Source organism: Adiantum capillus-veneris, chromosome 19 (assembly GCF_014529385.1).
Source record: "Adiantum capillus-veneris isolate H3 chromosome 19, ASM1452938v2, whole genome shotgun sequence".
Taxonomy (NCBI): Eukaryota; Viridiplantae; Streptophyta; class Polypodiopsida; order Polypodiales; family Pteridaceae; genus Adiantum; species Adiantum capillus-veneris.
In genome coordinates, this window is record NC_140949.1 from 122458788 (window position 1) to 122602966 (window position 144179).

The 144179-nt window shown below is 43.4% G+C and overlaps 2 protein-coding genes and 1 pseudogene across 2 annotated transcripts; 2 read left to right on the forward strand and 1 right to left on the reverse strand.

Annotated features, from left to right (window-relative positions):
• Positions 1-16964: 16964 nt before the first annotated feature.
• LOC147434773 (uncharacterized) lies at positions 16965-22121 on the reverse strand. The gene is made up of 3 exons (XM_086491201.1): positions 21325-22121; positions 21138-21229; positions 16965-17211 (listed from the first exon to the last, which is right to left on the reverse strand). Exons 1-3 carry the CDS (start codon positions 21348-21350, stop codon positions 17120-17122), a joined length of 210 nt encoding a protein of 69 aa, XP_086347327.1. The 5' UTR covers positions 21351-22121; the 3' UTR covers positions 16965-17119.
• LOC147434774 (MFS-type transporter clz9-like) lies at positions 17218-20305 on the forward strand (annotated as a pseudogene).
• A 6402-nt stretch (positions 22122-28523) lies between the features above and the next one.
• LOC147434775 (uncharacterized) lies at positions 28524-114408 on the forward strand. Its single transcript, XM_086491202.1, has 9 exons — positions 28524-29172; positions 29711-29788; positions 29987-30221; positions 111820-111978; positions 112341-112559; positions 112718-112853; positions 112937-113096; positions 113177-113539; positions 113743-114408. The coding sequence occupies exons 1-9, from the start codon at positions 28618-28620 to the stop codon at positions 113944-113946; spliced, it is 2109 nt and encodes a 702-aa protein (XP_086347328.1). The 5' UTR covers positions 28524-28617; the 3' UTR covers positions 113947-114408.
• Positions 114409-144179: the final 29771 nt, after the last annotated feature.

Genomic DNA, 144179 nt, shown 5'->3' on the forward strand with positions numbered 1-144179 from the left:
CACAATTTTATATCCATAGAGTTGGCCACCAAGCTAGGCATACAAGCTTACGAGATGGGAGATGTCCTACCCGCAGACGGTGCTTTCAAGGGGCAAGAAGCTTCAGTGACTCCCTTAATCGGGAAATTGAGGCTCCATGTCCAAACTATGTGGACAAAGAGGACTTATTTATCTCTCCTCTCAAGCATGAGGATGTAATCCTAGGATCGCATGGCTACCAATGTTAATTTCCCTGAAAGGAGAATCTCTTTAAGTTCAGGGAAAAAGATATGTACATAGATGCCAAGCAAATGGGTAACACCATACCCATTGTACATACACAAGCTTTCAATAAGTCAATAAAGAGCTCTATTTCCGTGTACATGATTTTTGTTAAAGACTCTCAAAATGAACCTAATGTTTTAGCAAAAGAAATTTACACAATCAAAAAGAATTAGAGTTATCCAATTTTCTCAAGGGATTTCAAGATATCTTTATTGATGGCATCCCTTCTGAGCTACCTCCTAAACGAGGTAATGATGACCATGCAATTGAACTTCTTCCAGGAAGTTCACTGCCTAACCAACCTCCTTATAGAGTTTCTCAAGCTCAACAAGAGGAGATTATGCGGCAAGTGCATGAGTTAGTTGAGAAGGGCATGGTTAGGCCTAGCTCATCTCCATTTTGTTCTCCTGAGCTACTAGTGCAAAAGAAAGACGACACATATCACATGTGTGTCGACTATAGAGCACTAAATAGGATCACTATCAAGAATAGGTTTCCTGTTCCACGGGTAGAAGACCTATTTGATAAGCTACAAGGGTCCACCTACTTCAGTAGGATTGACCTAAAAAGTGTCTATCATCAAATAAGGATAGTTGATCAAGACATTGTAAAGACCGCATTTCGCACTACGTTTGGTCTTTATGAATACATTGTCATGCCTTTTGTCTTGATCAATGCACCAACCACATTCAATCGCTTGATGGAGAAGCTATTCAGGCCTCACCGAACTTTACTGGAGTGTTCTTTGATGATATCATCATCTACTCTAATTCATTAGACGAACACAAGCAACACCTCCAGGTAATATTTCAAGTTTTAAGAGAGAATAAACTTTATGGTAATTGAAAGAAAAGTGAATTTTTCTTACAAGAGATTCAGTATTTAGGTCACATTATCTCTCAAGATGGCATCCAATTGGATCCATCAAAGTTAGAGGTAATAAAAGGATGGCCTAAACCAACGAATCTTTATGAACTAAGAATCTTTATAGGTATGTGTGCATACTATAGACGCTTCATAGAAAAGTTCTCACTAATAGCGGGACCATTACATGACCTAACAAAAAAAACGTTAGGTACACATGGTCTGCCAAGGAGAACAATGCTTTTGAAAAGCTTAAAGAAAAGCTTATCTCTCAACCTGTGCTTACACTACCGGATTTCTCAAAGCCATTTGAGGTCCAATGTGATGCTTGTGGTGATTGCCTTGGAGCTGTTTTGCTCCAAGAAGGGCACGCCATAGGCTATGAAAGTCGAAGGCTTGACCCTGTTGAGCAAGCTCTAGGCATATATGAAAAGGAACTCCTCGCAGTTCTACATGCCTTATACTCATGGAAGCACTATTTATTGGGACTCCTTTCATTCTGTGAACGGATCACCAAAGTCTTAAGTACTTTTCATGACACAGACCAAGCTTTCCGACAAACAAATGAGGTGGGAAAATTTCCTTTTGCAATTTCATTTTCATATTGCTCACATTGCTGGCAAGCATAATCAAGTAGCCGATGCATTCTCAAGACGACCGAGAGTGAATATGGTTTCCATAGCAACTCACAATGATCTATCTTCTATGATAGATGAGTATGTTATCGATCCTGATTTTAGAGATATGATTTCAACCCTTGCATTAGGGAATAAAGAGGAAGCATTTACCTTACAAGATGGTTATTTTCTCTATGGAAATAGACTATGCGTTACTAACTCACTACATGAGAAAGTAATGTATGAATTTAATGATCCTCCTTATGTGGGGCATAGAGGGATTTAGTCTACCCTAAAAGGGATTGAAACATATTTCTATTGGCCTACCATGAAAGCAAACATACAAGAGTATGTTTTTAAATGTGTGGTATGCCAAAAGACAAAGTTTGATAGAGGGAAGCAACCTGGATTACTTCAACCTTTGTCAATCCCTAATTCACCATGGGAGAGCATATCCATGGATTTTATCTTTGGATTGCCTAAGTTTATCCATGGGAATGCGGGAATATGGACGATAGTAGACAGGTTCAGTAAACAAGCTCATTTTATACCTGTCAAAAGACTTTCAAAGCCCATCAAATGCCAACCCTCTTCATTTCACAAATCTTCAAGTACCATGGCTTGCCAATGTCCATAGTGTCGGATAGAGATCCTAGAATGATCGGTAATTTCTGGAAGGGTCTCTTTGAGAATTTAGGAACAAGGCTAAACTTCTCTTCGGCCTATCATCCACAAATGGATGGCCAAAGTGAAATAGCTAACCTAACAATTCTTGATCTACTAAAAGCCTATGTAACAGAAGTAGATCAAAGATCCCAATGGGAGAAGTAATTACCCTTAGTGGAGTATGCCTACAATAACACTATACATACTTCCACGGGAAAATCACCTTTTGAGGTAATTGAGGGAAGATCAAAAAGTCCCCTTCTACTTAAGGTACACGGGAAGATCTTTGTTGCAGATGAGTATAGCCGAGACCTACAAGAATCTTTCCAAAAGATTAAGGATGTTATCTCTATCTCACAGCAAAGGCAAAAGGCTGCTGTTGACAAGCACAGAAGAGCCCAATCCTTTAAAGAAAATGATTGGGTCTTATTAAAATTTCCCAAGGCTCGATTAAGGCACACGACATGCAAGAATCCTACGGTACAGCAAAAGTACTATGATAAGTTAGCAAAAAGATACTATGGTCTCTTCCAGATTCTTAGGCCAATCAATGAGATGACCTATCAACTCAAGTTGCCCAACCATTGGCTCATACACAATGCTTTCCATGTGAGCCTATTAAAGCCTTACAAAGGGGATCCACCTCAAGAATCAACTATTGAAGACCCACCGGAGATCGAGGACCAAGAAGAGGTGTTGCAGCTCGAGTCCATTCTCCGACATGAAGACAAGCTACTAAGAGGTGGTAAGACTATCCGACGATATCTTATTAAGTTTAAGAATTATCCTTTTGAAGATGCTAGATGGATGCAAGGCATACAAGTAAAGGATAACCTAAACCTTGTCAATGCTTACAATGCTTTCCTAGAGTAAGCAAATGTACAAATGTTAAAAATGAACAAAGTTTTTGTCTTATAAGACTCTCTTTTTTCTTTATTGTGCACAAAAATGAAGTAGTATGCATGCTTAGATCAACTTTGTAGAGACGACATCTCCCAAACACCAAGTAGAGCTTGTCACTCTACTATGGAAGATTGATAGGACTAGAGTATAGGACTAATGTGCAGACATGCTTGCGGCAACTTAGGCTCTCAAGCATCAAATGGACTAGTCATCCATTCTGGAACGATGCCGTACGGTAACATAGGGATCCTCCTCCCGCTAGAAAAAGGACTAATGAATATGCTTTATCTTCTCTACCCCATAGTCAAGGACGACTATGATTTCAAGAGAGAGGTAATGTCATAAAAACTAATATCTAATTCTCCCAAATGATTTTCTCATGTTCAACTGATCATTTAATATGGGGAAGTGCCAAGGAAGAAAAATCTAGAATATTGGTTAAGCTAGCAGACTGGCCATGGTAGGGATCCAAAGGAGGGAAAATAGGGATTCAAAGGGGGAGGCATCTCCAAAAGAGCAATGTGCAACAATGGGCTTAAAAGACCCTAAGGTTCATCCCATTAAGACTTCCAAATGCTAAGGTTCCAAAATTCAAAGGTTGTGTCCAAAGATCAAACATTAGGGAAATTGGATGCTTTGTGTGTGTCCCAGAAGTCTTCGTGCATCCCTACATAGGAGGGGGCGAGCCCTAGTTGTAGGAGATGAGAGAGAAACTCACACACACACACACACACAAGCTCCCTTTACACAAAGGGAATGAGGGACACATGTCAGCTCCCTAGCCTAGATGCCCACAAGGTGTATTCAAATCCTATTGGATGGCCTTGGAGGTGGACAAATGAGAATTAGGCTAGAGTAAATCTAGTTTAATTAATTTAAAAACACTTAATAAAAGAACCAATAAGAATTAAGCTCTCTAGAAGACTATTGGATAGTCTCCCAAGGGGTCCAATGAGCATTCAGCAGCCCAACGGCTTCCCTGATTCCTATTGGCCAGGAGGCAAAGGGGTCCAATGAGAGTTTAGTTACATTTATTAATTACCTAAAGCTCTCACAAAAGGGGAAAGGGGGACACATGTCAGAAGGCTATCACTTATGCTCCTGAAATCCTATTGGCTAAGCCTCGGGAGGTCCAATGGGGTGTCTTCATGAGCAAATAGCAAGAGGGGTCGACCAAGAGAGAGAGGGGGCTGATTTTTCAAAGGTATTATTTGACTTACACACTCACACAATCTATGTGTGAGGCAAGAAGACTCTCTCTCTCCTTCTCAAGCTTTAATGGAAAGCTTACTACCTAGTCCAAGCTTGTGAGAAGGGAGGCCTACACCAACAACTCTTGGCTTTGTGATGCAAATCCAACCAAGATCCAAGCTTCAATGCATGCTCATCTCCTCTACCATGCTAATTACTACGTTAAGCTATGCTAATATGAGTGATTATGTGAGGAGATGTATATCTTTCTCGTAAGACTACTCCTTCTTCCTCTCAATCTACTCTCATACCCCGCTAGCTCTCACCATCTTCAAAGGTGTGTGAGGTCTTGGGTCTAAGCCCGCCGTGAGGGAATTGATGTTGTGTTTGATAAGTGTTTTGCTTAGTGCTTGAAGTTTCCATCTTCATTGCACTACCTAGTATTGAAGGAACACAAAGAATTGTATTGTAAAATGTCTCTCTTGATGGGAAACCATAATACAAATCTTTTTGGAGGGGGGACCGGCTCCATGCAAATCCGGTGCTCAACTGTTGTCAATTGCTTAATTTCTCTCTCTTTTGAAGTATTGTTCATGCTATCTAACTAGGTGTTATACTTTTTGTTGCTCTCTCCACCCAAGCACGTTTGTTATTCTCATTAGGAATCTATTCTAATGAAATGCTCACTATGTTAATGCTATTTTCCACTACACACAAGTTACTAGGCCATTAAATGTTACAAACCTTATGTTTAGGACGTGTGTAGCCATTTTACCCTAAATAATAAGACATAATAGACCTTGACATTCAAAAGAGCTTGTCTTTGGGTGCCTCCTTAGAGCAAGGTAGCTCCTCTTCTATCTCGATCTAAAAGGGATCTGTTTGTGGAGAGAGGTAAGAAAACTTGGGTTGTTGGTTAGAATGAAGCCTCATTCCAGTATACAGATATCAGAAGTACTTCCCTTGCAGTAGGTGTATGTGTAATCATGTATTGGACAACTGCTAAAAGCCAGAAAAACCTTCCAAGGTAAGATAGAGTCCTTACCTGCATCCATCCAAACAAGACAACAGATATGTTAGCCTTGGATGTGTTTTACAGGTATCTATGGACTATACCAGGGATTATCCATGTCCATCTTACAAACTTTTTCTAAAAAACTTACAAGCGTAGTCCAAAAGTAATTTATGTGTTCCAAAATACTTTTATAAGAAAACCCCAAAGTTTTTAGCAAAAAAATATTATTATTTTGATTAGAAGACCATGACCCCTTCTAATCCAAGTGTCTGAATCCCCCATCAACATCTTTAATGGTTTATTTAGGATATCTTTCAAGATTAATGAAGCTTCACCACAAGAAGCTATAAAAGAAGCTTTCCTATATAAAATTTTGTTTTAATAGTTCAAAATATCAAGCTCGTTTTTGTTTAGGTCGAATACAGTTTATGCCCTTCATGGTACAAGGAATCCAAATCATCCCCCAGTTTGTATATCACTTACCTTAAACCTCTCTTAGCATGCCAAGTGGCAAGGAGCCCTTGCGATGTCAAGCCAATCCTTAAGTCAAACCATGAAGCAAAAGAATATGAGCCCATATGGTTTTGGTTTCCATCTTTACCTGTTCTTGTGAATGCAAAAGTACTGTAACACCTTATCAAGATACCCAGTAACTAATAAGCCCAATAATTGTAAGCAATCGAGCCAAAACCCCGAAACGAAAAAACTAATAACAATCCAATACCTGTAAGTAGTCGATCGACCAAGCCTCCTAGTTACCATAAGCCAGAATGGTGCACACATTGTAACCAGTAACGAGTTTAAAACTAGAAGATACCCGATGTAAACCCACCCTCATTAGAGGTTCCTTAGAATGAAAATGGTGTTTAAGCAACAGGGGTAACCACAAAAAACCCCCCAACCATTGTTTAAAAAAACCCTGTAATAGTACGCATTTAGGGCAAAACCCGTATTAATTAGATTAATATTGCACGACCTGCAAAAAAAACCAGTAAAAAACACAGGGAAACCCGCCCATACCACAGATTATGATGCTACAATAGTATGCTATCAAAAAGCAGGGCCCTATATTGCCAAGCCATGTGGTAACAACATAACCCAATATTGTAAGAATAGTAAAACGTAGAAAAGCCAAAAAACTAGAGTTGTAATCTGCCGGGTCAAGTAGAATCGACACCCAGTAGTGAGATCATACATGTGTACTTTCAACCCTCCAGTGTATTGCCAACCTGTAATTTGTTAAATGATGATGCATAAATTTTAACGGAGTATAGTATGAACAAGCCAGGTGGCAGTAACCCCTTACAATGTTTCAAAGAATATTTTAACCAAACTAATAAACAGATTACATAGCACAGCCAGAAACAATAGTAGCAAGATCAAAGCTATGCCCCAAGAGTGTTTAAACTACTTTACCATTTACCATATAATGTCATGCATAGCCAACATAATGGGCTATACCAGGCATAAGCGTCGAGGAAACAACACTCCTCAGTGGTGTCTCTAACTGTCAAGCAAAGATTAACCACACCGTGGTCCTTACCAACCATCCATTAGTAATCATGTTTTTCCAAGTAGAGCCAACCCAAACATTGGGCCTTACCAGGCTTTAAGTCGGGGAGAGCTTTACCATATCTGTTACATTATCCCAAGAAAAATAAGAAAGAAATGAAACAAAACCCTTGATACCAAGCTAAGTGGCCAACATGTGTTGTTTGTGTTGCAAGCTCCATGTTTGGTGCAGTAGACAATAAACACAAAGTCCTTACACTTTACGCAAGCAAAACTCACACAAGGCTAAGTGAGGGGCAGAGTGTGCCCTCACCTCTTAAATAGAAGAAGGAGGAAGGCCGCAATCATTGAATACGTGTAGCATGTAGAGAATACTGAATGGATCAAGCTCCTCCTGAGGATCCGAGAACGAGAGGCCGCCTGTGATGCGGTTCGTCATAGAAAAACCACCATAGCACCTTCACGGTAGGGTTTAGTGAGGGTAGTAAATTATAACCACGTTTTTTTGCCAGCTAGGGGTTTTGTAACAATCATAGCATTATAAGGGTCCACCCCATGGTGGATACCCATATAGTGAAACTAGGAAGAGTGTTTTGGATTATATAAACCCAGACTGTCAATTTTTTGTGGTTTAATAAAGCTTTAAAAGTTATGCTAAAAAATCCTACAGGCAAGCAACACTGTGCGCGCACGCGCGCGCGCGCGTGTGTGTGTGTGTGTGTGTGTGTGTGTGTGTGTGTGTGTGTGTGTGTGTGTGTGTGTGTGTGTGTGTGTGTGTGTGTGTGTGTAAAAAAAGAGCATAGATTTTTTGACACCCTCCTCCTTAGCTTTGACAATAAGGTAGAACAATGGAAGATGACTCAAGGGAAACTCGATAGTAATTCCATCAACATATAAACAAGTTGATAATTTAGTTGAAATCAACTCAATGCTTGACTAGATGTGATATGAGAAAAAGTTACCCAAGTCCTCTTTTAGTAGGATCTAGAATAAAGAGTTTCCACATGTATCCCTAAGTAAAATGAGAGGTTTCTCTAAGTAAAACTTGTGTAGCTCACTTAATGCAAGGCTAGAAGGCAAACCAAGCCTACAAGAAAGGGCTATGCTTCTCAAGGAAAGAGAAACTCACATGGCACAACAAAAAGGTTGTAGGAACTCATACCATGCATGTCACACTTTTTCAAAAACATAGCCACAAAATTATGGATGCATCATCCATGATAAGATGGACCAAAAGAAGATAGCCATTCCAAGACTATGTGTCACTCCTAAGGGCGTGGATTAAGGGTTAACTTGCAGTTGGCATTGATTGGTATGATCATTCATGGACATGCAAAAGTTCATGATGGGCACTTTGTTTTGAATGGTTTGTGGTCACTTGATCCAAACCTTATAATAGGTTCAATTGCAAATTGTTAACTTAGAGAGGATAGAGAAGTATCCTCTTGGTGACCTTGTAACAAGTGGGCTTCCAAGGAGCAATGTATCACTTCTTAATTCTTTAAATTCAAGGGATACAAGAGATGGTAAACAACCCATTTGTGCGTGGACCGTCTTCACTTATAGAGGAGAATCTAAGTATACTATTTTGTTGATTTTCAAAGAACGTGTTACTTCAATTAGATTATTGTGCTGAGAAAAACAAGATTTGGTACTTGTTTGCATAGCTATCATTGCTTGTGACAAGGGATGTTTTTAGAATTGTGTAGTCGAGGTTTCTAATGGTTGGGCATACACATGAGGATATAGATACAATGTTTATCACATTCTTAGAGAAGCTAAGAGTTTCACAACCATATACTCTACCATAATTGATGGACACATTGAGAACCAGATCAGTTTCTTCTCTAGCTCCCTTCTTGCTCACCAAGATGCTTGATTTCAAAAGATTTTGAGATGGGTATATTTTCTATGGGCAAGAAACACTCATGGGCCACTCAAAACCACTATAATTTAGGTTCTTCATGCAAGATGATACACCAGTGATGCAATATAAAGAACGTGTTGGTGTTTCTAATTGGAGTGGAAGCATACATAGTTGGAAGTGTGATGCTAAAGGTTAACCAATGCTACCAGAAGGAAATCCACCTCTAGTACCCATGTTTGAAGCGTGATGCTAAAGGTTAACCAATGCTACTATAAGGAAATCCACCTCTAGTACCCACGACACAATTTAGAAAGGCACATGAGGAAGTAATATTAGGATAAAGAACTACATATGGTTCTAGCAAGGCTTGAGTACTAGTTCAATTGTACCAGTGTACTATAGACCTGTGATAGATTATTGGAATAATGTAATCCAAGATCTTGGAAAGCTAATTGTGGAAATGTTCTGCACATAATTTTGGGAAAAATTTCAAGGATCTCATCAATTAGATGGGACTATTGTGACTTTTGAATAGGATACAATTAGATTCATTGGTTTTGAAGAGTACAATGGTCATTACTATGTACCTTGGGATAGACCAAGAGAAGAGTTCAATCCCATGATAGATGTTCAACCAAGAGACTTTGTATTTCTCCACCCTGAGGACACAAGTATCTATCCAGTTTGGCTTGCAAGGGCTATTCTTGATGTTGATATTGATACTTTGTCACCTAACTACGAGAGAAAGTTGATACAATATTGGGCACCTTATGCAAGAAAGAGTGGTATGACAGATGACCAAGCTTATGCTAACTATTGGAAGGGGTTTTGGACCATCAATGAGAAAGATCCACAAGTGTGAAAAAAAGCAAATACAAGTGTTTGGTCTTGGAGAGGAAATAAACAGGGTCCTTATATTGAAATCAAGATATAAAAAAAGCATGCAATAAAAGTAAAATCTTGCCTAGGTCTCTCTAGTGGAAATGAATCTGATAATGTTGACTTTACTGAAGAATAGAGTCATGTAGCTTGAGTGTTTTCAAAGCTTTAATTACAATTATCATTCTATCTCAAGAATTATATTTCTTTATTGAACATATTTTTATTGACAATGTGGAGTATGTCATAAACTAACTTGTTTATGTTGTTGTCATAGACTTAATTAATAATCATCTCTTATTTTATATAGGCTACATTATTGTCCATTGAATTCTTTCCTTGGTACAAGTCCTTGAACATAGATCCTAAAATGCTTGTTTATTACCGATGTTTATGAACACCGCATCCTGATAGAAAAGCATTGCATAGCACACACATGCCTGACACTTCACATGCAAATGCATGAGCATCTCATGGTCATAACAAGAAAAGATTTGTAGTAGTTGCATCAATGCATCCAAAAAGACTAAGAGGTCTAAGTATCGTTTGTGTAGTGAAGAGTTTGATAAAGCAAAGAACGAAAATCTATGTTTTACCTACTTAGGAAGTGGACACGGCAAAAAGGATTGTCCCAAGGGAAAATCTATTGCCAAGGTAAAGAGAAATGGTGCACATGGTACAATTGCTTCCCCTAGAGTCCTCTTCTTGCTTTTTTATTGTGGACATAACACACATCAAAGTGGTGCACGAGTGTTATATTACTGCCTCCATGTGGTAATCAACCTTTGGTCCACATGAACCAATGTGTATGCATGGGTTTATACAAGGTCACAAGGTGAGAATCTTGGTAGATGATGGTGCATTGCACAATTACTTTAACCATAAGTTAGTGAAACGAGACAAGTTACCCCAAACCCCTAGTTCCCATCGCTACAATGTAGCTATGATTGATGGACATGTTGCCCATGTGTGGGATACCCAGGGTGTACCACTAGAAATTCAAAGGGTATCATATGTCCTTCAATTTTCAAGCTATTTCATATGGATTGGGCAGATATGGTACTATGTCCAGAGTGGTTATATAGGTTATGAAAGCATAGCTATGAGCATAATAGTTTAATATTTAAATCCAATGGTGTGCACATGTTGTTGTTGGGGGAAAAGGATATTCCTTTCTCACCACTTATTTGTACAGCCAAGCTTATGAAGCTCTCTTCTCAAGATGAACTAGAAGAACTCTTTTGTTGTTACTAGTTTTGCCTTTTTTTTTTGTCAAAGGTTGATAATGGCACAATAAATGACGATTCCTCAACACCACATTCTTCTCTCTCTTCTATTTTCAACTCTTGCTACTTCTCTATCACCAGAATAAGCAAATGTTGTTAGTGAATTAAAAGAACTATCAAAGGAATACAAAGATGTGCTTCTAGACAATTTACCACCAGGTTTATCATTGACATGTTTTGTGAAAATTAAAAGAACTATTAAAGGAATACAAAGATGTGTTTCCAGAAGATTTACCACCAGGGTTACCGCAACAGGTTTTGTGCAACATGGCATTACAGGTAGTAAACCCGTTAGTAAATCACCCTACATAATGAGTCATTATGAGGCTATTGAGGTAGAACATCAGCTTGTTGACCACCTTAGTAAATCAAGAAGAGTTAGACTTGTCTAATTTTCTAAAAGGATTCCAAGATGTGTTCATCGATGATCTCCCTATGGACTTACCTCCAAAACGAGGGGATGATGACCATCACATTGAGCTCCTTCTAGGAAGCTCACCGCCTATCAAGCCTCCTTATCGAGTCTCACAAGCTCAACACGAGGAGATCATGAGGCAAGTATAGGAATTGGTAGACAAAGGGATGGTGAGGCCTAGTTCCTCTCCCTTTTGTTCTCCAGTCCTTTTAGTGCAAAAGAAAGATGGTACATACCGTATGTGTCTAGAGTATCGAGCACTAAACTATATCACTATCAAAAACAGATTTCCCATGCCTCGGGTAGAAGATCTCTTTGATAAGCTGCAAGGCTCTACCTACTTCAATACGATTGACCTTAAAAGTGGCTATCATCAAATAAGGATAGTGGATGAAGATATCCTAAAGACCGCGTTTCGCATAACATTTTGTCTTTATGAATATCTAGTCATGCCTTTTGGCTTGACTAATGCACCAGCTACGTTCAATCGTCTAATGGAGAAATTTTTTAGACCTTATCGTAAATTCACTAGAGTGTTCTTTATCATCATCTACTCCAAGTCTTTGGAGGAACATAAGCAACATCTCCAAATGATTTTTCAAGCATTGAGGGAAAATAAGCTTTTTCTCAACCAAAAGAAAAGTGAATTACTTAGGTCATATTATCTCTCAAGATGGTACCCGTATGGATCCATCGAAGTTAGAGATAATAAAAAGCATGGCCTAACCCAAGGAATCTTGTCATAATAATCAATATCTAATTCTCCTAAATTATTTTCTCATGTTAAACTGATCATTTAATATGGGGAAGTGCTAGGGGAGAAAAAGCTAGAATATCGATTAAGCTAGCAGACCAGCCCCACAGTAGGGATCCAAAGGAGGGAAAATAGGGATCCAAAGGGGGGGGCATCTGCAAAAGAGCTATGTGCAACAATGGGCTCAAAAGACCCTAAGGTTCAGCCCATTAAGACTTCCAAAATGTTAAGGTTCCAAAATTCAAAGGTTGTGTCCAAAGGTCAAACATTAGGGGAATTGGATGCTTTGTGTGTGTCCCAAAAAGTCTTTGTCAAGCCCTACATAGGAGGGACCGAGCCCAAGAAGTAGGGGAAGAGAGAGAAACACCCACACACACACACACACACACACACACAAGCTCTCTTAGTACACAAGGGCAAAGAGGGACACATGTCAGCTCCCTAGGCCAGATGCCCATAAGGTGTACTCAAATCCTATTGGATGGCCATGGAGGTGGACCAATGAGAATTAGGCTAGATTAAATCTAGTTTAATTAATTTAAAAACACTTAATAAAAGAACCAATAGTAATTAAGCTCTCTAGAAGATTATTGGACAGTCTCCCAAGGGGTCCAATGAAGCCCAATGGCTTGCCTGATTCCTATTGGCCAGGAGGCAGAGGGGTCCAATGAGAGTTTAGTTAAATTTATTAATTACCTAAAGCTCTCAAAAGGGGAAAGGGTAACACATTTCAGAAGGCTATCACTCATGCTACTTAATTTCCATTGGCTGAGGCTAGGGAGGTCCAATAGGGCTGTAGCATGAGTAATTAGCAAGGGGGGTCGACCAAGAGAGAGTGGGGGCTGATTTTTGCAAGGCATTATCACACACACACTCACACAATCTCATGTGTGAAGCAAAGAAGACTCTCTCTCCTTCTCAAGCTTTAAGGGAAAGTTTACCACCTACTCCAAGCTTGTGAGAAGGGAGGCCTACACCAACAACTCTTGGATTTGTGATGCAAATCCAACCAAGATCCAAGCTTCAATGCATGCTCATCTCCTCTACCATGCTAATTACTAAGCTAAACTATGCTAATATGAGTGATTATGTGAGGAGATGTACATCTTTCTCGTATTCTAAGAATACTCCTTCTTTCTCTCAATCTACTTGCATACCCCGCTAGCTCTCACCATCTTTGAAGGTGTGTGAGGTGTTGGATCTGAGACCGTGAGGGAATTGATGTTGTGTTTGATAAGTGTTTTTGCTTAGTGCATGAAGTTTCCATCTTCATTGCACTAGCTAGTATTGAAGGAACACAAAGAATTGTATTGTAGAATCTCTCTCTTGATGGGAGAAACCATAATACAAAGCCTTTTGGAGGGGGGACTGCTGGCTTCGTACGAATTCGGTCCTCAACTGTTGTCAATTGCTTAATTTCTCTCTCTTTTGAAGTATTGTTCATGCTATCTAACTAGGTGTTATGCTTTTTGTTGCTCTCTCTTGACCAAGCACTCTTGTTAATCTCATTAGCAATCTATTCTAATGAAATGCTCACTATGTTCATGCTATTTTCTGCTACACACAAGTTACTAGGCCATTAAATGTTACAAATCTACATGAGCTAAGAAGCTTTATTGGTATGTGCGCATACTATAGACGCTTCATAGAAAAATTCTCCCAAGTAGCAGGACCACTACATGACTTAACTAAGAAGAACATTAAGTATGTATGGACTGCTAGGGAGCAAAATGCTTTTGACAAGCTCAAGGAGAAGCTTACCTCTCAACCAGTCCTCATGCTTACCGATCTCTCAAAGCCATTTGAGGTCCAATATGATGCATGTGGTGATTGCCTTGGAACACTTTTGCTTCAAGAAGGGCATGCCATAGCATATGAGAGCCGAAGTCTCAATACGGATGAACGAGTCTTAGGCATTTATGAGAAAGAGCTTTTAGTTGTCCTACATGCCCTAGACACATGGAAGCACTACCTATTGGGGACTCCATTTATCCTACAAACCGACCACCAAAGTCTCAATTATTTCATGACGCAAACCAAGCTTTCCGACTAACAAATGAGGTGGGAAAATTTTCTTTCGCAATTTAATTTCCATATTGTTCACATTGTTGATAAGCACAATCAAGTGGCTGGGGCACTTTCACGACGACCAAAAGTTAATACGGTGTCTATAGCTACTCACAATGATCTATCTTTTATGATAGATGAGTATGCTACTGACCCTGTCAACCCTTGCTTTGGAATGACCCATGTACAAATTTCTTTTAAATGACCCATGTTTTTGTCTTATAAGACTAGTTCTCTTTTTAATTGTGCACAAATTTAAACAGTATGCATGCTTAGAATCATGTTTGTGATGACGACGTCTCTCAAACACCAAGTAGAATTTGTCACTCTACTTTGGGAGAATGAAATGGACTAAAGAGCAAACATGCTTGTGGCAGCTATGTCTCCCAAGCACCAAATGGATTAGCCATCCATCTTGGAAAGATGTCGTAGGGTAAAGGGATCCTCTACCCGCTAAGTAAAATTGACTAATGACTAAGGCTTTATCTCTTCTACCTTATAGTCGAGGACGACTATGATTTCAAGAGAGAGGTAATGTCATAAAATCTAATATCTAACCAACCCAAATGATTTTCTCATGTTAAACTGATCACTTAATGTGGGAGAATAAACGGGAACAAGGTTAAGATATAGACATGTGCTTATAGATCTATCTCAATACGAGGCCAATGGTAAAGGGGCCCAAATGAGAGATGGTCTATCAAAGAGCAAGGCTAACCAATGGAGCATAAGACCTTAGGGTTAGCTTCATTGAAGACCTCCAATAATGAGTGTAAAAGTCCTTTGACCTTAGGTAAGCTAGGGCTATGCTTGAGGTGGGAACTCGGCCCAAGCTTAAGGTGCTTGAGGTGCTTGTCATGCTTGATGACTAAGGTGCTTGAGGTGATTGACATGCTTGAGATGCTAGGTCTATACTTGAGGTGAGAACCCAGCCCAAGCTTAAAGTGCTTAAGGACCAAGCTTGTGGTGGGAACTAGGCCTATGCATGAGGGGCTTGAGGTGTCAAAAAGTCAAATCCAATCCCTACAAGGAGGGGGCAAGCCCTACAAGAGAGAGGATGAGAGAGAACACTCACACATGGCCTACTTGGTACAAAGAAAGCATAAGAGACACTTGGCAAGTTCCTCCTCATGTTGCCGTCATGGTGTGCCTGAAGCCTATTGGTTGCCACCCAAGGGGTCCAATGATAATTTAGGAGATTTAATTAATTGATTTTGCATTTATCAAGTCCTATCTCTCAAAGGGGACACTTGTCCCAAGGCTACCCTTGTTGCTTGGTATGACTCCTGCTTATGATTGGCTAGGCCTGGAGGGGTCCAATGAGCTACAAGGGGGGTCGACCAAAGCAAGCTAGGGGGTTGCTTAGGGGGTATACTCACCACACACACTCACATACACTCTCATTGTGTACTATACAAAGTGCAAGAGCTCCCTCTCCTTCTCCACGCAAGTAGAGGTTGAGAGCCTACACCAACACTCTTGGCTATGGAGTGCAAATCCAACCAAGAGCCATGCTTCAATGCTTAAAGCTTGCCATCTCCTTCTTCTTCATTACTATGCTATTATGTATGCTAGCAAAAAGAGTTATGATAAGTGAGAAGTTAATTATTTCTCCTATGAAATGTTTCTTCTTCCTCTTCCCAACCCTCATTCCCTGCTAGCTCTCTCCACCTTCGAAGGTGTTTGAGGTCTTGGGACTGAGGCTTAGGATAGTTAAAGCTTTCTTCAAAATTTATGTTATGCTTGTGATGCTTGAAGCTTTCCATCTTCATTGCATCACCTAGGTCACAAGGAACACAAAGATTGTATTGTAACAAGTCTCTCTTAATGGGAGAAATCATAATACAAATGCCTATTGGAGGGGGACCGGCTCCACATAAATCCGATCCTCAATTGTTGTCATGTTCTCTAAATTCTCTCTCTTGCAAAAGTATTGTTCATGCCAAGTTAACTAATTCCTATGCCTATGTTGTTATCTTCAATTATGTTCACCCGCTATGCTCACAAAGTAATTTCTCAAAAATACACTCATTAATTTCCGCTACTCTCAAGTTAATAGGCCAATTCCGTGACATGCCCCACTTCCTTCTCCTCTTCGTTGCCTTGGATTTTTTGGTCCATATAAAAGGATATACGTTGTATTTGTCCAATCCAAGGATCCATTGGGCATCATGCTCTCATGTTTCAATAAGAAGTATAATATTTGGTTCATTAGTTAGCTCATGTATACCAATTCCCACATTCCATGACTATCCATTACATATCTCAAAGCATCCTCACAATCGTGAGTTCGTCTCATAGGTCATGTGTCCCTACTTGTTGGATGGATTTCCTTCTTTTTTGGGGGTGTGTGTTCTTCACAAGATAGCTCCTTAAGCTTTGCGATGAATATTGTGTTGTATAAGGGTGTAGTATTTGTACACAAAACATCCTGTACAATGTCCCTACTTGTTGAATGGATTTCCTTCAGTTTTCCTTGATGAGATGGTTGCTTAAGCTTTTTTCTTCTCTCTACAAGTGCTTTGCAACAAGAATTTTGTTGTATAAGGGTGTTCAAGAGGGAATTGGGACAATCAATCTACTGCGCTCGCGTAGTAGAAAGATAATTTCAGTTTTCTCTTGCTCAAGATAGGGTAAGGGGGCCAATAGGGGAACAGGTACCAGTGATGTAACATTTTTAAGTGACTATAATAGATTGAAAAAATTAAGAGAATGTTCCAGTAAAAGAACGAGATTACAATGTGGCTTTCAAAAAGCCTTGAGAAGAAGTTCATAAATCAAAACAAACAACCGAGGCCCTCGACACGCCCTTCACTGTACTACAACAGGATTCTGTGTCCGTTTTCACACCCCTGCCAATCATTACAGCTAGCGAGCCTCTTCCAATTATTATTATCACCTGCACCTGCACCTGCACTCAACAAGGACGTGATCAGCAATCAATAGAATCCACACAGGTTGATATTTTATCGTATAACCAACCATGTACATTAAACGCAAAATAGCCTTCAAAAGAAAATGCGATTAATCCCAAATCAACCGGCTTTTCCTCCAAAATCACCTCAACAAGAAAGCGTTACAACAAACAACTATAAAAGGTCACTTAGCCATAAACCACTTTGTTTCGTTAGCAGAGCACTCCAACACAGATCACCTCCTGCAAGCACTAAAGCAGAAAACACCTTCTCATACATATGACCTCCTGCAAGCATTGAAGCATAGAACACCTTCTTCACACAGAGAACACCTCATTCACACACTCCATCAGACATCAACACCCTCATTCCCATGTGCACCAAACACATAGACATCATCACCCTCACACAGAGAGCGCCCTCAAACACATAGACATCAACACCCTCATTCCTACGTGTACCACTTTGCCTCTATGTTGCTACTGTATCTGCAAATATTCAGAAGGACCAAAGTGCAGTATGATTCAAATACCAAGATGGCATCTACAGCGCCTTGTGAGTGCAAGGCTTGCTTAATAGAGCGACATCCACAACTCGAAGGATTGCTTTGCACATCTTTGTTGTTGCACAAAAAGGGTGGCCATGTATGGGTTGTGGCACGGTACACGTACTTCCCATATTTTCATACAAAATACCAAGAAAGAAGCCTCCCTTCATTAGTCCAAAACCATCCTCATCAAACACAGCTCCGAAGGTCAAAAGTCTAGACAAAAGCGCTCCCAAACCACCACCAAAGGGAAAGTTCTCAGTTAAAGAGTACTCTAATCTACTTTCCGATTTCCAAGGCTGACTATTCAAAAGGTAGAATATCCTCAAACATGGTTCTCACTACCCAACAAAAGATTCAATGATACTTAGTTAGGACACTCATTACTTATACTTAATTTGGCTACATAGTGTGTGCAGAGTACATGGGAAAATCAAGACAGAAGATGCTATCACCGCGGCAACCACAAACGAGAAGACTATTCAAACAAATCTCTAAACGGTGCTTGCAGTTAGTGTCATCTGGAGAGCTAGATCAAAACATTGAGAATAGAGCTGAAACATTAAGAAAGCGCTCTTCAAGAGTGAAGAAGTCATCAAGAAACCCTCCACTTGCTATTCAAGCTAAACCTTCATTTCCCAAACCCAAACCTCAAGCAGAACACCAGCTTGCAACTCCTCCCTCAACTTCTCAACATATCCCCGAGGATGTAGAAGCCACAACAAAAAGTAAAAAACACACCGATCTATCTTGGACGGAACAAGACATGGCCAAGGCATTGAAAGCTAGAGAAAATGGTCTTTCCTTGCAACAATGCTCGCTCCAATTTGGAATGAGCAAAACAACGATCTTATATTGGGAGGAGGGACGGACTCATTCAAAGAAAAAAGGGCCACCGACACAATTAACAGCAGAAGAGGAGTTTGTTTTGCTACAATGGATCTTTCTCAAGTGTGAGACGGGTCATGGCGTCTCCGTTTTAGATGTTAAATTGAAAGTAGCTGAAATCTGCCAGACTAGACATACATTATTTTCTAATGGAATACCTGGCAAAAGTTGATGGGAGAGTTTTTGTAAGAGACACCCAAAGCTTGTTTTTCGTGTTTTGGAGGGTTTGGATCAATCAAGGGCCACCCAGTTTAGACCGAAGATTGTAAGATCTTTTCATGACAACCTCCACAAACTTTATGCAGAGAATAACTATCCACCGACCCACATATGGAATGCTGATGAGACAGGATTCCAAGGCTCGCGTGACAAGGGGATGAAAGTTCTAGCAAAGAAAGGCACGAAGGCAGTCTACGGCATCACATGTGATTCAAGGGAATGGATGATTGTTCTTTGCTGTGTAAATGTAGCAGGTAACTTCTTAACCCATCCTTTTATATATAATAATCTCAAAGAATATTATTTTGATGAATCACACTTGAGTATCGCTGTCATTTGTAAGTAGGCCATGCAATTCCTTCGTACTACATTTTCAAAGTTCAACGACCTAATGGTAACTACATTCAAAACTGTGAGGAAGGAGCTATGATGGCATGTCAAAAGAAGGCTTGGATGATAGGCCAGTTGTTCCAAGCATGGCTGGAACACTTCAAAAATTCAATATCTATAAGGTTTGGGAGAGATCATAGACATCTTCTCATTTTGGATGGTCACAGAACTCATGTATCACTCGAGGTTGTCTCTAAAGCATTTAATTCAGGCATAGATATAGTCACTTTACCAGCACACACCTCTCACAAGCTTCAACCTTTAGATGTTTCTGTATTCAAATCTTTAAAAGTTCAGTTTAGAAAGGAGAGGGACATTTGGCAACAAAGGGCATCATCCAAGCAAGCCACCAAGCAAGAATTAGCTACAATCGTTGCAAAGGCTATGCAATTGTCTTTCACGGAGGGTAACATCAAAGCCGGGTTTTGGGCTACAGGGATTTGGCCTCTCGATCCTATTGCAGTAAAGTTTGAAGGAATGCCATGAAACCACATAAATCTGGCTGAAAACACATGTTTTGTTGCTGAGGAGATTTTATCTCAAGTACCAACTACTCCCGAGCATGTCTCAAATGAAGAGGAAGTAATTGAAGTTTTGAACCGGTCGGCTAATCAATTTGAAGAAAGTATGTATGCACAGCTTGATAACCAGCATATCTCAAACGAAAATGAAGCTGTTGAAGCCTTGAACGGAATGGCTGGTGAGTATGAGGAAAGCATGTATTCACAACATGAGCACACTAACTGAAGCTTTTTCATTTACTCAGCTTTTGGAAAATGATGTATGTGGTCTAGAAAGCAGGGATGAAATGCAAGCAGCAACACCAAGAGAAAGCAGCCTACTCAATTTTCAAACACTGAAACCAGCCAGGGCATATGTAGTAAGGCCACAAACGCCAGCTTCAACACAAGTGTTCACAGCTAGCATGCAATAGGGATTGCAGAACTCTAATCAAGGCCAACACGATGTTTCAACCCCATCAACATCACACCCAACACAAGCAGCATTGGAAGGAACACAACAAACATTAAATCATTGCAATCAAATTCCAAATGTCAATACATCACTTCTAACAACTCAACCATCAGACAAAGAGAACAGTTGGATTATTGACATTCTAAGGGTGCCGCCTATAGAGGTTTGCATTCGATAAATTAATCGCGAGCCATTTGTAGATTACACGAATAGTTTGATTCTCACATCTGCACAATATACTGAGAATATGAAAGCCAAAAAATTTAAGAAAGAGGAGGTGGCTAGAGCAAAGGAAGAGAAGCGACTTGAAAGGGAGAAAAGAAACTTCAAGCAAAGAGAGATGCTGCTAGACAACATCAGATGGAAGCTCAATAGGCAAAGCAGGTTAGGAGACATTGGAAGCTTCAACAGCAAATTGCAGAGAATCGTTTGCGCTCTATCCTATGGGAAGGTGGGTCAGTACAAGGTGTTCGACTACAGCCACTTCACATCGATCTACCTTATCAAGCCTATGCGCGAAGACACAGGATGGAAAAGCTTCGTCAATCACGTTGAGTATCTTAACCCAATTTTGTCACTGCACTTGCATCTAAACTTTTTGTAACAATTACCTAGCCAATGTAAAAGTCTGCTTCATAACCGCATCTTTTATCTGCCCATGATAGAAACTTTTTTCTCTTAAAAACCCTTTTTGAAAGTATTACCCAAGCTGTATGCAACTTTCTTCCATAATCTACTATTGTTTGTGCCACTTTACAAGCAAAGTAAACAAAATCCAGAAAATCAGATTCACAAGTTCATTTATATCAGGAATTTCAAATCTCATTTCTCATGCAATTTATCACTTTCAACCCCATCAAATAGAAGATGTCTATTGATTGCTGAGTGAGGCAAGGGCCTCACCATAAAACACACATCTGATTGTACTCCACTTCGACATGGCATTGAGCCTGGAAAGTTTAATGGATCCATGTCCTCTATCCCAAGTATGGTTCCTGCATGGAGACGATTTACATCAAGCACAATTTTCTCTCACAGATTGCGAGTGCTTTAAACCTTGATAGAAAAAAGTATATTGCCAGAGACTTACTTGGGCTTGAAGAAGACAAAGAACATGCTGCGTGTTGCTACATCATGCCTTGTTGTGGCAACAACTCCTCCCCTTTTTGATAAGTGAATAATTATGATGAAGATGAAAAGGGCTTCTGTCTGTCGGGCACTATTCACAGCTCAAGTAGTTGCCTTTGTAGCAGTACTGACATGTGCATGTGTTGCTCATGAGGGGGCTGTGTTATTCTGGCCAGTGTTGCTCATACACAGGGATAGTGGCATCGATCTGCCTTATAGGGACTTCAGTGAGCTGCTGCTTGTGGAAGTAGTGACCTGTGCGTGTGTTGCTCATGAGGGGGCGCATGTGTTGTTCTGGCATGTGTTGCTCATGAGGGGGGTGGACGCAGGGTTGGTGGCATCAATCTGCCATACAAAGACTTCAATGAGCTGTTGTGCTGGCGTTGATCTACTTGTGAAGAATTTGTGGTAAGCTGCTGCCGTTCTGAACGGCACTCCAATAGATTATGTAGTCTATCTCCTAGATTTGCCAGGCGTGCTGCGCAAGTGAGGGTTTCTTGTTAGCTGCAGGCAAATGCACTAAGCTTGAAGGTGATAGATTCGGCCACCTAGCTTGGTAGCCTGCTCGTGCGCAGAAGAGAGGGACATGGCCGCATGCTGCGACACGGGGGCAGGTAGGTGAGTACGTGCTCATTGCTTAGCATCGCTTGAAGGTAGCCTGATTGTGCGCAGAAGAGAGAGGGACATGGCCGCATGTTGTAGCACGGGGGCAGGTAGGTGAGTGCGTGCTCACTGCTTAGCATCGACTGCTGCAACATTTTAATGGGCACTCAATTGTCTACCAAGTCGATAACGCATCCACGTGGGTGCCCTCTAGTGGTCCCGTGGTGGTTTCCAATCGAGCTATTATTGGTGATGGGCCAATCTGCCACACTTGAGTGTAGACACGTTTGGGGGGTCAGGTCCATCTCCTCATTCACTCCAATTTTTTTACACAGACTTAAAAAAAACTAACAATTGACCCACCTAAATTTACCAGAATCTCATTAGCTTAGTTACATTTGTAGAGCAACACGTGGCGCTCCTGCCCAAATGCTTACCTAATGAAAATTTGTTGAAATGACCCCCCAAATGACCTCTAGAATTAAGGTGTTCCCCTATTGGCCCCCTTACCCTAGGATACACAAAGCCTCAGGACTAAGTAACACCTATATTTAATGCAGGGCCATGTAATGGGATCAACGACGAGTAAGTTCACGCACGAAGATCGAAAAGCTCGCAGCCGTAGATGTCTGCTCAAAAACTAAACCTGGACACGCACTAAACCTGGATTGCTTAAAAACTAAACCTGGACAGGCGCTAAACCTGGACAACGTGGCCAATGCACCTCGAACTCACAATATTACAGCGTCAAAACGGTTTGGGATACACAATGAGCGCGCGGGTGAGGTGGTTAGCCCGCTTGACCCCCAAACGTGGACCCCCGAGGTTCGGGTTCAAATCGCATCGATGCGCCTTGTTTTTCACGCTGGCCCAGTTTAGCGCCCTCCATTTTTTTGACGGCGCACCTTGTTACCTTGATTATCTAAGACCGATGTAATGTAAGGAGCAAGGCCAGCTATGCCATGTGCCCACATGTGATTGGCTTGCTAAATGAGAGTGAAGAGGAGAGAGAGAGAGAGAGAGAGAGAGAGAGAGAGAGAGAGAAAGAGGAAGAGAGAGAGTGAAGAAAGCAATGGCAATGATTTTAAAAAAAAGAGACCGAAAAACAAGTGGCCAGCCTGCAATTTATAGCAGTGATGTGATTGCGTTGTTATACTCCTCGCCGAGAGAGAGAGAGAGAGAGAGAGAGAGAGAGAGAGAGAGAGAGAGAGAGAGAGCAAGCAGTTGACGTGCAGAGGTGGCATAGAGCAGATTGACGCAGAGCAGAGGCAGAGGCAATTGACGTGCAGAGGTGACGTAGAGTAGAGGTAATTCTTTTAATTCGTTTGCTTTAATATAGTTTTGCTTTTCCATGCTGCTGCACATCGTTATCACTCTAGGCGGGGAGAGGGGGAGAGAGAGAGAGGGAGAGAGGGGACTACTGCTGCACAACGTAATCACTCTAGGCCGGGCCTGTTAATATAGAATCTGCAGGCTCAACCCTTGCGTGAATCGTCATGAGAGCTCGCACAGAGAGAGGACTACTGCTGCACAACGTAAGGTCATGCCTGTTAATATAGAATCTGCAGGCTTAGCCCTTGCGTGAATCGTCATGAGGCAAGCTCGCACAAAGAGAGGCAACTACTGCTGCACATTGTAATTACTCCCTGCTACGCATCGTTTTGGCTGACTCCAAGCCGGAGAGAAAAAATAAAAGACTGTTGTGTTTTGGCTCACTACAGGCCGAGAACACTAGCTCACAGCATTTTGGCTCACCCCAAGCCGAAGAGAGAGAGAGAGAGAGAGAGAGAGAGAGAGAGAGAGAGAGAGAGAGAGAGAGAGGGACTCTAGTCTGAGACGCAAGATGCTGATGCGTGCATGTTGGCTCACTCCTGGCCGTAGAGAGAGAGATAGAGAGAGAGAGAGAGCAGTCTGAGACGCAAGATGCTGATATACACACAAAAATCACGTTAAAAAAATTCACGCTGCAGTCTGGGACTCAAGATGCTAATATAGACACAAAAACAAGGTAAAAAATTTCACGATGATATTGTTAGTCTAAGACTCCTGAGAAGGGATGTTGTGTCAACACAAAAAAATTCACGGTGATATTGTTAATCTAAGGCTGCTGAAAAGGGAGGCTGTGCCTCTCTCCAGATGCAGCCACCTATGTTTGAATTCATCTAGCTCTACACAAGATGCTGATGCGAAGCAAGGGCCTCTGTCCATATGCAATCACCTACGTATGCATCTTGAAGGAATGTGACTCTAAGCAAGATGTTGATATGGGCTTAAAAATTTACTCTGATATTATTAGTGAGGGATTGTTGTGAAACATTGTTGTGCTTGGCAATGTCTTGATCGATATATATGCCAAATGTGGTGCACTTTGTAAACCAGAAAAAGTTCTTGAGAACCCTTTATCCAAAATGCCGTCTCTTGGAGTGCATTGATTGCGGGATATGCCAGAGAGAGAGAGAGAGAGCTATGATGAGGACTTAACTAATACAATCCTTGTCTAAACCAATGTTTGGGTTATGAAACAAAAAAAAGATCTAAGGCCGCAATCACCTACGCGTGCATCTGAAAGGCATGCGCATTGTGTATGCAAGATGTTGATATGGACACACAAATTCTCGATGATATTGTTAGTCTGAGGCTACTAAAAAGAGATGTCGTGCTCGGCACTGCCTTGGTCACTTTGTATGCCAAATGTGGTGCACTTGAGAAAGAACAAAAAAGTGCTTGAGGAGCTTTTTATCTAGAATGTTTTCTCTTGGAGTGCATTGATTGCGGGATGCGTGTAACAGGAATAGGCCAAAAAGCTCAAGGCTATTTTTAGTGGATGCAAAGCAAGGGCATCTCTCTAGATACAATCACGTACGCATGCATCTTGACCTTCTGTACCAAGGCACTAGGATTCATGCTGATATTCGCGATAGTGGGTAGCTTGAAACAAATGCATACTTGAAAAAATGTTGGTCATTATGTATGTCAAGTGTTGTCAGTGCGCAACACGTCTTTGACGAGCTTACTGTATGGGACATCGTCTTGTGAAACGCATTGATTGCAGGATATGCTCAACAGATATGCAGTCACCTATGCATGCATCTTGAAGGCATGTGGCTCTATCCAAGATGTTGATATGGGATTAAATATTTTCTATGATATTGTGAGCCAAGGGCTGTTGCAAAAATTGTCGTGCTTGGCAATGCCTTGCTCCACACACACACATTTTCTCTCGCAACACCCCCAAGCAAGTAGCAATAAAGGCTAGACAAGCAAAATTGGGGAGCAAGAGATTGAGTCTTTCTTTTGTGAGCTCACTTATAGACTGTGCTAAGGAGAAGTTATGTACCAAGGCAATAGCATTCCTGTTGATATTTGTGATTGTGGTTACTTGAAATGAATGCATACTTGGGGAAAATGTTGGTCAATATGTATGTCAAGTGCGGTGCACCTATTAAGAGGTTAGTGTGCGGGATGTCATCTTGTGGAATGTAGTGATCGCAGGATCTGCCCAGACAAGGCTAGGAAGCTGTGGGCTGTTTTCAGTTAGTGCGTAGCAAGGGCCTATCTCTAGACGCAATCACCTACGCGTGCATCTTAAAGGCATTCACATTGTGGCTCTACGCAAGATGTTGATATACACAAAAATTCACGATGATATTGTTAGTCTAAGGCTGTTGAAAAGGGATGTTATGCCAATCTATTTTCAGTAGAGGGCCTCTCTCCAGATGCAATCACCTATGTATGAATTCATGTGGCTCTATGCAAGATGTTGATGCGAAGCGAGGGCCTCTGTCCATATGCAATCACCTACGTATCCATCTTGAAGGAATGTGACTCTACGCAAGATGTTGATATGGGCTTAAAAATTTACTCTGATATTATTAGTGAGGGGCTGTTGCAAAAGATTGTTGTGCTTGGCAATGCCTTGATCGATATGTATGCCAAATATGGTGTGCTTTGTAAAGCAAAAAAAGTTCTTGAGGACCTTCTATCCAGAATGTCGGCTCTTGGAGTCCATTGATTGCGGGATATGCACAACAAACGTAGGGCCAGAGAGCTCCAGGCTGATTTCAATGGCGGATGAAAAGCGAGGACTCCTCTCTAGGTGCAATCATATACGCGTGCATCTCGAAGGCATGTGACTCTGCAAGATATTGATATGGGCATAAAAATTATTGCTGATATTGTTACTCAAGGGATGTTGAAAAAGGATATCGTGCTTGACAATGCCTTGGTTGACATGTTTGCTAAATGTGGTGCCCTTAAGAGAGCACAAAAAGTGCTCGAGGAGCTTTCTGTTTGGAGTGTGGACTCTTGGAATGCATTGATTGAAGGATTTGCCACACAGGGGTAGGGCCAAAAAGCTCCAGTCTGTTTTCAGCAGATGCGAAGCAAGGGCTTCTCTCCAAATGCAATCACTTACGTATGCATCTTGAAAGCATGTGGCTCTACGCAAGATGCTGACGTGGGCACAAAAATTCACAATTGTATTGTTAGTTAGAGGCAGCTAATGAAAAAAGATATCGTACCTCGCACTGCCTTGGTCGATATGTATGCCAAGCATTGATTGTGGGATACGCACAACAAGAGCAGGGCTAGAAATCTCTAGGCTGTTTTCAGCAGATGCAAAGTGAAGGCCTTTGTCCATATAAAATCACCTGCGTGTGCATCTTGAAGGCACGTGACTTTATGCAGGATGTCGATATGGGCTTCAAAATTCACTCTATATCATTAGTCTCGGGTTGTTGCAAAAAAATGTCATGCTTCACAATGCCTTGGTCGATTTGTACACCAAATCTGGTGTACTTTAGGGAGCACACAAAGTGCTAGAGGACATTCCTGTCTGGAATGTCGTCTCATGGAGTGCAATAATTACGGGATATGTGCAACGAAAGCATGTTGAAGGCATGTGGCTATATGCAAGATGATGATATGTGCATAAAAATTCACATTGATATTGTTAGTTAGGGAATGTTGAAAAAAATATCGTTCTTGGCATTGCCTTGGTTGATATGTATGCCAAATTTGGTGCACTTCAGAAAGCACAGAAAGTGCTTGAGGAGATTTTTGTTTGGAACATCCTCTCTTGGACTGTATGGATTGCGGGATCTGCACAACAGGACCAAGTCAAAAATCTTTATGCTATTTTCAACCGATGCAAATCGAGGGCCTCTCTCCTAATGCAATCACGCACGTGTGCATCTTGAAAGCATGTGGCTCTATGCAATGTTGGTATGGCCATAAAAATTCATGTTGATGTCGTGCTTGGCAATGCCTTGATTGACATGTTTGCTAAATGTGGTGCAGTTTAGAGAGCACCAAAAGTTCTTGAAAAGCTTTCCGTCCAGAGCTAGAATGCACCGATTGCAAGTTTTTCCCCACAGGGATAGTTTTTGGCTGCTGCGAAACGATGGCCTCTCTCTTGCTTGCATGATTTGTTCCACAAGGGCGACGCCAGAACCTCCAGGCTGTTTTCAACAGATGTGAATTGAGGGCTCTTGGAGAAAGATGTCATACTTGGCCGTGTTTTGATTGATATGTATGCTAGATGGGGTGCCCCAAAGACTGTGAGCTTGTGCATGTGTATGTGTATGTGTGTGAGCTTATGGACGGACAATCCAACAGATTCAACCTACCCTAAGACAACGGACATGAAAATTAATGCAAGTAATGGTAGGCATGATAGAAAAACTGAATGTGATAGTCAACATGTTGGCAGAAGTTGGGGAAGGGATGACGATGACACAACACATATTGGTGCCAAGGTGATGCAACAATACAAGGGAGGTCTAGCAACCGATCCATCCAACATTGTTCTTCAATGTAGACGACCAAGCAAAGGTACACTTATATTTCGTGTTTTGATTTCCTCTCTGTGATTTCAAAAGTTCTTAGATTACATCCTGTATACAATAAAGCAATGAATTTATATCATTTTTATTGAAAACATTTCATATGAAGGTGGCAAAGACTTGTTATCCCCAACAAAGGGACATACGAACAATACACAAACACATGGCAACGTCGAATGATACATGTCTTTATAAAACATCGGTAATGAGTTCTCCTTTAATAACTATAATATTTTTACAATAGAAAGCTCTTTCGACACCGGAGGAGAAGCATAAGTCCCCCTTCAACACTGGAGGGGATAAAAGTGGCCGGAGAAGGGCACGTTCCCTACGGTATCTTTATAAATGTGGAGAACGGTGCCAACTCCACACCATATATATGTATGGTTTTTTCTTCTTTTTACGGGCACAAGCATCGCAAATGCACGACATGCTTTCGATTTTATTATAGTATGGAAATGTTTACATCCACAATCTTTTCACTCAAAATCTCATTTGTGATGCGAGGTCATAGAGTTTTTGGTGAAAGCTTTGAGGAGAGATGCTATGGCACGAGCTATGCCATGCGGTAAAATCCTCACCACTATCACTTTTTTACTTCTTACCATTTACCATATACATAGTGAAGCAATCAAGGAAAACTAGTTTTTTGTGCTGGCCCGGTTTAGTGTGCCTCGAGATCCCGCCCCCAACCCCAACCGTCGATCCCATTACTTGGCGCCGCATTAAATATAGGTGTTAGTCTCAAGGTACGAAGAGGATACGCTGGGCGAGTAAAATTTGAATTTGCTCTGATCTAAGCCTGTCAAATGACAAAGGTGAAGGTAAAGGGTTCTTTCCTGTCGAAACCTGCAGAGAAAGGCCGCCCTGCCGCAGAGGACTACCCTGTCGACGAAGAAGACGATGGGCAAGACGATCTTGAAGGCAAAACCAATAACATACCCTTTGTCAATGCAAATAGCAAGGGGAAACGGGGTCCCCGAGGAGCAGGTAGACCCACACACAGGGATTCATCTGGTTTGCAGAGCAGTGATTCTGCGCTCGGAACCTCTTCCAGTAGGGGCTTGGATGATGATGATGACGACACCGGAGACTCTGCTCATAATGAGTCAGGCCAAGATCATGGGTCCATGGACAATGCAGCCATAGACAGTGCACGGCGTGGTAGTATTCGTGTGAAGGTGAAACCCTCAAAATTTAGGGAGAACAGCCATGCTACACCAGAGGGAAGATCCCCATTAAAGAAGAAACATGGAGCTCCCCCGCTCGACTCACCTGGCTACAAACAGCTGATTCATGCCAGGGATTATACCTTAGCAAACCAACAAGGACACCTCCCAAATGAGCTTAGCACTGCGCTAATGGTAGCCTAATAGATTTCTTCTTCTTTAATTCCATGGATCCATAATTTTCTTGGAACTGAAGGATATCCTTCTTGCCATCAGTTAATACATATACGTATACGTATACATGTATGCATGCAACTTACATAAATGAATACATAAAAGACACATATGAACAAACACATATAGATACAAACAACTATTGTCACACACACACACACACACACACAAGGGTTGCGTGAAAGAATGTATTCATGTCTGCACACACACACACACACACACACACACACACACACACACACACCAAGATACTCATCTACACATGCATGTGTGTTTATTTAGTATTAGCAGACACATGCCGTGCAGATCGTGCATTATTTTCCAAGTTTCTACCACTTGATATTTTCAATCTTAGTTCCTATCAACTAAAATTCTTTCTGTCTAATGCTTCTGGTTTTGTAACTTTCCTGTATGGGTGAACCCAGGAACTCATGGATTCATCTAGGTCTCATCTACTGTGTTGCACCAGTTCTTTGAGAACTTATCTTTCTGAATGCAGGTTGTGAAGAAAATCATGAGGATGGATGCAGCCGAACCTTTTAACATTCCTGTTGATCCAGTGGCTCTTGGAATTCCGGTAATGCAATCATAGAACAAAGTTTGTAGTTGTAAAACCAAATAGTTTTAACAGATCCTGAAAGCATTCATGAGCTTTATGTCATTTAATTTGAGGAATTTGATATATTCATATGACAAAGTTGGCCAAGACCCATTTTTGTATGATATTTCAAAAAGTTAACATCTTTTGAAAGACACATGGTTCTGTCATTCCCAGGACTATTTTGACATTGTAAAGAGACCCATGGACCTTGGCACAATTTGTAAGACCTTGGAAAGAGGTGGAAAGTATAGAAGCTCTCAAGATGTTTATGAAGATGTTCAATTAGTGTGGACGAATTGTCGCATTTACAATCAGAAAGGAGACCCAATTTTAGACCTATTAGCAAGAGTAAAGAAGAATTTTATGAAATACTGGACAGCTGCTGGATTGTATACAGAAAAGTCTCCAGGTATGCCATCAGGTTGCATTGAGGAAGTGGTTTGGCTTCTCTCACAAATATTAGTTCTTGTGCGTGTTTGAGAGAGGCAGAAAAAGAAGAAAGAAAGAATTGGTTTGCTTCTCCCTCATGAGTGTGTTTGTGTTTGGGAGAGAGAAATCAAATGAAATGTAATGTTTATTTATGTCTGCACCCCTTTGAGGCCAGAAAATTACATCATCCTCTTATGATCCAAATGTCTAATACAAGACTAAGGTAAAGATATGTAAAAAATTGTATACAAATCAGTGAAGTAGCGCCAGCTCTGATCTCTTGTGTAGGCTGTCACTAGAAGTGTCTTGACAGAAACTCTCATAAGCTGCTGCATCATTGCATCAGTCTCTTTCTATTTGAAATCTTTGTAGGAGTTGAGCTGAATTCAGCGCTGGTAAATAGATTTTTGTGACAAGGATGAGGGCATCAAGATCTACTAATCTCTGCAGCTCTGTCCAGGAGAGTCCCATGTACTAAAAAGTGACGTGTCCCACTTTCTGCTGAGGGGTGTTGCTCCGGAAGAAATCTATCACCTGCTGCTGAATGGGTCCTATCTTTCAGGGTGTGGAACTTCCTAATAAAGCATGTCTGCATCTGCTCAAGTCTAGCAAGGAAAAACAAAGGCATCTCTGATCAATGTATTTTGTAACTGGAAAAGGCACCAATCGAAAGAACTGGAAACAACTTTAGCACTTAAACACTTGAACATAAAGAGAACTTCACACTTGAGACGAGACACGGAGTGGCAAAGTTCCACTCCCACTTGCACTGGTCTCCAACTAGGTGTTTCTGTATTTCTTTATTTATTGATATCCACAGATACAATTGCCATGAGGAGCACTTGTCCAGACTTCGCAATAGCACAAGATTGAGAATGACTCCCCCAAGGCCATTAATTTATAGGCTCTTGGCCTTTTGCTTCTACAAGTGCTCAAAAGCACGAAAGTCAATTGCTTAAAAAAACCAAAAGCTCCAAAAGCTCAAAAAGTCAATGCTTCAATAACTTTTCAACGCGTAAATGCCATGCCAGCTCATTGTAAGGATACCACACCATCACCCGCGTTTCCATCGCAAATCACGTTGCAAATTTTCGAGCAGTTTTCGGGCCGCTTTACATAGTTTTGGGTCTCTTGCTTCGGTGTATGATTGGGTCGATGATGTCCTGTAGCTTTAAGTCTATAGGGAGAAAACAACCCAATGATTGGGAAAAATATGTTTAGCTTAGCCTCGAATCGGTTAGAAATTCAAGACAGTCGGTTGTATGGGAGTCGAAATGGGAAACATTCTGCTTGGACTTTTGCAAGATAAAGCTACAAAAGTTCCGCTTTCGGCCTAGCTTAGAGGGATTTGCGTATGTTCAGGAAAACACACTGCTGTGGCACCGGGTTTTTTTTTGACATTATTTTGGGCTTGGGCACTTGGAATATGGACCTAATTGTTTGGCCTCCTAAAATAGAGCTTGACGTGGCCGCCCAATGTAGAGCTTGGTATGAAGGGGGGACAACCTAAGTTTGGATATAACCGGCCAGTACACAGTAGAGGGCGGTACTAATCCAATTACCGGTTAACTTTACACAGAGCACTGAGAAGAAAAGAGAGCACAGATGCGTCCAGTGACTAGAATCACTGTGTAAACGAACTTCAAATAGTTACAGGGAATGGCCATTTTCAGGTCCTCGTTCCCCGTTCCATCCCAATTTCTTGTTCCGGATCCCCGTTGCGTGTTTCAAACGTGAGTATCCGAAACAAGGAATGGCATTTCATGCATGTTGTCGTTCCACGTTCCCCTTTCCGGGTAACTATGACACGAAGACCGACACCCCAAAGTTTGGCGCCCCTTTCGGTATTTCTTTATTCAATTGAGAATGGACGTTTCAAACACTTAGAGCCAACTCTCATCAAGCTGTCCAAACGTGTCAAGGACTGAAATTGCAGGTTTCCGACCTGATTTCGATAGCACAATGGTGCCAAAACGTCAAAAGTATACGTCTAAGTGTCAAAGGTGCAATGGGAAAGGGTGAATCGGGTGAGAAACTTGTCTGTTACCGCGAGCAAACCTCCTCTCCATACCGGGCAGCCAATAGATCTCGGATCTATCACGATGGATCTCCTCGACATCAAGATCCTAGCGTGTACCACCCACCTAATGGGCACGGGGACTCACCGCAGGCAATGCCACACCGAGAGGGTGTGTACACAACAAGGGAGAGGGAGCGCTAGTAGGGGAGAGAGATTGTTGGAGAAAACGCTGGAGAGAGAGATCGATGGTGGATAAAAAAAAGCTAGAGAGAGGTGAAGCCGCACACACAAAACGCTAGCAGTGAAAAATGCTAAAGCGAGAGAGTGTGCCCAAATGCAGAAGCTCTGTAGTGATCACAACACATGTTAAAAATACAAGAGGAGGGGTTGCATATATAGGCAAATCCTAGATTTTCCCTCCTACTGCAAAACCCACGATCCTGATAAATGGCTAATAAATGCTAATAAATATGTAAACTCATTGAAAGTGACCTGACACACATATTTGGTAGTAGAACTGCAAAGCACTCTATATTCTGACCCCGGGAAACCCTAGGAACAGGGGTCCCGCCTCATGCCAGCCTACCGGGTGAGCAACACTGTGGACTGCATCGTCGAGGACAAGTACGTCTACCTCAAATATGGCCGGGCACAACCACAAAAAAACCCACTCCCTAATCTGCTCCTGGGAGATACTGGAGTAGACAGGAATCTGAACTCTAGCATCCCCTCTTAGCTCTTGGACGGGAAACAAGTCCGGCATGAGAGGATAATGTTACCTGTGGAAGAGGTTTGGTGAGGATGTGTCATGGGACGGGGGCGCCACGTGCCAACATAAAAGAACAGATTGAACACTTTTAGCACTTCAAGTAACATGGAACTGAAAGAGAGAGTGCACGACACACGAGACGTGGAGTGGCGGAATTTCCACTCTGAGAGAGCATTGGCCCCAAACCTTGGTGCCCCTTTCGGTATTTCTTTATATTACTTGAACTCGGTACAATGCCGGTACTCACGCTCTGCACCTTCACCCAGAAGAGTGCCAGAGACTGAGCCCTGTGCTCATATGTAAAGGCCCTTGGCCTATGAAAAGTAGTTTACATGAAAAGCTTCAAATTCAAAATGATATGGCCCTAAAAGCACTAGCGAAATCTTCAAACTCAAAATGATATGGCCCTAAAAGCACTAGTGCCCAAAAATTGCCAAATGTTTTATGGAAATTTGTATAGGTGCCACGTAAGCAGCTAGCGTAAAACACGGAATTCCGTACTTATTGCCACGTAAGCATTGCCAGCGTGAATTACGGAACTTTGTCAATAGAGCTGCCACTTCATCAAGCTCGCCACACGAGATTGTGAGTGTGTTTGTGTGTGTATGCGTGGTTCTGCTTTATTTTATTGCCTTTAGGTCCCCTGTGCCCCATCGGACGGGGTCTTGTAAATCTGGTGGGAACTCTTCTTTAAAAATAGGACACTCGGCAAGACTTTGCACGTGGTAAAACTTCTTCTGCTGCTTCTACTTCTTCACTTAGGGTTTAGGCCCCTTGGCCGGGATTTGGAGATTGGCTCCGTTCTTTAGTGGCTTGACACGGCAACAGTTTGTGACAAGATGTTGGCAGGGTTACTAGTCGGATAGAGCCATCCTTGGTCTTCTCACGAACAAAATGGTACTGTATCTCTATATGCTTGGTCTGGGCATGGAACACCAAGTTCTTCGCGATGGCTATACAACTCTGGTTGTCAAGAGTACATGACGGTCGTCTGTTAGGGAAATCCCATCTTCAAAAGTAGCCTCCGAATCTACACTGACTCACATGTAGCATTGCAAGCAGCTCGATACTCTGCCTCTGTGGAAGATTTGTCACGTGACACATCCCAACCCTATGTGTCCGTGGACAAGCTACACCACAGCAGGGTTCAGTTAGTCCAGTCAGTCTAGATTAGCAATGATCTGGCACTTTTGTGAGTCTATTCGTAGACCGTGCATGCCCAGTCACTGAGTGTAGATGCATATCCTCCGGTTGCACATAGCATGATCATCAGTATTCCCTTCAGATCGATCAGATTCAGTCAAGGGAATTTTCCAGTGCATTTAGCCTATTTTCCTATTTTTGGTTATTTTCACTTATTATTTTTAAGTGACTTTCCAACAAAAGTAGGTAGGGCAATTTTGCTAAGTTAATATATAAGCAAACCCAAGTTAGCAGTTTTGGCAGAAGAGGCAGCAGGAGCTTCCCGCTCAACAGGCAACTTCTCAGCAGTACACCCTCAAGCAACCCTGGCGTTTCCTGTACCCAGCAGTAAATCTCAGCCCCTTGGCGTTTTCTAGCTTGGCTACATCGCCAGAGATCCAGAACCCCCACCCCTTGCATGATCACCCCCAACACCATTCAGCCCTGGCGTTTTTCAATCAGCCTCATCGGCGTTTTTGGTTTTCTGTCCCAGAACAGCCTAGCGTTTTTGGCTAGCAGCAAAAGTGCATCAGCGTTTTTGTTTTATAGCCCATTGGTAGCAGAATACACAGCGTTTTCAACTTATGACACAGTAGTAGAATCAGCCCCAAGTTGGTTGCAGAAGTTCCCCCAAATTCAGCCATTAAAACGCAGCCAAAACAGTCATTTTCAGCCACCGAAACAGTCCCTAATTTCAGCGATTAAAAGATCCCAGATTTCAGCCATCAAGTCGTCGTCGTCATCACCGTTGTCGTCATCGGCATAGTCCAAGTTGCATCAGTCCATTGCATACGCATTGTACCACTTTGTGCAATCGAAGTAGACCACTCTCGCCGACGAGAGTGGGGCCTTCGGAGGAGGGTTTTACAACCTCTCGGGTGTCGTATCTCTTCTCTCTCCTTCTCTCAGTCTCATTCACTTGCACGCACAATATCCACTCACTTTGTTCGTGATCATAGCACTCTCCATAAAGACGGAAGGCTCTCTCCTTCCCTAAGAACTAAAAGGAACCTTGAGCAAATAAAGATCACTAATCTTGAGAAAATACAACATTCATTCCGCTGCACCTAAGATTGGTATTAGAGCTTTGGAAGTGTTCTGCATTACTCAAGGAAAGAACCACAAGAACCACAAGAATTTTTTTTGCTTGTTGCGGCCGCACGAACCCAAGTTCGCTTGGGCGTGTCGATTCCTAATCGTGTTTTGTTGAAGAGTGACAGGAATCCCAAGAAAGAAGGGCTTGTCCAGCCTCCCCTTGTGTCTCTTTTCACTCATTGAGAGCGGACCGTGCACTTAGGGGCCGGCCAATCGACGTGAGGTGGGAAAAAGCAACCTTGGTGTGAGCGCAAGGCCGCCAAGGGGTGTGCCCGCAGAAAGGAGTAGAACTCGGGTGAAGAGAAGATCCTTCTCAACGCGATTTGCAAGCGAAAGAAAATCTCAAGAACCTCAAGAACCTCAAGATCCTCAAGAACCCAAGAACCCAAGAACCAAGACCCTCAAGAACCCAAGTTCCTCGTGAACTTAAGAACCAAAGATCATAGTGCATGGTCGTTACCCAGAGCGGAATGGATACTTCGCATACAGGTGATGAGCATGAGAGAGGCGGCGAAGATTTTTCCCCACCAGGAGACTTTTTCGACCCTCCCCCTTCGCCATCTACGCCACGAGTTGCACTCACTCCTATGGAGATGATGGTCAAGTCGATGTTGGACATGATGGCACAACAACAAGAAACGAATCGAGTTGCATTGGCATAACTCTCCAGCAAAGCAGAACAAAAAGAAGCAAAGGACCGTGAACAAGAAGCCAATGACCGCGAGCTCGACGAAAGAAACGCAAGATTTGCCACGCAACAAGAAGAAAATCGCATTGCTTTAGAACGCGAACGCGACGCAAGAAAAGAAAGAAAAGAACTACGAAAGGAGGAAGCGGCAGCACGAGCCGCGGCCTTGGAGGCCGAGCGTGAAGCTCGAAGGGAGCTACGCACTCAAGAATTGCTTGCCCAAGTCCTAGCCTCGAAGACCGAACCACCCCAAATTCAGCCATTAAAACGCAGCCAAAACAGTCATTTTCAGCCACCGAAACAGTCCCGAATTTCAGCGATTAGAAGATCCCAGATTTCAGCCATCAAGTCGTCATCATCATCACCGTCGTCGTCATCGGCATAGTCCAAGTTGCATCAGTCCATTGCATATGCATTCTACCACTTTGTGCAATCAAAAGTAGACCACTCTCGCCGACGAGAGTGGGGCCTTCAGAGGAGGGTTTTACAACCTCTCGGGTGTCGTATCTCTTCTCTCTCCTTCTCTCAGTCTCATTCACTTGCACGCTCAATATCCACTCACTTTGTTCGTGATCATAGCACTCTCCATAAAGACGGAAGGCTCTCTCCTTCCCTAAGAACTAAAAGGAACCTTGAGCAAATAAAGATCACTAATCTTGAGAAAATACAACATTCATTCCGCTGCACCTAATGTTGGTATTAGAGCTTTGGAAGTGTTTTGCATTACTCGAGGAAAGAACCACAAGAACCACAAGATCGCTTGGGCGGTCAATTCCTAATCGTGTTTTGTTGAAGAGTGTCAGGAATCCCAAGAAAGAAGGGCTTGTCGAGCCTCCCCTTGTGTCTCTTCACTCATTGAGAGCGGACCGTGTACTTAGCGGCCGGCCAATCGACGTGAGGTGGGAAAAAGCAACCTTGGTGTGAGCACAAGGCCGCCAAGGGGTGCACCCGCAGAAAGGAGTAGAACTTGGGTGAAGAGAAGATCCTTCTCAACGCGATTTGTAAGCGAAAGAAAACCTCAAGAACCTCAAGATCCTCAAGAATCCAAGAACCCAAGAACCAAGACCCTCAAGAACCCAAGTTCCTCGTGAACTTAAGAACCAAAGATCATAGTGCATGGTCGTCACCCGAAGCGGAATGGATACTTCGCATACAGGTGATTAGCATGAGAGAGGCGACGAAGATTTTTCCCCACCAGGAGACTTTTTCGACCCTTCCCCTTCGCCATCTACGCCACGAGTTGCACTCACTCCTATGGAGATGATTGTCAAGTCGATGTTGGACATGATGGCACAACAACAAGAAACGAATCGAGTTGCATTGGCACAACTCGCCAGCAAAGCAGAACAACAAGAAGCAAAGGACCGTGAACAAGAAGCCAAGAACCGCGAGCGCGACGAAAGAAACGCAGGATTTGCCGCACAACAAGAAGAAAATCGCATTGCTTTAGAACGCGAACGCGACACAAGAAAATAAAGAAAAGAACTACGAAAGGAGGAAGCGGCAGCACGAGCCGCGGCAGCACGAGCCGCGGCCTTGGAGGCCGAGCGTGAAGCTCGAAGGGAGCTACGTACTCAAGAATTGCTTGTCCAAGTCCTAGCTTCGAAGACCGAACCACCCAAAGATCGTGGGAGTTCCTCTAGTGGTGCAAGCCACGACGCGGATTCCAACCATCCAGTCACAGAGAAGTTGACTTTCAGTAAGTATGATGGTAAGATGGATGCTACGGTTATTCATTCTTGGCTGCATCAATTTAATGCTTATTTTGCGACAACTAAGAAAATAGGAAATAGCGAAGTTTTGACGGCAGCTATGTACCTTGCCGGTGATGCCATTAATTGGTACCACGCATGGCAAGAGGCACAGCTAGCCGCGCACCTAGAGACAGCCGACGATTTCACGCCCCTCTTTTAGTTGGGTTGATTTCCAAGACAAGCTCAAGGCGCGGTTTATGCCACCTCAGTACCTCGCACGATTGAAGGACTATTGGCGCTCTCTTAAGCAAAATGGTATGCCGGTTATGTCTTTTTCTAATCGTGTTTTGCAGCTAGGCACTCAATTACGGAAATCAGATGATGAGCGCAAAGAGGCTTTTCTCTTTGGATTGGACGAGTATATCAAGTACGATATCGAGGTACTCGATCCAATCGATCTCAACAAGGCGGTAGCGATTGCTCTCGCACAGGAGATGAAGCACAATAAGGGAAAGCCTAAGGAGAACAAGACTTCCACAAGTACCTCGCAGACTTCTCAGAACCCTCAGAACGGTAAGAATGATAACTCTTCTAACCAATCTTCCAACAGTCTCTCATCAAAGAATTCTTCCAATGAATCTAAGGGTAAGGCTAACACAATTGCTAAACCTAAGCTTACTCTAGATGAAAAGGTAGCACAAGGAATTGTAGGAAGGTACATCACGTCGGAAGAACAAAGCATGTGGTTGCATCCAGGGACGCTGGGGAAGTGGTGAGAAAGCATTGTTTTTTAACTTATAAGGTTTTATTGAGTTTTTTGAGCAGATTCAGACCAATTTTAAAATATGTTGGCGCCCACTTAATAAGTGGGCAACCACGTAGAAAATAAAGCAGCAAAACCAGCCAGCGTTTTCTCTCCTTCTTTCTATGGTAGAAGAGGCAAAATAATAATAAAAAAAAAATGCCGCAATTTCTACGCGGGTAGCTTGCGCTCAGCTATTCCTGTCGTGGCCAGGGAGCTATAAAAGCATCACACGCCCTCACTCAGAGGAAGTTTTGCCAGCGCTAGCAAGAGGAGACTTTGTCGCCAGAAGATGCAAGAGATCACGAGAGTACGAAGCACGGAGGTCGCTTTTCTCGCGCAAGAGCGACATGTATCTATTGTGGATTCGCCATACGAGTTGTTGTCCCATGTTTGTGTGTATTTGCAGCTTCTTCATCGCAAAGGAGAAAGCGGGAAGGCTTCGGCCTACGCTTGGGAATTCCGGGAACGGAATTCGGAAATTGTCTGCGGAGCCTCCAGTCCTAGTACACCGGAAAAAGGATTGAGAGCTCGTCTCTTGGATTTCCCTCACGGGAAGGACATGGAGTTTGAGAATTAGAACGGAGGGGTTTTCTCCGGTTCTTGTGCTTGTAAAAAGATTCTCCCTAATAAAGGATTCTCTTTAACGGGGGGGACCAACCCATCTTCTGATCCCAAATACTATGTCGAACTTCTCCCTCAACTTTGTTTAGTTGAAAGATTATTTATTTTCATCTTGTGAGGTTTAGGGTTTTGACCCTAATTGATCCCTAATTCCCGCAAGAGCTTTGGGGAAGTGTTGGGATCACTGTATAAGTGATTGGGTGCATTTTCAGGGCAGAAAACAGAGAATTCAGCGTGCTGTAGATTCTCGCTCAGGTTTGGGAAAGTGTCCGTATGCGTTGGGAAAGTCACCTTTCGCATGGGGATTTTGTTTGTGAAGCCTCCTATTATGGTTCTACTACCGAAATCGGGCTAGAGTAGGCCATTTTCAACCCCGTAAAAGCGGGACAGCTCGTAGGAACTTGTAGGTTTTCTCCCAAGTTTTATAAGAATAAAGAAATACCGAAAGGGGCGCCAATCTTTGGGGCTTGCATGGTGTCGCTGTCTGCTTGGGAGCGCTCTAGCTACCAAGCCGTGGGTTGTGTGAAGTGTTGAATTTCAATCACATGCTTATTCGTGAAGTTCCTCTGTGTCGTAAAGCTAACATTGTAAAGATCGGGTGAAAGCTAAAGTCTACCACCCTACAATACCCAAAGAAGCCCAAACAAGGTTAGACAAGTTCAAACAATACCCAAATAGAATTCTCTAATAGTATCCGTCGAAGAGATCTTTAGAGGTCTCTAAAACTCGTAGCAAAAACGAACTTCGCCTTCTTTATCCTCTCTTTCTGTTGTCGTTTCTTCTCATAGATTCCAGCTGTATGTTGATGCTGAATTGGTTTGCTTGTCGGAAAATCAAACAGTTGAGACTTTAATACCACTGTAACCGGAAAGGGCACAACCGAAAACAACTCTAGCACTTCAAACACTTGACGTAAAGAGAACTTCTTGCTTGGAGTGACAAAGTCCACTCCTAGGTGCAGTGGCCCCTAACTAGACGCCATTTCAGTATTTCTTGATATTGATCTCCTCAGATACAACTACCAGGAGAGGCACTCGGCGAGACTCTGCAACTGCATGACTGAGAATGACTCCCCCTCAGCCTTTCCTTTTACAAGTGCTCAAAAGCACAAAAATCAATTGCTTTTAAAATCTCAAAGTCCCAAAAGCTCAAATTCAATGATTTCAACAAATGATGCCAAAAGTTCTTCCAATGTCTAGATGCCACGTCATCACCCATGTTTTCCGCCGCAAATCATAGTGCAAATTCTGCCATGGTCTGGTCTAGGTCACACCATGTCATCTTGTTGTGACAAATTCGTCACCGTTGACAGAGGTCCAAAGCCCGTAAAGAGACAATGAAATCGTCTCCGTGTCTCACAATAGAGTGGGCAGTGATATATGTATTGCTCCTTTGTCTTGGGCTCTAAGTCGCAAGGTTGTAATATTTGCTACTTTTGAGGTGCCGAAGTATATCTACATGTCTCAATCTAGCATGAAAGATAGAGCCTTAGAAATGTTCTCTCTTTCAGTCGTAGTACTTAAGCCTTATGTCGTGGTCTCCAAAAGTCCTTGTTCTGCTTTCTTGAGAACCGAAGTTTGCCAATGACAGGTCCGGGTGCCGCTAGAACTGCCTCTGCCTGTGGTCCCATCCTGTTGGGTGTTATCTCGAGCCGCGCTGCCAATTCAGGTGAAATGAAGGTGGCCTTGGCTCCTCCATCGAAGAAAATCAGGGCTTCTTGATCTTTCACTTCGCCCCAAGCTCGGGAAAGTTCTGTACTTTCATCAATCAGGCTTGGGTCAGTACCCATGCAATCTGGTACCAGTCTTGCCTTCATCTTGCCTTTTTTGCTACGTTCCTCTGCTGCTCTCGAACTCTCTGTCTTGTCTTCAGTTTGTTCTTGCTATGCCATTTTGGGGCACTTTGCGGAGATGTGCCCATGTTTTGCGCAACCAAAACGCTCTCCCTCTTTGATATAATTGGCCCTCTCTCGAAGAGTGAGCCGGGGTCGTGTATCCTTATCCTTCTTTTCTTGAGAACTCTTTTTCTTTCTACTTTCATTGTTGGAGATGTGTCGGGTTCTCTGAGTAAGAATCTTATCAATGGGGTAAGTCAAATTTCCTGAATGTATCGAGAAACCCCGTCTTGCATGACCCATTAATTTTTGAATAGAATTTGACTTTTGTTCAAGGCAGTAATCTCAGATCTCTGTAGGGAGTCCGTAGCAAAACCACTCAATCTGTTCTTCAAAAGAGACCTCTTTAAATGAAGAAGTTGGTAGAAGGGTTCCAAAATCTCTCGCAATAAGCGTCCAAAGAATCTCCCTTGGTCATCCGAAGATGGTTCCAAGCGGTTCGTATATCCGTTCGTACTCCCGGGTCAGCCAAGAAGATATAAAGAGCCTTTTGAATTTCAACCACTTGACTGGAGCTTCCTTCCTCAGAAGAAGAGTGGACCACCATGTTCGAGCATTGCCTTTAATAAAAGATACAGCCCTCCTAATCTTGGAGTGCTCTGAATAGAGAAGGCTATGTCAAATTGCTGGATGAAGGCCAAAGCCCTCGGAGCATCTCAGAACCCAGAAAAGGATTCAAATTTAATCGACTGTCCACCTTCTTTGAATTCTTTTGCTTTCTTGCTTTTGTCTTCAAGGAAGTCGTATTGGTTGGCTATGTAAAAATTCTTCTTCTTTGCATAAAACATATGGTCATCGGAGCCCGAACTCTCAGAGGATGACTCCTCTGTAGAATTGCCAGAAACTGGGCGAAATCTGGGTTTCTTTGCCTTTTTCTTGCCCTTTCCGAAGCTTTGCTTTTTGCTTCGCTTTTTGCCTTTTCTGTCCTCCTCGCTGGAGTAAGAAGAGCTAGAAGAACTGTCAGAAGTAAAGGAAGAAGTAGAACTGGGTAGTCCTTCAAAATGTACACGCTGCTTTTGCTTTCTTGCAGATGCAAAAGAAGAATGACGGCCCAAATAACCAGGGTAGTCAGTCCCCTTCTTGCGCTTTTTTCACTTGCTTTTTGGATTGATCGTTCGCGTCCAAAAGCCGATTGATCTGTGTGTGAATCACCTCCTGTAATTCTTGTTTTGTAAACATCTTTGGAGAAGGAGGTTTCTTGATTGTTGGTTTGTTGGGTGGTTCTGTGACTTTCTTCCATTGGGTGTGCACTTCTGCGATGGATTGCTGAGACAAAAATTTTGCAAACTGAGGATTCTTCACAAATTTAATTATTTGCTTCGTGCACTCGTCAACTTGCTATCGACGTTCCATCTCTTGAAGTTCGTACTGAGTAGGCCTAGGTGGCCCGTATTCTTCCCCTCTGCTAATTCGGTTGAATCTTCATCGTCATCTCCTCTCGCATGAGCAGATACGGAAGAAGTCGATCGATTCTTTTTGGAATCCATAAGTGTCGCGAGAAAAGGATCGGATTTCCCGGCAACAAACTTGGACACCCCAAGTCTAGATTCTACTGCGACATAGTAGAGATTCACTTTAAAACAATTCACAAAAGACGACATGGCCCCCGTAGTTTCGTGCCAAGAGGTATTGGCCCCAAAGACTTCCTCCCCTTTCAGTATTTCTTTTTATATTAATCGGTGTGCAAAGTACAAGAGAGTCCGCGGGAACTCACACTCGGACTCTGCATCCATATGCTCTGAGTAATGAGGCCTAAAAGACATATTTATTCTTACAAGGGATGCCCAAAAGCAGAGCCCCTGTCACAAACAGGAGTGCATAGCAATATAAAATAGACTCGGATAATAGAATTTATCACTATATATATATATATATATATATATATATATATATAGAGAGAGAGAGAGAGAGAGAGAGAGAGAGAGAGAGAGAGAGAGAGAGACATAGTACTAGGGACCAGAAGATGGGTTCGTCCCCCCTCCGTAATAGTATCTTCAATACTGAGGAGAAGTCTATACAAGCACTTGAACCGAACGTATTAGCATGTTCGTTCTAGAATAAGATTTGATGGTTCCTGGAAGTCTCGGCTTCCTATTCCTAGGGCGTCTCTGGATCTCACCTTCCAGACTCGGGGCATACCATCCTTGCAACTCTCTTTTCCGACTCTGTTCCCAGAGTCCTCTTACCGCATAACAATCTACTTTCCCGAACGCGAAGTCCTTCCTTGGGAATCTCAACTTCCGGATCCCCAACTTGAGAGCCTACCACTCTCGAATCCGTGGATCTACGTCCCAAACTCGGGTACAAAACCCTTGGGCTGATTTGGCTCTAGTTCCTCAGAGCGCTTTCTCCTGCAGAGGCTCATGCCTTCCCCTGCACCTACTCCCTCACTAAGAGGAAGTACACCTGCAAACAAATACTTAGAGATCATAACATGAAAATCGTTACCTTCAAAGTCTCGACGCTCGAAACGCAACTCGGTTCTTGAAAAGCAATTCCCCAGAAGAGAGCTCTACATAGAATCCTCTCTTCCAATCCTACACACAAAAGAGGTGTATTCTCAGGTTCCTTCTCGTAAATCGGCCCCGTCTACGACGTTTATGGGCTGGAAACAGAGAAAAACAGCAGCTTGTCGTGATGGAAACACGCTTCGTAGACACTTCTTCGCGAGGGACCTTGCGCACTAGGTCCTGGCCACATCTGGTACACTTGGGGCAGCCATGGGCATCACCGGCATCGTCTTCTTTGCGGCTAAAACCTACAGCAACATCTCCTCCTTGCGAAAACTGGTCTTTCATCTGGGAGAGGGCTTGTAATGCTTTTATAGCTCCGTGGCCACGGCAAAGATAGCAGAGCATTGACTGCTTGCGTAGAGATCGCGGCCGTTTTTCGTTTTTTTTTCCCTTTTTTTGCTCTTCTGCTAGAAAAAAGAGAAAAAAATTGCTGGCTGGTTTTTACTGCTTTATATTAGAAATACTCTGTACTTGGATGTCTCTAGTGAGAAAAACCCTCACTTAAAATTCCAATAATTCATTTATAATTATTTTTCCTTGGTGTTCCAAGCGAGAAAACCCTCTCACTTACAAATCCAATAATTCATTTAGAATTATTTTTATGTCAGATAAAGCCAATTTAGCAACATCCCTCTCACTTATAAACAATTGTCATGTCACGTGACACATCCCAACCCTATGTGTCCGTGGACAAGCTACACCATAGCAGGGTTCTCTACACCATAGCAGGGTTCTCGTCAGTTCAGTTAGTTTATATCAGCAGTGATCTGGCACTTTTGTGAGTCTATTCGTAGACCGTGCATGCCGAGTCACTTAGCATAGATGCATATCCTCCGGTTGCATACAACATGATCATCGGAATTCCCATCAAAATCCATTAGCATCAGTTAGGGGAATTTTTCAGTGCATTTAGCCTATTTTCCCTATTTTTGGTATTTTCACTTATTATTTTTAAGTGACTTTCCTACAAAAGTAGGTAGGGCAATTTTGCTAAGTTAATATATAAGCAAACCCAAGTTAGCACTTTCTGGCAGAAGAGGCAGCAGGAGCACCTTGCTCAACAGGCAACTTCTCAGCAAGACCAACCCCCGCGACGACTCTGGCGTTTTCTCCACAGAAGACCTAGCGTTTTTGCATCAGATCAGCCTTGGCGATTTGTGCACAGCAGATCAGCCCCGGCGTCATCACGACACAGCAGATCAGCCTAGCGTTTTTGCATTTGCAGAACCCCGGCGACAGGAGGACCAATTTCAGCCCGTGGCGTTTTTGGATTTCAGGAGCAAATTAAGACCGGCATTATTCAGCTAAAGTGTAGCAGATTCAGCCCGTAAAGACCATCAGTTTTCAGCCCTAAGAAACCTCATTTTTCAGCCAAGAAAACGTAGCCAAAACAGCCATTTTCAGCCACCGAAACAGTCCCGAAATTCAGCGATTAGAAGATCTCAGATTTCAGCCATCGTCGTCGTCGTCGTCATCGGCATAGACCAAGTTGCATAGTCCATTGCATACGCATTGTACACCTTTGTGCAATCAAAGAATAGACCACTCTTGCCGACGAGAGTGGGGCCTTCGGAGGAGGGTTTTACAACCTCTCGGGTGTCGTATCTCTTCTCTCTCCTTCTCTCAGTCTCATTCACTTGCACGCACAATATCCACTCACCTTGTTCGTGACCACAACACTCTATAAGACGGAAAGCTCTCTCTTTCCCTAAGAACTATAAGGAACCTTGAGCAATAAAGATCACTAATCTTGAGAAAAAACAACATTCATTCCGCTGCACCTAACATGTCCTCAACTGTAGAGGTCCAACTGAACTGCCGGAGAGAAACCAGAAAAATTCCAAATCTTACTCAATGGTGAGTTAAGCTAGTCCTTTCTCAAAAGAGAACTTAAGAATTAAATTAAACAAAAATTCAATAATTTCAATACTTACCTTACCGGTTCATATCGTTCCTCTAATACCTTGAGGATCTCCTTCACCAATCATCAAACTTACGAGCCAGGTAAGAACTCATCATTCACGTCTTTCTAACAGATTGGAGGTTTTCCTCGTCCAAGAATCTATTAACTGTATTCCACCTTCTCAATCCCGAGAAGAATAATCCTTCTAGAAATCAATCTAGGTATCTGTCCTTGCGCATAATTCTGCGCTGTTAGTCTAAAGGGTATCAAACCTCTTCTGTCCTCCCGCATAGGGCATGTCGAGAGCATTAAGCTCATGTGAATTGTAACAATGTCAGACTTTGTAAATAATTAATTTATTTACGAGGAAATAATTATCTAATTAGTTGTGTGCACATCAGAATAGATTTAGCAGTTTTGGGGCCTCAGGTGCGCCCGGAGTGTGGGCCAGAGCACCTCAGGGAGACCCTAGCAGAAAATACCGTGAAGCCCTAGTGATTGGGAAATCGGGTCTTCAATGAAGGGGTAGTGTTACTAAATTGGCTTTATCTAATAGAAAAATAATTCTAAACGAATTATTGGATTTATAAGTAAGAGGGTTTTCTCGCTTGGAACAAAAGGAAAAATAATTCTAAATGAATTATTGGAATTTTAAGTGAGAGGGTTTTTCTCACTGGAGACATCCGAGTACAGAGTATTCCTAGTGCGTCATTTAAAGTAATGACGGGAACACTGAGAACGGGAATATCTGTAAGGCCACCAGGAACGGGTACTTCTGATGCGTCACATCGGATGGGTGACAGGGAGCATCGGAAAGAAGTATCCGACCATCCGGGAACGGACATCTCTGATGCGTCATAGGATGGGTGACATAGAGCATCGTGAAGGAGATTGTACCGTAAGTTCGGTAGGAAAGGACTAGGTGATGGGTATTCCTGATGCGTCACAAGGTGGGTGACGGGTGCATCGGAAAGGGAATATCCATAGTCGGGAGGAAATTCCGAACTGTGTTAGAATTGTGCACAAGGAAAAGCAAGCACTTGAATGAAGATGGGTTCAGAGGAAACTTTGAGGAAACACAGATGCTTTTTTGAGAAAGCGGGATTGCTTTTCGGGAAAGCAGAAGCTTTCCCGCGAGGAAGTCTATGTCTGCATTGCAACTGTGCATGTGATTGCATCCAGGGACGCTTGGGAAGTGCTGTGAAAGCATTGTTTTTAACTTATAAGGTTTCATTGAGTTGTTGGGCAGGTTCAGACTATTTTTAAAATACGCCGGCCGCCCACTTAATAAGTGGGCAGCCATCTGATAAATGAGGCAACAGATCAGCCAGCGTTTTCTCTCTCTCTTTTTTTGGCAAAACAGAAAAAAAAAAAGAAAAAAAAAACCCCGGCCGCGATCTCTACGTGAGCAGCTATTCGTGCCCGTGGCTAGGAGCTATAAAAGTATCACATGCCCTCACTCAGAGAGGAGGACCAATCTTTGCAAGGAGGAGATGCTAGTGCAGATTTCAGCCGTAAAGAAGACGTTGCCAGTGATGCCCATGGCTACCCCAAGTGTACCAGATGTCGCCAAGACCCAATGCGCGAGTTCCCTCGCGAAGAAGTGCCTACGAAGCGTGTTTCCATCGCGACAAGTTGCTGTTTTTCTCTGTTTTCAGCCCATAAACGTCGTAGACGGGGCTGATTTACGAGAAGGAACCCGAGAACACACTTCTTTTGTGTGTAGGATTGGAATAGAGGATTTTCTATGGAGAGATCTCTTCCGAGGAATTGCTTTTCGAGAATCGAGTTGCGTTTCGAGCGTCGAGACTTTGAAGGTAACGATTTTCATGTTCTGATCTTTGAGTATTTGATTGCAGGTGTACTTCCTCTTCGTGAGGGAGTAGGAGCAGAGGAAGGCATGAGCCTCTGCAGGAGAAAAGCGCTATGAGGAACTAGAGCCAGATCAGCCCAAGGGATTCGTACCCGAGTTTGGGAAGTAGATCCATGGATCGGAGAGAGGTAGTCTCTCAAGTTGTGATATGGAAGTTGGGATTCCCAAGTAAGGACTTCGTGTCCGAGAAAGCAGAGTTGTTCTGCGGGAAGAGGACTCTGGAAAGAGAGTTGCAGGGATGCCATGCCCTGAGTCTGGAAGGTGAGATCCAGAGGCGAGAACCTTGATTCTTGAGGAATTGGAATAAGGAACGGAAGTTCCTTGGAATAGGGTTTTGCCCTAGGAATCGGAAGCTGAGGCTTCCGGGAACCATCAAGTCTTATTCTAGAACGAACGTGGTAATACGTTCGGTTCAAGTGCTTGTATAGACTTCTCCTCAGTAATAAAGATACTATTACGGGGGGGGGGGACCAGCCCATCTTCTGGTCCCCAGTACTGTGTCGATCTTCTCACTCTCTATCTCTCTCTCTATATCCTCTGGCTTCAGTAATAAGTGATAAATCCTATTTATCCGAATGTATTTTATATTGTTATGCGCTCCCGTTTGTGACAGGTAGATAATAGCCTCAAGTTTCAGGCTCAGAAAATTACGCGTGTCAGTGCGAGCACAAGAATGAGATGGGGTCCTTAGAACAACAGTAACCCTAAGGCCTGATGTATTTTTACGGCCTTTGCGGTAAGTCAATTAAATTATTTTATAATGGTTTGTGCTGGACCAAATGGCCAGACAAGTGCAAAAAGGTAATGCCAGAGCAGTGTCGGTACGGCATTGTGCTTGGGAGCAGTTGACATTTCATTAGTAGCATCTGAGTGTGCAGTTGTGAGTTAATTTGCACATTTCATTAATAGCCTAGGGACTTTTAAATGTGAAAGTTGAATGGTTTTAAAGTTATTAAGTAAGTGTGCCACTTGGCACACTTACCAATACTAAGTGGCTCTCTCACTCTCACTCTCTCTCACCCTCTCTCTTCTTCTAGCGCCCCCTCTTCCTATTGGCTATTTAGGAGCATCCCCTCCCCCTCTTCACAGGTTGGCAGTGCACCTACCCCCCAAATGTGAGTGTGCTCTACGCAACGGAGTTCTCCATTGAAGCTAGAGAATCAGTCCTTGTGGTGCATGTGGAGTCTTGGAGCTCCCATCACCTAGAACAAGGTTTCTCTTGATCATAGGCTGCTGTGGGGGAAGATTCATTGCGAAAAAGTAGAAGGAAACTCTTTTTCTCTCACGTCAAGCTGCTGCAAATTCTCTGTTTTCAGCCCCTAATCACTTCCATTAGGGTGAATTTCAGCAAAACTCTCATAGAATCTAGTCCTATTGTACCTACACTACGCGTACACTAAGTTTGGTGCGATTCCATAGCGAAAAAAGTCTCTAATTCGGCATTGGAACATGCTCAGGTAACATTTTCAGGTTATGTGCAGAAAATTACAGCAAGCATGTGTGTGTGCATTTTGCGTGTTTCTCCCTTGTTTTTATTGCAGGAATGATTATGTATAAAGGGACACAGTTAGCGGAAGGTAGACTCAATTTCGAGAGCTTCCCTTGAGTTTTGTGGAAGATAGACTCTCGTTTTCGAGAGCTTCCCAAAATCTCATAGCAAAGGGAAAATCCTCTTAGTATTCAGAGAGTAGCTTTTGCAGTTTCTCAGTTAGAAGCAGAAAAGAAAGACTAGAGGACGGGCTATTGCCCCATTGCGGTGCTTGTAAAGATTCTCCCTTAATAATAAAGATAATCTCTTTATGGGGGGGGGGCAGCCCATCTGTTGGTCCCCAATGAAGTGTCAAGCTCTCTCTCTCTCTCTCTCTCTCTCTCTCTCTCTCTCTCTCCAATTCTCTTGAGTATTTAAAGTATAATTAAAAATCAGTTTACGCTTCCGTATTTTTGTGACAGTGGTATCAGAGCAAGGTCATCTCTCTCTTTTTTAAGGGATTGACGACTCTTGGCATACTGCAGAAATGGAAGGACGCGAGATAGAGTTCTCTATCCTTTAACAGTAGGTGGCGGAGTTGCAAAAAGCTCTCCCCCATCCAGAAGTTTAGAAGATTCTCCATACCCTTGAGAAAGGGAAGGAGAAAGTGCAGATCGGGTCGAGAAAATCCCGCAGAACCCAAAGACGCAAGAACCAAAGAAAGATTCTTTAATTGGAACCTTCCGCATGCACGAGAGGCAGAGGAAACCTCCAGAACGTCATGTGCGGTTCAATCCAAAGGTTCAAGAGCAGGATCCTCCTGATACTCCATGAAGGATCTGGATGACATAGTCAGTCCAGAAGATATGTTTCTTGATGATCCATCGCAGCAAGAAGTGGAAAAGACTCTTGTCCAAAAGGAGTCTAAGCGTAGAAAGAAGTAAGAGGAAGTACCACAAGCTAAAAACATTCAAGTCAGGTGACAAAGATGTAAAATTCAACACCTACAATGGACGGCGTGATAGTGACAAAGCTTTGTCTTTCATCCGCCAATTTGAAGTTGCATTTGTAGAAGGGAACTTTAGAGAAAGATCCAAGCTTCGCCATGTCAGTATGTACTTGAAAGGCACCGCCAGCAGTTGATGGTTAACCCTGATCCTAGAAAAACGCAAGCCCCAAGATTGGATTGCTTTCAAGAAGGAGTTCTACGCGCAGTTTCTTCCTCCAGACTATGAGGAAGAAGTAAAGAAAGAATAGGATTGACTCTCACAGTCAGAGAACGAAACTGTTCCATTCTATGTGGATAGGTTTTGGGACGTTCTCTTGAAAGTCACTCCATTCAAGAAGAATGAAGATTTGGAGAAGATGTGCAAGTTTGAAGCAGGATTGCATGAAGCCTTGCATAAGGCTATGAAGCTTTACCCTCGAGGTAACTTGCAGATACTTATGGAATCAGCTCGCATAGCTGATGGAATACATGACAAGGGTACTCCCAGGAAGATTGAGCAAAGCACCTATCATGCCAAGCAGAAGGCTCTCCATGAACAGCCTACCTCTACTTCTTCTTCTCAAAAGAAGAAAAGAACCACCTTCGATGCAGAAGCAAAGCAAAATCAGCCCAAGAAAGGGAAACGTCTCTGTTGCTAATTGGACTATTTTCTTATTTTTAATGATTAAATCTCTTTTTTAGGATATTTTATTATGTGCACTAAGAACTGTTAAAAAGATTGTAGCTACAGGAACTGCCATCAGGAACGGACAACTTTGATGTGTCATTTGATGGGTGACGGTAAACATCGCGAAGGAGTTTCCGTAAGTTCGGTGGAAAGGGCCGGGTTACGAGTGCCTCTGATGCGTCACATGATGGGTGACGGGTGCATCAGTAAGGGGGCATCCCGTAGGCTAAGGAGGAAATCCGAACTGAGTAAGAAAATACGCGTAAGAACGCAAGCACAAGAATAAAGATGGGTTCAATGAAGCTTTTTACGAAAAGTAGGAACAGTCGCGGGAGGACACATGTTTTCCCGCGAGGAGTCTGTGTCTGCATTGCATCTGTGTCGTGTCCTGCACCCGGGGACGCCTAGAATGTGTCCGTGTAGCATTGTTTTCACTAACTGAGTGAGTTTTTAAAGTTTGAACAGGTGCACACTTTATTTTATAAAGTGACCGGTCACTTTTAAGTGACCGGCCCCTTTATTAATAAAATAAAGCAGGCGAGGCTCCTATAGAAAAAGCCAGCGCTAAAACCAAGGCAGAGGGGGCTGAATTGCGATCTCTCTCTCTCCTCTCTCTAGAAAACGCGATTTTCTCTCTCCTCTCTCTAGGAGCGCCAAGCTCTACTTTTGGACCCCTATTCCTGCCGGGTGTCGGACCCTATAAAAGGGTAGCCAGCGTTTCAGTTTGCAGAGGCCGGGAGCAGTAGGAAGTACTAGCGCTGGGATTCTGGAGTAGAGCCTGGCGACAGAATTTGCAAGTGTTCGCGTGACGACTGCGAACGGAGGTTGATTCTCCAAGCAAGAAGCGACAGGTATAAGTCGTTGATACGCATTGAGAATTGTTGCTTTGTGTGGTTTGTTTTGCAGGAATCTCCTGTCTTACGGAAAGGCCCTTCACGGGAAGTACGGCTTCACGCCTAAGTCCCTTATGGGAAAGTACGGCTTCGCGCCTAAGTCCCTTACGGGAAAGTACGGCTTCGTGCCTAAGTCCCTTACGGGAAAGTACGGCTTCGCCTAAGTCCCTTACGGGAAGGAACGGCCTGGTGCCCAAGCCCTTTACGGGAAAGCACGACCTTCGGGTCTAAGATTACAGAACAGAGGGGTTTCCTCGGGTTCTCGTGCTTGTAGAAGAATTCTCCCTGAATAACAGAATACTCTTAACGGGAGGGGACCAGCCCATCTTTGGGTACCCAATACTGTGTCGATCTTCTCCCTTCTCTCATGCTTTCAAAGAATTATAATTTTCAGATTTTCTAAGTGCTAGTGTACTCTCCCGTTTTGTGACAGTGGTATCAGAGCTCGGACTCCTCTCTTTCTCTGCAAAGAAGGACGATTCCGGGAAGAATTGGAAGAACCATGTCGAGCCAAGGGAGAAGCGTTGAAGAGGAACTTCAACAAGTGCAAGCTCAGCTCGCGGAGTTGCAACAAATTTTACTGTTTCCGGACGTCCAAAAGCTTGGGCGGAATGAAGAAAACGAATGGAACTGATGTAGCCAAGCATCCAGACAACACTGTTGGCGTGAGACCACAGGAGGCAAGAGAAGAAGAACGTGCCGAGGTGCACAAAGGATCTTCGGATCGGAATGAACGGCCTACTTCAAGGAAAGGCCAGGAAAAAGCGCTCTCTCTTCTAGACGAGAGCAAGGACATCTCTATCTCATCTCCATCTTACTGTCCTGATTAAACTTCTACTTCTCGATCATCTCGTCAGAAGAAGGAAGCAGCTACTACTGCCACTACCATACATCAACCTAAAGATAAGCCTCGATTCAAGAAGCAAGGTTGCAAGTCTCAACATCTCATGAGAGTCTTCAAATCAGGCGACAAGGACATCAAGTTCGTAACCTACAACGGACAGAGAGACATCTCCAAAGCACTGTCCTTCATCAGACAGTTTGAAGTCGCCTTTACCAATGGGCACTTCACAGAAAAATCCAAATTACGCCATGTGGGGATGCACCTCAAGGAAACGGCAAGTAATTGGTGGTTAGCCAAGATTCTGGAAGGTTCTCAGGCCAGAACTTGGGAGAGCTTCAAATCTGAATTTTATGAACAATTTCTTCCACCCGACTTCGAACAGGACATACGGAAGGAATGGGACTGGCTTGCCCAGAAGGAACATGAAAGAGTAACGACTTATGTGGACAAGTATTGGTCGGTTCTTCTTAAGGTCACTCCCTTCATGAAGATTGCCGACGAGGAAAAGAAAAGAAAGTTCGAAGCGGGTCTCCAACCGCAGCTTCGAAAGAGTATGAAGGTGTATCCGCATGATACTCTTCAAAGGATGATGGAGTCAGCAATCATTGCTGAGGATTTGCACTCAACTAGGATGCCCAGAAAGATGGAGCATAGCACTTACCGTGCAAGACCAAGAGGGGTCTACGATAACCATGGGGGCCAAGGAAGAAAACGTCCTCCATCTAGAGACGATGATCATTCTAAGAAGCCAGAGGGCACTGGCAAGCGAACTAAGTATCTTTCTCCTACTCAACGTCAAACTTTCAGAGAGGAAGGAAGATGCTTCTATTGTGGCGAGAAAGGACATATGAAACTGGACTGCCCGCTAAAGCAGCAATGGCAAGAACAAGCCTCTACGAGGCAAGAGGAAGCAAGGAAGGAACCCGCACCACCAAACTCGAACTCAATTCCAGATGTTCAAGGAAACACAGAAACAGAGAAAGGGCAGCGTCAACTTCTGAAGGGCTGGGGGTCTTTGAACAACCAGGGAGTACTGATTCTTTATGATCCAGGATCCACGGATAACTTCATCTCCGTGGATACTGCAGAACGTTTGTGCCTTACACCGGCTCAGCTTGGCACACGGGTTACATCCGGATCGGCATTCGAGGGGTTGACAACCAATGCAACTCCCGTGCAAGGACAACTCAATCTTCGGATTGGCGAGTACAAGGACCGTGAATCATTTTTGATGGCACCCATCGAGGGATGTGATATCATCTTGGGTATGCCATGGCACTTTCACATGACACCTATTCCCGATTATGTGGAAAAGACCCTCATTTTGGATCATGGGGGTAAGAAAATAAAGATTCAAGCTGATGCAGGAGATTGGAAGTTCCCAATTGTAAGCCATATCTCCATTAAGAAAGAAATGAAGAAGTATGTTTCTGCTTACTTGATTTTTGCAAAGGATAAAACTAGTAGGGACTCTCTCTCTAGTTTGGAAATTAAGCGTCTTCAATTTATTGAAAAGTACAAGGATTGTTTCACGGAAACACTACCTGATGAACTCCCTCCGGTACGCCCGGAAGATCACCGTATAGATCTCATACCGGGTAGCTCGCCTCCCAATCAACCCCCTTATCGGGTGAGTCTTGCTCAGCAAGAGGAAATTTTGAAGCAAGTCAACGAGCTTCTAGAGAAAGGGTTAGTACGGCCAAGTGCTTCACCCTACTGCTCTCTAGTTCTACTGGTGCAGAAGAAAGATGGCACGTTTCGAATGTGCATAGACTATCGGTCTTTAAACAAGATCACAATCAAGAATCGCTTTCCGATCCCTCGAATTGATGATATACTTGATAAGTTGCAGGGTGCAAGTGTCTTTAGTCGCATAGACTTAAAGAGTGGGTATCATCAGATACGGATCGCCCTTGAGGATGTCCATAAGACTGCTTTCCGCACAACCTTTGGACTATATGAATTCTTGGTAATGCCTTTCGGCTTGACCAATGCTCCTGCGACATTCAATCGCATGATGGACCGCATTCTCAGCCCGTATCGAGCTTTTACGGGAGTATTCTTTGACGACATACTCATCTTCTCTAAGTCAGAAGAGGAACATCGGAAGCACTTGGACTTAGTGTTTCAAGAATTGCGAAAGCATGAGTTGCATGTGAATGCAAAGAAGAGCGAGTTCTTTCTCTCAGAGATACACTATCTCGGCCATATAGTCTCTCACAATCAAGTGAGTATGGATCCTGCCAAGATCCGAGTGGTAGAAGATTGGCTTATTCCCACTACGGTACATGATGTACATAGCTTCCCGGGCTTATGTTCATATTATCGAAGGTTTGTCTGAGGATTTGCTCATGTAGTAGGACCACTTCATGGCTTAACAAAGAAGAAGATTCCTTTCAGATGGGGATCGAGACAACAAGGAGCTTTTGATCGGCTCAAGTACTTGCTAAGCCATGGACCTATTTTAATAGTGCTGGACTTAGGGGAACCGTTTGAGGTTCACTGCGATGCTTCGGGTGATTGCATCGGAGCAGTGTTAAACCAAGAAGGCCATGCAGTGGCTTATGAAAGCAGACGGCTTAAGGATGCAGAGTTGCATGCATCAATCTACGAAAAGGAACTCACGGCTGTGATTCACGCCTTATCCAATTGGAAGCACTATCTTCTAGGAGCGGATTTTGTGATCAAGACTGATCACCAGAGTTTGCGATATTTTCTTACGCAAAGGAAACTATCTGAGAAGCAGATGAGATGGGCAAGCTTTTTGTCTATGTTTCACTTCCAGATCCTTCACACGGCTGGGAGTAAGAATGTGGTCGCAGACGCATTGTCTAGGCGGCCAAGGGTGAACGCTATCACTTCGGTGTATCACCAAGAATTAGAAGCACTACCGGATTTGTATCCGAATGATCCAGACTTCTCCACCATTTGGGGAAAGCTACATCGTGGAGAGAATGAGTTTCCCTTCCATTTGGGACGGTTATCTATAACACCATTAGGCTATATGTGTGGCGGAACCATTAAGAAAGAAGATCATGGATGAAGCACACGCTTCGCCTTATGCGGGTCATCGGGGTATTCTCCCTACGACCTGAGCAATGGAAAGATATTTCTTTTGGCCTAGCCTTAAAGCAGACATTGATAAGTATGTCAGGGAATGCTTGGTTTGCCAAAAAGTGAAGTATGATCGACATAAGACGCCTGGATTGCTACAGCCTTTGCCTGTGCCTAATGAACCTTGGGAAAGTATTGCCATGGACTTCATCATGGACCTCCCTAGAACTCAGACTGGAAATGACGCGATCTGGACCATTGTGGACAGGTTTAGCAAGCAAGCACACTTTATACCAGTCAAGAAAACGATCAAAGCATATCATATGGTTAGGGTTTTTCTAGCACAGATCTTTAAGCATCATGGAATGCCTAAGTCTATTGTGAGCGATCGAGATCGTCGCATGACATGAAATTTTTGGCGTGCCTTGATGGATAATCTTGGTAGAAAGCTGAATTTTTCATCTGCCTACCATCCTCAAACGGACGGGCAAAGTGAGATAGCCAATTCCACAGTATTGGATATGTTAAAAGCTTATGTGTCAGACCGGCAATCTGATTGGGAAAAATATTTGCCTCTTGTCGAGTATGCGTATAACAATACCATACACTCATCGACGGGGAAAGCACCTTTTGAGATTCTCTATGGTAAGCCTTTGCTTCCACCCATCCTTTTAACTAAGGATAAGATCTTTGCAGCAGATGAATTTGTCCGGGATTTGGACACCGCCTACGGGCAAGTTAGGAGAGCTATTCTACGCTCTCAGGAAAAGCATAAGAAAGCTGCAGACAAAGCACAGAAGGAATCTAGACTTAACAGTCGGACAGTTAGTCTTACTCAAGTTTGAGAAGGCAAGACTTAAGAAACAAGCATCTCATAAGGGGAAAGTGGCAAAAATTTCTACCCGTTATTATGGGCCGTTTAAGATTATTGAGCGAGTGAATGATGTCGCTTTCCGATTAGAGCTACTGCCTAATTGGAAGATCCATAATGCTTTCCATGTGAGTTTACTCCGGCCGTATGTGGGACCGCCTCCGAGCCAGCCTAGCGCTGAGGAACCTCCTGAGGTTGAGGAAACAGAAGAAATACTCCAACCGGAGCAGATAGTAAGTCATCAGGAGCGGTCTCTCAAGTCCGGAAAGATAACACGGAAGTATTTGGTTAAGTTTAAGAACTATTCGAATCTAGATGCTCAGTGGATGACGCAGGAGGAATTAGCAGCTTATCCCGAGATACTGGAGGTATATGTCCAAGCACTACAGTTGAGGTCAACTGTTTAGAAGCCAGAGGGATGTTGCTAATTGGACTATTTTCTATTTTTTAATGATTAAATCTCTTTTTTAGGATATTTTATTATGTGCACTAAGAACTGTTAAAAAGATTGTAGCTACAGGAACTGCCGCGCTGGGATTCTGGAATAGAGCTTGGCGACAGAATTTGCAAGTGTTCGCGTGACAACTGCGAACGGAGGTTGATTCTCCGAGCAAGAAGCAACAGGTATAAGGTGTTGATACGCATTGAGAATTGTTGCTTTATGTGGTTTGTTTTGCAGGAATCTCCTGTCTTACGGGAAGGCCCTTCATGGGAAGTACGGCTTCACGCCTAAGTCCCTTACGGGAAAGTACGGCTTCGTGCCTAAGTCCCTTACGGGAAAGTACGGCTTCGCGCCTAAGTCCCTTATGGGAAGGAACGGCCTGGTGCCCAAGCCCTTTACGGGAAAGCACGACCTTCGGGTCTAAGATTACAGAACAGAGGGGTTGCCTCGGGTTCTCGTGCTTGTAGAAGAATTCTCCCTGAATAAAAGAATACTCTTAATGGGGGGGTACCAGCCCATCTTTTGGTCCCCAATATTGTGCCGATCTTCTCCCTTCTCTCATGTTTTCAAAGAATTATAATTTTCAGATTTTCTAAGTGCTAGTGTACGCTCCCGTTTTGTGACAGTCTCTCTCCTGCTGAATTGAGAACCCTCATTAGCGAAGGAAGATGCTTCAAGTGTCGACAAATTGGACATATGAAGGGTTGCCCTACCACAGATGTACAGGGGAATACAACGAAGGATGGAAAAGAAAGAGCTCTTCTCAAAGCATGGGGTAGCATAAACAACCAACGGGCTCTTATTCTGTTTGATCCTGGCAATACAGACAATTTCATCTCTACAAAGCTAGCCGATGACCTGAATTTACAACCCAACCCTTTTGGAGTTTCTATTCAAGCACAATCTGCTTTCAAAGGGCAGAACTCCAGCTCTACTCCAATCATAGGGAAGTTGAATTTAAAGGTCGACAACTACAAAAATCAAGAGTCTTTCTTACTAGCTTCACGTGAAGGGTGTGATGTCATCTTGGGAATGCCTTCGCACTACAAGATGCATCCCAGTCCTGACTATGTTCAGAAAACTTTTCCCTTTGATCATAAAGGAAAGCAATATCTTGTACTTGCAGAAGCAAGTGATTGGCATATCCCCATCGCCAATCACATTGCAATCAAGAAAGTAATGAAAAAGTGTGTTTTAGCGTACTTAATTTTTGCAAGAGAGAGAGAGATGTGTCTGCTTCACAACTTTCTTCCTCTTTAGAGCAAAAAGAATTAAGTTATTAGAAAGTTTTGAAGATTGTTTTGCATATGAACTTCCAAATAAACTCCCACCTTCTCGCACCTCAGGATGTGCATAAGACTTCATTTAGAACAACCTTCGGGTTGTTTGAATTCTTAGTGATGCCTTTTGGACTCACTAATGCACCAGCCACATTCAACAGAATGATGGATAGAATCTTTCACTCATATAGAAGATTTACAGGAGTTTTCTTCGATGACGTCTTAATCTTCTCAGAGACGGAAGAAGAACACTATAAGCATCTTGCATTAGTGTTTGAAGAATTACGCAAACACAAATTACTTGTGAAAGCTAAGAAGAGAGAGTTTTTTCTACAAGAAATTCACTACTTGGGCCATATAGTATCTCACAATCAGGTGAGAATGAACCCTGATAAGATTCAAGCAGATGTAGAATGGCCTACGCCAACTACAGTACATGACTCACGAAGTTTTCTTGGCCTCTGTTCCTATTATCGACGTTTCATTCGAGCTTTTGTCACCATAGCGGGTCCTCTCCATGATCTGACCAAGAAGCGGATTCCATTCCATTGGGGGCCTGGACAAAAACAAGCTTTTGAAAAGCTTAAGTATCTACTTAGTCATGGTCCCGTTCTCATCGTCCCTGATCTTCAAAAACCTTTTGAGGTGTACTGCAATGCATCTGGAGATTGTGTAGGAGCAGTTTTGAACCAAGAGGGTCACGCCATAGCCTACGAAAGTCGGTGCCTTAGAGATGCAGAGTTGCATGCTTCCATTTATGAGAAAGAGGTAGTGGCAGTAATTCATGCTCTTTCCATTTGGAAACATTATCTCTTAGGAGTTGATTTTATAATCAAGACAGATCATCAGAGTCTTCGCTACTTTCTCACACAGAGAAAGCTATCCGAAAAACAGATGAGATGGGCCAACTTTCTTTCAATGTTCCATTATTAGATTTTACACACTTCTGGAACAAAGAATGCAGTTGCAGATGCTCTCTCCAGGCGTCCAAAGATCAATGCAATAACAACTATCTATCATGAGGAACTAGAATCTCTCAGTGAGATGTATCCCAAGATCCAGACTTCGCTACAATTTGGGCAGATCTTCAAGCTGGTCACTCAAGGCCACCTTATTCCATTAGGGACAATACGCTCTATCGTCAATAAGCACTGTGCATAGCTCAACCCTTACGACAAAAGGTGATGGATGAAGCACATAATTCTCCTTATGTCGGGCATTGGGGAATTGCTGCTACCACTAGTTCTCTTGAAAGATATTTCTTTTGGCCAACACTTCGTGCGGACATTGAAAAATATATACGGGAGTGTTTAGTCTGCCAACAAGTGAAATACGACAGACATAAAGTTTATGGCAAGCTTCAGCCACTCCCTGTGCCTTACATGCCATGGGAAAGTATTGGCATGGATTTTATTACGGATCTTCCTAGATCCAAGAATGGAGATGATGCAATCTGGACTATAGTAGACAGATTCAATGAGCAAGCACATTTCCTTCCATTTAAGAAGACGATTAAAGCTAATCACATGGCTAGAATATTTCTAGCTCAGATTTTTAAACATCATGGATTGCCAAAGACTGTTGTCAGCGATGGAGATCCTCGCGTGACTAGTCTATTTTGGCAAGCATTGTTCAAAAACTTGGGAACTAAGCTTGATTTTTCGTCGGCTTATCATCCTCAAACAGATAGTCAACGCGAAATCGCTAATGCCACTGTTTTAGATCTCCTCAAGTGCTGTGTTTCGGAAAGACAATCCGAATGGGAACATTACTTACGTTAGTTGAGTTTGCGTATAATAATACCATACATTCTTCAACTGGTAAAGCTCCCTTCGAAATTATTTATGAGAAGCCACTCTTACTTCCTATTATGGTTACCAAAGAAAACATCTTCACCGCAGATGAATTTGTGCGCAATATTGATACTGCCTACCAACAAGTAAAGCAAGCGATTCTTCGTACTTAAGAGCAACAGAAGAGAAAAGCAGACAAGCACAAAAGGAATCTCAATCTTGAGAAAGGACAATATGTCCTACTTAAGTTCGAGAAAGCTAAACTGAAAAAGCGGGTCGGAAAAGGGAAAGTTGTTAAACTTTCCCATAGATTTTACGGCCCTTTCAAGATTACAGATACAGTCAATGAAGTGACTTTTAGGTTGGATTTGCCTCCTCATTGGCATCCATAATGCTTTTCATGTAAGTCTCCTCCGACCATATGTTGGACCTCCTCCAGTGGCGCCAGTACAAGAAGATCCTCTAGAAGTCTAAGAGATTCAGGAAATCCTTCAACCTGAACAGATAATACACCACTCTGAGAGACAACTAAAATCCGGGAGCCTACATCGAAAGTATTTTAGTTAAGTTCAAGAATTACACCCTTTTAGATGCAAAATGGATGACTGAGTCCGATCTCAAGGACTACCCAAACATCTTGCACAGGTATGTTGATGCTCTACAATTGAGGTCAACTGTTTAGAACCAAGAGGAATGTAACAATGTCAGACTTTGTAAATAATTAATTTATTTACGAGGAAATAATTATCTAATTAGTTGTGTGCACATCAGAATAGATTTAGCCGTTCTGCGGCCTCAAGTGCGCCCGGAGTGTGGGTCAGAGCACCTCAGGGAGACCCTAGCAGAAAATACCGTGAAGCCCTAGTGATTGGGAAATTGGGTCTTCAATGAAGGGGTAGATAATAACCTCAAGTTTCAGGCTCAGAAAATTACGCGTGTCAGTGCGAGCATAAGAATGAGATGGGGTCCTTAGAACAACAGTAACCCTAAGGCTTGAATTATTTTTACGGCCTTTACGATAAGTCAATTAAATTATTTTATAGTGGTTTGTGCCGGAGCAAATGGCCAGACAAGTGCGAAAAGGTAATGCCAGAGCAGTGTCGGTACGACATTGTGCTGGGGAGCAGCTAACATTTCATTAGTAGCATCTGAGTGTGCAGTTGTGAGTTAATTTGCACATATCATTAATAGCCTAGGGACTTTTAAATGTGAAAGTTGAATGGTTTTAAAGTTATTAAGTAAGTGTGCCACTTGGCACACTTATCAATACTAAGTGGCTCTCTCACTCTCACTCTCACCCTCTCTCTTCTTCTAGCGCCCCCTCTTCCTGTTGGCTATTTAGGAGCACCCCCTCCCCCTCTTCGCAGGTTGGCAGTGCATCTATCCCCCCAAATGTGAGAGTGCTCTACGCAACGGAGTTCTCCATTGAAGTTAGAGAATCAGCCCTTGTGGTGCATGTGGAGTCTTGGAGCTCCCATCACCTAGAACAAGGTTTCTCTTGATCATAGGCTGCTGTGGGGGAAGATTCATCGCGAAAAAGTAGAAGGAAACTCTCTTTCTTTCATGCCTAGCTGTTGCAAATTCTTTGCTTTCAGCCCCTAATCACTTCCATTAGGGTGAATTTCAGCAAAGCACTCATAGAATCTAGTCCTACTCTACCTACACTACGCGTACAATAAGTTTGGTGCGATTCCATCGCGAAAAAGGTCTTTAATTCGGCATTGGAACGTGCTTAGGTAACATTTTCAGGTTATGTGCAGAAAATTACAGCAAGCATGTGTGTGTGCATTTTGCGTATTTCTCCCTTGTTTTTATTGCAGGAATTGGTTATGTATAAAGGGACACGGTTAGCGGAAGGTAGAATCTCATTTTCAAGAGCTTCCGTTGAGTTTTGTGGAAGATAGACTCTCGTTTTCGAGAGCTTCCCAAAATCTCATAGCAAAGGGAAAATCCTCTTAGTATTCAGAGAGTAGCTTTTGCACTTTCTCAGTTAGAAGCAGAAAAGAAAGAATAGAGGACGGGCTATTGCCCCGTTCCTGTGCTTGTAAAGATTCTCCCTTAGTAATAAAGATAATCTCTTTATGGGGGGGAACCAACCCATCTTCTATGGGCTGGTCCCCAATGAAGTGTCAAGCTTTCTCTCTCTCTCTCTCTCTCTCTCTCTCTCTCTCTCTCTCCCCCCCCCCCCCATCCAATTCTCTTGAGTATTTCAAGTATAATTAAAAGTTAGTTTACGCTTCCGTATTTTTGTGACATGAATCTTCTTGTGGCAGATAAAGTGTGCTATCTTACCAAAGTAAGTTCTTATTCCGGGCCTTTTGTTTGGGTAGGCCAATTGTTCTGATCTGAAGATCCCTTGTGCATTGTTGCACGTCTTTCGTGCTGGCAATTCCGGCCTTGAGAACAATTGGCTCTCGTAAGCAATGACATTGGCCTTCTTGCATTAAGACTGCATCCAGACTACGACCACAAGTATCACAACATACTTCAAACGACTTTTGCAAGTCCGACAAGTCAAAACTGGTCCCGTAGTCAAATTCTGTTTCAATTTCTGAAAGGCAGTCACTTCTGTGGGTCCCCACAAGAAAGGGACTCCTTTCTGTGTCAAGATATGCAAAGGGGAAGCAATCTCTGCAAACTTTCGAATGAACCGCCTATAGTACAAACACAATCCCAAGAAGCTTCCAACTTCATGGACATTCTTCAAATCGGGCCTCTATCTTGGCTGGATCCATCTGCACTCCTACTGCTGACACAATGTGTGCCAAAAAGTGTATCTCTGGTAGGAAAAATTCACTTTTCTTCACATTAATCACTAACTTGTGATCTCGTAATGCCTGAAAGACTTGAAGTAGATATACTCTATGTTCTGCCTCATCCTTGGAGAAAACAATGATGTCGTCAAAGAAAGTGCCAACAAATAGTCTATACTCTCGAAAAATCCTGTCCATCATCCGGTTAAATGTCGCAGGAGCATTTGTTAGGCCAAACGGAATCACCAAAACTCTTCCGGCGCGATTCGAATCTGATGATATCCACTCTTCAAATCCAGCGTACTAAAACACGAGGATCCCTGTAATCTGTCGAGTATATCATCGATCCTAGGAATCGGAAATCGTTCTTGATGGTGATTTTGTTGAGAGCTCTATAATCGATGCGCGTTCTCCAAGATCCGTCTTTCTTCAAAACCAACAACACTGGAGAGCAATACGGTGAAGTACTAGGCTGGACAAGACCCTTTTCCAAGAGGTCTTTCACTTGGTTCATAATCTCTCCGTTCTGGGCTCGGCTCACACGGTAAGGTGGCCGGTTCGGTGGTGTGCTTCCTGGTATCATATCAGTAGTATGATCCTCAGGACGAGCGGGTGGTAACTCGCTTGGCAGGCCCTCTGAGAAGCAATCGGCATGAGAGTGGAGAAAATCTTGGCGTTCTTTTTTTTTAGGTCAAAACATATTCGACCTTCATCCATCGTTTAGTTCTCTCCCAAAAAAAAGTGAGTAAAGAAACTGAAGTTCATCAAGTACAATCTCTGAGCCCTTCATTTGTCAAAGTCGCTTTCTCGGCCCGGTAGTCAACCACGATGTTGTTCTTGTGGTACCAAGGGATTTCGAGTAGAACGTCACAACCTTCCAAGGCAATTACGTAAAACCGTGTGCCCTAAACACCCCTGTCATTGCAAACGAAGTTTGCCAATGCTCGGTGTAATGGCAACATCTCGTCCGGGTCCACTCGAACTACCTCTGCCTGTGGCCTCAGCCTACCGGATGTAATTCCAAATCGAGCCGCCAATTCTAAAGAAGTTGGCCTTGGCTCCCTTAAAAGAGCTTCCTGATCTTTCCCTTTGCCCTAAAAACGGCAAAGTTTGTACTTTCATCTATTTAATTCAATTCGGGTACCACGCAATGTGTCGAAGTCTGTTCGGCTTTTTGTGTCATGATCTCATCGGTGGGGTAGGTCAAACTGCCTAAGTGAATGGCAAGACCTCGTTTCGCATGACTCATCAACTCCTGAATGGAAGCTGACTTTTGTTTCAAGCAGTGATCTCAGATCTCTGTAGGTAGACCCAAGGTAAACCGCTCAATTTGTTCCTTGAACGAAATCTTCTTAAATGAAGAGGCGGGTAGAAAAGAGCTCCAGAATCTCTCGCAATAAGCGTCCACTGTATCCTTCTTGGTCATTCGAAGATGATTCCAAGCAATTCGTATATCGCGTTCATACTCTCGAGTCAGCCAAGAAGAAATAAAAAGCCTCTTGAATTTCAGCCATTTAGCTGGCACAGTCTTGTTTAATAGAAGCGTGGACCACCAAGTTCGAGCATTCGCCTTAATGTAAGAGGCAACTCTCCGAATCTTAGAGTGCTCTGAGTAACGCCCTCGCGCGAAAGCGATGTAAAACTGCCGTACAAAAGACAAAGCCTTCGAAGCATCTCTATAACTAGAAAACGTGTCAAATTTAATTGACTGTCGACCTTCCTTAAACTCTTGGACTTTCTTGCTTTTGTCTTCGAGAAAGTCATACTGGTTGGCTTTGTAAAAATTCTTCTTCTTTGCATGAAAGTTGCTGTCATTAGAGTCCGAACTGTCTGTAGACGAGTCCTCAGTAGAACTGTCAACCATGGGGCGGGATATAGACTTCTTCTTGCCCTTTCCGAAGCGTTGCTTTTTGCCTTTTCTGTCTTCTTCGCTCGAGTCAGATGAGCTAGAAGATCTGTCAAAAGAAGAAGAACTGGGTACTCCTTCAAATCGAACACGCTTCTTTTGTTTCTTTGCCTTTTCAAAAGTAGACGGATGACCCAAATAACTTGGGAAGTCAGTGCCTTTCTTCTGCTTTTTGCCGTGCTTTTCAGCTTTGTTCTGCGTGTCAAAAAGCTGAGCAATTCTTGCATCAACCACCTTCTCTAATTCTTGCTCTGTGTACATCTTGGGAATAGGAGGTTTCCTGGGTGGTTCTGTGGTCTGCCGTCACTGCGTGTGCACCTCCTTGAAAGAGGTCTCGCTCATATATTTTGCAAATTTTGGGTCCTTCGCAAAATCGAGCATCATCTTTGTTGTGTCGCCGATCAATCGTTGATGCTCCATCTCTTCGAGCTCCGCCTGAGTAGGCCGAGGCAGGCCATACTCCTCGTGTGAATCTTCGTTGTAATCCCTTCCCGCATCTCTGGATGCAAAGGGAGTCGATTGATCTTTGCTTGAAGCCATAGGTGCCGTGGAAAAAAAATTAGGGATCGGATTTCCCGTAGAAGAGAAATGGCCGTGCTCTGATACCACTGTAACAGACTTGGACACTCCAAGTCAAGAATCTACCGCGACAACACAAATAACCACTTCAAAACAGTTCACAGTTCACAATTGAAGCCATAGGTGCTGCGGAAAAAAAATTAGGGATCGGATTTCCCATAGAAGAGAAATCGGCCGTGCTCTGATACCATTGTGATAGACTTGGACACTCCAAGTCAAGAATCTACCGCGACAGCACAAATAACCACTTCAAAATAGTTTACAGTTCACAATTGATTCGACACTGGCCCGGCGGAGTTCCGTGCCTAGAGATATTGGCCCCAAAGATTGGCGCCCCTTTCTGTATTTCTTTTTGTATTAATCTGTGTTCAAAGTACAAGAGTGCGGGTAGGCGCTCACACTCAGACTCTACGTCTAGATGCTCTGAGTTGTGAGTGGCCTACCCACTTATTTAAAGAGTACAAGGGATGCTAAAAGCAGAGTCCAAAAGCTGAAAATTAAAAGCTTGTTTTAAAACCCTCACAAAGCAAAGGCTCTTTCTCTCTCTTTCTCTTATGCTTTAGTAAAATAAAGCAAGAACTTATCCCTCTCTCCCATCTCTTGCGTAGAGTAAAACGCAAGACCGAAAAGCATAATTTCCGTACGCTCAGCCACGTGAGCATTGCTGCGGCAATTCACGCCGCAAATCACGGGGGTCCGTACAACTGCCACGTGTCAGCCCTACCGTACAGAACCTGCCACGTCAACAGTTCGGGATTTTGCTGCAGAGGGTGTACGGGCAGCCACGTCATCACTTTGTCTGCAGCCAACAGTGAATAGATGTGTGTGTTGTGGCACGCCACGTCACCAGTTTGTGACACAATCAGTAACCTTCCGGATGGTTGAGCAAACCAATTCACTGCATAAAGCAATGTTTCAGTCTTGATTTTACTCTCATAAACACTCAAGAGTGATTGTCCTAGTTAGACATATCTATATACCTCGTGCATAAAAGCAATATGCACTTTTCTAATTCCTCAAAGATTTAACTTTGATTAAAGACCTGCCCTCTTACTTAAAGTTCGGGGGTCTTCGTTTCAAAAACTCAGGAGTTAAATTGAATTCCCTTACTCTAAATTTTCTTCGAATAGCCACATATTCGTGGAGGAGGGATAACAAAAATTTGATGTTTCTGTGTTCAATGGTTCCTGTCCCATTGCGGGGATTCGATTCTATGTACACTAAGGTGTACACTTTCAGCTTGTATTGGACTCCACCATCCGTTGCAAAGTATCTTGCGGATGTGTGTACAAAATTCGAGCAAAAGTCCTTCGTTGAACTTCTTTATGGTTTCTTCCTCAGAGAGATTCAAGAATGGAGCCACCTTGGAAAGAGTGAACCAATACCTGTCCACACAATCCATGACTCACTCGTGCTCCCATCAGCAAACCAATCCCAATCTTCTTGATGCCTTCCTCAAAGCGTAGAGCAAAAAAAATTGTTGAGAAATTCAGCCTTGAATTGAGTCCAAGTCTTGTTGTAAGTTCTTTGCAGAGCTTTGGTATACCACCAAGTAGCTGCAATCCCCTTGAGGTGTTTGGTCACATACCTCACCTTCGACGCTTTTCAGAAATTGCCATTTGCAAAGGCAACTTCAAACTGTCGAATGAAAGCTTTCATTCGGTAGCTTTCGGGATGTCTTTCCTTCGTGAAAAGTATCAAACTTGACTGGAGTGTTCCTAGGTCTAGAGACCTTCTTCATATCCTTCTCGGAATGACAGGATTTCCTGGCTATGGTTCTGGATTGATGTTCTTGGATAATTTCTGGATTCTAAAGGATCTTGAGCATTCCGCTCCTTGGATTCTCTAGGTTCTTGAGCATCATGCTCTTGTCGCCTGCTCAGAGAATCCCAAGTCTTGTGTTGACTTCTTGCAGAGAGAAAAATTTTCTCCACTCTTCGAGCTTTTTCCGCATGGATTAGGGTTCCACATGCTTACTTCTCTCTTGGCTTGTCATGGCTTCTTCCCTTATCTTCCTAGAGTCGTCCTCCTTTACAGAGAAAGAGAGCAGACCATGCTCTGATACCACTGTCACAAACGGGAGCGCATAGCAATATAAAAGAGACTCGGATAAATAGAATTTATCACTTATTACTAAAGCCAGATATATATATATATATATATATATATATATATATATATATATATATATATATAGAGAGAGAGAGAGAGAGAGAGAGAGAGAGAGAGAGAGAGAGAGAGAGAGAGAGAGAGAGAGAGAGAGAGAGAGAGAGAGAGTGTTGCTAATTGGACTATTTTCTTATTTTTAATGATTAATCTCTTTTTTAAATGTGCACTAAGAACTGTTAAAAGATTGTAGCTACAGGAACTGCCATCAGGAACGGACAACTCTGATGTGTCATTTGATGGGTGACGGTAAACATCGCGAAGGAGTTTCCGTAAGTTCGGTGGAAGGGCCGGGTTACGAGTGCCCTTGATGCCTCACATGATGGGTGACGGGTGCATCAATAAGGGGGCATCCCGTAGGCTAAGGAGGAAATCCGAACTGAGTAAGAAAATACGCGTAAGAACGCAAGCACAAGAATAAAGATGGGTTCAATGAAGCTTTTTACGAAAAGCAGGAACAGTCGCGGGAGGACAGATGTTTTCCCGCGAGGAGTCTGTGTCTGCATTGCATCTGTGTCGTGTCCTGCACCCGGGGACGCCTGGAATGTGTCCGTATAGCATTGTTTTCACTAATTGAGTGAGTTTTTAAAGTTTGAACAGGTTCACACTTTATTTTATAAAGTGACCGGTCACTTTTAAGTGACCGGCCCCTTTATTAATAAAATAAAGCAGGCAAGGCTCTTATAGAAAAAGACAGCGCTAAAACCAAGGCCGGGGGGCTGAATTGCGATCTCTCTCTCTCTCTCTCTTCTCTCTAGAAAACGCGATTTTCTCTCTCCTCTCTCTAGGAGCGCCAAGCTCTGCTTTTAGACCCCTATTCCTGCCGGGTGTCAGACCCTATAAAAGGGTAGCCAACGTTTCAGTTTGCAGAGGCTGGGAGCAGCAGGAAGTACTAGCGCTGGGATTCTGGAGTAGAGCTTGGTGACAGAATTTGCAAGTGTTCGTGTGACGACTGCGAACGGAGGTTGATTCTCCGAGCAATAAGCGACAGGTATAAAGCGTTGATACGCATTGAGAATTGTTGCTTTGTGTGGTTTGTTTTGCAGGAATCTCCTGTCTTACGAGAAGGCCCTTCACGGGAAGTACGGCTTCACGCCTAAGTCCCTTACGGGAAAGTACGGCTTCGCGCCTAAGTCCCTTACGGGAAAATACGGCTTCGTGCCTAAGTCCCTTACGGGAAGGAACGGCCTGGTGCTCAAGCCCTTTACGGGAAAGCATGACCTTCTGGTCTAAGATTACAGAACAGAGGGGTTTCCTCGGGTTCTCGTGCTTGTAGAAGAATTCTCGCTGAATAAAAGAATACTCTTAAGGGGGGGGGACCAGCCCATCTTCTGGTCCCCAATACTGTGTCGATCTTCTCCCTTCTCTCATGTTTTCAAAGAATTATAATTTTCAAATTTTCTAAGTGCTAGTGTACGCTCCCGTTTTGTGACAGTGGTATCAGAGCCCCGACTCCTCTCTTTCTCTGCAAAGAAGGACGATTCCGGGCAGAACGGGAAGAACCATGTCGAGCCAAGGGAGAAGCATTGAAGAGGAGCTTCAACAAGTGCAAGTTCAGCTTGCGGAGTTGCAACAAATCTTACTGTTGTCGGACGTCCAAAAGCTTTTGGGCAGAAAGAAGAAAACGAATGGAATTGATGCAGCCAATCATCCAGACAACACTGTTGGCGTGAGACCACAGGAGGCAAGAGAAGAAGAACGTGCCGAGGTGCACAAAGGATCTTCGGATCTGAATGAACGGCCTACTTCAAGGAAAGGCCAGGAAAAAGCGCTCTCTCTGCTAGACGAGAGCAAGGACATCTCTATCTCATCTCCATCTTACTGTCTTGATTATACTTCTACTTCTCGATCATCTTGTCAGAAGAAGGAAGCAGCTACTACCGCCACTACCATACATCAACCTAAAGATAAGCCTCGATTCAAGAAGCAAGGTCGCAAGTCTCAACATCGCATGAGAGTTTCAAATCAGGCGACAAGGACATCAAGTTCGAAACCTACAACGGACGGAGAGACATCTCCAAAGCACTGTCCTTCATCAGACAGTTTGAAGTCGCCTTTACCAATGGGCACTTCACAAAAAAATCCAAATTACGCCATGTGGGGATGCACCTCAAGGAAACGGCAAGTAATTGGTGGTTAGCCAAGATTCTGGAAGGTTCTCAGGCCAGAACTTGGGAGAGCTTCAAATCTGAATTTTATGAACAATTTCTTCCACCTGACTTCGAACAGGACATACGGAAGGAATGGGACTGGCTTGCCCAGAAGGAACATGAAAGAGTAACGACTTATGTGGACAAGTATTGGTCGGTTCTTTTGAAGGTCACTCCCTTCATGAAGATTGCCGACGAGGAAAAGAAATGAAAGTTCGAAGCGGGTCTCCAACGGCAGCTTCGAAAGAGTATGAAGGTGTATCCGCATGATATTCTTCAAAGGATGATGGAGTCAGCAATCATTGCTGAGGATTTGCACTCAACTGGGACGCCTAGAAAGATGGAGCATAGCACTTACCGTGCAAGACAAAGAGGGGTCTATGATAACCATGGGGGCCAAGGAAGAAAACGTCCTCCATCTAGAGACGATGATCATTCTAAGAAGCCAGAGGGCACTGGCAAGCGAACTAAATATCTTTCTCCTACTCAACTTCAAACTTTCAGAGAGGAAGGAAGATGCTTCTACTGTGGCGAAAAAGGACATATGAAACCGGATTGCCCGCTAAAGCAGCAACGGCAAGAGGAAGCCTCTACGAGGCAAGAGAAAGCAAGGAAGGAATTCGTACCACCAAGTTCGAACTCAATCCCAGATGTTTAAGGAAACACTTCCTGACGAACTACCTCCGGTACGCCCGGAAGATCACCGCATAGATCTCATACCGGGTAGCTCGCCTCCCAATCAACCCCCTCATCGGGTAAGTCTTGCTCAGCAAGAGGAAATTCTGAAGCAAGTCAACGAGCTTCTAGAGAAAGGGTTAGTACGGCCAAGTGCTTCACCCTACTGCTCTCCAGTTCCACTGGTGCAGAAGAAAGATGGCACGTTTCGAATGTGCATAGACTATCGGTCTTTAAACAAGATCACAATCAAGAATCGCTTTCCGATCCCTCGGATTGATGATATACTTGATAAGTTGCAGGGTGCAAGTGTCCTTAGTTGCATAGACTTAAAGAGTGGGTATCATCAGATACGGATCGCCCCTGAGGATGTCCATAAGTCTGCTTTCCGCACAACCTTTGGACTATATGAATTCTTGGTAATGCCTTTCGGCTTGACCAATGCTCCTGCGACATTCAATCGCATGATGGACCGCATTCTCAGCCCGTATCGAGCTTTTACGGGAGTATTCTTTGACGACATACTCATCTTCTCTAAGTCAGAAGAGGAACATCGGAAGCACTTGGACTTAGTGTTTTAAGAATTGCGAAAGCATGAGTTGCATGTGAATGCAAAGAAGAGTGAGTTCTTTTTCTCTGAGATACACTATCTCGGCCATATAGTCTCTCACAATCAAGTGATTATGGATCCTGCCAAGATCCGAGTGGTCGAAGATTGGCCTATTCCCACCACGGTACATGATGTACGTAGCTTTTTGGGATTATGTTCATATTATCGAAGGTTTTTCCGAGGATTTGCTCATGTAGTAGGACCATTTCATGGCTTAACAAAGAAGAAGATTCCTTTCAGATGGGGATCGAGACAACAAGGAGCTTTTGATCGGCTCAAGTACTTGCTAAGCCATGGACCTATTTTGATAGTGCCTGACTTAAGAAAAATATTTGAGGTTCATTGCGATGCTTCAGGTGATTGCATCGGAGCAGTGTTAAACCAAGAAGGCCATGCAGTGGCTTATGAAAGCAGACGGCTTAAGGATGCAGAGTTGCATGCATCAATCTACGAAAAGGAACTCACGGCTGTGATTTATGCCTTATCCAACTGGAAGCACTATCTTCTAGGAGCGGATTTTGTGATCAAGACTGATCACCAGAGTTTGCGGTATTTTCTTACGTAAAGGAAACTATCTGAAAAGCAGATGCGATGGGCAAACTTTTTGTCTATGTTTCACTTCCAGATCCTTCACACGGCTGGGAGTAAGGATGTAGTCGGAGACGCATTGTTTAGGTGGCCAAGGGTGAACGCTATCACTTCGGTGTATCACCAAGAATTAGCAGCACTACCAAATTTGTATCCGAATGATCCAGACTTCTCCACCATTTGGGGAAAGCTACATCGTGGAGAGAATGAGTTTCCCTATTCCATTCGGGACGGTTATCTCTACCACCATCAGGCCATATGTGTGGCGGAACCATTAAGAAAGAAGATCATGGATGAAGCACACGCTTCGCCTTATGCGGGTCATCGTCCTACGACCTCAGCAATGGAAAGATATTTCTTTTGGCCTAGCCTTAAAGCAGACATTGATAAGTATGTCAGGGAATGCTTGGTTTGCCAAAAAGTGAAGTATGATCGACATAAGACGCCTGGGTTGCTACAACCTTTGCCTGTGCCTAATGAACCTTGGGAAAGTATTGCCATGGACTTCATCATGGACCTCCCTAGAACTCAGACTGGAAATGACGTGATCTGGACCATTGTGGACAGGTTTAGCAAGCAAGCACACTTCATACCAGTCAAGAAAACGATCAAAGCAGATCATATGGCTAGGGTCTTTCTAGCACAGATCTTTAAGCATAATGAAATGCCTAAGTCTATTGTGAGGGATCGAGATCCTCGCATGACAGGAAATTTTTGGCGTGCCTTGATGGATAATCTTGGTACGAAGCTGAATTTTTCATCTGCCTACCATCCTCAAACGGACGGGCAAAGTGAGATAGCCAATTCCACAGTATTGGATAAGTTTAAAGCTTATGTGTCAGATCGGCAATCCGATTGGGAGAAATATTTCCCTCTTGTCGAGTATGCGTATAACAATACCATAAACTCATCGACGGGGAAAGCACCTTTTGAGATTCTCTATGGTAAGCCTTTGCTTCCACCCATCCTTTTAACTAAGGATAAGATCTTTGCAGCGGATGAATTTGTCCGGGACTTGGACACAGCCTACGGGCAAGTTAGGAGAGCTATTCTACGCTCTCAGGAGAAGCATAAGAAAGCTGTAGACAAGCACAGAAGGAATCTAGACTTAACTGTCGGACAGTTAGTCTTACTCAAGTTTGAGACGGCAAGACTTAAGAAACAAGCGTCTCATAAGGGGAAAGTAGTAAAACTTTCTATCCGTTATCATGGCCGTTTAAAATTACTGAGCGAGTGAATGATGTCGCTTTCCGATTAGAGCTACTGCCTAATTGGAAGATCCATAATGCTTTCCATGTGAGTTTACTCCGGCCGTATGTGGGACCGCCTCCGAGCCAGCCTAGCGCTGAGGAACCTCCTGAGGTTGAGGAAACAGAAGAAATACTCCAACTGGAGCAGATAGTAAGTCATCAGGAGCGGTCTCTCAAGTCCGGAAAGATAACACGGAAGTATTTCGTTAAGTTTAAGAACTATTCGAATCTAGATGCTCAGTGGATGACGCAGGAGGAATTAGCAGCTTATCCCGAGATACTGGAGGTATATGTCCAAGCACTACAGTTGAGGTCAACTGTTTAGAAGCCAGAGGGATGTTGCTAATTGGACTATTTTCTTAGTTTTAATGATTAATCTCTTTTTTTAATGTGCACTAAGAACTCTTAAAAGATTGTAGCTACAGGAACTGCCATCAGGAACGGACAACTCTGATGTGTCATTTGATGGGTGACGGTAAACATCGCGAAGGAGTTTCCGTAAGTTTGGTGGAAAGGGCCGGGTTACGAGTGCCCCTGATGCGTCACATGATGGGTGACGGGTGCATCAGTGAGGGGGCATCCGGTAGGCTAAGGAGGAAATCCGAACTGAGTAAGAAAATACGCGTAAGAACGCAAGCACAAGAATAAAGATGGGTTCAATGAAGCTTTTTACGAAAAGCAGGAACAGTTGCGGGAGGACAGATGTTTCCCGCGAGGAGTCTGTGTCTGCATTGCATCTGTGTCGTGTCCTGCACCCGGGGACGCCTGGAATGTGTCCGTGTAGCATTGTTTTCACTAATTGAGTGAGTTTTTAAAGTTTGAACAGGTTCACACTTTATTTTATAAAGTGACCGGTCACTTTTAAGTGACCGACCCCTTTATTAATAAAATAAAGCAGGCAAGGCTCTTATAGAAAAAGACAGCGCTAAAGCCAAGGCCGGGGGGCTGAATTGCGATCTCTCTCTCTCTCTCTCTCTCCTCTCTCTAGAAAACGCGATTTTCTCCCTCCTCTCTCTAGGAGCGCCAAGCTTTGCTCTTGGACCCCTATTCCTACCGGGTGTCAGACCCTATAAAGGGGTAGCCAGCGTTTTAGTTTAAAGAGGCCGGGAGCAGCAGGAAGTACTAGCGCTGGGATTCTGGAGTAGAGCCTGGCGACAGAATTTGCAAGTGTTCGCGTGACGACTGCGAACGGAGGTTGATTCTCCGAGCAAGAAGCGACAGGTATAAGGCGTTGATACGCATTGAGAATTGTTGCTTTGTGTGGTTTGTTTTGCAGGAATCTCCTCTCTTACGGGAAGGCCCTTCACGGGAAGTACGGCTTCACGCCTAAGTCCCTTATGGGAAAGTACGGCTTGGCGCCTAAGTCCCTTACGGGAAAGTACAGCTTCGTGCCTAAGTCCCTTACGGGAAAGTACGGCTTCGCGCCGAAGTCCCTTACTGGAAGGAACGGCGTGGTGCCCAAGCCCTTAACGGGAAAGCACGACCTTCGGGTCTAAGATTACAGAACAGAGGGGTTTCCTCGGGTTCTCGTTCTTGTAGAAGAATTCTCGCTGAATAAAAGAATACTCTTAACGGGGGGGGACCAGCCCATCTTCTGGTCCCCAATACTGTGTCGATCTGCTCCCTTCTCTCATGTTTTCAAAGAATTATAATTTTCAGATTTTCTAAGTGCTAGTGTACGCTCCCGTTTTGAGAGAGAGAGAGAGAGAGAGAGAGAGAGAGAGAGAGAGAGAGAGAGAGAGAGAGAGAGAGAGAGAGGATCGACACAGTACTGGGGACTAGAAGATGGGCTGGTCCCCCATCCCGTGATAGTATCTTTATTTACTGAGGAGAAGTCTATACAAGCACTTGAATTGAACGTATTACCATGTTTCTAGAATAAGACTTGATGGTTCCCGGAAGCCTTGCTTCCTATTCCTAGGGCAAAACCCTATTCGAAGGAACTTTCGTTCCTTATTGCAAATCCTCGAGAACCAAGGTTCTCGCCTCTGGATCTCACCTTCCCGACTCGGAGCATGGCATCTCTGCAACTCTTTTCCGGCTCTGTTCCTAGAGTCCTGTTCCCGTAGAACAACTTTGCTTTCCCGAACGCGAAGTCCTTCCTTGGGAATCTCAACTTCCGGATCCCCAACTCGAGAGCCTACCACTCTCGGATCCGTGGATCTACGTCCCAAACTCAGGTACAAAACCCTTGGGCTGATCTGGCTCTAGTTCCTCAGAGCGCTTTCTCTTGTAGAGGCTCATGCCTTCCTCTGCTCCTACTCCCCACCAAGAGGAAGTACACCTGCAAACAAATACTTAGAGATCATAATATGAAAATCGTTATCTTCAAAGTCTCGACGCTTGAAACACAACTCAGTTCTCGAAAAGAAATTCCCCAGAAGAGATTTCTACATAGAAAAGCCTCTGTTCCAATCCTACACACAAAAGAGGCGTGTTCTCGGGTTCCTTCTTGTAAATCAGCCCCATCTACGATGTTTATGGGCTGAAAACAGAGAAAAACAGCAGCTTGTCGTGATGGAAACACGCACCGTAGGCACTTCTTCGTGAGGGAACTCGCGCACTAGGTCCTGGCCACATCTGGTACACTTAGGGCAGCCAATGGGCATCACCAGCAATGTCTTCTTTGCAGCTGAAATCTGTAGCAGCATCTCCTCCTTGCGAAAACTGGTCTTTCATCTGGGAGAGGGCGTGATGCTTTTATAGCTCTGTGGCCACGCCAAAGATAGTAGAGCATTGGGCTGCTTGCGTAGAGATCGCGGCCGTTTTTTTTTTTTTTTCTCTCCTGCTTGGAAAAGAGAGAAAAATTGATGGCTGTTTTTTACTGCTTTATTTAATCATAGGCTGCCCACTGATTAAGTGGGCGGCCGGTCACCTTTAAAAATGGTCTGAATCTGCCCAAAAACTCAATAAAACCTTTTAGGTTAAAAACAAAACTTCACAATACTTCCCAGGAGTCCCTGCATGCAATGATCAACAGGTGTCTTGGATGCAATGATCAATCACATGCACAGTTGCAATGCAGACATAGACTTCCTCGCAGGAAAGCATTTGCTTTCCCCAAAAGCAATCCCGCTTTCTTAGAAAGCATCCGTTTTTTCCTCAAAGTTTCCTTTGAACCCATCTTCATTCAAGTGCTTGCTTTTGCTTGTGCACAATTCTAACACAGTTTGGAATTTCCTCCTAACTATGGATATTCCCTTTCTGATGTACCCGTCACTCACCTTGTGAGGCATCATGAATACCCATCACCTAGTCTTTTCCTGATGCGTCATAGGATGGGTGACATAGAGCATCGCGAATGAGATTGTATTGTAAGTTCGGTAGAGATGTCCGTTCTCGGATGGTCGGATACTTCTTCCCGATGCTCCCTATCACCCATCCGATGTGACGCATCAGAAGTACACGTTCCTGGTAGCCTTACAGATATTCCCTTTCACAGTGCTCCCATCATTACTCTAAATGACACACTAGAAATACTCTATACTCGGATGTCTCCAGTGAGAAAAACCCTCTCACTTAAAATCTTAATAATTCATCTATAATTATTTTTCCTTGGTGTTCCAAACGAGAAAACCCTCTCATTTATAAATCCAATAATTCATTTAGAATTATTTTTATGTCAGATAAAGACAATTTAGCAAGAGTCCCAAAAAGTTAAACTCAAAAGCAATGGCTCCCAATAGCATTGGTTAAAAATCTGCCATTCAAAAGCAGCCAACGCCAATTGCGGAGAGTCGTATATACTGCCATGTTAGCAGCCCAGCGCGTTTTGCGGAGAATCTGCCATGTCAACAGTCAACGGAAATTGCGGGCGTCCATACAGATTGCCACGTCAGCCTATCGGCGCATTTCACGAGGCTGTGCCATGTCAGCAGTATGTGTCCGAGGGCTTGCCACGTCACCCAATTTGTGACAATCTGCTAGGTTCTCCTCCTCCATCCACTTCACATCCAATGCCCGATAGTTCTTGACTAAGAACCTTGACTAAGAACCGCCGTTCACTTTACCTTTCACTTTCCTTTACTTGTGAGCTAGTATCTGCTCGCTCTCTTCCACTTCAAGTTTCTCCTCAGGCTCCCTGCCGACTGACACCTTATCCTTGAAAGGTTTCAATGAGTCACATGAGAAGCATTGTGAATCTTCCAAGTATCTGGCTGTAAGGTGCAGCGGAATGAATGTTGTATTTTCTCAAGATGAGTGATCCATATTTGCTCAAGGTTCCTTTTAGTTCTTATGAAAGGGAGAGCCTTCCGTTCTTTATGGAGAGTGCTATGATCACGAACAAAGTGAGTGGATATTGTGCGTGCAAGTGTATGAGACTGAGAGAAAGAGAGAAGAGAGATACGACACCAGAGAGGCTGAAATCTGCGAGCTTTTAGCGGCTGTCCAAAAGACGCTATCTGCTGAAATTTCGGGACGGCTTGGGGCTGCTGAAAACACAGATTTGGCTGCTGTTTTTGTGGACTGGAAACGCTGATTGGTCTGCTGTTTTCGGGGCTGAAAAACGCTGAGTATCTGCAGGTGTTATGGCTGAATTTGCTGTTGTACTTGATGCTGAAAACGCTGCTCTGTCTGCTGCGACTGAAGGCTGGAAACGCTAGTTGATTGCAGCTTTGATGGCGATCTTGAAACCGCTAGGTGTAGGGGCTGTCGTGGTCCGGATGTTTGCTGAAAACGCCAAGCTGAGTGAAGGTGTTGGCGATGAGTAAAACGCTAGGCTAAATGGGAGAGGGGATCGCCAAGGTAGACTTGGAGATGTCTTGCTGAGAGGGGGAGTACCTGCTGCCTGGGGCCTGTTGTGCTCCTTGCTCATCTGCCAAAGAATGCTAGCTTTGGTTTGCTTATATATTTTCTTACCCAATTTGCCCTACCTACTTTTGTTGGAAAGTCACTTAAATGAATAAGTGAAAAATGTCAAAAATAGGGAAAATAGGCAAAACTCACTGGAAAATTCCCCTGACTGATTCTGATGGGAATGCTTATGATCATGCTGTGTGCAACCAGAGGATATGCATCTATACGAAGTGACTGGGCATGCACGGTCTACGAATAGTCACGAAAAGTGTCAGATCACTTCTAATCTAGACTTACTGGACTAGACGGAAACCCTGTTATGGTGTAGCTTGTCCACGGACACACAGGGTTGGATGTGTCACGTGACATCTACCCACACCGCTTCATGGGTTCCCCGATCCTTGAACTTCAAAAAATATTGTCGCACTTGCTTCTTCGAAGCATGGCGAAACCGATGCAACAACACTTGCGATGGCTCCATGACTTCAGCTTTATCGATGATCTCCGGTTCTTCTTCTTCCGAAATGTCCTTTGGAGGTGTTCCTCGAAACACTTTCAACCAAGAAACATGGAAAACGTTGTGCAGTGACCATGAGTTAGGCAACTGCAATTTCATTGAAACCTCATTTATCTTTTTAATGATTGGAAATGGACCATACATACGAAAAGACAACTTTGGACGCTTGTGTCCAACTTGTTTAAGACGTTGCTTCATGATTCTTAAATACACCTAATCTCCTTCCTTGATCGAAATATCTTGACGATGCTTATTAGCCTGCCGTGAATAAGATTCCTTAGCCTTGCTTAGCCGAAGCTTTACACTTTCAGAAATCTCATCCAATGATTGACTTTCAGCATTGGCATCAGACATTTGACTAGCCGAGCGAGTCAAAAGTGACGGGAACGGACGGCCAAAAGCTGCCTCATACGGAGTTCGACCAACAGTAGAAGAAAAAGAGTCATTCAAAATAGCCTGTACCAATGGAAGATAGAGCTCCCACTGAGACTGCTGATCATGCACATATGACTTTAAAACATCAAAAGTCAACTGATTGTAAATTTCTGTTTGACCATCTGACTGTGGATAAAAAGCCGATGAAAAATTCAACTTAGTGCCAAAATTTTCAAAGAGTGCGCGCCAAAAATTGGACGCGAACTTAACATCCCTATCTGAAACAATTGACTTTGGCAAACCACAGAGGGGGTCCCAATGCTTAACAAACAACCTTGCGACATCTTGTGCAGTAACTGTGGCTTTACAAGGAATCAACATGCAAAATTTGCTGAAACGATCAACAATTGTTAAACATTGAGTGTTCCTTGAATGCAAAGTTGGTGGTAGGTTAGTCACAAAATCCATAGAAATATCTTGAAAAGGTCCATCGGGAATAGGCAGCGGAAGCAAGAGGCCTTGTTGCTTACCCTGAGGAGCTTTTACCTTTTGACATATAGTGCACTGTGTGACATAACGGAACACATCGTTTCGCATTTTTAGGCCAATAAAAAAATCGTTCAATTTTTTCCAATGTGGTGTTCATTCCCCTGTGCCCACCCGTGAGAGAATCATGTGCATCATGCAATATGGTTGGCCTGAGAGAGGGCAACACACATAAACGGTAACGAAAAAACAACAATCCATCACGAATGAGATAGTTGCTTGGCCCTTTGGCGATCACTCCAATGTGCACTAGGCATAGACAAGAGCCACTTGAGGGCTTGATGATCTATGCGCACTGTAAACTCTCTACCATACAGAAAATGCTTCCAATGCTTAAGAGAGTGAATGACAGACAAAAGTTCTTTATCATAAACTGAATAATTCTTTTCTGCACTATTGAGCTTCCGGCTAAGGAAAGCTATAGGACGACCATGCTGCTGAAGCACAGCGCCTATGGAGACATTGCTCGCATCCGTCCATACCTCAAAGGGATCATCCCAAGAGGCATGGATAAGACACGGTGCTTCTGTCACCGCAACCTTGAGAACTACGAAAGCCTCAATGGTTGCCTTGTGCAAGTCTACGCGCTGACGGCGAGTCTTTACCCCTTTCAAAACATCACTCATAGTTGCAGCAATGCGTGCAAAATTCTCTATGTGCGAACTATATGCTTGACATAAACCAAGAAAAGAACGCACATCATATGCAGTTTTGGGCAAATCCAAATTACGAACCTGTTCCACCTTCGCGGGATCGAGCTTGACGCCTTCTGCCGAAATGATATAACCCAGATAAGTGACTTCAGTAAGAAAAAATTCAGACTTCTTAGCTGCAATGTACAACTGAAACACTCATCCAAACGAGTTAGTACCTGTTCGACATCTCTTTCATGTTGTTCCCACGATGCAGAAAAAATGAGAATATCATCTAAAAAAGATGAACACACATACATCGACCATATCGTCGAAACGACATACCATGAGACGATTGAATGTACCCACGGCACCTGTCAATCCAAAAGGCATAACAATATACTTCCATTGCCCTCGCTCGGTGCGAAAAGCCGTCTTGAAAATGTCGCCTTTGAATACCCGTACCTGATGGTATCCACTTTTCAGATCGACTTTGCTGAAGACCTTTGCCCCATTGAGCCTATCAAGGATGTACTCAATGCAAGGCATCAGAAACTTGTTCTTGACGGTCATCTTGTTTAATGCCTTGTAATCCACACACAAACAAGACGAACCATCCTTCTTGCGAACAAACAAAATGGGAGCAGCAAAAGGACTTACAGTAGGGCGTACGAATCCTCTAGCCACCAACTCTGTGAGTTGTCGCTCTAACTCTTCCTCCTGTGTCTTGTTCAATCGATAGGGCGCCTTACTGACAGGCTGTGCTCCCTCCATAAGCTCGATGCGATGGTCCTCCGGCCGCTCGGGTGGGAGACGAGATGGAAGATCATCTTGCAAAAAGAGATGTTTAAACTTCGTAAACAACTCTGAATACTTAGCTAGAGCCTGAATGCTCTGGGAAAGTGGAGCAGCATAGATGAATGTCGCTTGTGCTCCTCGTCGTAATTCACGCTTTACCTGCAGATGAGAGATGAGAGGCAAAGAATGCAAGCCCTCCTCAGCACGAATGATGAGGGGGGAATCGGTTTTGGCATGTAAAGTGAGAGTGTTAGCCTCCCAATCAATGAGAGGGTTGAGTTCACGAAACCATCTTATGCCCAAAATCATATCACATCTTGAGAGAGGAGACACAAGAAATTTCCTACTAAAAGAAGCTTGTTGAACGGTAAACATTACATCAAGGCACTCCTTCGTGATGAGAGAGTCCATACCAGGAGCGAAGCTAGAAACCTCGAGAGGAGATTTCTGAGTAACCTCTAGGCGGGCTCTCTCAACAAGAGGGGGACTAATTACATTATGCATACTGCCTGGATCAAACAATATGATAAAACGCTGACCTTTTACATGACCATAACACTTCATGAGGGACTCATCAATGTGTGTGTCAGAGTCAGGAGAAGATGCAGGTTGGTTTGTGATAGTGCTTGTGGTTGCTGTGGGTGCCTTTTGTTCTTTAGGTGGTACTGTCTTAGGACAGGCTTTCTTAATGTGACCCTTGACGTGACATTGAAAACATCTACCTTCTTTAGCATAAATCACTTGTTCTTCAGCCGTGATGTATCCTCCTACAATTCCTTGTGCAGCTTTTTCATCTGGGATTAGCTTAGGTTTTGCAGGTGCTTTAGCTTTACCTTTAGATTCATTGTTAGAGTTCTTTTCCGAGGAATTATAAGAGGATGGGCTAGAAGAATTACCATTCTTACCATTTATACCGTTCTTAACATTCTATGTGTTCTGAGAATTTTGAGAGGTCCCTTGAGAAGACTTGTTCTCCTTAGGCTTTTCCTTGTTGTGCTTCATCTCTTGGGAGAGAGCGATTGCTACCGCCTTGTTGAGATCCGCGGGGTCAAAGACTTCGACATCAAACTTGATGTATTCGCCTAACCCAAAGAGAAAAACCTCTTTGCGCTCATCATCCGATTTGCGTAATTGAGTGCCGAGATGCAAAACACGGTTAGAAAAAGACATGACTGGCATACCATGTTGCTTGAGATTGCGCCAATCCTCTTTCAATCGTGCTAGGTACTGAGGTGGCATAAACCGTGCCTGAGCTTGTCTTGGAAATCAGCCAAACTAAAGGAGAGGCGTGAATTCGTCGGCTTCCTCTAGGTTCGCGGCTAGCTGTGCCTCTTGCCATGCATGGTACCAATTGATGGCATCACCGGCAAGGTACATAGCTGTCGTCAAAACTTTGCTATTTCCTGTTTTCTTAGTTGTCGCAAAATAAGCATTAAATTGATGCAACCAAGAGTGAATAACCGTAGCATCCATCTTACCATCATACTCACTAAAAGTCAACTTCTCGGTGACTGGGTTGTTGGAATCCGCATCGTGACTTGCGCCACTTGAGGAACTCCCACGATCTTTGGCTGGTTCGGACTTCGAGCTAGCACTTGTCGAAGCAATTCTTGAGTGCGTAGCTCTCTTTGAGCCTCTCGCTCGGCCTCCCTTTCTGCTTTTCGTTCGTTTCGTTCATCACGCTCGCGTTCGAAAGCAAGGCGATTTGCTACTTGTTGTGCCAACGCAACTCGATTTTCTTGTTGTTGTATTGCATTTCTTTCATTTTGTTCTTCGCGCTCTCGGTCCAAAGCAATGCGAGTCGCTTCTTGTTGGGCGAGCGCAATGCGATTCGCTTCTTGTTGTGCCACGATCATCTCCATGGGAGTTGGTACAACTTGTGGCGTAGATGGCGAAGGGGGAGGGTCGAAAAAATCTCTTGGTGGGGAAAATTCTTCGCCGCCTCTCTCATGCTCATCACCTGTATGCGAAGTATCCATTCTGCTTCGGGTGACGACCATGCACTATGATCTTTGGTTCTTAAATCCACAAGGAACTAGGGTTCTTGAGGGTCTTGAGGGTCTTGAGGTTTTTGAGGTTCTTGAGGTTTTCTTTCGCTTACAAACCATGTTTGAGAAGGATCTTCTCTTCACCCGAGTTCTACTCCTTTCCACGGGCGCACCCCTTGGCGGCCTTGCGCTCACACCAAGGGTGCTTTTTCCCACCTCACGTCGATTGGTCGGCCGCTAAGTGGACGGTCCGCTCTCGATGAGTGAAAAGAGACACAAGGGGAGGCTGGACAAGCCCTTCTTTCCTGGGATTCCTGTCACTCTTCAAAAACACGATTAGGAATCGACACGCCCAACCGCAACAAGAAAAAAAAATTCTTGTGATTCTTGTGGTTCTTTTCTTGAGTGATACAGAACACTGCCAAAGCTCTAATACCAATGTAAGGTGCAACGGAATGAATGTTGTATTTCCTCAAGATGAGTGATCCATATTTGCTCAAGGTTCCTTTTAGTTCTTATGAAAGGGAGAGCCTTCCGTTCTTTATGGAGAGTGCTATGATCACGAACAAAGTGAGTGGATATTTTGCGTGCAAGTGTATGAGACTGAGAGAAAGAGAGAAGAGATACGACACCAGAGACGTAAAACCCTCCTCCAAAGGCCCCACTCTCGTTGGCGAGAGTGGTCTACGATTGATTGCACAAAGTGGTACAATGATGATGCATGGAAACTGATGCAACTTGGGACTATGTCGGTGACGACAACGGGGATGACGACGATGACCTAAGGGCTGAAATCTGCGAGCTTTTAGCGGCTGTCCAAAAAACGCTATCTGCTGAAATTTCGGGACGGCTTGGGGCTGCTGAAAACGCAGATTTGGCTGCTGTTTTTGTGGACTGGAAACGCTGATTGGTCTGCTGTTTTCGGGGCTGAAAAAGGCTGAGTATCTGCAGGCGTTATGGCTGAATTTGCTGTTGTACTTGATGCTGAAAACGCTGCTCTGTCTGCTGCGACTGAAGGCTGGAAACGCTAGTTGATTGCAGCTTTGATGGCGAGCTTGAAACCGCTAGGTGTAGGGGCTGTCGTGGTCCGGGTGTTTGCTGAAAACGCTAAGCTGAGTGGAGGTGTTGGCGATGAGCAAAACGCTAGGCTAAATGGGAGAGGGGATCGCCAAGGGTGGCTTGGAGATGTCTTGCTGAGAGAGGGGAGTACCTGCTGCCTGGGGCCTGTTGTGCTCCTTGCTCATCTGCCAAAGAATGCTAGCTTTGGTTTGCTTATATATTTTCTTACCCAATTTGCCCTACCTACTTTTGTTGGAAAGTCACTTAAATGAATAAGTGAAAAATGTCAAAAATAGGGAAAATAGACTAAATTTATTGGAGAATTCCCCTGACTGATTCTGATGGATTCTGATGGGAATGCTTATGATCATGCTGTGTGCAACCAGAGGATATGCATCTATACTTAGTGACTGGGCATGCACGGTCTATGAATAGACTCACAAAAAGTGCTAGATCACTTCTAATCTAGAGTGACTGGACTAGACGGAAACCCTGTTATGGTGTAGCTTGTCCACGGACACATAGGGTTGGATGTGTCATGTGACATTGGCAACTTTAGTCCAAAGGATACATCATTTATCTTCTCTTGAATTTGGAAAGGGCCATAGTTCCGCATTCTTAGCTTTGGAAAAAGCCGCTCCTTCCCTTTCGTTTTCTTAGGCGTGCCTTCTCAAGCCATAAGAGCACTGCATCTTCTTCCTTCAACGACAAGTGGCGTCGAATCTTGTCGGCTGCCTTCTTATGCCGTGCTTGAGACTTCTCAAGAGCCTCGTGCACCTTGGCAAAAGCAGTATCCAAATCCAAATCATACTTATTCGCTTCAAAAATCTTATGGTGGGTCTGAGGAATTCTCTCATCTACCAGCTGATTCCCTTATTCCTTTCTTTCCTCGTGCCCTGGAACCTGTGGGTAGCTTCGCTAGCTTCCACTGTCCATTGATACGTCAGTCTCAATCATCAGAACCCTGAGACGCAGTATAAACTTATCCCCTTTCTCGGGAATCCTCTGATGAACTTGCGTCTGGTTCCCTTAGTTCGTCGGAACCTTCGGATGTGTTACCATGTGATTCTCGAGAATACTGCGATAAGTTGTCATTCGGTTCCCCTGATTCATTCTTTTCATTGGCAGATGCTTGCCTTGTTGAGGTGGATACTATTCTGTCCTTAGGATAAGTCAATGAGCCGGCATGCGTTCCAAATCGTTCCTTAGCATGTTTCATAAGTCTCTGAATAGAGTTAGACTTCTGGTTTAGATAATAGTCTCAAATCTCTTTTGGCAAACCATAGCAAAACCTTTCAATTTTGTTTCTAGTAAATAAGTATTCCAAAACCTTTGGCAGTAGCCGTCCAATGTATCTTTCTTAGTCATTCTCAAGTGATGCCAAGCTGTGAAGACATCTCTTGCATATTCATCTGATATCCAAGTTGATGTTAAAATTGTCTTGAATTTTAATCACGTCGTATGTGCTTCTGTGTTGAACAACAGAGTTGACCACCATGTCTATGCAGTCCTTTCAGGTGTTTTGTGAACGGTCCTCCACAGAAGGCGATGTCAAATTGTTGTACAAACTCAAGGGTTCGATGGGTATCCTGGTAGCGAAAACGTCTCAAACTTGACGGCCTAACTCCCTTCCTCGAACTCCTTGGTTTTCTTGTTGATCTGGTCCCTATTACAAGAGGACGAGCTCTCCTCCTCTGAACTGCTAGATGGCCTTCCATGCCTGCTAGACATTTTAAAAAATCTGCTTCAAAAAAATCTTGTCTTTGGTGCTTAGAAAGTAAGAAAACCTTCTTAGCACCCTCGAATACTTCAAATGGCGCCTTCCCCGTGTGTTGTTGTAGGCAAACTTCACCAAGGGAAAATACTTGTCCCACTAAGTCTTCTGATCCGAAATATAAGACTTCAACAAATTCAAAACTATTGAATTGGCTATTTCAAATTGCCCATCTGTCTGCGGGTGGAACGAGGACGAGAACTACAACTGCGTGCCAATGTTCTCCCAGATTACTCTCCAAAACAACTTGTAGACCGGGGATCTCTGTCCGAAACAATGGACTCAGGCATGCCATACATTCAGAAAATCTGTAAGACAAACAATTTCGCCAAATGACCGGGCTTAACTGTCTTTTTTACCGGAATGAAGTCGGCTTGTTTACTGAATCTGTGGATGACTGTCCAAATGCCATCATGCTTACTTTGAGTCTTGGGAAGATAAAAATATATGGCAGCTGTCTCTCCACTCTGTATCCAGTGAAAGATATTTGCAAAATCAAGATCTATAGCATATTGATCTACCATATCCTCGAAGCTTCGATGATGTATCGCGGAAATGGCTAGAACCAAGGGCTGTCTAGACAATGCATCTGCCACTAAATTCTTCTGTCCCTGAACATGGACTATCTGGAAGTGAAATTATGACAAGATGCTAGCCCACCTCATATGCTTTCCCGAAAGTTGCTTTTGCGATAAGTAGTGTAAACTCTGATGGTTTGTGAAGACGGTAAACTTAGCTCCAAGTAGATAGTGTTGTGTCACAAAGTGATGATGTAGCTGCCCGCTATACACACACACACCCTCTGTACGAAACCTAACCCTAACCCTAACTGTAGAAACCAAAAACCCTAATTTGTTGACGTGGCAGAGCTGACACGTGGCAATTGTATAGACTCCCGCGAATTGCGGCGTGATTTTCGGTAGCAGGGCGGAAGTTTTTTTTGACAGCTTTTGGGATGTTGCTTTTTCCTATGCATGTTGAGAGAGAGAGAGAAAAGCCTTTTGCTTTATTTTATTGAGCGAGAGAGAGAGAGAGAGAGAGAGAGAGAGAGAGAGAGAGAGAGAGAGAGAGAGAGAGAGAGAGAGAGAGAGAGAGAGAGAGAGAGAGAGAGAGAGAGAGAGAGAGAGAGAACCCTTGCTTTATTTCTACAAAGCTTTTGAGCTTTTGATTTCCAACTTTTGGGGCTCTGGTTTTGGCATCCCTTGTAACTTTATGTATGTGAGCAGGCTTCTCACAACTCAGAGCTTCTGGACGTTGAGTCTGAGTCTGTCCGCATTCTTGTACTTTGAACTCAGATTAATACAAAAAGAAATACCGCAAGGGGTGCCAGTCTTTGGGGCCAATATCTCCAGGCAAGGAACTCCGCCGGGCCAAGTGTCGAATAAATTGTGAACTGTGAACTGTTTTGAAGTGGTTATTTGGTGCTGTCGCGGTAGATTCTTGACTTGGAGTGTCCAAGTTTGTAACAGTGGTATCAGAGCACGGCCGATTTCTCTTTTACGGGAAATCCGATCTCTAAATTTTTTCCGCGGCACCTATGGCTTTAGGCAAGGATCAGTCAACTCCCTCTGCATCCGGAGATGCGGGAAGGGATCACAACGAAGATTCACGCGAGGAGTATGGACCGCCTCGGCCTACTCAGGTGGAGCATCAAGAGATGGAGCGCCGACAATTGATTGGCGATGCAACAAAGATGATGCTTAATTTTGCCAAGGACCCGAAAATGGCAAACTATATGAGCAAGACCTCTTTGGAGGTGCACACGCGGTGGCAGAAAACCACAACACCACCCCCAAAATCCGCTCTCAAGAAACCTCCTGTTCCCAAAAAGTATACAGAGATGGAATTAGAAGAGGTGGTGGATGCACGAATTGCTCAGCTTTTTGATGCGCAAAACAAAGCTGAAAAGCACGGCAAAAAGCAAAAGAAAGGCACTGACTTCCCGGGCTATTTGGGTCGTCAGTCGACATTTGAAAAGACAAAGAAACAGAAGAAGCGTGTTCGATTTTCTGACAGTTCTTCTAGCTCATCTTACTCGAGCGAAGAAGACCAAAAAGGCAAAAAGCAAAACAAGAAGCAACACCTCGGAAAGGGCAAGAAAAAGGCAAAGAAGCCAAAATCTGGCCCCATGAGTGACAGTTCTACAGAGGACTCGTCTACAAACAGTTCAGACTTTGATGAGAGCAACTTTTATGCAAAGAAGAAGAAGTTTTACAAAGCCAATCAGTATGACTTTCTCGAAGACAAAAGCAAGAAAGTCCGAGAGTTTAAGGAAGGCGGACAGTCAAATAAATTTGACACTTTTTCTGGATATAGAGATGCTTCGAAGGCTTTGTCTTTTGTACAGTAGTTTGACATCGCTTTCGTGGGAGGGCGTTACTCAGAGCTCTCCATTACACGAGAGTGCCTTGATGTGTTATTCACGGTTCAACAAGTGTCCTTTCGTAGAAAATTTGTAGTATCTCTCTTTCAGGATGTGATATGCTTTTAGGCATTCGATGGTTTCGTGAGCATAACCCTCTCATTGATTGGGCAGCCAATACTTTCAATTTCAATGCCAAAACTGACTCTCTCATTGTCATTCGTGGGGAGGAAGTTGTTCATTCTTCATCTCTCATTTTTAATGTCCAAGTGAAGATTGAAAAGAAACAGGAGAGGATACTCTGTGAGTCTCTTATTTTCCACAGCACGACACACATGATTTGCATGATAAAGATGTGATTGTTCACAATGATGATGGTTTAGTTGATGCTTTTTCTAGTGAAACTAACCTCATTGCAGATTCAGTCAATCACGAAGAACCGACCTTGGCTCTGGAGTCGAGGTCCAAAGAACCCTCTCAGGAAGTATTATGTGTTTGCATAATTAGTCAGCACGCATTGTTTGAGTGTTTCATTCGTGACGGTGTCCTGTATTTTAGGAACCGTCTTTATGTGTTCTCTTTCCACAGGCATGCCATATTGTATGATGCACAAGATTCACTCATGAATGAGCACACATGTATGCGGGACTCTCTTGGAAAGAAGAAAAGTTTGCATTCAAGGAATTCACATTCCATGTTTCTTCCTTGGCATGACACAGTATCCGATAGAGCACAAGAAAGATTGACAATCAAGCATCGGCATTTCCATTGTGATTTGCCACAGTTGATAGATTTAGATCAGAAAGTCAAGTTTCGACCCCATTTTTTGCGTGTGTTTGATGAACGGTTTGGCACTCCGTCTCTTTGTTTTCATCTACATTGCAAGCACAGTTTTTAGTGTTGGAAGTGGTTTCAGGAATTTTCCTCCTCGGAGATTCTTGAAAGTGGACCTACGTCCATAGACGAAGTTGGAGCATTAAAGCAGGCTCAGATGACTTTGTGTCGCTTTCTGTGTCGCTTTCGGCGTGGCCCAAAGAAGCAAGCATTGCAGACCTTTATGAAGTTCAAGTATCGCATGACCCACGCATCAGAGTGGGACGGCGAAGAGTCCTTCCTAGGATTCCAGACCCTGTTGGCGATCTCCCTCGACACTATACAGTTTGGTACCAGAACCTCACTTTAAAAAGGAGGCGATGTCACGTGCACATCTAACCCTATGTGCATGTGGACAAGCTACTTCATGTCTAGGGTTCAGGTCAGCTTAGGAAGTGTTTTGGCACCTTTGTGAGCCTGTGCGCAGGCCGTGTATGTCCAGGCACTTAGAGTAGTTGCAGGTCCCCTGGTTGCATATAGCCTGATCATCAAATTACAGTCAGTACCCATCAGAAGCATTTTACAGTGCACAGAAGCCATTTTCCCTATTTTAGCCATTTTTCACTTATTATTAATAAGTGACTTTGTTGGGAAACTAGGTAGGGCAATTCTGGTGAGTCAATATATTAGAAAAGCTAGCGCTAGCACTTTCTAGAAGAACAAGCAGCAGGGAACAAAGTTCTGGCAGTGCACCTTCTCACCAAGACTGACAGGAGGACTTAACGTTTTTCAGCCATCAAGACTACATCAGCGTTTTCAGCAATTGTAGATCAGCCCCAGCATTTTGCAGTTTGCAGATCAGCCTGGCGTTAGCAGTTTTCCAGCAGACCATCTAGCGTTTCCAGTTTGCTGCACCACCTAGTGTTTTGCAGATTCCTGGTGACGGTGATGGAGCAAAAGACGCCGTGCGCACACTCACACACCCAGACAACTCAACACCACACAAGGAATTTACTTGAATTCCAACCCACACACACCACCACTCAAAATCTCCCTGAAAACTCTACCCACAAGCTCAATTCAAACTCCAAACGCCTCGACCTACAAGCCCTTGCCTGCCCGCAGACACTACAAGGTGAGTCGAGGTGATCAACACTTGAAATCACGCTTGATGGTGACCAAAATATACAAGAAAAACCATAAAAAACCCAAAAACTCAAGCTCTCAAACCATTGCAAAAGCTTCACCAAACTCCACTCTGTTGGACTCTTTGGAGTAGCGCGCTGCGCCAACCCTAATGGCACCGATACAGGGTCACATAGTCTTGCAAAAAGCCGCACCTTCTTCCCTCAATTCCTTGCACACACACATCCATGGAAACCTCATAACTTCCATAGACTCTACCAAGTGCAAAATTGAAGAGAGAAAGCTCTCATTCACTCCTTCACACACTCGAAAACAGGACGCGAACGCGACGGGACTGCACTAGACCACCTGTAGGAACCCTGCTTCCTCCCACACACAAAGGGGTGAAAGTGTTGATATTGCTCTTCCAAATTCCTCCCTCAGCCTGGACCATCACGGCACCGTGAGTGATGTGGCAATTTTAAGCCATTTCACACCCTTTTTGACCATTTTTTAACCTTTTTTGGCCCAGTTTTGGCCAATTTTGACCCCCGGCGGATATTTTTTGCAGGAAAAACCCCAAATGGACTCCAAAATTCACCAAATTTCGCATGCTTGATCCTCGATACCCAAAGCACATTTCCACATCCCCACATTCCATTTTTGACCACTTCTAGGGCGATGCACGTATCACCGCAGATCAGGCGTCACAAATAGACAGTTACCGCATGTGTCAAACTTCTTGAGCGGGATGAGAGCACCCACACTTGTCACTTGCATTATTTACATTCTAGAAAGCTCAAACAAGCCACCTAGAACCATATCCAAGGCCCCGATACCCTATACGGGCATGTACATGTGTCCGACTGCCGACACGCAAGCACGTATATTTACAATGTGCACACGTTGCACCTTTTTTCGAACTTGAAACCACTTTGCAAAGCTCCCAAATGCATGTATTTACATCTTTTTGAACATATGACCATGCATATAAATGCTACTTTGTACATGCCAAAAGTGATTTATCAACGGTTCAACCCATAGCATCAGCGTTTTACATTCCCAGCACTTAGACTCCGCTACAGCAGCCCGAAACCTCGCAGATCTTACCTTTCCGCAGCAGATCCTCGTCGCACGGTCAGATGAGCCACTGTTCGCAGATTCAGCTCGGTATTTGTAGATTTCAGCATCTGCGTTTTCAGCGCATCATCTCGCGTCGTCATCATCGCTATCGTCACCGACAGAGTCAGAATTCAGCAGATACAAGATTTGCAGATTTCAGCCCCTAGCGTTTTCAGTTTTCAACCCGTCTCGTCGTCGTCATCATCGTCGTCGACATCAGCGGCAAGTCCATTGCATTTAGACCGTTGTACGAGGATTGTGCAATCAATAGCATAGACCTCTCTCGCCATAGAGAGTGGGGCCCTTGGAGGAGGGTTTGACAACATTCTGGTGTCGTATTCTTCTCTCTCGTTTTATCAGTCTCAGCACCTTCATTCACAGTGTTTACCCACTTTGTTGTGATCATTTGCACTCTCTCACTAAAGGAATGGAAGGCTCTTCCTTCCGTAAGTAAAAGGAACCCTTGAGCAGAGTTCGGAGCACTCATCTTGAGCAAAGTTCACATTCACTTCCGCTGCACCTTACATGAATGCATTTAAGCGAATTCTAGTATTTGAAGTGTTTGAAGATTTGTTCCGGTTGTGTTGAAGTCTGCTCCAATCAATCTTTCCTGGCGGCATGTGGTGCCCTGGTTAGAGACCAAGCAAGAGTTGCAACTTGCACGCAAGAGACAAGCACATGAATGGAAATGGTTTGTTAGAAGCTTTTTGGAGAACTCTTTACTTTGTTGAAAACGATCGCTTTGCTGAAAAGTAGTGAACCTATTGACATGGCATATGAACACTCCACGTTTTACGGAGGGGCCCAGAGGGCGCTAGCTTTTGGATGTCTGAGCTTTTCACTAGTGAGCTTTTCATGTAACTTTTGGCCAGGGTCTTTATAAGTGTGCTAGGGCCTCTTCTCTTGGCAGATTAGCTTGGGAGCATCACGAGAGAGAGGATCCTCAGACATTGTACCTTTGTGAAGTAATAATAAAGAAATACCGGAAGGGGTGTCAGTGTATGGGGCCAATGCATCTAGGCGCGGAACTTTGCCGTGTTGTGTTGACTCTGCTACTCTCTCTCTGTCTCTCTTTCCAAGTTTCGTTCAATTGTTTGTAGTTTTCTTACGTGTGTTGCTGTATAGATCTCCGGTTGGAAGTGTCCAAGTCTATTACAATAGTATCAAAGCTCTTCTTCTATGGAGGATCCAATCTCTTTTCGTGCAACGCACATGGATTCCTGTAATGAATCTAGTGAAGTGAGAGCTGTTCCATCGACTACTTGACTTTGTGATGATGAAGTCAATCCCAACCCTAGTGGGGGATCAACAGATACCAACGGGAGTTTTGATGGGGGTAGGCCTCCCTCTGCGGAATCGGGGGAAGAGCATGGCCCATTTCCGTTGAGTGAAGTCGACAAGATGGAGTTACAACATCAATTGCAGGTTGACACTTGTGCTACGCAGCTGATCAAGTACTCTAAGGATCCACACTATGCAAAGTACCTAACGAATCACCCCCTTGACGAGGTGCATTCACGATGGCGTGTTGCCATACACTCACCTCTCAAGTTGCCCTTGAAGCAGAAAGCGAAGCCGGGTGCAAATAAGTAAAAACTATACTCGCAAGAAGAATTTGACGATGCTCTTGAGCATAATGTCAACAAAGTGATGAAGACTAAGAAGACTTCTCGGAAGAAGAACCAACTAGCAGACTTTTATCACAATTTGTGACATACCTCCCCTCTCGAAAGAAGAGTAATCCTCAATTATGGCTGCAAAACAAACAGAGGACAGAAACTAGCTTAGTAGACACTGACTGTTAGGTGCAGCTGAATGAATGTTTGCGCTTTGCTCAAGATGAGTGCTCCGAACTGTGCTCAAGGTTCCTTTTTATTCTTATGGAAGGGAGAGCCTTCCGTTCTTAATGAGAGAGTGCTATGATCACAAACAAAGTGAATGGACACTGTGCGTGCGAGTGTATGAGACTGAGAGATAGAGAGAGAAGAGAGATACGACACCAGAGACGTTGTAAAACCCTCCTCCGAAGGCCCCACTCTCGTCGGCGAGAGTGGTCTACTTATGATTGCACAAAGTGGTACAAGGACGATGCAATGGAGTGATGCAATCTGGGACTATGCCGATGACGACGATGGTGATGGCGACGACGACCTTAGGGCTGAAATCTGTGGTCTTCTAACGCTGAAAATCTGCAAATCTTTGGGCTGTTTTTGTAGCAGGCTACAGTGTCACTTTCACAGGACACACAGTTAGTACAATTGATCTAGGATGGTTCACACTGGACGGACTCTCTGGGTGGGCAGTGACATGTGGCAACAGAGATACGGACTGGTCTAGTGGACATCGTGGCCAGGTCACCACATGGCTGACATTTATGAGCCGTTGGTGCTCTTTATGGTGGTACATATGAGTAGTAGCGGTTGGTCATCGGGATTATCATCTTCACCTTTGGTCGAGCATCGCGGTCGAGAGCAGTGAGTCTATTCACAGAGCACATCTTCACCATCCCTGCACATCTGAGCCTCGACACCCCCATTGTACCTGTGAGTCCTGGGCTGGAGCTGAGTGTGCTGCCACGCCAGAGTCTGTATCAGTCTTTGAGATAGTCGAGTCATATGTTCTGGTCTGCTGTTGTGTCTTTGTGAGCTCTTTTGATGTCTATTGTTTCCTTTCTGTTCAGTCTGTTTGAGTGAGATTGTCACGCACATTGCACTGAGGACCACCCAATGTAGAGAGCACAACACATGATGCACGCTACAAGTGCTCTCATTTTGGCGATCACGGTGGGACACAACTGAAATCTCACTCTGTGAAGTGCAAATCTTGAAGCTAGTTGGGTCTATCTAGCTTCGCCTACCTCGCCTAAGCTTCGCCGACCTTGCCTTGCACTGTTCTCCTCTAGCCTGGTCCAACTGTTCTCCTCTTGCTTGGTCCAACTGGTCTAGTCCTCTCTCGCCCTGGTCCAACCTGTCCTCGTCCCTGGTCTAGACCTCCTCGACCCTGGTCTAGTCCTCCTCGTCCTTGGTCCAGCCTGGTCTAGTTACTTGCCTGGTCTAGTAGAGTCTAGACCAGTCTTCAGCCAGTTCAAGGTTTTCTTGCCCAAAGGTTAGTTGGATTGGTGGTCACTGCATGACACATACAAGGCGGTTAGTCGAGCGTCAAAGCGCACTACTGAGCCCTTCGAAGTACTATAACAGAAGACGACCTTTGGTACCTAGTAGAAGTCCATCAACCTCATCACCTATACCTCCACATACATCACCCATTCCTGCATCCGCTTCCACATCTTCCAGATCACCTTCTCCAGTAAAGCTCTCTCCTATTCTGCTGCAGCAGGCTACTGAGCAACAGGCTCAGGCTCAGCAAGGAGCCATGGAGCCGTTGGCTAGCGTTTTGGCTAAGATAAACATCAAGTTCCCTACATTCAAAGGAGTCTCTTCAGAAATGTTGATGACCATGCAAGGAGGTTTGTATCTCTCTGTAGGGGTCGTGGTCTTAACAGAGAAGATGCTTATTTCGTACTCTTTCCATCCCCCTTGGATGGCTTAGCAGACAAATGGTAGAGCCAGTTTGCAGAGAACCATTTTGCAACCTGGGCAGCCTTAAGACAACATTTCTGTGCAGCTTTCAGGCTAGGTGACTACCAGGAGAAGGTGTTGGATGAGTTGGCCAACATGGTGCTTGAGCCAGAGGAGACTTTTGCAGAACTTATGACGAAAACCAAGTCTCTGGTTGCCAAGCTTCCCCAGCAATCAGGTGAATTTATGGTTAAGAAATGGGTAGAGAAGGCGCTTCCCAAAAGTTTTCAGCAAAAACTACGAGAGTCGCCGACCCGACGCCACTCTGGAGGAGTTCATTGCAACTGCTACGAGGATAGAGGGGGCTAGGAAGCTGTTCACCAACCCCCCTCACATAGAGATCCCCCTCTGTGTTTTTGGAAAGTCCCTCAAATCCTTTAACTTCTTTATGCAGGGAACTGAAAGCCCTAAAGTTACAGCGAGCTCTTCAAGAGGAGAGGTCCTTCTCTCTTAGAGAAGAGAAGCCTCCACATCATGAGGCATTGGAACAGATTAAGCGCGAGCTAGAAGAGCTCAAGTGTCATCAAGAGACTAAGGCTACGGTTTGGTGTAGCTCATGCCACTCTCCAGGGCACCCTCCAGAGGAATGCCCCCTTCGGGTTTACTGCCACTTCTGTGAAAAATCTGAACATGAGGACAAGGACTGTTACTACCTCAAGGGATTGCGACAAATACAGCAAAGTCTTGGTCCTACTCTTCAACAAGGGCCAACACCTGCATCCAACATGGTTTCCCCCTGTGGCCATCCACACCATCTGCCACCTTTGCTGACAGCCCCTCCTATGCAAGGTATGAAAAGCACTTTTCCCTCTCAGAGCTTTTATCATACCCTTGCTCCGTCATCACCTCAAAGCTTCTATGCCTCCACCTCCAACTCAATGCACCAGGAGCAAGGACCACCTCGCCCTTCGACTCGCCCTTTGAATCGGCCCATTTTGTGCTACAGATGCGGGGAATATGAGCATTACCAAAGCAAATGCCCCCTGCCAGAAGGGTCCCCTCCTTGCCGTCATTGCCCTGAAACGAAGGATCAGTACAGTAAGGATTGCCCTAAACTTCGTGCATCCACGGCTTCGAACTCAAGTCAAAGCCAGAATGAGTTTGCCTTTCCCAAGCTCAACTTGATAGCAGTGAGCACTGTTTCTCAGCCGCCCCCTTCTACCCACGTGGTTACCCCTCAAAATAAGCAGCCGCAGTTGGCAGAGGAGCCATCGGGCGTCCTCACCCGGGCCCAGAGAGCCGCTCTCGGTCTTAGCATTCCATCAAGTTCAACTCCCCCACACATTCTCACACCAGTGGATACCCTGCAGGCTGCCTGCAGCTGTTAACAAGCCATCCCCCAGTGCTATGAAAGAATCCAAATCTTTGCTCTCCGATATTGATGAAGCTTTCTTGGAAGCAGTTTCCGATCTGCAGAAGATCAAGATACTAGAGAAACAACAGGTAGAAAAAGAGAAGCTTACAGCAGAGACAGTCTTGAAGAACACTTTCCAACAAGTGTCCCTCTATGACATGTTGCGGCTAGATGCAAATTTTAGAAGTGACACCCTTGCTGTTATTCACTCACTTTATCCTGAAGTAGGTCCTAGTGGCGGGCGCCTCCCAGTGCGACCATCAGAGTCTTATATGATATCCAATCCCGCTACTCGACTCACTGATTATAGAAGCCCTTGCCTGACAGTGTCCGTTTTAGGTCGGCAATTCTCAGGAGTGATAGTGGATGGTGGATCTGGCATCAACCTGATGCCCGAGTTCACTATGTTAGCTCTAGGTCTATAGCCTACTCGCCTTGCTCCCTTCATAGTTACATTGGCCGACCATCGGACAGTCTACCCAATGGGCATAATGGACAATGCGCCTCTGCAGGTACAAGACTTTACTTTTAACTTGGATTTTGTTGTGGTTCGTCTTCCCCAGGTTGAGGGCGGATTTCCTTTGCTCATTGGAAGACCATGGCTTCGAGACACTAAAGCACTTCATGATTGGGGAAACGACGCAATGTGGATACATACTTCTGGCTCCTCGATGCAACCCATTCTCTTAGAAGGTGGTATGGATCCTGTGGTGCAGCAAGTTTCTTTGTCGATGGAAACCAAACCTGAACAAGAACAACCTTCTACACCTGAAGGGTCAGATGAAGATCTGCTTGAGTGGTTGGAGGCTACCAAATCTATGCCTTGTTATGGAGTCTCTATTCACTCTTGGCCTGAAGATACACCCTCTTTAAAAGTTTCCACAGTCACTAAACCTAATGTGCCAGCTCAAGAGTTGAAGGTCACAAAAGATACCCCTGATGCGCTGTCGGTGAACGCCCTCTTGATGGAAGCCGTTGAATTTGGAAAGCCTATGAAAATGTATATAAGCGGGAAGAAATCTCCCCTACAGGAGTTCACCACACCTCAAACATCAACCCCTGTGGTGTCTGCTTCTCTGACCAGAACAAAGCTCTCCTCTACGTCTAGCAAACTCCCTTCTTAGAGCCCGTCCTGCAAGATGAATTCCAAGATCATGATAGCTGTCTTGCTCATGATAGCTGTCTGCTCCTTACTTGTACCTATCTACCCTTACCCCCTCGACCTTACCCACAATCAGAATGCCCACATCCTTAGGGTTCACATCTGTGGCAAAGAGATCATCAAGAGCGCCGAATATTGTTGTTCCCATCATCTACATGAGAGTCACCAAAACAATATAGAGCAGGCACTAATGTTCTCCCCAATGTTGTCCCTTGCTGCTGTAGGCTCCTGGCGGCAGGCCCTCCTCCATTGGTGCCGGCTCCTACAGAATCCTCCTTTGGTGCCGGTTCTTGCATTTTGTTGTTCAGCAGATGAAATTGTCGCTTTCCACAGGGACAAACATGATGATCGCCTGTGCAGTAGGGCAGTGTCGCCTTGGCATATCCTTTCTCATATTGACTTTGGGTTGCAATCAGTAACGGTAAGTGATGGTGAAGCTCAGTATAACTCACAGGCCGCTTCTAAAGCTGCATATTGTAGCAAGAAGCTTAAAGCTTAAACAGTAAATGCAGGCTGGTGGAGGAGAGCAACTCCATCATCCCCCGCCACTCCTCGTCCCCCTTGTCTATCCCTCTCCATTGCCCAGCTCTCTCCCTATTCACCCCACCCCCTCCCTGCCCTCGCCCCCTTGCCTCCCAATCACCGCCCTGGTCTATCCCTCTCGCCCTCGCCCCCTCACTTGCCCTTGCCCCTCCCTCTTGCCCTCGCCCCTAGTCCCTCCCCTCGCCCCTACCCACCCCCTCACTTCCCCTCGCCCCTACCCTCCCCCTCACTTCCCCTCGCCCTCGCCCTTGCCCTCGCCCTTGCCCCTAGTCCCTCCCCCTCGCCCTCGCCCTCGCCCTCGCCCTCGCCCTCGCCCCTACCCACCCCCTCACTGCCCTTGCCCCTACCCACTCCCCCTCGCCCCTACCCTCCCCCTCACTTACCCTCGCCCCTACCCTCCCTCGCCCCTACCCACCCCCTCCCCCCTCGCCCCTCGCCCCTACCCTCCCCTCACTTACCCTCGCCCCTATCCTCCCCCCTCACCCTCCCTAGCCCCTACCCAGCCCCCTCTCCCCCTCTCCCCTCCCCACCCCCTTCACCCTCGCCCCTACCCTCCCCCTCCCTTCACCCTCGCCCCTACCCACCCCCTCTCGCCCCTACCCACCCCCTTCACCCTCGCCCCTACCTTCCCCCTCCCTCCCCCTCGCCACTACCCACCCCTTCTCCCCCCCCTCGCCCCTACCCACCCCTTTTCCCTCGTCCCTACCCACCCCCTCTCGCCCCTACCCTCCCTTGCCCTCGCCCCTAACCAACCCCCCCTCGCCCCTACCCACCCCCTGCCCCCCTCGCCCCTATCTACCCCCTCCCTTCTACTCGCCCCTAACAAGAACCTTATCTATGCCTCCCCACCCCTCTCAGTCTCAGCATGTTTTCCCCCCCACCCACTCCGCATCATAGCTGACTCTCAACTTTCACTTGGTTGCCATCCTGTAGCAAGTTTTTCCTCACCCCCACCTTGCATGATAAGATGGCTCGATGGTTGCCATCCTGTTGCTGTGAAGGCCTTTCTGTTCTGCCATCATGATGGAGCTTAACCCTATTTGCGGTGTTACTCGGGCTTATGGTCATCCCTCCTTTCGAGAAGAGTGTTGTTGCAAAAAGTGTGGCAAGGTTCATCTGCAACTACAAGCATGGACCAGGTCATTTTCCTATCACTATGGTTAAGGCATATAAAGATACGTTGGAATCAAACTGAGCTTATCTCTTTGCTGTAAAGCATCAATTTTTTTGCCAATTGGGATTCTTGGATTATGCAATCATACTGAGTCCCGCCTATTCAAAGCTTAAAACGTTTGCAAGCAGTGCAATGTGTTTAAACTCCACTTTTGGGCCTAGAACCTGCTTCAAGAAAGATGTACAGATGTAGTACCTAATGGTTTTCTTTCACAGTTTTTTCAGTATTCCTCTCACCAGGATTGTGAGCGGTCTTGTGGCGGGCAACCTGTAGCAGGCTACAGTGTCACTTTCACAAGACACACATTTAGTACAATTGGTCTAGGATGGTTCACACTGGACGGACTCTCTGGGTGGGTAGTGACACGTGGCAGCAGAGATACGGATTGGTCTAGTGGACATCGTGGCCAGGTCACCACATGGCTGACATTTATGAGCCGTTGGTGCTCTTTATGGTGGTACATATGAGTAGTAGCGGTTGGTCATTGGGATTATCATCTTCACCTTTGGTCGAGCATCGCGGTCGAGAGCAGTGAGTCTATTCACAGAGCACATCTTCACCATCCCTGCACATCTGAGCCTTGACACCCCCATTGTACCTGTGAGTCTTGGGCTGGAGCTGAGTGCGCTGCCATGCCAGAGTCTGTATCAGTCTTTGAGATAGTCGAGTCATATGTTCTGGTCTGCTGTTGTGTCTTTGTGAGCTCTTTTGATGTCTATTGTTCCCTTTCTGTTCAGTCTGTTTGAGTGAGATTGTCATGCACATTGCACTGAGGACCACCCGCTGTAGAGAGCACGACACATTATCCGCGCTACAGTTTTGGGTGGCTGAAAATGACTGTTTTGGCTGCGTTTTTATGGCTGAAAATGGGGGTTCTTCTGCATCCAACTTGGGCTGAATTATCTGTTGCTAATGCCTGCTAAAAACGCTGCACATCTGCTGCATATTGGGCTGAAAACCAAAAACGCTGATGTTGCATTGTAGCGTTAGTAAAACGCTAGACCATTCTGGTGCTTCTGCTGGCAATTGGGGGAAATTTGCAAACGCTAGGGGACTGGAGAGGATGGCGATCATGCAAGGGGAAAACGCTGGGGCTGATGTGTGGCGAAGGTGGGGGAAACCAAAAACGCCAATGGTTCTTGTTGGGGTTCTGCTGAGAAGGTGCCTGTTGAGCATGTGCTCCTGCTGCCTCTTCTGCCATTTAGTGCTAACTTGGGTTTGCTTATATATTAACTTAGCAAAATTGCCCTACCTACTTTTGTTGAAAGTCACTTAAAAATAATAAGTGAAAAATACCAAAAATAGGGAAAATAGGCTAAATGCACTGGAAAATTCCCCTAACTGAATTTGATGGATTCTGAAGGGAATACTGATGATCATGCTTTGTGCAACCAGAGGATATGCATCTATGCTAAGTGACTGGGCATGCACGGTCTACGAATAGACTCACAAGAGTGCCAGATCACTTCTAAATCTAGACTGACTGGACTGACTGAACCCTGGTCATGCTGTAGACTGGCTGGACTGACTGAACCGTGGTCGCTAAAGACTGTGTATGCAATGTAGATGAACATAAAGACGGAGTGACAAACCGTTCATCAAACACATGCAAACAATGAGATCGAATCTTTTCTGTTTGATTGAGATCAATCAACTGTGGCAAATCACAATGGAAATGTCTATGCTTAGTGCTCATACTATCATGTCCTCTTCCAGAAACTGTGTCATGCCAAGGAAGAGACATGGAATGTGACTTCCTTACATACATTCTTTTCAGCTTTTCATGAAAAATCTGCATACATCCGTGCTCATTCATGAGTGAAACGTGCTGAACATACAATATGTCATGCCTAAGAAAAGGGATCACATAAAGATGCTGACTAAAATACAGGAAATGATCACGAATGAAACACTCGAACAATGCGTGCGTATCAATCATGCGAACACATAATACTTCCTGTGCGGGTTCTTTGGACCTAGGCTCGAGAGCCAAGATCAATCCTTTGTGATTGATCGAATCTGCAACGAGGTTAGCTTCGCTAGAAAAAGCATCCACTAACACCTCATCCTGGTGAACAATCACATCGTCTTCATGCAACTCATCATGCTTGTGAGAAATCACATCTTGATCATGCAAATCATCATGCTTATCTTTGTCATCAAAACCATCATGTAAATCATTATCATTCAAATCTTCATGCTTCTCATAATCATGCAAATTCTGTGTGTCATGCTGTGGAGAAAAAGAGACTGAGAGAGTCTCCTTCTCCTGAATCCTTTCAATCTTGTCTTGCATATTAGCAATGAGAGCTAGAGAATGAGCAATGTCCTCTCCATGAATGACAATTGGAGAATCACTTGTGGCATTGAGAGTTAGTGTTAGTCTTAAAATCCACGAGAGCGTCATTATCACGAAACCATCGAATGCCCAAAATCATATCACATCCTGAGAGAGGAGAAACAACAAATCTTCTAGTGAAGGCAGTCGGTTGAATTGCAAACAACACATCAAGGCACTCCTCCGTGATGAGAGCGTCCATACCGGGACGAAAGCCAAAGACCTCGATAGGAGATCTCAGACTAACTTCGAGGTGGGCTCTCTCAACAAGAGAGGAATTGATCACATCATGCATACTACCTGGGTCAAACAATATGACAAAACGATGCCCCGACGTACGACCATAACATTTAATGAGAGAATCATCAATGGGAGGGTCATGAGAAACTTGGGGCACACTCGTGTTATCATTCATTGCATTGACAGAGGAAGTGGGTTTTGTGGATTCTTTAGATTCATTCGATTCAAGCTTAGGACATGTTCTTTTTATGTGACCCTTAATGTGACAATGAAAACAACGACCTTCCTTAGGATAAGTGCTTTGCTCTTCTGACGTGATGTATCCTCCTACAATTCCTTGTGCTACCTTTTCATATGGAGTAAGCTTAGGTTTAGCAATTGTGTTAGCCTTACCCTTAGATTCATTGGAAGAATTCTTTTCTGAGAGACTGTTGGAAGATTGGTTAGAAGAGTCACCAACGTAATCGCGAAACGTTTCAGACCCGAAACGTTTCACCCCGAAACGTGGCGTTTCACCCCGAAACATTTCACTCTAGGTAAGACCTCATTGCAACGTCTAACCGAAACGCCAATTTTGTGTATATATAGAGTTATATATAGACAAAATAGGTGTTTATAGTGCAGTAAGTAGAGATACATGCTATGTTAACCTTGAAATAGCATATACATATAAATAAATAACTTTTTAATGGCCAAATTCTCTTAAGGGAATTTTTTTTTTTCAGCCATTTCACTTCAGGCGTTTCACCCTGTAGGTGAAACGTTTCGGCCGTTTCACCCGTTTCAGGTTTCAGGCATGCTGAAACGCGTTTCACGGTTACGCTGAGAGTTACCATTTTTACCATTCTTACCGTTCTGAGGGTTCTGAGAAGTCTGCGAGGTTCTTGTGGAAGTCTTGTTCTCCTTAGGCTTTCCCTTGTTGTGCTTCATCTCCTGTGCGAGAGCAATCGCTACCGCCTTGTTGAGATCGATTGGATCGACAGTACTTGATATACTCGTCCAATCCAAAGAGAAAAGCCTCTTTGCGCTCATCATCTGATTTTCGTAATTGAGTACCGAGCTGCAAAACACGATTAGAAAAAGACATAACCGGCATACCATTTTGCTTAGGAGAGCGCCAATCATCCTTCAATCATGCGAGGTACTGAGGTGGCATAAACCGCGCCTTAAGCTTGTCTTGGAAATCAGCCCAATTGAAGGAAAGGGGCGTGAGTTCGTCAGCTTCCTCTAGGTGCGCGGCTAGCTGTGCCTCTTGCCATGCGCGGTATCAATTGATGGCATCACTGGCAACGTACATAGCTATCGTCAAAACTTTGCTATATCCTGTCTTCTTACTTGTCGCAAAATAAGCATTAAATTGATGCAACCAAGAATGAATAACGGTAGCATCCATCTTACCGTCATACTTGCTGAAAGTCAACTTCTCTGTGATTGGATGGTCGAATCCGCATCGTGGCTTGCACCACTTGAGGAACTCCCACGATCTTTGGGTGGTTCGGTCTTCGAGGCAAGTAACTGTCGAACCAATTCTCGAGTTCGTAGTTCTCTTTGAGCCTCTCGCTCGACCTCCAAGGCCGCGCTTCGTGTTGCCGCTTCCTCCTTTCTTAGTTCTTTTCTTTCTTTTCCTGCGTTGTGTTCGCGTTCTAAAGCAAGACGATTGTCTTGTTGTGCGGAAAATCTTGCTTTTCTTTCGTCGCGCTCGCGGTCCTTAGCTGCTTGCTCACGGTCCTTAGCTGCTTGTTCTGCGGCAAGTCTTGCAATTCTTTCGTCGCGCTCACGATCCTTAGCTTCTTGTTGTTCTGCTTTGCTTGCGAGTTGTGCCAACGCAACTCGATTCGTTTCTTGTTGTTGTGCCATCATGTCCAACATCGACTTGACCATCATCTCCATAGGAGTTAGTAAAACTCGTGGCGTAGATGGCGAAGGGGGAGGGTCGAAAAAATCTCCTAGTGGGGAAAAATCTTCGCCGCCTCTCTCATGCTCATCACCTGTATGCAAAGTATCCATTCCGCTTCAGGTGACGACCATGCACTATGATCTTTGGTTCTTAAGTTCACGAGGAACTTGGGTTCTTGGGTTCTTGAGGATCTTGAGGTTTTCTTTCGCTTGCAAATCGCATTTGAGAAGGATCTTCTCTTCACCCGAGCTCTACTCTTTTCCGCGGGCGCACCCCTTGGCGGCCTTCGCTCACACCAAGGTTGCTTTTTCCCACCTCACGTCGATTGGCCGGCCGCTAAGTGCACGGTCCGCTCTCAATGAGTGAAAAGAGACACAAGGGGAGGCTGGACAAGCCCTTCTTCTTGGGATTCCTGTCACTCTTCAACAAAACACGATTAGGAATCGACACGCCCAAGCGAACTTGGGTTCGTGCGACCTCAACAAGCAAAAAAATTCTTGTGGTTCTTCCCTTGAGTACTACAGAACACTGCCAAAGCTCTAATACAAATGTTAGGTGCAGCGGAATGAATGTTTGCGCTTTGCTCAAGATGAGTGCTCCGAACTGTGCTCAAGGTTCCTTTTTATTCTTATGAAAGGGAGAGCCTTCCGTTCTTAATGAGAGAGTGCTATGATCACAAACTGTTAGGTGCAGCGGAATGATTGTTTGCGCTTTGCTCAAGATGAGTGCTCCGAACTGTGCGCAAGGTTCCTTTTAGTTCTTATGGAAGGGAGAGCCTTCCATTCTTAATGGAAAGTGCTATGATCACAAAGAAAGTGAATGGATACTGTGTGTGCAAGTGTATAAGACTGAGAGATAGAGAGAGAAGAGAGATACGACACCAGAGACGTTGTAAAACCCTCCTCCGAAGGCCCCACTCTCGTCGGCGAGAGTGGTCTACTTTTTGATTGCACAAAGTGGTACAATGCGAATGCAAGGGACTGATGCAACTTGGACTATGCCGGTGACGACGACGGTGATGACGACGACGACTTTAGGGCTGAAATCTGTGGTCTTCTAATCGTTGAATTTCGGGACTGTTTCGGTGGCTGAAAATGACTGTTTTGGCTGCGTTTTTATGGCTGAAAATCGGGAATCTTCTGCAACCAATGGGGCTGAATCTGCTACTGTACCAGAGGCTGAAAACGCTGCCTTTCTGACGTGGCTAGGGCTGAAAAACACTAACGCTAGGCTGCCTGTGTCCTTAGCAAAAACGCTAGCTTGATGAAGTCGAAAAAGGCTGGTGGGCTGAAATGGAGAACGCCAGCCAGACTGGGACTTGATGGCGATCATGGTAATTTGCAAACGCTGGAATGCTGAGGGTGATGGCAATCATGCGTAGGAATGAAACGCCATGGATCTGGGTACTGCTGTCGTAGCGGAAACTGTCAAGACAGAAAACATTAGGGGTGTTGAGGGATTCCTGCTGAGAAGTTGCCTGTTGAGCGGGAAGCTCCTGCTGCCTCTTCTGCCATTTAGTGCTAACTTGGGTTTGCTTATATATTAAGTTAGCAAAATTGCCCTACCTACTTTTGTTGGGAAGTCACTTAAAAATAATAAGTGAAAAATACCAGAAATAGGGAAAATAGGCTAAATGCATTGGAAAATTCCCCTAACTGATTTTAATGGATTCTGATGGGAATTCTGATGATCATGCTGTGTGCAACCAGAGGATATGCATCTATGCCAAGTGACTGGGCATGCACGGTCTACGAATAGACTCACAAAAGTGCCAGATCACTTCTAATGTAGACTTGACTGGACTGACTGAACCCTGATCATGCTGAAGCTTGTCCACGGACACATAGGGTTGGATGTGTCACGTGACATCCCCTCCTTTTCAAAGTGAGGTACTGGCACCGAACTGTATGGCGTCGAGGGAGATCGCTAATAGCATTCGGAATCCTGGAAGGGACTCTTCGCCGGCCCACTCTGCTGTGTGGGTCGTGCGGTACTTGAACTTCATAAAGGTCTGCAATGCTTGCTTCTTTGGGGCGCGCCGAAAGAGACACAAAGTCTTCTGTGGCTCCTTCCTTACTTCAATTTCGTTTAGAGACCTGCTTCTTTCTTCCTCAAGAATCTCTATGGCTGAAAATTCCTGAAACCATTTCCAACACAAAACCATGAACATACCTATTCCATGTAACGTGAGTGGAAAAAATCTTGTCTTCGCTAAAGATTGTTTATGCAATGTAGATGAACATAGAGACGGAGTGACAACCCGTTCATCAAACATATGCAAACAATGAGATCGAATCTTTCCCGTTTGATCGAAGTCAATCAACTGTGGCAAATCACAATGGAAATGCCCATGCTTGGTGCTTATACTATCATGTGCTCTTTCTTCAACTGTGTCATGCCAAGGAAGAGACATGGAATGTGACTTCCTGACATACATACTTTTCAGCTTTTCATGAAAAATCCGCATAGATTCGTGCTCATCCATGAGAGAAACGTGCTCAACATACAATATGTCATGCCTAGGAAAAGGGATCACATATTGATGCTGACTAAAATACAGGACACGGTCACGAATGAAACGCTCGAACAATGCGTGCGTATCAATCATGCGAACACATAATACTTCCTCTGAGGGTTCTTTGGACCTAGGCCCGAGAGCCAAGATCGTTTCTTCCTGAATGATCGAATCATCTTGTGGAGGTTCTTTGGACCTCGACTCGTAAGCCAAGATCGGTTCTTCGTGATTGATCGAATCCACAACGATGTTAGCTTCGCTAGAAAAAGCATCCACTAACACATCATCCTTGTGAACAATCACATCTTCTTCATGCAACTCATCATGCTTGTGAGAAATCACATCTTGATCATGCAAATCATCATGCTTGTCATTGTCATCCAAATCATTGGCATCCAAATCATCATGCTTATCATTGTCATTCAAATCATCATGCAAATCATTGTCAATCAAATCATCATCATGCTTCACACAATTATGAAAATCCTGTGTGTCATGCTTTGGAGAAAAGATACTAAGACAGTCTCCTTTCCCCAAATCTCTTGCATCTGTGCCTGAACTTGAGAATAGAGTCGCCAAAACTCTTTTTTTTGTCGGTCGCTCTGTTCTTGTATTGCTTTTCTTTCTGCTTTGTCTTTTGCGTGCCTACGATCCATTTCTGCTTCTCTTGCTTTGGCTTCCAAGCGTGCTTGCTCGCTCTCAGGCGCTATGGCTGCCATTCTTTCTTGGTACTTACGCTCGATGCTTGCGATTCTTTCTTCGCTTTCTAACTTCCTGTCCATCATCCTCTTGTCGAAAGCCTCCATAGGAGTTAGTGCAATCCTTGTCGTAGATGGAAAAGGGGGAGGGTTGGAAAAGCCTCCTGGTGGGGAAAATTCTTCTTCGCCTCTCTCATGCTCATCACCTCCAAGCGAAGCATCCATGCCGCTTCGAGTGATGACCATTCTGAAGTCGTGGGTTCTTGTGGGTTCTTGGGTTCTTAAGTTCACGAGGAACTTGGGTTCTTGAGGGTCTTGAGGTTCTTGAGGTTTTCTTTCGCTTGCAAATCGCGTTAGAGAATGATCTTCTCTTTACCCGCGTTCTACTCTTTTCCGCGGGCGCACCCCTTGGCGGCCTTGCGCTCACACCAAGGTTGCTTTTTCCCACCTCACGTCGATTAGCCGGCCGCTAAGTGCACGGTCCGCTCTCAATGAGTGAAAAGAGACACAAGGGGAGGCTGGACAAGCCCTTCTTTCTTGGGATTCCTGTCACTCTTCAATAAAACACGATTAGGAGTCGATTAGCCGGCCGCTAAGTGCACGGTCCGCTCTCAATGAGTGAAAAGAGACACAAGGGGAGGCTGGACAAGCCCTTCTTTCTTGGGATTCCTGTCACTCTTCAATAAAACACGATTAGGAATCGACACGCCCAAGTAAACTTGGGTTCGTGCGACCTCAACAAGCAAAAAAAGGAATTCTTGTGGTTCGTGTGGTTCTTTCCTTGAGTGATACAGAACACTGCCAAAGCTCTGATACCAATGTTAGGTGCAACGGAATGATTGTTTGCGCTTTGCTCAAGATGAGTGCTCGGAACTGTGCTCAAGGTTCTTTTTAGTTCTTATGGAAGGGAGAGCCTTCCGTTTTTAATGGAAAGTGCTATGATCACAAACAAAGTGAATGGATACTGTGCTTGCAAGTATGTAAGACTGAGAGATAGAGAGAGAAGAGAGATACGACATCAGAGACGTTGTAAAACCCTCCTCCGAAGGCCCCACTCTCGTCGGCGAGAGTGGTCTACTTCTTGATTGCACAAAGTGGTACAATGCGAATGCAAGGGACTGATGCAACTTGGACTATGCCGGTGACGACGACGGTGATGACGACGACGACTTTAGGGCTGAAATCTGTGGTCTTCTAATCGCTGAATTTCGGGGCTGTTTTGGTGGCTGAAAATGACGGTTTTGGCTGCGTTTTTATGGCTGAAAATCGGGGATCTTCTGCAACCAATGGGACTGAATCTGCTACTGTACCATAGGCTGAAAACGCTGCCTTTCTTACGCGGCTAGGGCTTAAAAACACTAACGCTGGGCTGCCTGTGTCCTTAGCAAAAATGCTAGCTTGATGAAGTCCAAAACGGCTGGTGGGCTGAAACGGAAAACGCCAGCCAGACTGGGACTTGATGGCGATCATGGTAATCTGCAAACGCTGAAATGCTGAGGGTGATGGCAATCATGCATAGGATGGAAACGCCATGGATCTGGGTACTGCTGCCGTAGCGGAAACTGTCAAGACAGAAAACGCTAGGGGTGTCGAGGGGTTCCTGCTGAGAAGTTGCTTGTTGAGCGGGAAGCTCCTGCTGCCTCTTCTGCCCTTTCGTGCTAACTTGGGTTTGCTTATATATTAAGTTAGCAATTGGAAAATTCCCCTAACTGATTCTAATGGATTCTGATGGGAATTCTGATGATCATGCTGTGTGCAACCAGAGGATATGCATCTATGCTAAGTGACTGGGCATGCACGGTCTACGAATAGACTCACAAAAGTGCCAGATCACTTCTAATCTAGACTTGACTGGACTGACTGAACCCTGATCATGCTGAAGCTTGTCCAAAGACACATAGGGTTGGATGTGTCACACGACACAAACAAAGTGAATGGACACTGTGCGTGCGAGTGTATGAGACTGAGAGATAGAGAGAGAAGAGAGATACGACACCAGAGACGTAAAACCCTCCTCCGAAGGCCCCACTCTCGTCGGCGAGAGTGGTCTACTTATGATTGCACAAAGTGGTACAAGGACGATGCAATGGACTGATGCAATCTGGGACTATGCCGATGCCAACGACGGTGATGACGACGACGACCTTAGGGCTGAAATCTGTGGTCTTCTAACTGCTGAAAATCTGCAAATCTTTGGGCTGTTTTGGGTGGCTGAAAATGACTGTTTTGGCTGCGTTTTTATGGCTGAAAATGGGGGTTCTTCTGCATCCAACTTGGGCTGAATTATCTTCTGCTAATGCTTGCTGAAAATGCTGCACATCTGCTGCATATTGGGCTGAAAACCAAAAACGTTGATGTTGCACTGTAGCATTAGGAAAACGCTAGGCCATTCTGGTGCTTCTGTTGGCGATTGGGGGAAATCTGCAAACGCTAGGGGACTGGAGAGGATGGCGATCATGCAAGGGGAAAACGCTGGGGCTGATGTGTGGCGAAGGTGGGGGAAACCAAAAACGCCAATGGTTCCTGCTGGGGAAGGTGCCTGTTGAGCATGTGCTCCTGCTGCCTCTTCTGCCATTTAGTGCTAACATGGGTTTGCTTATATATTAAGTTAGCAAAATTGCCCTACCTACTTTTGTTGGAAAGTCACTTAAAAATAATAAGTGAAAGATACCAAAAATAGGGAAAATAGGCTAAATGCATTGGAAAATTCCCCTAACAGAATCTGAGGGATTCTGAAGGGAATACTGATGATCATGTTGTGTGCAACCAGAAGATATGCATCTATGCTAAGTGACTGGGCATGCACGGTCTACGAATAGACTCACAAAAGTGCCATATAACTTCTAAATCTAGAGTGACTGGACTGATTGAACCCTGGTCACGCTGTAGCTTGTCCACGGACACATAGGGTTGGACGTGTCACGTGACACTGACTCATCTAAAACTTGCACAGACACCAGTCACCGAGCACTCACATCCCATTTCCATCGAGATTCTAGATTCAAATCATAATCATTGTAACTTATTTAGCAATCACATCCAAACCGCCTTTGATCTTTTGACGGATGTCTTGATCTACTAAATCTCGTCGCCATTAGATTCACATTCTTTCTGACATTTCAAGCAGACATGCCAATGACCATCCCAAGCAAGACAATACGCATAGAGCATGCATTTTATAAATCAAATGATTGATTCACACTGAGCACTCAAGTGCAAACAATCAATCTAGTCATCTCATCTAGTTCACAACTGTACCTAGATCATTTTCTAGCCATCTCATCCTTTCGGAACTCTTGATGCACTCAGATTAGTATCCCGTCATCTCATCCAGATAGATCTCTTGGTGCACCAGGATCACACTCCTGACTCATTTACCCATAACATGCGAGTTTCACCGATCTCTAGCAGATGTCTAGACTAAATTCATCAGATCAATCATTAGACAAAATGTTGCACACATTTCCAACATATACTCTAACAATTTACACAGAAAACTGCCTCACACTGGCCGGGCATAGCCACAAAATAGCTTACTCCCTAACACCGGTCCTTGGGAGAGATTGAAACCGATTGGAGAAATCCAGAGAGATTCCAAAATTATTAATCACGTGTGCTATTGAAAATGGATCGGACTCTTTGTAGAAGAAGAATCGTGTGAGCTTTGATACCACTGTAATAGGCTTGGACACCCAAGTGAGAAATCAATAGCAACAGACGAACAAAAATTGCAACAATTGAACTTGAATAGAGAGAGAAAAGGAGAGTCGACATGAAGCGACGGAGTTCCGCTTCAAGATGCAATGGCCCCAAAGACTTGCACCCCTTTCGGTATTTCTTTCTTTATTGCTGTTCACAAAGGTACAACTCTGGAGGGTCCAACTCTCCGTGAGCTCTCATAGCTTCTCTACAGAGAGTGGCCCTCGGGCGCTGCACTCTTTTAAACATTACAGAAGTTTAAGAGCTAGTCGCCAGCTCCCAAAAAATGTGCCCAAAATTTCTAGATTCTGCGGTTCATATAGCTTGCTATGTCAGCACTGTTTCCACGATTGGGGCTGGTCCGTACACATGCCACTTCAACAATTTCTAGGGTTTTTGACTTTTCAGCAATTGGTCCATAAGTTAGGGTGTTTTAATGTTCCGACGCCCTAAGGGTTGTGCCATGTCATCACAATTAGTGACATGCCCCTTGCAAATAACGAAAAATAAAAGTGAAAAAAAAACCTTTAACCATATGTAGTGCCATTGCACTTTTAATTGAACTCGGAGTACCACGTTCATTTTTGATCACGTGATCCTTAGTTATCTGTCACAACTGTTGACGTGTCAAGCCACTGAAGACCTGGGGGGTTGGGGATTCCCAGATCCAACCTAGCCAACTTGTAGATCTTGGCCGAGGGGCCTAAACCCTAAGAGAAGAATCAGGAGAAGAAGTTTTACCAACTTACAAATTCTTGCGGAGTGGCCTAATTTTTAAAAAGAAGTCCTCATCAACTTATGGGACCTCGTCTGATGGGGGTCCAAATGCCCAAGTCATTAAAATAAAGCAAGAACCCTCGCACACAATTATCTTGCGTAAATTGCTGATGAAGTGGCAACTGTATAGATGCCCGCGTTTTACGCTGATGACGTGGCAGCTGTACGTATTTCAGTGAAGTGTGCTGGCAGCTTTGGGCGTCAGCTTTTGGGACCAGATTCTTTTAGCACTTAATGCTTTTCATGTACTGCTTTTGGATAGGCCTAGGCCTTTAAATTTGTGGCAAGGGCTCAGTATCTGGCATGCTTCCATGAGAAGTTGACGCCGCCATTGTACTGAGTTCAAGCAATATAAAGTATGGAAGGGGTGCGAGGCTTTGGGGCCAGTGCTCGCTCGGGGTGGAACTCTGCCACTCTCTTTGCCCTTGGCACGTGGTGCGCTCCACCCATTACATTAACTTTGCCCATACTTAGAAAAATTCTTAGGTAAACAAGTATATCTTTGCAATGAGCATGTTTGATGACTATGTTTTTTGGAAATATAAGCGCTCACTTCCTCCAAAAATGTACACAGTCTTTTTATGTGCCAACCTTTACTTAGATCGCAAATTTTTACATAATCTTGTCTCCTCTCTCAAAGACGTCTAAAAAAGTCAGCAATCAACAAGTTAGGACATAGTGTGCAGCTCTAATCTTAATAGTTAAATCATAATCCCAGGACAATTGACTCGACCCATAGCAATTATAGTTCCTGGCATGTTCTTGTCACAGCCAGGAATTGAAATATTTGCATCATACCATTGACGCCCCAGGTCAGTCCCAATGCTGTCAACAATTAGGTCCATGGATTGCAAGCTGTAACAATGCCCTCTGTGCTCGTTGAGATGGCATCGCTAACATCAGCAGTGTTGCGGAAACCTGCCATACCAGCATCCTTCACATCCTCCTTGACAGCTTCATAGACCTTGAGGAGATGCATGCTTTACATGTTTCCCTCATACCAGACTGATGAAATTCCCACTTGGGGCTTGTGAAGGTCGTCATCAGAGAGGCCCACACCATAGAAAATGGCTTGTGAGCCACCTTGAGTTTTTGGTTGTGTGACCTGACTGCTGTATTTGTTACGAATGGGTGAGGGAGGTGTCGTTTCTTTAGCGAAGGGGGGTGGCGCAACTGCATTGGCATGTACTGCAAAAGGGAATCGGAGAGTCTATCTCTGGGATTTTCTCCTGGGTCTGCTTCCCATGCCCTTCCGAACTCCCCCTCCGAGATCTTCCGCCCGAGCTAGGCCTTGGGCCTTCACGCCCCTCACTTGGCATGCCTGATCCTCTCTGGGACTTTTTGGCCAACTTGACTGGCCTAGCCTACATGCACAACCTCCGTCATCCAACATTTTCTCTGCCTTGTCCAAAGACCCTAGCTATCCCTAGATTTTGTAGACTCACTGACTTTTCATCAGACGTCTAACACTCGACATATCATTTCTCATATGTAGGTAAAACTGCATCCATATATTCACTAGATACTTTTGAGTTCTTCCATGCGCCTTTAAAGGATCAAGAAAGGTAAAGGTTTGTATGCGGCTATGCTGATATATGATGGCTTTTGATATGGTTCTGTTTGTGTTTTTTTCTTTACAGCGAACTTCAAGTTTCGAGGTGGAAGTAATGAAGCAGAATTTGATGGCTCAAGTCTGAAACAAAGAGAGATGCAAGAAGAGGCAGATTATGGAAGGGGCAAGAAAATGAACAAATTTGTGAGGGATTCACAAAGTCCTGCAAATTCGATGGCTAAGATCAGTTAACTTCTTGTCCTCTGAGATCAATCTTTGCACTTTTGCTCCAAGGTTTTTCATGCTACTAGGATTGCATTAAAGAGTCGGGAATCACCTTTAGACAAGGAGCTTTATGAGCTTGCTCTTGCAAGTCAAGGATGTTTGGCGCTCAGGTTAGGATGGTGGTTGCATGCTAGAGAAGAATTTAAAACATTTGGTCCTCCAAGGTCATCAGCTTAGTGTCATGGAGAAGATCTCTGAAAGTGTTTTCTGTTGATAGCAAGATTAAAGACTTGAGGCATTCCTGCATTTTATCAGTGTTTTGGAAATTATGCTGTCGTGTCCATGAGAAACAATCTCAACCATCACATTGCCATAATTTTACAGGTCCAAAGGGCGAAAGTAAGTCTTTAAAGCTGCATCCTCCAGAGTATGTAGGTGGCTTTCGCAGGGAACAAGATGCTGCTTCAACTGTTGCAAACGATGAGATTGATACATATTATTCAAATAGGGAAGGTCCAAAAGTTATCTCTGTTTATAAGACGCACAAGAAGAAGCTGCTGGAGCAGCAAGAGAATGAACATCTAAAAGAAGCTGGCCCAAAGGGTAATTTTCATGTTCTTTTATGCCACATGGTCCAGCAGGAAGCAATACAATTGCAGGGCCTCTGCCTGTTGGGTGTGTGTACCTGCGTGTGTGCAGGCGCACATATTCACAAGAAACAATACATCTCAGGTTGTATTGACCTTTATCTTTTTGTTCAGTTTATGAACAGGAGGTGGAACAAAAGCCTGTAGGGCGAGGCTTGATCATGGTGAAGCACCCACATGCTGATAAGATGACTAAGCCAAAGGAGATAGACTTACAAGGTACCCCAGGGAAATCGCGCCGTGTTTCGGGGTGAGTAAGGAAGTTTGTGGTCCCACATCAACGCACGTGTTTCAAAACTATGAGGATTTAGTAAGGGCTCTATTACCCTGCAGGACAGGCCATCATAAAGCAGATTGCTCCTGTGTGGTCTGCACTGGTGTTCGTAGAAAGCTGGCTCGGGAAGGGAAGCTCCCAAGCCATCTAGTCTATGCACCAGGCATGGCTGATTCACAAGTTGCGCAAGAGAAGATACTTGTGAGATTAAAAGCAGAGGTCTGTAAAGACGCTCATTCTATCTTTTTGTGATTGAATTTGTCCTTTCTGCTTATAAGAAGAGTTTTTGCGATGCACAGGGAAGCAGTGACCGGCCAAAGTCTCATCATGGAAAGCCAAAAGCAGGAAAAAGGAAAGAGATTGACGACAGGGAGAGGGCAGAGTCTGCGTCAGCCAAGAAGAAGGAATTGGATGACTCAGAAATGGCCTCTATGGATGCAGATGATTTAGAGAAGGGTACTGAAAAGAATGAAGAATTTGGCAAGGTTGCCATCAAAGAAGAAGGCAAGGCCTACTCAGAAAGTGAAGGAAAGTTAGAGGTAGTCAAAGCTGGTGATGAAGAGGAGTATAAGGGAGTGGGTGAAGAGATGGATGAGAGAGAGGATGGAATGCAAATAGATGAACTAGGAGATATGCCCGATGCAGAAAAGGAGCATCAAGAGGTAGTTACACAACCTTACTTGTTTGTTTTCCTCGCCTGTATGCATGCACATTTGCATGTTTATACACATGTGCATTCATACATGTATAAGTGTATGACTGTATGTGCATGTATGTGTGTATGCATGCTGGTATGCATGTGCACACTTCTACGTATTTTCTTTTGCTCTTCATACTGAAAGTTTTGAGCTTTTTTGGACGTTAGGGTGGTGTAAAATACTACAGAGCAAGCTATGAAATCCCATTGCGAAAGATAAACCCTTCCATACTTCAGATAGGTCAACAGTTGTTTGGAGACACCTCTCCCTGGAGTCGTGGGCGCTCGCTTCGAAGGCCGCCATCGACAAGGTTTTCAGAAAGCCCTATCCTTGCAACGGTCGCCCTGCTACTAAGTTCGAAGGCGACTTGATATTGAGATACTAAGGGGTGGCTACCCTTAAATATCTGAGAAGACCCTTTCAATAGTTTTACTGGTAGTTTCCCTCACTGAGGTTGTAGGTTCCTTGAAAATCCTATATAAAGGTGCACAATCTTCTGAACAATTTTGCATATAGTGTATGCAGTGTGCAGATGTGGACATTTGAGAGGGGAATATCCAAAATTGCTTGAAAGTTTGGATCTGGAAATGAGGTTATGAATGAAAGAGCTTTAGGTAATGTGTACATGGTCACAGACATTAACTTTTTCTCCTCATAACCTAGTTGGCTATTCAAGGATTGTAAGATTCATCACATGTAAAAGATAGGTGCTAGCTCCTCTAGAATACGAACGTGGAAGTTAACCAATGTAAGTGATTATCCTCATTCGAATCTCATGTAAAGTCTATTGTTCAAGTGAACGATTTTTCTATGGGTCCGTTGGAATTAGGGTTGACATTGTGAGGTCCCTTGCCAAAGAGCAGATATAAGTGTAAGAGATTGGAGTGTGAAGAAATAAGGTATTGAAGTTGTCATTGTGAAATCCCTTGCCAAAGAGCAGATACAAGTATAAGAGATTGGAATGTGAAGAAATAAGGTAATGAAGTTCAATTCCATATCTTGGGTTGCTTGCATGAAGATGCAGAGGTATAGTTGTCAATTAAAGATGGAAAAGATCCCTTTTAAATCATTGAGCTTTTGGCCTTTAAAAAAAACTGAGTGTTCTGTAGGGTTGGAACTTGCTTAGGTATTGTAATGATTGCGATTCTCAAGTGTGGCAGGTTGATTTTGGATAATCCTACTCTGGTTAAGCTGTAAGGACTGTTTAGTTTTTCAATTTAGCACTTAAGTGTAAGTTCAATGCTGCTTTTGTATTTGAATGGGGCAAAATGCACTTTTGAGAAGTTTTCAATACATTTGTGTATGCTTTTATAAACCTTGAAAGCGTTCCTAAAAGACAACACACACAACGTAATCACAAAAGGATTTTAAAATGAGGAAGTACCGCCTAAGCAAGGTTTAAATTTTGAAATAATTGATGATTTACAACAATTAAGTTGCAATTTTAATGCCAATTTATATACTTAAGTTGTGCTAGTAAGTCACTTCTTTACCATAGAGAGATGTTTGTGTGTCGCTACATTGTGCCCTTATTATCTTATGATTAAGTGCATAAGTCAAGAAAGATCATAAGGATAGCTATTCACAAATAGCTTAGAGGAGTATGTGCATGACACAATACATTTTGTAATGTTCAGTGGGAAGGCAAGTTACTTGAGAGCTTACCCAAAAAGATGAAGTTTTATACCCAAAGATGTATGAGGGGATAGCAGAGGATAAACTCTTGGCATAAGTTTGTCCTTATAGTGGTATCCTAAATAAGAAATTTAAAGTTTTTAATTCACGGAAAGGCATCAAACATGGTGATCACACCACAACAAAGCACCATTTAGTTTATTACGTGGAATTGTTCCTCCAAATGAAGTTGCATGCATCAATTTGATGAGTATATATGTGTATATATATGCATAAACGAACAGCAGTGAATGTTATATATATGTGTGTATGTGTACAAATACAACATTAATGTATATATCCCCCCGGCCCCCTCCCTCACACACACACACACACACACACTCTTTTGTCACTTCATTTGCTTGTGATTGCTTCATCTAGCTACCACACGCTTAAACTTGAACTACTAATGTAGAATGGTTTTACTGTCTAGTGGGTGATTATCTTAGGTCGTTACTTTGTACTTCCCTCAATGGGTGATTTTGGCTTATGATATGCATACTGGAGTTGATGAATATAGTGTCTTGTGGGTGTTCACCTTGATTCTTTACCTTGTAATCTAGTGGGTGATTATCTAAGGTCGTTACTTTGTACTTCCCTCAATGGGTGATTCTGGCTTATGATATGCATACTGGAGTTGATGAATATAGTGTCTTGTGGGTGTTCACCATGATTCTTTACCTTGTAATCTCCTCAATGGATATAATGGTGGGTGATTACCATAAGTCTTTACCTTGCACTCGCCTCTATGGGAGAATGTGTCTCATGCTATGCTTATTGGTGGAGCTAATTTGTGATATTGTCTTATGGATGATTACTATGAGTTTTTACTTGGCACTTCACCCTTGGAGGCCCATTTCTTGGTTGTTTGCCACCCATTGGGCATGACTATCTTGGTGGATTTTCACATTTAATACTTCGGTGTGACCACTTTAATATGGCCCAAACTTTTTTTTCTCCCTTGCTCTTTGACTGCAATTATCGAGACTTGTTGCTCGCTGTATCTTGTTCCCCTCTCTACCCGGGTGATTTTGCATCTTCATTAATATACCCAATTGTCTCCTTTTCCCTCTGATTAGCTGGCTCAACCTCTTAGTGCACAGAGGTGTCGTCCTCCTCTTAATCTGGCTATGGCTTGGTTTATGGGTGGTGCAACACGATACATATTACTAAATTCTAGGTTTGGTTGCATTGGATGATGGATTTCACTAAACTCTGTTAATGCTACTTACCTCATTGGCTCTTATTTTGGACCCCCGAAATACGAAGTTGATTTGGGTTGTTTACTCTGCCATAAGTAATAGTAATGCTTTGCTCATAACTTGGGCATTATGTTAGTTGATTAAGATGGTATAGCAAAAGTAGACAACTGGTTTCCACTTCCCATTGGCACTAAAAATGGTTTTGCAACTACACGTTTAAGGCCGTCTAGCTGTACATGTAGGTGTTTTTTAGGGTGACATCATATTGGTACTTGCTATGATAGGCTAATGGTTAGTGTAAATAATTTGTACCTTAAAGACAAGGACCTAGACTATTGTGTAGCAAAGATTTAATTTACTACTTTTAGAGATAAAGTTGGCATGGACTAATGGGTCATGGAACACTGTGGCTTTACTTTTGGACTCAAAATCTATATTGACTGGTTTTAAATTTGGCACATCACCAAATATTTAGGAATGGCAAGACTAGTTGCTAATGAGATTTAATTGTTTGATCCACTAATGTGAGGATTTTTGAAGCATAATACAATGGAATTGTTGATCTTATATAGAAAATCCAAAAAAATATCAAATAAATACATATTTTCTTTTTTGCTACGAATATTTTGGTCTCTTAGTTCAAGCTATAGACACCTTGGTTGGTCGCCTTGACTCTGGTCTGATTGAATTTTTTAAACTGATATTGATTCACCTGGTTCAATTCTGGTTGCTGGTTCTTATTGGCTAGTAGTACTTGCTCTGATTTGCTTTATTGATCGAGAAAAGTGTTTTTATTAAGCTATCTGATGATTTTTTGGCATAGACTTCCACATTCTACTGATCCTTACTCTAACAGTGCTTGAGTATTTGATCTAACTTGGTCGGCTTAAATATTGCTCATCTAGGCAGTTTCAACTGAGGTAGGCCGTTCTCATCCTAAATGATTTGCATTATGTTGGGATTATTAGAGCTTTGGATCTCCTTAGTCATTGACTATGGGTATAGTTTTTTGGCTCTCCTAAGTTGTTGACCATGGGAAAATTCTCTCTTCTAGGTAGTTTTTGTCCCACTATTTGAAGGGCTTTACTATGGTCCATACAATATGGTTGTACTTGCAAAACATGGCTCCTCACATAATTTTGTGATTTTGCATACAAGTTGCGTTTAGCTTATGAATGGTTAGAACGGTTTTTGAACTCTTGGATAAAGTAAAAGGATACTTTAAGATTTTCAAGATCATGTGGTTTTTACTTTGAGAATGTAGTTTTGGCTTGGAAAAATTCAACTCGAAAAAAAGTGAGAATTACTTGAGATTTTCTCATACTTTTATACTTTTATGTACTATTTAGGACAATAGCTAGGCTAATAATTTTTAAGTTTGACACGGATAACAATTGATAGGTTCTTTGACACCTGCCATACATAGCCAAGCCTAACACAATTTGTTGACTATATGGATGCAGGGAAGAATTCTATCTTTACTTAAAAAGGTTTAGTGTAGCTGTCGTCTGACTCTGAGGATACCTACTGAGTCAATTTGGATGACCTCGACAGCTCTATTACTTTTGTATAGGATCATTAGAATGATACCTGATTCTTATTACATTGTACAAAATGAATCTAAGATCGAGTCATTTTTGTAAAAATCATTTTCTAGTTATCTAAAGCCTGTTGTCTTTTGAACGTTATTTTCTTTTGTGTATATGTATTAAGTTCAATATAAACAACACACGTCCTAAACACAAGGCCCTCCCAGATAACTGGGTGGATCGAGATGCTGGCTTTAGATTATTTTTTGTCTATAGGCTTTGATTGACCATTTGTCTATAATTCATTCTTATGGTGACATGTGTTAGGTGGTCTGTCCTTGACAATAGACTCGGTTCCTGCTTGTTCAAATTTACTCACCCATACTTAATTAACTTAATTCTTGTGCTTTTAGAAACATGCTACTTTTAAACGGACTATTCATATGAGGATTATCCATGACCTTGAGAAACATGCAAAAATCATGAAAAATATCCACTAAATATTACAAACGACATCCACACTATTTTCTACTGGCCGACAAAGCCTTAAAACTCCTACTGCAGTACAATCTTCTCTGAAGACATTATCGGTTGAGAAGACCTGCTTCACTTTCTTCAGGGATACTATAATGTGGTACATCTCTTTTAAGCTTCATACTTGACTGTTTTACTCTCATCAACTTGATGAGGCAGTAGGTCCATACTCAATGGCCCTAATGCCTTAAACATTGGATATGGTGCCGAGTAAGGATGGACGCGTGTGTGCGTACACACGCATGCACACACACACACACACACACACACACACACACACACACACACACACACACACACACACACACACACACACACACACACACACACACACACACACACACTTACACTTGGTCATTTCATCTGCTTGTGATTGCTTCATCTAGCTACACACACACTTACACTTGAAGTACTAATGTAGCTGATGGTTTTATTGCCTTGTGGGTGATTACCTTGAGTCGTTACTTTGAACTTCCCTCAATGGGTGATTCTGGCTTATGATATGCATAATGGAGCTGATGAATATAGTGTCGTGGGTTTTCACCATAATTCTTTACCTTGTAATCTCCTCAATGGATGTAACTATGGTGCTTACCATAAGTCTTTACCTTGCATTGGCCTCTTTGGAGAATGTGTCTCATGCTATGCTTATTGGAGTTGATTGTGATATTGTCTTGTGGATGATTACTATGAGTATTTACATGACACTTGGGGGCCCATTAATTTCTTGGTTGTCTGCCATCCTTTGGGAGTGACCATTCTCTTGGTGGGTTTTCACAGTTAATACTTAGGTGAGGCCACTTTAATATGGCCCAAACTTTTTTTCTCCCTTCTGTAGTTATCAAGACCTGTTGTTTGCTGTATTGCATTCTTCTCTTTGCATGAGGATAAACCGCGTGGCTCTATCCTCTTTTCCTCTCCGTGTGGTGATTTTGCATCTTCAGTAATATACCCAATTGTATCCTTTTCCATGTGATTAGCCAAAGGGCTTAACCTCCTAATGCATAGATGTTCCTTCCTCCTCTTAATACCAAATGCGCTCCACAGGCTATGGCTTGGCATATGGGTGGTGCTGCAAAGACTTATCCTTCTCTTTTTGAAGGTATGGCATTGTTTACTTTTCCTTCTCCTAATTGTCTTACTATGGTACTGCCTACTGTAAGATTTGCCTTGATGGTTTCAAAAAACAGGAAATAAAAAGAAAAACCAAATTAGCAGTGCACTCACTCGTGCAGTGATTATATAGTTGTTTTTCCCCCCCTCTGCATACTCAAACGATTCCCCACAAAGGATCTGCTGATCAACACTACCGTGGATAGCTAGATTACATCAAGAGAAGATGGCTCAAAGATTTTCACTGAGGGATGCTACTACCAACTTCCAAACACTCACACACACAACTGGCTATGCAATTAAGGAGTGGTAGCTTCTCGTTGCCATGCCAAGACCAAGCCCGAATGCTTTATAAAGTTGAGGATTTTCTCCATCCCTCATTTACACTTGTAATGTATGTGTTTTTCTACTTTCAAGAACATGAAAGAGTGAATGTAAATAATCCAAGGGTGATACTTTGCGGGTTACTAATTGCTGTGGACTTCAATCACTAGGAGTTTGCTGATTTGACAACATCTTAACAGGCCATCTATAACATTCTACAATTATTTCACTTTTTTTTCCTTTTTTTTATAGTAAAAATATTGCTGGCTCACTGCATTTTTGAAGGATTAGCATTGTTTTAGCTCAATTTTCTAGATTGCATCCTGTGCATGACTAACACTTGCTTGCATTACTTGGGCATACTAACGTTTGGTTGAATTGATTGTACCTAAAGATGATGAGGTTGTAGGGAAAACTTGCAAGTTTTTCCTCCACACTTAACATTATAGTGCTTGAGTTACTCTGTTAACTGCTTACACTAATTTATGATTGCACTTTAAAGCTACCATGGCATCTTACTATGAGAAGGGTATGGGTTTTCAACTATGCATCTGACATATTATTGAGGTGCCTTATGGTTAAAGAAAGGTTTAATTTGTTGGACATGTAGTCATGGGCAAAAAAAATATGGGTTTGTCCTCATCGTTGCTACCTCAGATCCATGTCCTTTTGTTGTTTGACTGGCGGGTTGGTTGTTAAATATGACAAAGAACAACAGATGTGGATTTTTAGTAAAAATTGGGAATGCTTCAACACAATACATATTACTAAAAATCCACGTTTGGTTGCACTGGATTATAGCTTTCACTTATCTCTCTTAATACTACTTACCTCATTGCCTCTGATTTCAGATCTTCAAAAATAGATTAATCTAGGTTGTGTGAAATACTTTTGGCGGACTTTTTTTGCTTTTACTCTGCCATAAGTATTAGTAATGCTTTGCTCATAGCATGGGACATTTCATTAGTTGATTAAGCTAGTATAGCAAAATTAGAAATCTGGTTCCACTTTGCATTGGCACTTAAATTGGTTTTGGAATTACACTTTGCTGACTGACTGACTGTACATGAAGGTTTTTTGTAGGGTGACATCAGATTGGTAGTTGCTATGATAGGCTAAGGTTCTTGTAAATAATTTGTACTTTAAAGATAAGGACCTGTCACTAGCAGAGATTTAATTTATTACTTTTAGAGATAAAGTTGGCATGTACTAATGGGTCATGGAACACTCTGGCTTTACTTTTGGACTTAGAATCTATACTAACTGGTTTTGAATTTGGAACAACACCAAATATTTGGGAATGATTGTAGCAGCATGACTAGTTGCTAATGAGGTTTAATTGTTTGATCCAACGCAAGGATTTTTGAAGCATAATAAAATAGAATTATTGATCATATAGAGAAAATTCAAAAAAATATTAGATAAATACACAATTCTTTTTTGTTGGGAATATTCAGACTCTTAGTTCAAGCTATAGACACCTTGTCTGGTCTCCTTTACTCTAGTCTAGCTGAATTGTTTAAATTGATATTGATTCAGCTGGTTCAATGCTAGTTGTTGGTTCTTACTACTTGATAGTACTTGCTTTGATTTGCTTATTGATCGAGAAAAAGTTTTTTTATTGAGCTATCTTATGCCTTGTTGCCATAGACTTCTATATTCTACCCATTCTTACTCTGGCATTGCTTGAGTATCTGATCTAACTTGGTCCGCTTAAAGTATTGGTCATCTGGGCAGCTTAAATTAAGGTAGGCAGTCCTCATCATAAATGGTTTGCAGTATGTTGGCATTATAAGAGCTTTGGCTCTCCCTAGTCGTTGACTCCTCACACACACCACATTTGGCATACATGTCGAACCAGACAGTAGCAAGCAGTATGATTCTTTGCCTCATGTTGACCTAGGAAGTACCAAGCAATATGTTTCTTTACTTGGGTTGGCATATCACTTTTCACCTTACAGTTGACCACGTAGCCACGGACTAATTTTCACATGCATGGTCTACTTTCATTGCTTTCCATGACCTATAGCGCAACTTTGTGTGGCTTGAGCTTGAGCGGCTTACTATCTTCACCCTGCCACCTTCATCTGACTCAACATTCTTGCCGAAGGTTACTACATTTCACTTTTGACATTTTCATACTCTATTTTTGTACTTGTTTTTGCAATAGAGGAAACATGTAATATAGAAACTCGATACCGTAGTCTTCCAATTCTAAAATCCTCTCCTTTCCTTCGTCTTTCCTACTCTAATATAGAACTATCACTACCATTTTGACCAGAAAGGGGATTTGAGCTCGTTTAGGCATTGATGCAATTGCAGTTAAATACCTATTTCTCGCCAGTCTTAGTTTCCTTTCTATTGGCGGCCTTCTTGTAGGCTATGTGGTTATAAACAATGCTCCAGGCTTTGAAAAGGTGCTCCCCAATGAGCGCCATAGAGCATCAAGAGCAGAGAGAGAGAGAGAGAGAGAGAGAGAGAGAGAGAGAGAGAGAGAGAGAGAGAGAGAGAGAGAGAGAGAGAGAGAGAGAGAGAGAGAGAGAGAGAGAGAGAGAGAGAGAGAGAGAGAGAGAGAGAGAGAGAGAGAGAGAGAATTACGTGGAGCAAGAGACTAGAGAGCTTATCGTGGTACAACACTAGACGGTTCTTGAATAACTGGTCTTGAGTTCAACTCTCCTCCTTGGCTAGATCTTTAAGGTCTCTTGGGATAGTTTCCTACGACGTTAAATCTTCTTCTTCTTCTTCCATGCAAAAATCTATTAGTTTTCAGAGTATCACACTTGGTCAACACTATTTCCTTGCAATCAGCAAACAATTTTTAGGCTTTTTGAAGCTATTTTAAGTTTCTGTTTTTCAACGTTCCTTTTGAGCCATGCAATTATATAATAAAAATAGAGCTTACTTGAAATACTTTGTTGATATAGCATCAATGTCTTGTGTAACGACACATGCTTATGAGATGATGCAAGCTTCGCTATCTATTTAAAACATCCTAGAGCTTCTTGGCAAGAAACAATATTCAGAACATACGCAACTCTTCACTAATAACATCATCAGCCTGCCCTTTGTCTTTCACTCTAGCTCATGAGAGTCCACACCCTTTTAGAGTTTGTCAAAGTGTGTGCTCGTGGGCATGCATTTTCTTAATGGGAAGGAAATCTGCTCGGTATCCTGATGGGCTTGTAGAGGAGGCCACTATATGCCAGAAGGAAAGGGGGTCGGGAGAGAGAAGGAATATTATAAACACCGGGGGAGGGGGGTAGGAGCCCCCCGATCATCCGTGTGCGCATGGATGATGGGGAGGCTCTAGGTCCCCTTAATTTAAGACAAATTGTTGAAACAAGACATGATCATAGAAAAGGCCACAAATTGTTAAAAAGCCACTTCAAATCCCAAACTATTGGGATATTTGATGGAAAATAGAGTTCAAATCCCAAAATTTGGGATATTTGATGGTAAATAGACTAAATTAGAGCAAATTTTTTATCAAGAGGGAGAGAGAGAGAGAGAGAGAGAGAGAGAGAGAGAGAGAGAGAGAGAGAGAGAGAGAGAGAGAGAGAGAGAGAGAGAGAGAGAGAGAGAGAGAGAGAGAGTACATTGCCTAATACATATAGGAAAGACCTAGCCTCCCTAAGGGAGAATTATGTTGATCCTTCGGCTATGAAAGATTCCCACATGACATGCTCATTGATAATCCAAAATTTTTAGAAAAATAGTTTGTCACCCTTCAAGAAGATTCAATATGGACCCAAATGTCTATGTTCAAAGTAGGGTTATGGTCTTGTACTTCATTGGTTGACTCCTTCCATTAGGACCTAGCCACAATTATTGACAATGGCTTTCATCATCCTTCAAAAATGGATTAAATATTCTTCTATGGGCATGGTTTGCTTGAAGAACCATTCATCAGAATGCTTTTTAATCTTCTAATTGTTTAAGAGTCTGCGTCAGCCAAGAAGAAGAAATTGGATGACTCAGAAATGGCCTCTATGGATGCAGATGATTTAGAGAAGGGTATTGAAAAGAATGAAGAATTTGGCAAGCTTGCCATCAAAGAAGAAGGCAAGGCCTACTCAGAAAGTGAAGGAAAGTTAGAGCTAGTCAAAGCTGGTGATGAAGAGGAGTATAAGGGAGTGGGTGAAGAGATGGATGAGAGAGAGGATGGAATGCAAATAGATCAACTAGGAGATATGCCCGATGCAGAAAAGGAGCGTCAAGAGGTAGTTACACAACCTTCCTTCCTTGTTTGTTTTCCTCGCGGGTATGCATGCACATTTTCATGTTTATATATATGTGTATTCATACATGTAGAAGTGTATGACTGTATGTGCATCTATGTGTGTATGCATGTTGATATGCATGTGCACACTTATAGGTATTTTCTTTTGCTCTTCATACTTAAAGTTTGGAGCTTTTTTGGACATTAGGGTGGTGTAAAATACTACAGAGCAATCTATGAAATCCCATTGCGAAAGATAGACCCTTCCATACTTCAGATAGGTCAAAAGTTGTTTGGAGACACCTCTCCCTAGAGTCATGGGCGCTCGCTTCGAAGGCCGCCATCGACAAGGTTTTTAGAAAGCCCTATCCTTGCAACAGTCTCCCTGCTACTAAGTTCGAAGGCGACTTGATATTGAGAGACTAAGGGGTGGTTACCCTTAAATATCTGAGAAGACCCTTTCAATAGTTTTATTGGTAGTTTCCCTGGCTGATAAAGGTTGTAGGTTCCTTGCAAATCCTACATAAAGGTGCACAATCTTCCGAACAATTTGCATAGATAGTGTATGCACTGTGCAGATGTGGACATTTAAGAGGAGAATATCCAAAATTGCTTGAAAGTTTGGATCTGGAAATGAGGTTATGAATGAAAGAGCTTTAGGTAATGTGTACATGGTCACAGCCATTAACGTTTTCTCCTCATAACCTAGTTGGTTATTCAAGGATTGTAAAATTCATCACATGTTAACACTAGTTTGGTACCAAAAAGGAACAAAGTGTCTTTTTTTCGCAAATTTAAATAAAATGGTACATGAAATCTAGAGCACATCTCAAGAAATGCTTCTGCAAACTTATAAAATGTTATTCAAAGTACTCATAGAAATTATAATCCCTCACTTTTGATCATAACCTCAATAGTAACTACACTCATGAGAAGAACCTACGCAAAACAACATTCAATGTTTCATTAAAACTCGTACTCTAGCCTAAGAAAAAAAATGAGCAGGGTGCATGCAATAATCCATGGTAACTACTTATATATGTGTTTGATATTTTTGTAGTTGTCATGTGAGAAAAAAATCCTTCGTGACTAGAATTAAATATAGAAAGTCTTGTGGGTCAAATATGCAACGCTCACAAATTCAATTAACAATCACAAAAAACATTTAGTTTATCTAAATTTACAATGTCTTATGATGCATATATACTAGATCTATGAAGGAGGTCTTGAGGTGGCAAGCTTTGCAAAAATTATACAAGAAAGCAAAGTGCTAATATGGACGCTCGGACGCAAGCAACACTCGGAGGACTGGTCTAGGACTACTTGTGCCTTGTTGTCACAAGATCGCATGCCTAGGGCGGGGGAAAATCTTGGCTATCAGCAAGTAAAAGATCTCAAAAGAACATGATAATGGACCCTATATATCAAGGATCTCAGAAGAGCAGGGATGGTTGCCCTGCTAGCCGATGTAATTATGGTCCCTAGATGACGTCATGGCTCAACATGAGCATGTCAAGACCTTGTAATTTTTTGGAATGATAAATTTAACTCACTCAAAATTGTGAGTTTTGCTATTAAAAAAAGAAAAAGGTGATGATTTTTAATGGTTATGCAAGCCACATTTGGTGATTTATGGCATATCCAAAAAACTGCGCATGTTGTAATTATGATTGTTTATTTATAAAAAATAAGCCTTAAAATAAAGTCCACTTTTGGATTTTTCCAGTCATCTCACTTATTTGTATACAAATACCTCATATGGACACAATTGGGGGATTTATATACACATTTTTATTAGTTTTTCACAACAATGTTTTTTTTGCAAGAAATTACGCATTACAATTTTTTTAAAATGAGCTTAAATTACAAGATGTCTATGAGTTTGAACCCATGAAAAATGTTAGTTGATGGGTATTGAACTATAGATACATTATACACCTTAGGTTTTGTCCCATAACCTCATCATGTTAATGAAAGAGGCCTTGAAAGATCAAATTTTCCTCTTTGTCAGCTTTTTCAAGATTTTGGTCTTTTGACTATAAAAAAAATCTAGTCCCATAAGTAGGTTATGAAGCTCAATTTCTTGCTATAATAAGTTTTTTTCTATCTGTATACCTTGAAATCTATGCAAAATCATATTTTGATGAGAAGTTATGTTCAATTCATGAAAGTTTTGTTAAAATTGTACTAAATTTCTATGATTTTTCATCTTAAAACTTATCATTATAATCTTAATTTGGTATTAATTTTAATAAAAGTAAAATTTGGCTATGTTCTTCACCTCATAGCTGACCTAAGATATGAACGTGACCTATTAATTTTTCTTCTAGATTTACCAAATAATTATGATAAATTGCTAGAAAAACAAGACACTTTAGTGTCTCAGGACATTTGAGTGTCCGATTACAATACTAGTGTTAAAGATAGGTGCTAGCTCCTCTAGAATACGGACGTGGAAGTTAACCAATGTAAATGATTATCCTCATTTGTATCTCATGTAAAGCCTATTGTTCAAGTGAGCGTTTTTTCTATGCGACCGTTGGAATTAGGGTTGTCATTGTGAGATCCCTTGCCAAAGAGCAGATACAAGTATAAGAGATTGGAATGTGAAGAAATAAGGTATTGAAGTTCAAGTGCATATCTTGGGTTTCTTGCATGAAGACGTAGAAGTATAGTAATCAGTTAAAAGATGCAAAAGATCCCTTTTAAATCATCGAGCTTTTGGCCTTCAATAAAAACTAAGTGCTCTGTAGGGTTGGAACTTGCTTAGGTATTGCGATTCTCAAGTGTGGTAGGTTGATTTTACATTAATTCTACTCTGGTCAAGCTGTAAGGAATGTTTAGTTTTTCAATCTAGCACTTAACTGTATACTCAATGCTGCTTTTGTACCTAAATGGAGCAAAATGCACTTTTGAGAAGTTTTCAATACATTGGTGTATGCTTTTATAAAACCTTGAAAGCGTTCCTCAAAACATTATGGTGAAGCTCCAAAACAACACATATAACATAATCCCAAAAGGCTTTTAAAATGAGGAAGTACTCTCCAATCAAATAATTGATCATTTGCAACAATTAAGTTAGAATTTTAATGCCAATTTATATACTTTTTAAGCTGGTGCTAGTAAGTCACAACTTTACCATTGAGAGATGTTTGTGTGTTGCTACATTGTGCCCTTATTATCTTATGATTATGTGCACAAGTCAAGAAATATCATAAGGATAGCTATTCACAAATAGCTCAGTGGGGTATGTGCATGACACAATACATTTTGTAATGTTCAGTGGGAACAACTATGGTGAAGTTACTTGAGAGCTTACCCAAAAAGATGAATTTTTATACCCAAAGACATGTGAGGGGATAGCAGAGGATAATCTCTTGGCATGAGTTTGTCCTTATAACGATATCCTAAATAAGAAATTTAAGGTTTTTAATTTACGGAAAGGCATCAAACATGGTAATCACACCATATCAAAGCACCATTTAGTTTAATACCTAGAATTGTTCCTCCAAATGAAGTTGCATGCCTTTTTGCATGCATCAATTTGATGAGTATATATGTGTATATATATGCATAAACGAATAATAGTGAATGTTATATATATATATATATATATATATATATATATGCGTGTGTGTGTGTGTGTGTGTATGTACAAATACAACATTAATGTATATATTGCCCCCCCACCCCCCCAACCCTCCCCCACACTCGGTCACTTCATTTCTTGTGATTGCTTCATCTAGCTAGGCACACACTTACACTTGAACTACTAACGTAGAATGGTTTTATTGTCTAGTGGGTGATTACCTTAGGTCTTTACTTTGCACTTCCCTCAATGGGTGATTATGGATTATGATATGCATTATCGAGTTGATGAATATAATGTCTTGTGGGTGTTCACCATGATTCTTCACCTTGTAATCTCCTCAATGGATGGAACGGTGGGTGATTACCATAAGTCTTTACCTTGCACTGGCCTCTATGGGAGAATGTGTCTCATGCTATGCTTATTGGTGGAGCTAATTGTGATATTGTCTTGTGGATGATTATATGAGTTTTTACTTGGCACTTCACCCTTGGGGGCCCATTTCTTGGTTGTCTACCACCCATTGGGCATGACCCTTGTCTTGGTGGGTTTTCACATTTAATACTTAGATGTGGCCACTTTAATATGGCCCAAACTTTTTTTCACTTGCTCTTTCGCTTGCAATTATCGAGACCTGGTGCTCGCTGTATCCCGTTCCCCTCTCTACCCAAGGATGCACCGTGTGGTTCTGTCCTCTTTTCCTCTCTTTGTGGTGATTTCACATCTTCATTAATGTACCCGTTTGTCTCCTTTTCCCTCTGATTTTTTGGCTTAACCTCCTACTACACAGAGGTGTCTTCTTCCTCTTAATCAGGATTGCGCTACACTGGCTATGGCTTGGTTTATGGGTGGTACTATAGAGACTTATCCTTCTCTTTTTGACAGTATGGTAGTGTTTACTTTTCCTTTTCCCGATTGTCTTACTGTGCTACTACCTACTATAGGCTTTGCCTTGATGGTTTGTGCACTCGCTTCTGCGATTTACATTAAGAGAAGATGGCTCAAAAGACGTCTGTGCCAAACAGCTGCTCGTTGCTGCTCCCACACGCTTCCCCCCCCCCCCCCCCGCCCCCCCACCTACTCCTGCCTCCCCCCTCGCCATCGCTCTCCTCTCCCCCCCTTCGCCCTCGCGCTGCGCGCTGCCCCCTGCTTACCCTCATCCCTGTCCTGCGTGCGTTGCTTTGCTTGCACTTAGCCAACGTGCAATCCAATTCGCATGAAGTCTAGCCTGTTGCTCCCCTCTCGTTTGCTGCCTGCTGCCCCCCCACACCTCCACCCCCCCCATATCCTCACGCCCCATCCTTTGCGCATCCCCCCCCCCCCCCCCCCCCCCCCCCCCTGAAGGCCTCGCTTGAATAGCCTTGCAGTGGATTTAGAGCTAGTGATGGCTAGTGTAATATTTGCTTGTTGACGATTTCTTCATAACTTGCTACCACAACCTTTTGTTTTCTTGATGAGTTACACCTTTTTGCCACAGTTAATTAATGGCACTAACATGTCAAATGTGGTGAGGAAATGGGTAATTGAGCTGCAAGAGTTTGAGTTCTCTTTTTTAGTGGAAGACAGTACAAGAGCTACCTTAGCTATTTTGTTGACTTACAAGAAGAATCCCCTTATTGTTAAGGAAGAGGTAGTGAGAAAGGTAGTTGAAGAAGTGCCACAGATCAGCAATGCACATGTGTTGTTCTTTGATGGCTCATATAGAAAGAGCCATGATGCGACTTCAGGGGGTATAGCACTTTACGATCCACAGGGGAAGCTAGTATGCAAGAGAGGGTTCAAATTGGATGCACATAGTAACAATGAGGCTGAATATGCTACTTTGGAAGTCGGAATACAAATTTGTTTGAAGCAGGGGATAGAAGGCTGAGCATGAAAGGTGATGCCCTGTTAGTTGTGAAGCAAGTGTTGGGTGTGTGGAAGAGCAAGAACACCTCATTGAAGGAAATGTGTTTCAGAATTAAAGGCCTGTTAAAAAAGTTCGAAGCATAGAGCATTAGACACATTGAATGTGCTCTAAATGGAGAATCACATGAAGGAGATCAAAGCATGATTGGGGAGCTATTTGTGTTGAGGAACAATTTATCATGGCCGGGAAAGTTTGTCTCAAGAAGACGAGTTTTTGCTAACATAGATCATTCCGAAGGACATTCATAAGTCTAAGAAGTATGGTTTTGTGCGTAGAGCATCTAGGTACAAATTGATTGGTAATGTCTTATACACGAAAGGGACTGATCTCGTGTTGAGATGTGTACCTTGGTGGGAGGAACTTTATAGAGTGTTGGAAGATAATCACGAAGGCGCATGTGGCGGCCATTTTGCTCTAAAGATCACCTTGCATAAGATCTTGCAAGAAGGGTATGTATGGCCTAGTTTGCACAAGGATGTTCACCATTGGTGTAGGTCTTGCAATAGGTGTCAAGCATTTGGGAAGAGAGTGTTGAAGCCAAAGTTACACAAAACCATTATGGCGTTTGATGTGTTTGAAATGTGTTGAAGCCAAAGTGGGGGAACATTATGGGTAGATGCAGGATAAGTCTTTAGCAAAGATAAATGAAAAGGTCAAAAGTAAGGGTATCAAGAAGCATGACTTGGTTTTACGCTACAACAGTAAGCTGGAAAACACCTATCAAAAGAAGTTTCAAGTTAAGTGGGAAGGCCCTTTCAAGGTAGTCGAGAGTTTCCCAGATGGTACATATAAGTTGGCTAAACTAGATGAGATTTTACATAAGTCAAGGGTAAATGGATTGCGTCTTAAATTGTATCATGCTAGATTGTGTTGGGGTTAAGGCCTATGTGCCTTGATCGGTCGCCCATGTCATGGGCGCCCGCCCACTGTTACCCTATACTTATAGTGAGTATACTGTATAGGGGGAGCTGTCACTTCACAGTCTCCCCACCCACATCGTGGAGTGTGTCTCCTTCTCTCTCTCTCACTCTCCGTCTGTGGTGCTCCCCGATCCCCTTCAATTGGTATCAGAACTATGGTGACCGCGGAGAGCACGACGGCTTTGAGAGCTTTGAGGCGATAGCTCGCTCTCTCTCGACGGTAGAGAGATTAAGAAAGCAGAAGACTTGCTGTGAGAATGCAATGGGAGCTTGTGAGGTAAGTTGAGAGTGATGTATGCTCTTGTGAAAGCTCAGAAAGGAGTGTGGAAGATTGTGTGTAAGTGAAGATGCTGCCCTAAAAACTGTGTGCGCAACAGCACTGTTTTCAGATTCGTTTTTCTCCTTGTAGAATGCAGATCTGAGAATTCTGTTCATCAGGCCCATCCGTTTCGACGTGGTCTACAACTTTGCAGAAGAAACTTTTTGCAAATTCCTCACCGTTTTGCTGATATTCAGCTCAGACTGACTGTATACAAAAATTCCAAATTTTCTGTTGTCGCATTGTGTGCGAGTTTGATGCACTTTTGGAAGCACGAGAGATGCTTGAAGTTGAGTGCATAAATTCTGAGCTGAAGATGCAATTGCAGCTTGTGTTAAGCTTGTGGTTTGAGGGTTTTTTGGTAGACTTGGGCAACGAAGTACGGAGGCGTTTACACACCACCGAGGCGGTCTCTTGAGAGACGCAGTTTTTTGGAGCACACAGGTGGAGCTTCTTTCACTGGTTTTCACAGGATACTTTGGCAGTGATTTTGTGCTTGGATTCATGGTCTTTGCGGATGGTTTGCATATGGTTATGGCGCATGGTTGATGCCCATTATACATGCATTTTGGCGAGCACTTTCAAGTGCCGGTGAGCTCTCTTGAGAGCATTGTTTTCGCATTGATCAAGTTTCCGGATTGCAAATCTTTTGGCGCTTGCTTATGCGCGTGTTAAAGAATATGATGTTAAAGAATATGTCCATTGTGCTATGGGCGGCTGGATACTGACTATACTATGTTGTAAATATACTTTGGATAATAGTTCAAAAGAGAAGAAGAGAAGAGCAGCACGTTGAATGGCTGCTACAGGGTAACGATTGTGTGTGTGTGTCTCGATGTGTGTTGGTGTGTGTGTGTAGTCTGACGGGATACCATTGCTAGAAAAAGACGGGACATACAACACATTGGGAGATGTTCTATATGTGCCTTCAATCACAAAGAATTTAGCATCAGTTGGACAGATGACAGATCAAGGGTTGCAAGTCCGTTTTAATCGTTATGGCTGCTTCATAGAGGAGTTTCACAAAGGCAGACCAGGCAAGATATTGGCACGTGGAAGAAAGAAAGGTCGCTTGTTCTCATTGGAAGCTGGAGATCCATGTTTACACAGTGGTATGCATGCAAACAAATCAGGCACTCAAGATGATTGGGCAAATTTATGGCATAAGAGAATTAGTCATGTCAATTTTAGAAGACTAAAGCATATGCAATCAAATCAAATTGTACGTGGATTACCAAAGTTTGGCAGATTGAATTTTGATCATGTCTGTGAAGCTTGTCAATTTGGAAAGCAATCTTGTTTACCATTTCCAAAGAGGGGGAGAATTAGCCAAAGTCCTTTGGAAATTGTTCATTCAGATATTTGGGGACCTTGTGATCATGCTACACCAAATGGTTGTCGATATTTTATCACATTTACGGATGATTACAGCAGAATGACATGGGTTTACTTTCTAAAGGCAAAGTCAGAGGCATTTGAGGTATTTTTGGAGTTCAAAGTTATGGTTGAGAAAGAGAATGGTTGTCAAATTAAATGCCTACGTTCAGATGGAGGGGGAGAGTACATGTCACACAGTTTTGATGATTACTTACGTGAACAAGGCATAAGAAGACAGATTACTTGCAGATACACACCACAACAAAATGGAGTTGCTGAGAGAAAGAATAGAGTCATAGCAGAGATTGCAAGAGCCATGATGAATGAGATGAATATGCCATTAACATATTGGGATGAAGTAGTTCATACAGCTGTACACATTATGAATCGAACACTAACAGCTGAAGGAGTACGAGCGGAAGTGCGACGCGAGAGAGAGTGCGAGAAGAAGAGCACGACGATATGGTGAACTCGCTCTACTGTAATGTGTAGAGCATAGTGAGTTCTTATTAGGTTTTTACAAAAAGAATATGTGTACATACCTGGCGGCCCGCCCACTTACCTGGGCGACCACATTGGGCTTTATATCCCAACAACCTCCCACTTAAAGTCCAATGTGGTACTTTAAGTGTGAGAGAAGCTACTATACAAGCTAATATACAAGAGATGTAGAGAAGTGATGTACTACCCTACACCTAACTGCTTGCGAAAATGCGCAAATCTCTCTGAGGGAAGTCCTTTTGTAAGTAGATCAGCAGGATTTTCTGTGGTGTGAACTTTGACAAGCTGAAGTTGCTTATCCTCGAGCATTTCCCTGATGAAATGATACTTCACATCCACATGCTTTGTCTTTGAGTGATAAACTGGATTGCGAGCCAATTGTATAGCACTTTGACTATCACAATATAACACAGGCATCTCTTCTTTGATTCCCAAATCTGTTACTAGTCAATTAAGCCAAATTGATTCTTTGCATGCCTCTGATGCTGCAACATATTCAGCCTCTGTAGTAGACTGAGTAACACAATCTTGTAATCTAGAACGCCATGATACTGCTCCTCCAGCCAATGTAAAGACATACCCTGACGTAGACCTTCGGTTGTCTAAGTCACCTGCATAATCTGAGTCTGTAAAACCCTTTACACTTAGCTCATGACTCCCATAGCATATACGCATACTCTTTGTAGCTTTCAGGTATCTCAATATTCCTTTCACTACCTCCCAATGTTTCTTGCCTGGGTTTGACATGTATAGACTTACTACTCCCACTGCAAATGCAATGTCTGGGCGAGTAGCAATCATTGCATACATCAAACTACCCACTGCAGACGCATATGGAATCTTATCCATTTCAGCCTGTTCTTCCTCAGACACAGGACAATCTTGTTTGCTAAGTTTCACATATGGTGGCAATGGAACACTCAATGCCTTTCCCTTCTCCATATTGAAACGTTGCAAAACCTTGTTAATATACTCTGTTTGAGATAACCAAATCAACTTCTTTGATCTGTCTCTCTCAATGCGCATACCAAGTATATGACTTGCCTCACCCATGTCTTTCATGTCAAACAATTTTGCCATCTTTGACTTCAAAGCTGAAATTTCTTCCAAGTGCTTGCCAACAATCAACATGTCATCCACATACAAAATAAGGATCAGCCAACTGCCATCCTTAGCCTTCTTTGTATATAGACAGTGATCGAACTCACTACGTTTGTAGCCTTGAGAAAGCATAAACTTGTGGAATTTATGGTACCATGCCCTCGGTGATTGTTTTAAGCCATAAAGACTCTTTAACAACTGGCATACCCAATCTTCCTTGCCTTTCTCAACAAACCCTTCTGGCTGCTGCATGTAAATTTCCACATCTAAATCACAATGCAAGAACGCTGTCTTGACATCCATTTGGTGCAACACCAAATCTAATATGGCAACCAATGCAAGAAAGCATCTCAATGTAGTCATCTTGACCACCGGAGAGAAGACTTCATCAAAGTCAATGCCTTGTTCTTGCTTAAAGCCCTTGGCAACAAGCCTTGCTTTGTACTTTGGCTGACTATCATGAGTGGTGATCTTATACCTGTAAACCCATTTACAAGGTAGAGCCTTTTTGCCCTGTGGTAATTTAACTAGCTTCCATGTCTTGTTTTTATGCAGAGCTGTCATCTCTGACTGCATGGCCAATTGCCAATTCTCGGAGTCCTTCATTTGCACTGCTTCCTTGTAACATGAAGGCTCATTGCAATCAGTCAACATGACATAGTTCATAGATGGAACAAACCTATCAGGAGGTCACGTGACACGTCCAGATCTACGCACAATAGGTGGCTCAGGCTCAGCCACAACCTGTGGTTCCACTCTATCCTGTCCTTGCTCCTCTTGAGCCCTGACATTTTGTCTTGCACGTGCAGGTCCATCTTCTTGGAAGACAACTCTTCTAATCTCCTCAACCCTCTCTAGTTTAGAATGATATTTGGATTCATTAAAGTGAACATCATTGCTGCGGACAACCTTTCTGGATTCGGGATCCCAAAGTCTGTACCCCATCTCACCAGAATTACCATAGCCTAGAAAGATGCACGTTCTACTCTTTGGCTCAAGTTTGTTCCTAAATTCCTTTGGAACGTGAGTATATGCCTCACAGCCAAAGACTCTGAGATGCTTGTATGAGGGCATTTTGCCTGACCATACCATCTCTGGCACTGAATCCTTCTGCAAAACCTTGCTAGGAGATCTATTTACAAGATGAACAGCTGTTGATACAGCTTCAGCCCAAAACCCATTTGGCAGCTGTGCATTAGACAACATACTTCTGACCTTCTCTTGTATGGTCCTATTCATCCTCTCAGCAAAACCATTTTGAGGAGGATTGTAAGGAGCAGTAAGTTCACGTTTTATACCTTTTGACTCACAAAAGTCCTGAAAGGCCTTTGAAACATACTCTCCACCATTGTCAGTGCGTAAGCATTTAAGCTTCTTGCCACTCTGATTCTCCACAAGTGTCACAAACGTTTTGAAAACACTAAACGCTTCATCCTTGTGCTTGAGAAAGTAAACCCATACTTTCCTCGAGTAATCATCTATAAATGTCATAAAGTAAGAAGCTCCCCCTAGAGATAGGTTAGGCATAGGTCCACACAAATCACTATGAACAAGTGCCAACTGTGTATCTCTTCTACTGATTCTATGCTTATGTGGCTGCTGTGTTTTCTTACCATACAGACATGTTCATAGAATTCAAAATCATTAAATGAAAATCCAGGCAAATAACCAGAACGAGACATGATTTCCATTCCCTTCTTGGACATATGTCCTAACCGGCTATGCCACAAAGAAACGTTCGGCTGCTCGGTTACATTGATTACATTTTTAGAGACATTTGATACATAAATCATGTAAAGTCCTCCAGACTTTACTCCATGTGCTACTGTCATAGAACCCTTGGATATCTTCCACATGTTCTGTCCAAAAGTGGTGACGTAGCCAGCATCATCAAGTAAACCTGTGCTGATCAAGCTCTTTGTAATTGTGGGAACATGTCTCACATTCTTCAGCGTGAAAGAAGAGCCATTCTGAAACTTCAATTGAACATCTCCAAAACCTAAGATCTCACATGTCTGCCCATTGCCTAGCCAAACATGATCTTTAGTGGTCACATAAGAGGTAAACCACTCCTTGTTTGGAGACACATGAAGTGATGCCCCTGAGTCTATAATCCAGTCACTCAGTGCATTTCCATCAGATGCTGTAAGAAGAGCTGAGTCCATTGTATTCTTCAAGAAGTAGATGTCTCCTGACACTAGACTGTCATTTTCTGCAAGAGTGTTTGTCACATTTATTTCTTGAATCTTCACTGAGGACTTGTTCTTCTCACCATGGTCTTCAGCTTTCTCTTTTCCTTTTTCTGCTTTCCATTCTCTGCAGTCTCTTTTCATGTGACCCTTCTTGCCACAATGGTAGCATTCTATGTCACTCTTGCCTTTAGCACTGCGGGACTTGCTATGAGACTGATTCCTCTTTCCACCTTTGTACTTTTCTTTGGTCCTTCCCCTGACAACTAAGGCTGTTCCTTTGCCTTTGTCCATTGCCTTTTTATTGGTTTCTTTAGTAAGCAGACTTCCTTCTACACCTGCTATGTTCAAACCATCTGGAGGTGCAGAATTACTCAAAGCTGTGCGAAAAGTGTCCCAACTTTCCGGCAATGTGATCAACAGGAACATAGCTCTAATAGGTTCATCAAACTTGACACCTTGAGCTGACAAATGACTATAGATTGTGTTGAATTCATTCAAATGATTGGAAATAGGTGTCCCTTCTTTCATCTTCAAGTCAACAAGCTTCTTAAGCCAGTATACCTGTGAAGCTGCACTCTGCTTCTCATAAAGATCACTCAGCTTTAACCATGCTTGATAAGCCGACATCTCGTCTGCTACATTGAAGTAAACGCTTTCTGCCAAAGTCAGCATAATGGTAGAAAGTGCCAATTCATCCATTTCTCTCCATTCATCTTCGTCCATATCTTCTGGTTTTATCCCTTTGAGCTTTATAGGTTTTATCTGCTTCTTTTGTACCAACACGTGCCAAATCTGCTTCTTCCACAATGGGAAATTGGTTCCATCCAGCTTCTTGATATTGTAAAGAGCAGTGTCCTGTGATCCAGCCATAGCTACACTTCACAGTGGTTTACTTTCCTGGGAAAAATTCGATAGAGTTTCCCCTGTAAACTGACCTCTGAACCAATATCAACCTGTCAAATGAACCAAAAAGGCTTCAGATTCTGCATAAATTTTGGCAGAGTCTCCTTTGTAAAATGGCTCTGGTGTACTAAAAAACAGACCAAAAAATAGCTCAAGAAACACTGTCTCTCTGACACTGTAAGCTGCGAGTAAACCTATCTTGCACCTGTACTGTCTCTCACTGTCCTGTCACTGTCCTGTCACTGTCCTATAAGCATAGACTGCGACAATGCCTCAACGGCAGTAAAGCAAAGATGCAATCCCAACTGTCTAACTCACAGTCAATACATCCTAGCTACCTATCTAAGGGTGCTCGAGGGATCGCTCCAAGACCTGTATCACCGAAAGGATCTCAACATTCGAGAATCCCCCAGCTCAATAAAACCTCACTCGACCCTCAACAAAGGTTGCAGTAAATCTGACAGTACATGGACTTCCCACAAAGTCATACATCCACAAATTTCCCACTGTATGCTGTAACCGCTGCGGCGGTTGTTTGCTGCGTGACTCACAGCCAGCAAACCCTCAACAGACATACATCATCTCTGACAATACATCCCATGTGGAAGTACCTGCAATGTCACGATGAAATCTGGAATATCAAGCAGCAAACACAAGCTACCTTATGATCCAGCCATAGCTACGCTTCACAGTAGTTTACTTTCCTGGGAAAAATTCGGCAGAGTTTCCCCTGTAAACTGACCTCTGAACCAATATCAACCTGATGAACTAGTGGATGTCGCCTACAGTCTGTGTGTAGATGCGCCCATGTCCTATGTGACACGCCTCCAAGAACTGTGAGGCGTCCTTCGATGTGTAGACAACCACAAATCAACACTCTGGGAGTGTCGATATCCTCAGCACCTACAGTCGTAGCCCAAAAACCCCAAATTTGTAGAGTCGGATCTGCACCCGCTGAGACCACGTAGTCGAAAATGGCCTGCGCAGACCTTTGTCGAAGCCGAACGGTGGCCGAGATGACCTCATAATAAAATTATGACAACGAGATTTGGGGTCGTGTCTTCGCCTGTCGAATTTCACTCCAATCTGAGCTGGTGACTCTAGCCTCCTGCAGTGCTGCCCCGAGCCTTGATCTGAGCTCTGATACCAGTTGAAGGAGTACGAGTGGAAGTGCGACGCGAGAGAGAGTGCGAGAAGAAGAGCACGATGATATGGTGAACTCGCTCTACTGTAATGTGTAGAGCATAGTGAGTTCTTATTAGGTTTTTACAAAAAGAATATGTGTACATACCTGGCGGCCCGCCCACTTACCTGGGCGACCACATTGGGCTTTATACCCCAACAACAGCTGCCATTCATGAAATTTCACCTTATGAGAGACTTTGTGGGATCAAGCCAACAGTTTCCTACATGAAAGTTTTTGGATGTGTTTGCTATGTTCATGTGCCAAATGAAGCAAGAAAGAAGATGGAGCCAAAGGCAGTGAAGTGTATATTCTTGGGCTACCCAGTTGAAAAGAAAGGTTACAAGTGCTATGATCCTACGACAAGACACGTTTATGTCAGTAGAGATGTCAAATTTTGTGAGCATGAACCATGGTATAAACCAAAGCCAGTGATGATAGAAGATGAGTATGAAGAGCAAGAGAATGTGCGTCATGTTGTTGATAAGCCAGGACCATCAACAAGAACTATTTCAGGACCACATATGGCAGAGGAGAGTACAGGAAGTGTCAACCCATGGAGCGATCGTTTGCGAGATAAGAAGCAAGACGAGAAAGGCAAGAAGAAAGTGGTTGAAGAGAGTTCTGGAGATGAAAGCCTCGATGAAAAGCATGGTTTACCACATTTGAGGACACCTGGCAGTAAGCATATTGAGAAATATGTACCCCCATATGCAAGAGTTGAAGAGAAGAGTGCACCACAGTTGAGAAGATCAAAGAGGGTGCGTTATCCAGTTGATAGATTGACATACAACGGTTACATGCGTACACATTATGCATACATGGTTTCACGTGTGCAACATAAAGAGCCTACATGTTTTCAAGAGGCAATTGGAAAATCAGAATGGGAGTCAGCTATGGATGATGAGATGGATGCTCTTGTGAAGAATGACACTTGGGATTTGGTTCGCTTGCCAAGTGGAAAGAAAGAAATTGGTTCAAAATGGGTATACAAAGTCAAGTGCAAGTCAGATGGTAGTGTGGAAAGATACAAAGCGAGGCTTGTTGCTAAAGGTTATGCACAAACAAAAGGTCTTGATTATGATGAGACATTTAGTCCAGTTGCAAAGATGACAACAGTTAGATTGGTGATAGCAATGGCAAGTATGTTCGGTTGGAAGTTACGGCAAATGGATGTGGATAATTCATTCTTGAATGGTGACTTGGAAGAAGAAGTTTATATGATACAGCCAGAGGGTTATCAACATCCAGAGTTTCCATATTATGTGTGTAAGTTGAAGAAAGCATTGTATGGTTTGAAGCAAGCATCTAGAGCTTGGTGTGAAAAGATAACCAGATTCTTGAAGAAGATTGGATTTAAACAATCTACTGCTGATCACTCATTATTTTTGAAGCATGTTGATGGAGAGATCGTCGTTATTGTTATCTATGTTGATGACTTGATTCTCACTGGAAGTCATGCTGAGCAAATTTTGCATGTCAAGAAGAGTTTGTTGAGAGAATTCAACATGAAGGACCTTGGTGAGTTGAGATATTTCTTGGGAATTGAAATTTTCAATACTTTATCAGGAATTTGGATGATACAAAGACAATACGTGTTGGATATGCTTGAGAAGTATGGAATGACAGCGTGCAAACCGGTTGATACACCTCTTGATCAAAATGTGAAGTTATTTGATGATGGAAATTACATTGAGGATGTCACTATGTATCACAAGATGGTTGGAAGCCTTATTTACTTGACAATAACAAGGCCAGATTTGAGTTATGCAGTGGGTGTTGTGAGTCAATTCATGCAAAATCCATGTAAAACTCATCTTGATGCAGTGAGACGGATTATGAGATATGTGAAAGCCACTGTCAGTTATGGAATGTTTTATGAAAAGAATGGGAAGCTTTGTCTTTATGGTTACACAGATGCAGATTGGGCAGGAGATTTTATGGATAGAAGATCTACAAGTGGTTATGCATTTTCCATTGGCAATGGCATGATAAGTTGGAGTAGCAAGAAGCAATCAACTGTAGCATTATCAAGTACAGAAGCTGAATATCGTGGAGCAGCTTTGGCAGCATGTGAAGAGTCATGGTTGAGAGTGCTTATGGTAGAATTTGGTTTTGACTATCTTGACAGTGTCATTATATATTGTGACAATATTAGCAGCATCATGTTGGCAAAGAATCCAGTCTACCATGCTCGCACTAAACACATTGAGGTACATTATCACTTCATTAGAGAAAAAGTTTTGGCAAATGAGATTGATTTGGTGTATGTGAAGACAAATGATCAAGTTGCGGATATATTCCCAAAAGCTCTTGGAAAGGAGAAGTTTTGCTACTTTTGTGAAGCATTGGGAATCCATCATATGCAAGCTCACTCTGAGCTTGAGGGGGAGTGTTAAAGAATATGATGTTAAAGAATATGTCCATTGTGCTATGGGCGGCTGGACACTGACTATACTATGTTGTAAAGATACTTTGGATAATAGTTCAAAAGAGAAGAAGAGAAGAGCAGCACGTTGAATCGCTGCTGCAGGGTAACGATTGTGTGTGTGTGTGTCTCGATGTGTGTTGGTGTGTGTGTGTATTCTTCTTTCCTACCTTGTCCATCACCTGCGCACTCTACAGCGCGGTCACTCCGTTGATGTACGTTGAGTGCGGATTGCCATTGTATGTGAAAATGTGGAGCCATTTTGGCATTTCTACTCATTGGCATTGAGTAGTGTTATGTTTATGGTAGAGATTGTACTTGAGTTTTTGCTCAGTTTTCAAGGGAAACTCTGCCGGATTTTTCCCAGATTCTCGCCATAGTTTGTGATCGAGTGTTTACTCTCACTTTGACAGGTTTTGTTAGTTTGGACACAGTTTTGTGTTTTTGTATCCACTCTCGCAAGAGTGAGGAGTTGAGTATCTTTCTTTGCTTGAGACAGTGGTTTGCTCTCGGGTGGGAGAGTCTTGTGATCTCGAGCATTGTTTGCCATAGTTTTGTAGAGCTTATGCATGTATATTGAGTGTAGTTTGATGCGCATTGAGTGCTCATTGTATTGAGCTTGCAGGACAATGGTTATTTTGTGTTGATAGCCATTGTACGTCGAAACTCTGGCGAAATTTTTCCAGGAGTTTTATGCGTATCATTTATGCGATCTAGGTAGAGATTGTGGGCTGCACTTAGCATTTGAGTGCGGTGTTCTCTGCAGGTGGGAGATTTGTGCGTGTGTATGCATCGATACCCCACAGTGTGGGCTTGGTGATTAGCTCATAGATTGCAGTGTGATACTAGAGCATGCGAGGCTTGTATTGACATTGCGGGAGCTCTATTTTGGAGTGTGTCTCACAGGTTTTACATTGTGTTTCTGGCCATATTTGAAGACAGTTTCCAGGTGTTGTTGGTGAGGTGGTTTTGGTTTCTAGTTTGCTACATTGTGCTCATGGCAAAGACAAGTGATCGCTCAGATTATGATCTCTCTGAAATGTGCATGTTTGATGGGTCAGACTTTGCAGCATGGAGAGAGTGTATGCTTGATGCACTGACACAGCGAGGGTTGCATTGACCATTGAGTGGTGATGCAGGTAGACCTTCAAACATGTCTGACGATCAGTGGCAAGAGCTAGAGGAGATGTCACTATCTACACTCTCTTTGCACCTTGCGGAATCTGTATATGCTCTTGTTATGTATGAGACTACTTCGAGAGCACTTTGGCGCAGATTACATGATATGTATGATAGATCTGAGTCATCACGGACTCGTGTGAGACATGTACATTCACGAGCACGTCGACAGGTGACATGTTGGTATTGTGGTCATTCTGGACACGTTAGATGGTGCTGTTTTCGTCGTATGCGACATCATAGGAGACATGGCAGTCTCAGAGATGTATGTAGTGATGCCATGGACTCAGTTGCTTTGACAGTTGAGGCAGATGTAGTGTTGGAGTATACTAGTGACGGGGATGTTACTTTTACCTCGAGCTATGCACGAGATGCTATACATGTGGATAGTGCACTCCCTTCGTAGTGGTTGCTAGACGCAGATGCTATGTTTCATGTCACGCGGCATCGTGAATGGTTTTGTAGCTATTCTAGCGGGATGCTTGGCAGTGTACGTTTGACCGATGGATCGGTGCATGCGATAGCAGGTGCAGGAGATGTGAGACTTTCATTACCGAGTGGTGCATCTTACTTGTTACAACATGTGCGCTATGTACCAGATTTGACAATGAGTTTGATTTTGATTGGTCAGCTTAGAGATTGTGGATGTCAGATTTCGCTACGAGAGCGAGATTTTGTAATGCATTTGGGTTCGCTAGTGATTGCGAGAGGTGCCAGGAGTGGTACAGGTTACCCATTGCATGTGGATCACGGGAGAGACGGTGTTGTCTCTGTGATCATGCAGCCAGGTAGAGAGCGAGAGAGCAGGTAAGTCTCTTTTGCTTGTGGGTTGTAGGATGCTTTGCATGGAGTGCAGAGCAGTGACCTTGTTGTGTAGGTTGCATCTACGGATGCACAGGTAGAGCGGGACAGCTCTAGTGAGTCACAGCAGGATGAGTCATCAGAGGTGATGACAGAGATGACTCACATGGATGCTGAGATGTTGGCTATTGTGGAGTCATTTCTTGATATGCTTATGCCCGAGCTTGATGCAGATTCAGGACAGATGGATACTCTTGGTACACATGTGATATGTGGTGGGCACGAGGAGTCACTCCAGAGCTCGGAGTCAGAGTGCCATGGTCTCTATGATAGGGGATAGGATTGCCATGAGTTGAGTTCTGAGTTGGAGGTGGCAGAGGTTGCCAGGGTTGCATCAACATTCGGTGTCCTCATGTACGAGATGCTGATCTCGAGGCCCGACATAGCAGCTGCAGTGGGAGCATTTGCAGCAGGGTTGATTAGTTGTTCGATGACTGATATCGGCATAGAGCATAGGGGAGGTTTGCAGGTATTGGACAAATACTTGCAGGAGTGCATGAGCTCTTGTAGACTCTTTGCAGAGCTTGGAGCTAGCTCTGTGTGGCTTTCGCAGCGGGATGTTTGTCTATTAGTAGAGCCGGATGCACTAGCTCATCGAGAGTCAGTGGGCATAGGTTGAGAGAATATCTCACCTTCTATTAGTTGTACACTAGTAGATCTTGCTTAAAGGCACATTGGCCTTTAAGTGGGAGTTTGTTGGGGTTAAGGCCTATGTGCCTTGACCGGTCGCCCAGGTCATGGGCGCCCGCCCACTGTTACCCTATACTTATAGTGAGTATACTGTATAGGGGGAGCTGCCACTTCACAGTCTCCCCACCCACATCGTGTGTGTGTGTCTCCTTCTCTCTCTCTCACTCTCCGTCTGTGGTGCTCCCCGATCCCCTTCAGATTGATGATGGTGGAGCAAGATGAGCTGTCTGTGGAGCAAGTAATGTTGGTGAGGGATGAGGAGACTTGTGACGCGGCGAGTCTCATATCTCTTTTTGCTGTTGCTGATCATGAATGATCTAGCAGGCTAGGGGATGGGCAAATTATGTTAGGAGTTTTTTGGAAAAAGTGATTGCGCATATGTGCATACCAATGCATGGTGCATCGAATAAAGAATTGCCCATTTTCCAAAGCCAGGTGGTTACGTGGGGCCCACATGTGTACATGTAGGACATTATGTACACGTAGGACAATATGTACATAGTGCATCGATTTTCAGTATCATCAGTACCAGTGTGTTTTTTCTATAATAATGAGGAGTTAGTAGCATGTAAAAATTCTCAAGGAATCTATCCACGGGCCGACGACATGAGGTAAGCAGGTGCATCAGATGGCATCAAGTGGCGTCAGGAGGTCGAATGGGGTCAAGACTTGCATGTGGATAAGTACTGACACAACGTGGGTGTTTTATTGTGATAATTATGCAAAAAGGTCATCATGAGGACCATCTTTTGGGGTCCACTTCACGTGATTGCGGGATGCATTATTGGAAAAAGTTGAGTGCCAGGTGTGCGGATGGATGTAGCAGGGTGACAACTATGCACTACGAGGCCACTTTT

What these genes read in the sequence shown, in the direction of transcription:
- LOC147434775 (XM_086491202.1), top strand. Translation starts at nt 28,618, where the DNA reads ATGACAAAGGTGAAGGTAAAGGGTTCTTTCCTGTCGAAACCTGCAGAG. An exon ending in TTGTGAGATTAAAAGCAGAG is followed by an intron (nt 113,097 to 113,176) that starts GTCTGTAAAGAC and finishes TGCGATGCACAG; the next exon opens with GGAAGCAGTGACCGGCCAAA. An exon ending in CAGAAAAGGAGCATCAAGAG is followed by an intron (nt 113,540 to 113,742) that starts GTAGTTACACAA and finishes TTTGGACGTTAG; the next exon opens with GGTGGTGTAAAATACTACAG.
- LOC147434773 (XM_086491201.1), bottom strand. Translation starts at nt 21,350, where the DNA reads ATGTTCTTTGTCTTCTTCAAGCCCAA. An exon ending in TTTGTCTTCTTCAAGCCCAA is followed by an intron (nt 21,230 to 21,324) that starts GTAAGTCTCTGG and finishes GTCTCCATGCAG; the next exon opens with GAACCATACTTGGGATAGAG. An exon ending in AATCAGATGTGTGTTTTATG is followed by an intron (nt 17,212 to 21,137) that starts GTGAGGCCCTTG and finishes TGTTGAGTGCAG; the next exon opens with GTGCAGGTGCAGGTGATAAT.